At 40.2% G+C, this 144,179-nt stretch overlaps 3 protein-coding genes and 1 long non-coding RNA gene across 13 annotated transcripts; 3 read left to right on the forward strand and 1 right to left on the reverse strand.

Moving 5' to 3' along the window:
• The first annotated feature begins 3,331 nt into the window (after positions 1-3,331).
• On the forward strand, positions 3,332-28,964 carry FMO2 (flavin containing dimethylaniline monoxygenase 2). Of its 4 annotated transcripts, XM_041752930.1 has the most exons (9): positions 3,332-3,437; positions 4,054-4,191; positions 15,162-15,350; positions 17,540-17,702; positions 20,201-20,343; positions 20,695-20,894; positions 23,058-23,413; positions 25,502-25,574; positions 26,569-28,964. In XM_041752930.1, exons 1-9 carry the CDS (start codon positions 3,363-3,365, stop codon positions 26,918-26,920), a joined length of 1,689 nt encoding a protein of 562 aa, XP_041608864.1. In that variant the 5' UTR covers positions 3,332-3,362; the 3' UTR covers positions 26,921-28,964. The 4 variants fall into 4 exon arrangements, with proteins under 4 accessions (XP_041608864.1, XP_041608890.1, XP_041608872.1 ...); XM_041752938.1 differs by lacking the exon at positions 3,332-3,437 and having other exon boundaries at positions 4,064-4,195; XM_041752956.1 differs by lacking the exons at positions 25,502-25,574; positions 26,569-28,964 and having other exon boundaries at positions 20,695-20,930; positions 23,058-23,184.
• On the reverse strand, positions 20,225-44,032 carry LOC121489722. The gene is made up of 3 exons (XR_005987398.1): positions 43,200-44,032; positions 20,692-20,805; positions 20,225-20,355 (listed from the first exon to the last, which is right to left on the reverse strand). It is a non-coding gene; the product is annotated as an uncharacterized LOC121489722 (long non-coding RNA).
• Positions 39,300-62,638, forward strand: FMO1 (flavin containing dimethylaniline monoxygenase 1). Of its 2 annotated transcripts, none has more exons than XM_041752993.1 (9): positions 39,300-39,430; positions 44,061-44,198; positions 48,425-48,613; positions 51,632-51,794; positions 55,533-55,675; positions 57,871-58,070; positions 59,129-59,484; positions 60,005-60,077; positions 61,869-62,638. In XM_041752993.1, exons 2-9 carry the CDS (start codon positions 44,067-44,069, stop codon positions 62,209-62,211), a joined length of 1,599 nt encoding a protein of 532 aa, XP_041608927.1. In that variant the 5' UTR covers positions 39,300-39,430; positions 44,061-44,066; the 3' UTR covers positions 62,212-62,638. The 2 variants fall into 2 exon arrangements, with proteins under 2 accessions (XP_041608927.1, XP_041608916.1); XM_041752982.1 differs by lacking the exon at positions 39,300-39,430 and adding an exon at positions 39,509-39,689.
• Positions 62,639-68,533: 5,895 nt separating this feature from the next.
• Positions 68,534-104,364, forward strand: FMO4 (flavin containing dimethylaniline monoxygenase 4). 6 transcript variants are annotated; one of them, XM_041753301.1, is made up of 9 exons: positions 68,534-68,793; positions 71,046-71,183; positions 74,528-74,716; positions 75,542-75,704; positions 86,515-86,657; positions 87,859-88,058; positions 89,533-89,882; positions 92,178-92,247; positions 104,012-104,364. In XM_041753301.1, the coding sequence occupies exons 2-9, from the start codon at positions 71,052-71,054 to the stop codon at positions 104,028-104,030; spliced, it is 1,266 nt and encodes a 421-aa protein (XP_041609235.1). In that variant the 5' UTR covers positions 68,534-68,793; positions 71,046-71,051; the 3' UTR covers positions 104,031-104,364. The 6 variants fall into 6 exon arrangements, with proteins under 6 accessions (XP_041609235.1, XP_041609245.1, XP_041609203.1 ...); XM_041753311.1 differs by lacking the exon at positions 104,012-104,364 and adding an exon at positions 101,176-101,324; XM_041753269.1 differs by lacking the exon at positions 104,012-104,364 and adding an exon at positions 94,939-96,769.
• Positions 104,365-144,179: the final 39,815 nt, after the last annotated feature.

The raw sequence follows: 144,179 nt of genomic DNA on the forward strand, positions 1-144,179 counted from the left end.
AGGCTCAGGGAGGTGACTGCAGGGCCCAAACCATGTAGATGGGTGAATAGTACCAACAGTTTCAAGCATACTTGCAAATCAAATCTAAAGTCTTCTCAGCAACTTCATACCTATAATAGAATTGTAATTAATAAGGATAAGATCTCAGACCCTATAATATTATACTTAGTGACAATTTTACTTCACTATCACACCCTGCCTGCATGAATCCTCCTAGTATCCTGTAATAAGTGGTTATCTAACTTCTGTTCGAATACTTACAAAGATATAGAATTCACTACTTTACAAAATAGTCCATCCAATATTTATACACCATTATTAGCCAGAAGTTCTTCTTTATATTGAGGCAAATTCATCTTTTCTGTAACATTCACATGGTTGGTCCTAGATAGATTTTATGTCCACTCAAAATAGACTTATGTAAACATTTCCCTATAACAATATATTGAAGGCAATTATCATGTACATATATCCTTTAAGCTAAACATCCAAAGTCTCTTCAGTAGCCCCTTATGTGACAAGGTTTTATTTTCATTACCATCCTGGTTGTTCTTAAACTTTCTAGTAGCCAAGCAAAGCCTATATCCATATCCATAAAACAAGGATGAATGAAAACGCCTATGGTTCTAAACTAACCAAATGAATTAATCTATATGAAAGTATTTTTACACTTACACTTGAAATACTATCCAAATGTATCTGCTTCCTGGAAGGCAACTTGGCAAAACATAGTAGAAACTTGCAACTCAAAATGTAGTCCAAGGACCTGCAGCATTGGCCTCACACAGAAGCTAGTTTAAAATAATTTCACGGGGGATCCCTGGGTGGTGCAGCGGTTTGGCGCCTGCCTTTGGCCCAGAGCGTGATCCTGGAGACCCGGGATCGAATCCCACGTCGGGCTCCCGGTGCATGGAGCCTGCTTCTCCCTCTGACTGTGTCTCTGCCTCCCTCTCTCTCTCTCTCTCTCTCTCTCTCTCTCTCTCTGACTATCATAAATAAAAAAAATAAAAATAATTTCAGGGGGACACCTGGTGGCTCAGTGGTTGAGCGTCTGCCTTCGGCTCAGGGTGTGATCCCGGGATAAGGGATCGAGTCCCACATTGGGTTCCTTGTGGAGAACCTGCTTCCCCCTCTGCCTGTGTCTCTGGCTCTTAAATAAATAAATAAATAAATAAATAAATAAATAAATAAATAAAATGATTTCAGGCTGGGCACCTGGGTGGCTCAGTGGTTGAGCATCTGCCTTTGGCTCAGGTTGTGATCCTGGGGTCCTGGATTCCCCACAGGGAGCCTGCTTATCCCTCTGTCTATGTCTCTGCCTCTGTGTGTGTGTGTCTCTCATGAATAAATAAATAAAATCTTTAAAAATAAGAATAAAATAATAATTTCAAGCCTATCCCACAGCTATTCAATCAACATCTGTGTTTTTTAAAAACTTTATATATTTGACAGAGAGTGCACAAGCAGGCGGAGCAGTAGAAGGAGAGGGAGAAGGAGGGTCCCCACTAAACAGAGAGCCTGATGTGGGGTTCTATCCCAGGACCCTGGAATCATGACCTGAGCCACTCAGGTGCCCCCACATCTGCATTTTTAAGAAATCTCCAAGAATTTCGTACACACATGAAGGCTTAAGGAGCACTATAAATTTTTTGTTCATACTTTTTGACTCTCAAGTGTTCAGTTAAAACATTTTCTAGTATATCCAGGTGTTTTGTTTTCTCTGTACAATTACCGGGTATAAATATGACTTACAAGGCTTCTATTAAGATCATAATTAACTAACCAAGGGACGGTGAAGATAAAATTGGAGAATAGATCACAGGTTAGTTATAAAATTTGTGGCCCAATATCAATGAGGTAACTCATCTTCTCTTTTTTTTTTTTAAGCTCTTTTCTCCCTTGGTCATTGATCATGATCCTTATTCTGTCTTTTACTATTGTTATGTAGTTGCTCTATCTGACAGAAAAAGACTCTCATCATACCAGATTCAGTTGGGAAAATTTCAGGAAAATAATGTTTCCTATTTAAAATGATCAAACACTATCCTTCACTCCTATACTCCAGAGCTAATTTTTCTCCTTTATTTTCCTCCTGAACACTTATCACCAGCTAATCTACATATTTATTTTGTTTTATTAACTGTTTGTCTGACTCCCTCCACTAGAAAGCAAGTGCCATGAGAGCAGGGAGTATTATCTCTTTTGTTCATTGCTGTGTCTATAGCATTTAGAAAATGTCTAGTACCTAGGATGTGTTAATGAATACTTGTTGAATGAATTTACATTTCAAAAAAATCTCAGGGTTCTTAGATCCACTGGTCTTGCAGGTTGAAGAACAGAGTCTTTTATCTTCATCAATTAGATTATATCCAAGGTACATAAAGGCTTTCCAGCCCCCTGATTAGTCTTCTTAATTAATGATAGTGCCACTAACTGAGATTGTAAGCAAAAGGAAGTTATCCAAAATTTTTAAAAAAATTAAATATAAATAGTAATTTAGCCATTTTTATATCAATCCAAAAAGAGATCAATGGACAGGAAGATCTTGGAAGTACCAGTAGGTTCATCTAAACTAGCACACACATACACAAGCAGAAACATCAAGATAAGATATAGGTCTGGGCAGGATAAGCAATCTAGGAACATGTGAGTGTAGTATGCAAGGATCCAGATGTTGATCTAGATCAATCCCGGGTCTCCAGGATCACGCCCCGGGCCAAAGGCAGGCGCCAAACCGCTGCGCCACCCAGGGATCCCCAGTCCAGAGCTTTGTAAATTCCAGAAGACCAGGGACATAATCTGTTTCATTCATCTGGGCACAGTCATATGCCAGTAATAGTGCCTAACTCATAGAAATGAATATTTTTTAGGTAGATAACTAACCCATCAACTAAACAGAATTCATGCAGCCATTAAAAAATGCTATTATAGATATAAAGGTATTGATACACTGGAAAGTGAAAAATCAAATTGGAAATTATTTTTATTCATACACACACACACACACACACACACACACAAATATCTGGAAAGATATGCCAAAATGTCCATGTTTTTAATAATTATCTCCATACAGTGAGGTTAGGGATAATTTTAACTTCTTTTGATTTATTCATATCTGCTACTTTGCTTATGAACATTGGTCACATCCATTACAGAAATGATTTTTATGCTATGTGTATGATATGTGTAAGTGTATAATTGTGTTACTTCAAAGATCATTATCCTGGACCTCAGAATATAAGTGTCTTGCTTAATTTCAGAACTCCTAACAAAGGCCCAGGCGTTTCAAGTTGCAAAAGACTAAAGGAGTGAGAAGCTCCTCCCACTTCTCACAGCCTCCTCCAACTCTTAAAGTACTTATGATTGTGTCCCAGCCCACAGCCAACAGAGAAAACCATTGTGTCAAAGAGACAGCACCAAAAGGCAAAACGAAGGTAAGGATAATAGCTGGGGATGGTAGCTGAAAAGGAAAAGCTCAGCACTCTAAAGAATGTAATGAGATTTGGCTCATATACTTAGTACTATATTATTAAATTTTTTGGCATCCTTAGGGGCACCTGAGTGGCTCAGCTGGTTAAATGTCTGACTTCTGATCTCAGCTCAGATCTTGATCTCAGGGTCTCAAGTTCAAGCCCTGTGCTGGGCTTCATGCTGGGTGTGGAGCCTACTTAAAAAATAATAATAATAAATTGTTTGGCATTTTTTAAAGATTTTATTTACTTATTTAAAAGACAGAGAATGAGTAGGGGGAGAGGCAGAGGAAAAGGGAGAAGCAGACTCCCCACTCAGCAGGGAGCCCAACAGGGGGGCCTAATTCCATGACCCCAAGATCATGAGATCATGACCTGAGCTGAAGACAGAGGGTTTACTGACTGGGGCACCCAGGCATCCCTGTTTGCTTATCCTCCCTCTGCCCTTCCCCCTTCTCATGTGCTCCCTAATAAAATCTTTTTAAAAAAATACAAATAAAGCTGATTACTGACCACACGATGAGGGATTTCCTACCTCTTGTCCCAGTGAAGTAGTACTAATTGATAAATTCATTGACAGGACACCATGGCAAAGAAGGTGGCAGTGATTGGAGCGGGAGTCAGTGGCCTGGTCTCTCTGAAGTGCTGTGTGGATGAGGGACTGGAGCCCACTTGCTTTGAGCAGACTGAAGATATTGGAGGGCTGTGGAGGTTCAAAGTAGGTGGGATCTTCATGTTTCTTGAACAGATTGTGCCTACAGATGGGTCTTATTGAGGGATTTTCTAAGCAACTTTGATCAAACTTATTTCATGCAGCTACACAGGAACTAAAGAAATAAGCTGTCATCTCTCCCAGATCATTACTATCCTAACCCAGATGGTCAACCCAGGCATGCAAAGGACCTTTTCTTATGGATCTTGACGCTGTCTTGCAGCCTACATTCTTGTGATTCTCAGAGCAATATACTAATATCGGAGAACATATTACAAAATAGAAGTGATGGGGATTCTTTTCAAGATGCCACTTCTGTTCCACTCATTGAGCAGATGCTTTTTCAGAGAGTGTGCTCTTATTACTACTGACTTAATTTTTCTCTGACAAATGAACCATGTTGGTTTGTTTAGCTTTACTAATGATACTGTAAAGTAACTGCTGAGGAACTCTTTAATGACATTATTAAATATATTCACTCAATTCATTCTACTAGCCAAACTATATTATTGATAATGCTATCCATTCATCAGCTTTTACATGAATATTAGAAAGATATGTAAACAGCTATATAGATTCATAATTATTCCCTCCCATAGTCTTCTGAGTTTAATTACTAGCTTGCCACCTCCTCAGTGTGAGATCTTGGGCAAGTGATTTACATCCCTGTGTCTTAGATTTCTAAGTGTAACTGAAATAATAATAGAAAGGTCTAATTATTTCACGGTGCTGTTTGGAGATTAAGAGAGCTAATTCATGCAAAGAACTTAGAGCACAATAAATGTTGGCTGCAATAACTATATATTTTTTGCACTAGCAAACAGAAACTGAGGGAGGTTACGTAATTTCATCATAGTCATGCTGGAGGAACTAACATTCAAACCCAGGTCTCTATGACTTCTTAACAACTAATGTCCTACTTATAACCGTGCCCTAACTTGCATTTTCACTCAAAAAGTTTAAACAAAAGTCCCAGCTCAGAACTCCAGAGCAACAACTTTAGGATGTGTATCAGGTACATCTAAGGGAGGGCTCAGACAGGTGAGAACACTCCAGACAGAAGCAAAAGGTTTGAATACACTAAAAGCAGACTCTGACATCAGCAGAGACCATCTAAAGGGCTCTGCCTACAAGCTGATCAGTTAGGGGGAAAACTCTACATCTAGCACATGTGCTTTGTGAGTTTGAACCAAATTTTATGCCAAAATGGATTTTCGAATCTTAGGTTTCTCAAATGCACATGACTATGAGACACACCTTGAGGGTTTTGTAAAGATACTTACCACTAAATAAATAAAATAAAGATACGCAACACCAGACCAGACTTACTGAATCAAAATCTGAGGGAGGGAATCTATATTTAATAGGCATCCCAAATGAATCCTATGATGAAACAAATTTGGCAAACTAATTGCACAAATACCAAATTAAAAAATCTATTCATTCAACTATGCAAACACAATCAGAGCTAATGATAGAGATGTTGATCCTTATATAAGACAGGTAACTTGCAGAGAAGAATCTGGAAAAACAGCTTGAATCACATTCATTTCTTACTAACAACTAATCATTAGAAACATTATAGCTTTTCTTGAAAGGGTGATATAATAAGGTAGTCATTCCTGTCTTAACCAAAGATGTTTTTTGTTGTTGCTGTTCACTCTAGGTGAACAACTCTAGGTGATCATATAGATTCCATTGGGTTTTCCCTCCTTGGGTGGATTTTTTGACCTAAGGAAGAATGTGAAGTTATAACAAATTTATATTTTTTTAAAAGATTTTTAATTTATTTATTAGAGAGAGAGACAGGCAGAGGGAGAAGCAGGCTCCATGCAGGGAGCCTGACATGGGACTTGATCCAGGGTCTCCAGAATCATGGCCTGGGCAGAATGCGGCATTAAACCGCTAAGCCACCAGGGCTGCCCACAAATTTATATTTAATAATAAATATGTTACTGTTTTATACTAATTTGGGACTTAAGATAAAAAAGTCAAATGTCCCTTACTTGATTATCATCAATTTGGCAACAGAAGAGGTGAGTTATTTTGAGTGGTCTGTCAAAAATATGATTTGATGAATTCCAGGAAGTATTTTTTCTGCCCCAGAATATTTTTCCTGCTATCCTATTCCCAGTTCCCAGTGTCTAACATTTCAGAACTAGAGATACCTTCCTATGGGTTCAAAAAGAAAAGATTACAATTTGAATTAATTAAACCTTATTAGATATAAAATCCTTAAGTATATAATTTCTTGAAACCTGTCACAATATCACATTTCAAACCTCTCAAAACTATATTTAATAGAGAAACATAAACAATTTCCTAAACCCAAAAAAGACAAATAGTCTCTCTCCAGTGTGAAACTTACAGTATGCAAAATTTCCCAGGCAGCTAATGGGGCCATGTGAAAGTCTTGATTACCAACAGACTGAGTTGCCAAAGAGAGATGGTACTGAAAGGGATGCTGCGAGCTGCCACACCCACTCCCCCCTCCTCACCTCTCAGTCTTTGCCACTTCACTACTCTACCATCCAGAATCAATTTGGAAAATAGGTTATTCTTTCATTTCTGTATTTACACACAATTCTTCTAAGGTCACTTAACATACTTAGTGCTGACAAGTTAAAACAAAATTTGAGAATCCTTGCTCCTACCCAGCTAAGAGGATGCTGAATTCTTTCAAAAGGTTTTCCAGCACCCCCTAGTGGCAGTTTTGGAACATGGGTAAGGCGGGTAATTAACGTATTTTTAGCACTTTTCCCCAGTGGAGAAGTACTTGCCATGCGTCATCTTATTTTTTCTTCACAATACTCCTAAAATGTAGTGTCAGGGAGCAAGAACCCCTGTACCCTCAACAGCCCTTCTAGCTGGACTAAGAATCAAATTGACATAAGATTAACAGGAGAAAATCAAGTTTAATAGGCGTGTGCTATTCACATAGACATGGAAATTCTAAAGACAGTCAGGCAAAATGAGGTATATATGTCATTCTGAACTAAGGAGAAGGGGGTACGGTTCTGGGACTTCAGAGTAAAGAAATGAACTTCATGGGGTGATAGGAAAAGTAGACTCATTCTGATAGGTCACGCAGATAAAATTTATCTCTGTTAATAACCCTTATTCTAGGAAATACTCCCAATTCAGATTCTTCTGTGTTAAAGGAGAACAAAAGTTTCTCTTGAGCCAATAGAGTCTCAAGTGCCTTCAGGTCAAAATAATCCACATGACAAAGTGGTACATTTGGCGGTGTGGGGGGCCTGTCCTGAACCCCTTCAGTAGGTATTATGATTATCCTCATGGACAAATGAAGAGGATGCTAAGTTTTGGAATTAACAAATCGTCCAGGATGGTGGAAAAAGCACAAAAATGAAGGTCTATAAGATTCCTGAGTGTACATTTGATCATCTTACTGAGGCGTTAAGAGAGGAAAGCATACTCTTCCTCTAGCCACTAACCAGCTCTGCCTCCTTCATCATTCCTAATACCTGTGTGCATAGGAAAGTTACCAATATACATCACTTTTTGTTTATTTTTTTTTTACATTTGGATATAAATATATCTTTTCCCAGCTACATGTACTCAATATTCATATAATCTTTATATAATCTTTTAATTAATCTTCACATAATATTCTTTAAATGTCTCTCCATCTTGGTTTCCTTCCTGTAGATTGGATCTGAAATTTCACTTTCTCTCTTAAAATGTGACGCCCCCAAGATATTCCAAAACCAATATTCCAAACCAATTTATCTTTACAACATATATATTTTTCAGAACCAAAGAGGTACTTAGCGTTGCTTAGATAATGGGGAATGAATCAGACACAGTCACTTCTCTCGAAGAATTTACAACCAATTGGTCTAACAGTTGCCCACCATGACTTATGCTACACTTGGCCTGGACAGTCCACCTTATTAAAATAAATTTTGTGTTGTATTAGCTTGTTTTGCATTTGCAAAACTAAAGCTATCATTCATATAATTATATTCACATGATTTGTCTCATTTTATACTTAAAATCCTCTTTTACATTACTTATTATTAATTTCAACTTAAATATAAGAAAACCAAAGGGAAGTGGCTTACCATTAGTGACTAATAAATGGCAATCGACAGGTCTTAAAACTAGCCACAATATTGAAACATAAGTAGGTTCTCTATCAGACTTTTTCTCACCTAACTCCAATCATTTTCACTAATTTTGGGATCAATTAAAAGTTCTGAACCTTTTTTATTAGAACCACTGATGATCTGGGTCACTATCACTCTATCCTTTTGAAACTGAATTTTTAATCCTATTGATAGGAATTCACATTTGTGCATGTTAAATAGTATTTAGTTGGTTTTGTCCTTGGTCAAGAAATGTTTATTTGAAATTTCAATTCTGTCAATTCTTTTTCAATTCTTCCAATTCTATGCTTTGGATATACACAAATTTGATCACCTATATTTATCTCCATCAAAGTTTTTGACTCAAATGTTGAAAATAGGGAGATAAAAATGTGAAACAGACACATAAGGTATTTCCAAATGGAACTTCCCACATGACACCGTCTCTGCACTGATCCAAACATGCACTTCTGTCTTTCCTATGGCTCAGTCTTTCTTCTGTTTCAAGTGGCCTGTTCTTTTTTTTTTTTTTTTAATAGAAAGAGAGAGAGGTCAAGACGGGAGGGGCAGAGGGAGAAGGAGAGGGAATCTTAAGTGGGCCCCATGCTCAGTGAGAAGCCCCATGAGGGGCTTGACCTCATGACCCTGAGATCATGACCTGAGCTGAAATCAAGAGTCAGATATTTAACCGAATGAGCCACCCAGGTGCCCCAAACGACTTGTTCTTCTAAACAGCACATACTGATCACTTAAAGTTTAACATTATACAGGACTAATGTAAGGGCAGAAAAGTTTTCCCCCCTTCCCTTCTAGGTTCTTTGGCTGGCCTAATAAACTGATATAAGACAGAGTAACAGGATAAAAGGTACAAACATTTAATAACATATATTATCAATTATGTACATGGGAGACACCCAGAAAAACTGAGCAAATCCCTGAAGTAGTTATCACCTTAAATACCACCTTCAGCTAAAGACAAGAGAAGAAGTTGAGGGTGGGGAGTCAGTTACCAGAGGTGACCAGGAAAAGCAGTAAGGGTAAGGTTGTTGTGCATATTTAAGTCACTGCCTTCTCCTTTGGTAGAAGTTTCTAGACATTGACTCATCCCCTTCATCCTGGTACCTCCAGGGAGACACTCTTACAAGTTATTTCCCTTCTACATGTCAATATCTCTTACAAAAGGGTACCTTCTGGATCCCTGGCTGGCTCAGTGGTTTAGTGCCTACCTTCAGCCCAGGGCGTGATCCTGGAGTCCTGGAATCAAGTCCCTCGTCGGGCTCCCTGCATGGAGCCTGCTTCTCCCTCTGCCTGTGTTTCTGCCTCTCTTTCTCTCTCTGTGTGTCTCTCACGAATGAATACATAAAAAATATTTTTTTAAAAAGGGGAGGGGGTAACTTCTACTCAGTTTTCAGAGCTTCCCCTAAGTTTGCTGTTTCTTAAAAATAGCCAGTTTAAAATAATCCCCATCCCAAATAGATATATTCTAGGGTGGCAAATTCTGTTCCTCTTCACTGGTTTAGAACAAACAGCCACTTTTTCTCCAGAAGAGATGACTGCCTTTCTCTCATTTTATTATCATTGATCAAAGCCAGAGATCTAGGGAAATATCAGTGTAATGGAAAGACAACAGAATGCAATGACAGTCTAATAAACATAGTGGTTCCCAGTTCATGTGCAAGGAGCACTTCTAAAATACAGATATCTGGGCCCAAACCAGATCTACTCAGAGGTTATATATTTCAAAGCTCCCCTGAATTCTTATAATGCAACTAGTCCACTGAATGACATTTGGGAACCACAATTTTGCCCCTGTCTATAGGACAAGAACATAAAAGTAGTTTTAGTCACATTCATTTCAAGAGGATATAGATATAAAGTCCACCTGAAAGAGTAAAAATTTGGAATGATAGAATTATTTTTTTATTTAAATTCAATTAATTAACATATAGCATATCATCCAGTTACTCCATTCCCCCACCCCCTACCCTCCAACAACCCTCAGTTTGTTTCCTATGGTTAAGAGTCTCTTATGGTTTGTCTCCCTCTCTGATTTCATCTTGTTTTATTTTTCTCTCCCTTCCCCATGATCCTCTGTTTTGTTTCTTAAATTCCACGTATGAGTGAGAATTGACAGAATATTTTGAAAGAAACACAATTTTACTATTTCCAACTGCTTAGAGTAACTAGCCATGAGAACAAATTATTGATTGGTAGAGGTCAATATTATAATGCTTCACAGGAGCAGTGCCTGGGTGGCTCAGTCAGTTGGGCATCTGCCTTTGGCTCAGGTCATGATCCCGGGGTCCTGGGATCCAGCCCCTTACTGGGCTTCCTGCTCAGCAGGAGAAGCTCAGCTTCTCCCTCTCCCTCTGCTGCTCTCCCTGCTGGTACACAATCTCTGTGTGTGTGTGTGTGTGTGTGTGTGTCTGTGTGTGTAATAAATGCATAAAATCTTTTTTAAAAATGCTTCACAATGAAAATGACCAATTTATAAGTTTTTGTAATTCCCATTCATAATAAGTGAATCTGTTTTCACTCTATAAGCTTGCTCTTTCTGGCAGATTAAATATTACCCTTATAATCTTTCTTAAACTTAGATTAGTTTTTATAACCTTTTTATTTTTATAGAGTCAAAGAGTAACTTCCCTCTAACCTTTGATCAAAAGATTGTAAATTCTAAATCAGTGCTGTCTGAACTAATTTGATTTTGCTACATAGTCTTCTGACATTCAGAAAATTCTATATTAAGAAAATAATTTATCATATGATGATTTATCTTAAACAGAAAAATTGTAGCAAATTCTATCTGTTAGGAAATTCAGATTATTTATCAGTATTTGTGCTTAAATATAATTTTTAAGCACTGCTTGGATTTTTTTTTTTTTAAGTGGCCTCCACACCCAGTGTGGAGCCCAAAACGAGGCTTGAACTCAAGACTCTGATATCAAGACCTGAATTGAAATCAAGAGGCAGACACTAACTAACTGAGCCACCCAGGTGTCCCTGGCACTGCTTGTATTTTAAATAAATATATGTTACATTCATCTGTTTTGAAAGCTGTGTCTTCTGTCTCTGTCTTGGTTGACAGAAAAGCCTCCTATCTTAATCTGTCTCTATCCATCCTCAAATCCCGAATGCATTTTTATTCAATGTAATAATAAGGTCCCTAGAGATAGGAACTGTGTCCTGTTTGCATCTTGTCCTTAACTCCAAGCTCAGAGCTTGGACAGGAGAGATACTTGATATGTATTTTGTTTTTTAATAGAATTATTCTCCCTTTATAAGTTTCAGCAAAAACCAGTTTCACCCAGATTTGTCTAAATACATAGACATCTGCTTCAGCTAACATAGGAAGAAGCACATGTAAAAACAAAGCTTTTTTTGACAGCGGTATACCAATCAACCATAATAAATATTATTACTTGATCTTCAGGAAAAAATTGTGACATCATCATCAATTGTTGACAGATTACACCAGTATAACTCCCAAAGAAGAGTCTTGCCCAGACTCTGAAATTACTGTAGGAGCTCAAGCATCAGAACTAGTTCTTCTCATCACCTTAGGTGCCCTTAAAATTGACCTGACAGGGGTGCCTGGGTGGCTCAGTCAGTTAAGCCTTCAGCTTGGGTCATAATCTCAGATACCTGAAACTGAACCCCGCAGGAGGCTCCCTGCTCAGTGGGAGTCTGCTTCTCCCTCTCACTCTCCCTCTATTCATTCTCTCTCTCTCTTTCTCTCAAATAAATAAATAAGATCTTTAAAAAAATAAAAATTGACCTGACAGGGGAGCCAACCACATTCCATAGCCACTTTATTGGTGCTTGATAACACTAATGTGCAAGGTATAGTATAACAATCTTAGTTTAGCTATTTCAAATCTATGACTGGTTTAGTAAGATTAACCCTCATGACCTATAATAGTAGCAACAGAGGCAAACATGTGGCTTGAACTCAAGACTCTAAAGTCTTAAAGACACTTATTTAAAGACAGGTGTGGTGTTAAGCACTTTAATCTCAGCCTGATAACAATTGATCAATGTTATAATTATTAATGAACCCCATTTTATAGGATAAACTGAGGAAATTGACATATAATTTGCCCATCTATAAAGCCATTAAAGGTGGTAGAATCAGGATATCAACCCAGTCTGACTCCAGGGTTCTCACGTTTAACTCTACTCTGTACCACTTATAAAATTATCTGGTCTTGAGGAAAAAAAATTGGTGTTTCTTTGCCTCCTGAAATATAGTTGACCATTAAACATCACAGAGGTTGGGGTGCTGACCCCTGCACAGCCAAAAATCTATGTATAACTTTTGGGTCTCCCAGAACATAACTACTAATAGCCTACTGTTGACCAGAAGCCCTACTGATAACATAAACAGTCAATTAACACATACTTTGTAGGTTATATATTGTTACATACAATATTCTTACACTAAAGCAAGCTAGAGAAAAGAAAATGTCATTAAGAAAATCCTAAGTATTATACAGTAAAACATCTGAGTATAAGTGGACCCACGCATTTCAACCCCATGTTGTTAGGAGGTCAACTGTATTTCCAAGTTTGAGAATTTGGTTGGATAAGAAAGTCAGATACTTTATCTTACCAAGGACATTGTACTTAACCATGTTGAAACATCCAGAAATAGTTTACGTATCAGTTTGACTCTAGTATTATGCAATATGAAGCTAGTATTTGAACATTAAAACACCATTATTTATTCATCCAGAGTTCAGGGTCATTGTATCTTGATGTATGAGACAGAAACTACTTCATGTTCTAATACAAACTCCTTTAGCATTCAAACACTTACACACAGTTAACACCACACACCAAAATCTAATCACCTAGAAAGCTGGCTGACCCTAATCTGACTAGCTTTTATTAAGCCACCTGAAACTTTAACAACAGTATCATCTGAATCTTGATTCAGGACTAGAGAAGTTAAATTCATCAGTCATATTCACATTCAAAATGGCATTTGACTCCTGGTCTCTAGTAGGCATGAATGAATGAATGGATGAGTGAATGAACAAGAAAGAGAGATAGAAGGAATGTATGAGGGGGAGGATCCTTATAAACATAGACTTAGGTTAGCAAGTATTCTACATACTACTCTTAAATAACATCATCTAAACACATTGTTTTAGTTTTAGTAACTCATATTGGTATTAATAATCCTGATATTCAGTGAAGCCCAATGCACATAAAGAGTTTTGCTGATAAAAAAAGATGCGATATTCCACAGTTTACTCTTTTGTAAGTCTTTGAAATCAAACACAACTTCTTGTACAGAAAATTCAGGTGTGATGGTGAATGTGCTCGTGTCTGTTACTTTGGTGTCCAAGATGCTACCCTTGCTTCCTTCCTAGTACCACAGTGAACAAGGAGCTGTAACCAATGGCATGACTGAAGCTTGTAGCTTCCTTCATAACACAGACAATAACAATCGAGCATCAATACATCCCTATTTTACAGATGAGAAGATGGAAATTCAGTGCACTGACTGATCCTGACCCGCACAGTCTAAAGAGGGATGTCTAACTCCATAGACCAGGCTCTTTGTGCTAGTCCTGGCTGCCTCCTTCACTGCTGCCAAAAATCTAAGGAGCCTTGATCTAAGAATTTGGCAGGAACATAATGATTTTTTATGAATAATGATGAGAGAGAAACATAAGCAATTGATTTATTATGGTGGTAGGACTAGAGTATTACCTTTCCTTTATTTACTATTCTGTGGAAAAGATACGTGCTGTTTATGTAACATAGAGTAACATATTCCGATTAATTTATGAGTTCCTGGGATCCCTGGGTGGCTCAGCAGTTTAGCGCCTGCCTTTGGCCCAGGGCGCGATCCTGGAGTCCCGGGATCGAGTCCCACGTCGGGCTCCCGGCATGGAGCCTGCTTCTCCCTCTGCCTGTGTCTCTGCCTCTCTTTCTCTATGTCTATCATAAATAAATAAATCTTTAAGAAAAATTTATGAGTTCCTGCAACCCTTCCCTTTCTTTATACTGCACCCTAACATTGAGCAAAGATACTTGGCCTGGATTACACTTTAGTCTTTGCATATGCAGAAGCATTTATTGAGGACTTCCTGGGTGGCATTATTTAAATTTTCTTATGCAAGCCTCTTTGATAACATGCTGATTTCAGAAACATTGAATCACTGTACTTATAAAATTTAAGATAAAGAACATTATCTGTATGCAGAGTGCTTAGAGGCAACTACAAACTGAACCATAGCATGTGCTACCTCCAGTTTTATCAAAACATACTTGCTAACATTTAGATTTAAGTTTAAGATTTGATTGGTACAAGTGCTGTTCACTTTTATCACTTGAGGAAGGTTGATTTGCATTAAGCATAAAATGAAGTGGGGTATTCAAATTAAGATGTGAAAACTACCTGCCCCTAGAAGTCTTCATTTTAATTGAAATTCTCCCTTATGTTTTCTGACCAGTGCTCCAGAGTTCATTGGTTCTCAAAGAAGTGGAAGGTGGGGATAGCCTCCCCAGGGGGATTTTCAGAATGGGGCTAATCATCACAATGGCTGGCACTAAATAGATAGAGAATGGGAATACTGAATATCCTGCAATGTGCCAAAAGGAGGATTGTCCCCACTCCCAATCCCACCAATGACAATAGCCTGGCCAGGGAGCAACAGTGGAGAGCCCCAAGTAGACCCTATCACACAGGATGCAGGAGTAGAGACTGCACCTCATCACCCAGACACTGCAGTCATTCTATAGCAATGAAAGATGAACACATCACCCAAGGGTTAGATTTGGAAGAGGAATAAAACATCAAGGAATTGTTTTAAATGTAAGATGATTCTCACCCTTTTTGATTTGATTTTTTAGGAAAATGTTGAAGATGGCCAAGCAAGTATCTATCAATCTGTCATCACCAACACCAGCAAAGAAATGTCCTGTTTTAGTGACTTTCCAATGCCTGAGGACTTTCCAAACTTCCTGCACAATTCTAAGCTCCTGGAGTATTTCCGGATTTTTGCCAGAAAGTTTGATCTTCTAAAATATATCCAGTTCCAGGTATTGTATTTTGGGTAGAATGGTTTTCTCTAAATATTTTCAGCTCACACTTAAATAGAAAAGTTACTCTGGTAATGAAAAAAATTGTGGGGGATCCCTGGGTGGCTCAGCAGTTTAGTGCCTGCTTTCAGCCCAGGGCGTGATCCTGGAGTCCCGGAATCGAGTCCCGCATCGGGACCCCTACATGGAGCCATCTTCTCCCTCTGCCTGCGTCTCTGCCTCTCTCTCTCTCTCCCTCTCTGTCCCTGTGTGTGTGTGTGTGTGTGTGTGCGTCTCATGAATAAATAAAATCTTAAAGAAAAAATAAATTGTGAATAAAACAAAGTATTCCAATCCAATTCTTTACTGAAAGATAAGAACATGATACAAAACCCAAAAAGTACTGTCACTACCCCTGATATTATAGATTTATACACACTGGCAGAAGAGGAAAATTGCCTGTTAAAATTTAAGGTTTGAATAATGATGATATTGATGATGAAACTGTACTTATACTAATATCTAAACTACTGCAGGCTCTTAGCCTCATTTCCCTTCAGAGGACAGAAGAAAAAACTCAAACTATTTCATTTTTGGATTTTCTCTGTAGAAATAGAATTTCTGAGAAAAATGTACAAAATAAGCTCACAGTTCTCCATTCATTTATTTCATAGGCCTGTAGAAACTATTTTTTGTATTTTGTTGGGGGGCATGATACTTTCTCTAACAACATCAGGATGGCTGGATCTTTTTTGAAAAACAATTAGAACTATCTTTCCTATGCTCCTTCCAAAACAAATAATCAACAAGAAGAAAACAATATTCTCACTAAACATGCTGAATTTTTATCAATAACCTACACTCTGAAAACTAGTAACTGTGCTTAAGAAATAAAATTAACTTTTATCTCTGAATAAATAACTGTTAGTAGAGCTTATTTTTTGTAACACATCTCATTTTCTCAGCAATTTCAGTTTTGTTCTAGGTTTGTATTATATTGATTTATAATAGCTGATTGTGGGTGGAAATCTATATTTGTAAATACCATTAAAATGCATCTAATGCGGATGCCTGAGTGGCTCAGTGGTTGAGCATCTGCTTTTGGCTCAGGGCATGATCCGGGAGTCCTGGGATTGAGTCCTGCATCAGGCTCCCTGCAGGAAGTCTGCTTATCCCTCTGCCTAAGTCTCTGCCTCTCTCTGTGTCTCTCATTAATAAATTTTTTAAAAGTCTTTTAAAAATGCATCTAATGTAGTTTTCCTCATTTCCTGGTGGATCCATCCTATGAATAACAGATATTTTTTATACCAGAAGCTTTTATAGGTATTTGTCCACTTGACTACCAATTTATTTAATAGATATATTGCCCTGCTATGGTATGTAATTTATATAATCTGTTCTTTGAAAGATCGGGTTAAACTTGCAAGAGAGCTTATTTATTGTGTTACTGCTGTTGGGTTTCCTGGAAGTTAGAGAGGGGTTAGGAACACTCATTTCCATTATTGGTCTCTGAGTTGATATAAGCCATAAGATGTTAGGGCCCCACTCAACCTGTAAAAGTCTCCATTGGATTTCTAATAACCTCTGAAGATGTTGGTTCTTAAATCACATTTTGAATAGCAATAATTTACAGTACTTTAGCTAATCTACTATCCTAAACTGCAAATCTGAAATGTTCACTCTCACCCAAAAATACCCAGACATCTTATAGTCTTTTCACAAGCTTTACACTAATGGTCTATATATTTTTTTTAGTTGAAACAACCTCAATTCCCATTAATGGGATTCTGACAATGTGCCAGACGCTATGCAAGGTGCCTCACATGAAGTATCTTCTCTAATACAGAGTCTGCACAGTGGTAGGCACATAGAAGTTTCTTAATAATACTGTGTGATCATTTGTATGATGAAGATCTGTTCCATATCTTGCTCAGATTTTGTCTTTCTTTTATGTGTCTCTCTCAAGTCCTTATTCAGTCCTTAACAGACTGATTCCCATGGCTAAGCACCATATTCTTGGTAGCTCCCTGCCAAAGAAGAATGAGAAGGGGACACTTAACAGTCTTTGCCTTAAGTGGCTTGAACTGGGGATTCAAATGGAACCTAGAGTCACACATTGCACTCTAACTATTCCCACTCCCAAGGTACTGGGTGAAGCCCTTGTTATGCCAGAGTAATGCTCAGTGATGCCTTCTCTGTGTTCATTCAAGACAACAGTCCTTAGTGTGAAAAAACACCCGGATTTTTCATCCTCTGGCCAATGGGAAGTTGTTACTGAGAGGAACAGCAAGAAGCAAAGTGCTGTCTTTGATGCAGTTATGGTTTGCAGTGGCCATCACATCCTCCCTCACATCCCACTGGAGTCATTTCCAGGTGAGACCTCTGGAGATTCCCAGCCTTTCAGAGTAGGTGTCGTTGGGGAAGAAAAACTTTCCTCTATACTTCAACATTCTTTTGGCTAGTCTGAGTTAAATTAACATGAAACAGACCACTAGGAAAAAGTAAAATTCAAGTGTGTCTGGGTGGCTCAGTCAGTTAAGAGTCTGCCTTTGGCTCAGGTCATGATCCCGGAGTCCTGGGATCAAGCCCCTCCTCAGGCTCCCTACTCAGTGAAGTCTGCCTCTCCCTCTTCCTCTGCCCCTTCTCCCTCATGTCCTCTCTCTCTTTCCTTTTCTCTCTCTCTCTCTCTCAAATAAATAAAATATTTTTTTAATTTTTAAATAAAATAACGCATACAGCGACTCGATAAGAATATGAGGCCAACAGGCAGTCAGGCAATTGAGGCTTGTGTGTCATTCTGAGCTAATGAGAAGGGGGTAGGGGTTGGGGACTATAAAGGGAAGGAAGACAATTCACAGGAAGATGAAAAAGGGTAAATGTTCGGTAAACTCATGTTTACTGGGCCACTCAGAAAGAATGAGACACAGAGAGGAGTATTAACAAACAGACTTTGATAAGTTCCTCCCTATCTACCTCACCTAGTTCATATTATACTGTAGTTATCCACGGTGTCAGCTCCCTTCCTAGAGCAGGTCCTCCATCTAAATTCTTTTAGGCAGTTAGGAGGGAAGTCAAAGGCTTTTCTGAGCCTTCTGTTTCTTAAAAATTATTAGCCTAAAATAATCCACATTCCAGGGAGACACATTTGAGGTGATTGCTTCCCTACAGTGTCCAGGCATTTTATATGCAGATTGGATTGACAAGCAGCATTAACTACTGCAACTGGGCATAACAATAAGATCTGGATAGAGCTATAAAGATGAAAGTCTCCACATTTCAACTTTGTTTCTATTGACCTCTTTGGGTCTTCATGACACAGGGACTTCAGCCTACTTCCTCCGAAGTTAGTAAATCTTCCCCAGAATTCCAGAGAATTTTCACCCAACAGAGGGGTTCTCTGTTGGAGAGGCCCTCATAGCCATGTATATCTATCTTGGCCTTTATCTATCCTGCCAAACACTGTTACTTTGTTGTGTCCTTGGAGACTTTTCCTCAGAGCCAGGCCTATAGACAGGGTTATTGAGAGGATTCCCTGGGAATAAGTGCTCCTACAGGACCATGATGGGTACAGAGAGAGCAGAGGAGAGGAGTGCAGACAATGGAACCCCACACGTGTCTGTCCTGGTACCTCCCAGCCCCTTCCCTCAGAGAGCACACTTCCTTCTCAAGACCCTCAGGGAAACATCTAATACAGTGGTTCACAGTCCAAGCCTCACTTCAAACCACCTGTGGAACTTCTAATATCCTAATGACCTTCAAAAGTTCAATTGGTATAGGTAGGCCTAGATCAATTAGGGATTGCTCAAATGATTTTAATATGTAGCCAGGCATGAGATCTTCTACCCTAAAGCAGTGATTCTCAAAAATAATCACTTGGAGGGCTTTTAAAACCACAACTTGCTAGGCCCCATCTCTGACACTTCCAACTCGGCAGATATGGCATCATGAAGCTGAGAATTTGCATTTCCAACAAGTTCCCAGGTTCCAACTAATAATGCTGGCCAAATGACCACACTTGGTGAACTAATGACCTAAAGGTTCTTTCAAGCCACTCACCATCAAAGACAAATACTTTAATAAAGTCATATTTTCCCGGGAAAGAGACAGACTTATCTTCAAAATGGCTTATCCAGTAAGTTACTGACTCACTGCACTGTGGAAACCAACCTTCAAATTCTATGTGCCTGGTTTTTCTTTATTTTAATTTTCATTTGCTTTTGCAAAATAAGAATGATATATTAATTATTACACAACTATAATAAAAGCACTTCGCAATATGTCCAACAACACTTAAAAGAATACATGTGCTATGTGATATTAAACTATCATTGTAGGGGCACCTGGGTGGCTCAGAGGTTGAGCATTTGCCTTTGGCTCAGGTGTGATCCTGAGGTCCTGGGATCGAGTCCCACATCGGGCTCCCCCTGGGGAGCCTGCTTCTCCCTCTGCCTGTGCCTCTACCCCTCTCTCTGTGTTTCTCATCAATAAATAAATAAATTCTTTTTAAAAAAATAAAGTACCATCATACAGTCCAAAATTAGATAATGAGTAGTTGGAAGCCAGCATCTGTCTCTGCTCTAATCATCAAAACCATTTAACACACACACACACAAAAAAAAAAAATTTTACTTTTTTAAATAAATATGAAAGCTGCAGGCTCTGAAATCAACTCTTTTGGTCCTGTTCCATATGTATACCCTAACATTTCTCATATACTTTATGCTTTGAGTTTGCCAATCAGCCTTGCCATTGTAACTGTCCTAAGAGGGAAGAGGCAAAACAAATAATTGACTCTGGAAAAAGAAAAGCTGTTAATGCACTTTTATTGAAATTAACATAGTTCATGGACTTCTCTCTTCTTCTCCTTGAAGGTATCGAGAGGTTCAAAGGCCAGTATTTCCATAGCCGCCAATACAAGCACCCAGAGGGATTTGAGGGGAAACATATCCTGGTGATTGGACTAGGGAACTCAGCCTCAGATATTGCCGTTGAGTTGAGTAAGAAGGCTGCTCAGGTGCGATGCTCTCTGCTTATTTTGTACCATGAAGGAGAGAAAGGAGGAGGGGTATATTGGAAAATCCCAGCCATATACCAATGCTTCATTACTCATTAATTGGTTGGTTGGTTGGTCGGTTGGTTAGTTGGTTGATTGGTTGGTTATTTGGTTACTACAGTGTGGTATCATAAAAAATCTGGAAGTCAGGAAGCCAAGGTTTACCTCCCAGCCCTGCTACTTATCAGCGATGTAACCTAGAGCAAGTCTTTTACTTCTCTGAGCCATACATGTGGTATGTCATCTACACAGTAGATTCCTCCCTAAAGGGACAATGCCTTGATTTAAACAGCATTCCTGTTTGCTTACCAGGTATTTATCAGCACCAGACATGGCTCCTGGGTCATGAGCCGTATCTCTGAAGATGGTTATCCCTGGGACATGGTGTTCCACAGCCGGTTTAGGTCCATGCTCCGAAATGTCCTGCCACAAACAATTCGAAAATGGATTATGGAACAGCAGATGGATCGGTGGTTCAACCATGAAAATTATGGTCTTGAGCCGCAAAACAAGTAGAGTTCTTTTGCTTTTTTATGGTATACTCATTGGTAAGCAAGGTTGTCAGAGGTACCTCTTTATAAAGAGCCAAATTGCTAACATGGTATTTCAAACTACAACCTAAGAGTATGAGTATCATAGACATCCTGGAATTTGAATTCCAAATTTGTTCTGTATATCTTTTAAAAATTAAATACTTAAGAAGATGAGGTATAAATATTTTGAACTTTTTTATGGCTGAGTAATATTCCATTTTGTACCACATCTTTTGTATCCATTCATCAGTTGATGAACAATTAGATTGCTGCCATATTTTAGCTATTGTAAGTAATGCTGCAATGAACATGGGGATGCATATGTCTTTTCAAATCAGTGTTTTCATTTTCTTTGGGTAAATACCTAGTAGTGTAATTACTGGGTCATTTAAATTCTATTTTTAATTTTTTGATGAACCTGCACACTGTTTTCCACAGTGGCTGCACCAGTTTGCAATTCCACCAACAGTGCATTAGGGTTCCTTTTTCTACACATCCTCACCAATACTTGTTATTCCTTGTGTTTTTTGGTTTTAGTATTCTGACAGGTGTAAAATAATATCTCATTGTGGTTTTAATTTGTCTTTCCCTGATAAGTAGTGATGTCGAACATCTTTTCATGTGTCTGTTAGCCAACTGTGTCTTCCTCAGAAAAACATCTCTATTCAGGTCTTCTGCCCATTTTGAATTGGATTACTCAGCCATAAAAAAAGAAATGAAATCTTGCCACTTGAAACAACATGGATGGGCCTAGAGGATATATGCTAAGTGAAATAAGTCAGAGAAAGACAAATACCATATGATTTGATTCATGCATGGAATTTAAGAAATAAAAGAAACAAGCAAACAAACAAAACAGACTCTCGAATACAGAGAATAAACCGATGGTTACCAGAGAGGAGGTGAGAGGAGGGATGGATGTAAGAGACAAAAAGAATTAAGAGTACACTTATCTTGATGAGTATTGAGAAGTGTATAGAATTGTTGAATCACTATATTGTACATCTGAAACTATTATAACACTGTATGCTAATTATACTTGAATTAAAAAAAAAACAAGTTAAAAAAAATAAATATTATGAGCTACTCCAGAAAGCAGAACTTGGATTATAGGAAGAAGTCCCTAATACCCAAAGCTGTCCAACAGTGGAAAAGACTGCTTTAAGAGATTGCAATCTTCCTTTCAAAGGGGTGTGGTGGGAAATGTGTTCTGAATTCTCCATGTGATAACTCATGCTTTGCTAATTCTGTACACCATAAGGGTTCTTCCCATGAGCAGCTTTTGAGAACATATTCATCATCTCTTTGCCAAAAAATAAATCTCTACTAAGCTCAAAGTTACATATCACTTATCTTATAAACACAAGAAAACAGTATGTTTATTTTTCTTTAGTTGATAACAGGCTCCTTCCCTTTAAAAAATACAAAAACAGAAGAACTTTGGAATCTTTCAACAAATGCCATGTGACTGCTTAGTTCTGAGATCTGATACATGAGGCATGTATTGTCTTTTAAAAAAAAATGGTTCTCAAATCTACAAAAATGGGAATTTCAGAAATACAACCAGACCTTATCACCCATGCTATGACATACAGAAACTCCATGGATATTTGGAATCAACAAATACCCCCAAACTTAACTTTATGCATTAGATTTTACACTGACTGGTCCTTATACTGGTCCCTTAATAAGACTTTCAAAACTAATGGGGATTTAACAAAATTTTCCTTTCTAATTTAAATTTATGATCAGATAGAGATTAAATGGAGCAACAAGATAATTAAAGGTAGATATCATAAAACAATAGTGGAAACATCAATGGGATGACAATGACTAGAATATTCAGGGATTGACCATAGGTACTGGTATTTAAGCCCTTGGGGATGCCTCCTTTTATGAAATGTCTTTTTACCTACATCACCTACATGTTTTCTCTTCTGTGTTGAGGGGAGAGATTTGTGAATGAAGTCACAAATGAAGTCAGATAGTAAAGTTTGGGGTAGGCCAACTAATCAAGTTAGAAAGTTTTATGGATATTTGAGAAACTTCTTTATTCAAAGAGCCAACCCCATAAAATATCAAGAGAGTTTCAAGATTCTTCATTAGATGTTCCCTCTAAGAGTTTTCTTCTGGGCATTTCAGATATCTTATGAAAGAACCGGTACTAAATGATGATCTTCCAAGTCGTATACTCTATGGAACCATCAAGGTGAAACCAAAAGTGAAAGAGCTCACAGAAACTTCTGCCATCTTTGAAGACGGAACAGTGGAGGAAGGGATTGATGTCATTGTCTTTGCAACAGGATATACTTTCTCTTTTCCCTTCCTTGAAGATTCACTTGTTAAAGTAGAGGATAAAATGGTCTCGCTGTATAAATACATGTTCCCTCCTCACCTGGAGAAGTCCACTCTGGCGTGCATTGGTCTCATCCAGCCCCTAGGTTCCATTTTCCCAACTGTTGAACTTCAAGCTCGTTGGGCTACCAGGGTCTTCAAAGGTATGTGAATGGGCAAGTGAGGGGCTGAGGGTGTTATTCCTGATGGAGTTTGCTCAATAACGAGTTTAGGTATGGGCATTGCCAGTAAGAAATTTGCCAACCTTAGGCTGCGCTTGAGAAATTAACATGCTAAAAAATTAGTGGAGAATTTGCACAATAACAAATACAGAGATAAAATAATAACAATAATTATAATAAAGATCTACAATCATCTCTTTAAAATATTAGAAAGTTCAGAGAATTTCAATTATCATAAAACTAAGTACATATCCTTTCCTGGAATCATGAGAGAATAGTTGAGAAGCAAAAGTTCCATGACTCATGGTTTTACCTATGTGATGTTTATAAATTCCTCTGTGCAAATCTAGAGACCCATACAATAACTCCAAATTAACTCTTAATACATTAAGAATCTCAGTCTCACAGATCCTTACAAAGTTATAAAGTTATTGAAAAGTTTCTGTCTAAGTAGCTATATAGCACTTTACATTCCTCAGAAGGCTATTATCTCCCTGACCCCAGGGTTCAATTCAGCTCAAACAAAACTCATTGAATACCTACCCTTGTGATGGAACCTGGTAGGATAGAGAGCAATTTAAACAGATTATTTCCAGGTATTAAGACAAATGCTTTGTAGAGGGATGCATGGAGTACATGAGAAGAAGACAAGGGTGCTTTGCAGTAGCAGAGTGGAATAAAGGAGGGCATATGGTCCAGGAAAACTTGCTAGATGACCAGTTTTCTCAGATGCAGAAAAAAGGAATCACTTTAACCAAAGCATAGAGGCATGATGGATATGGAGAAATACAAGTTATTTGACATTCCCAGAACATGACATGTGAGGCAGAGAGGGGTGAGAGATCATTCTTTCAGGAGAAGAGCCAGGACATGGGAGCCTTGGAAGACATGCTAAGAAGCTTACAATATAAAACATAAGTTGGCTCTTTCCACATCTGGCCACACATAAAATCATCTGGTGGACCTTTGGGGACTCTGGTTAAGTCTGGCCTAGGGACAGACCTAGAATCTCCATTTTAAAAAGCTCTTCAGCCAGAGGACCCAATGAAAGGTAAGCAAGGAATAAGCATTATCAGATTTACATTTTCAATAGATTATTTCAGCATTAGTGTGGAAGACAGATTTGAAATGAGAAAAGAATGGGGTCTCTGAGATCAGTGAGAAGGCCACTACACTGCAAGGCTCTGCTGACACATGATGTAGCTGAGCCAGGCAAAGAGACAAAGTGGAGAAGACAATAGAAATGTGAGAAATAGTTAGGGATAAAATCTGCAGGACAGAATGATCGGCTGAATGTAGAGCATCTGAGAGGAGTAGGGAGGAGTCACAGATGACTTGCAGATCTCAGGCCATGGGAACTGGATGGACAGCAGGGCTCTGAATAGAGAGAGGAATATGTGGAAGAAGATGCAAGTCCGACCAGGACGGCTTCAGTGATGGGCTCGGTTTTTATCTCATTGACTCTAGTATGTCTGATAACTAGCTGTATCTAGAGGAAATGGACCACTTCAACATGTCTGAGAATACCTGTAGACAGGGATGGAATCATAAGCACACAGTAATAACTCCTGCATTAATCTACCTTCTCTGTCCCCACTGCTCCACTTCACCCCCACCAGGTTTACTTCAACAGCCTCTTAACTGGTCTCACTTCCTTTAAACTCACTTACCTAGAGCCCATTTTCCAAAATTCACCAGCTAGAAGGATCTTTCTAAAGAGCAAATCTGATCTTGTTACCACCTGCAGAAAACCCTCCCATGGCTTCCCATCACATTCAGAATAGAGCTCAAGCCACCTGGCAAGGCTTCCAGCTCTTCAGGCTGACCTTCCTTCTCTAGCCTCTTTTTTCACTCCCTCCCTCTCAGAGTTCATGCTGTAGCCCATGCTCCCCTTGAGGGCAGCATAACATAGAACTCAATAAGAGAGGCACACCCTGGAGTCCAACAACACTGCAGTCCTGACTGGCATAACATGGGTAAATAGCCAGAGTTTAATTGTAGGAATCAACTACTATAAAAAGCAATGATATTGAATCAAACCCACTACTCAATCCAGCCTTTTATTTCTAGGCTTGTGTACCTTGCCCTCAGGGAGCACTATGATGGCGGACATTATCAAGAGGAATGAAAAAAGAATAGATCTGTAAGAATTTTTCTTTAATTCTTTACATAAAGCAGTGTTTCTCAAAGTATAGTGACCTAACTACCCTCAAAACCTATTTAGCCATTTCTTAAAAATGCAAGTTCCTGGATCACAACCCGGACTAACTGAATTGGAACCTCAGGATGAAACTAGAAATTTGTGCTTTTATGTTCTCCCTAGGTGATTTATATACATACTAGTTTAAGAACCAACTATATGAAGATAGAATTTTTACCAAATCAGGACTTTTTTTGGACTTAATTTTATTTCAGTTTTGTATGATGCCCGTGTTAGATTCCTTATCTTCTCAGGCTGCCCACTCTCTGTGGGGAGAGGGGAAATGGGATGAGAACAGCAGTAGTGATAGTGGCCCAAGTGTCTCTGAAAAGCTAGCTGGGGGATGTCCTATCAAAGTAAATTAGGAGTTGGTGTGAGATGAAAGTAGATGTATGCTTTGTGATAGGATAGAATGGGGTGCAATAGTGATCATGCACCCTTGGACAGTAGACTTGGGGGCCTGACATCACACATAGGAGATGTCTCATGGTCAAATTCTAATTAATCTAACATTTATTGAGCAGCTCTTATATGCCAGCCAGAGTGCCAACTGCTTTAATAATTTAACAAGCAAATACTAAGCAAGACACTCAGCTAAGCTTTCATCTGTGTTAGCTCATGAATTTTTGCAGCTTGACTAATTTGTACTTGCCTAGAGAACTGAAGCCACTTACTAAATATCAAATAATAATCATGGTCATAAACTTTGTCACATCCCTAGAACTTCCATGAATTCATGGCTATTTATTTTACAGCCTACTCTCAATCTGAGATCTAAGCCTTCGGAAGGAATAAGCTCACACCTTCCACCAGAGGTTGATTCAAACCTCATTTACTCATTCATCCCTTCATTGTTCCAACATCTATCGAGCATCTACTGTTCTTATGTAACTTAGAACATTTTGTGAATCTACCCTTTTGCACTTTCTTCATTAAGGTTTGGAAAGAGCCTGAGCCAGACACTGCAGACCAATTATGTTGACTACTTGGACGAGCTTGCCTTAGAGATAGGTGCGAAGCCAGACCTCCTGTCTCTCTTGTTAAAAGACCCCAAACTTGCTGTGAAGCTCTACTTCGGACCCTGCAACTCCTACCAGTACCGCCTCATTGGGCCCGGGCAGTGGAAGGGGGCCAGGAGTGCCATCCTCACCCAGAAACAAAGGATACTGAAGCCTTTAAAGACACGGGCACCAAAAGCTTCAAGTGATTTCCCTATTTCCTTCCTGTTGAAAATTCTGGGGCTTCTCGCTATTGTTGTGGCCTTTTTTTTTCAGCTTCAATGGTTCTAATCCATCAGCATAAAGCTGACTTTAGTGTCAGTCAGTTCCTCTTAAAAAAGAAAAAAAAAACTAAAAAAGAAAAAATACAAAATCTAGATTCTATATTTCAGAGTTGGGAGGAGCAGAGAGAGGTTGCTGTAGAGAATTCGAAGAATTAGGTCAGGGTAAAACACCAAAATGGTGTCATGAAAGTTCTTTGCCGTTTCACTTTTCCTTCAAGTTCACCAGATTCTCCAAAAGGACAATTAAATAGCACTGGCTACATACTGCCAGCCCCCATGGAAGAGGGCTGTGTGGAAAAAAAAAAAGAAATATGCAGAAGAAAAAACAAGCTCCATGGTTGAAAACATTGGAAAATTCCAATGGTGGGTAAATATTTAAACTCCTGCATGATGTTCTTGATAGTCTTCTTACTTGGACTGTATTTGGTAACAAAGCTCTCAGGCATTAGGTCATGCTCCATTTGGTTAGCAAGGAATCACTCAAAAGTCCTGGCATAAAAAATGAGAAGCTAGACTCAGAAATTGATGGCAATGATCAGGCAGACTCCTGAGCTTCCTGGTGAAAGCTAAACCAATAGCCACATTTCTTACATTTTGATAGAAACACAGCTATAAACATACCAAAACAGCTATATACATACTTAGTACTTATCATAGACCAGACATTGTGCTAAATGCACATCATATGTATTAACTTCTTTTAAATCTCACAATAATTCTCCAAGATGTGTGAGGCTATTCTACCCATTTTACAGATGATGAAACTGAGACTCAGAGCAGTTGTGTAACATGCCCAAGACCATACAGCTTGTCTTGTCATGGAGCTGGGATTGGAACCCAGTTTTGCTTGATTCTAGAACTGCAGATCATAACCTTTACCCAGAATATACTTATTTACAAAAACCCTTATTATTGATAAGGTACTTATTAACAGTTTATTATATTTGTAATCATATATATGTTGCTTTTGGAAGAACTTAATACAGATAACAGTATTCTTCTTGCAAATATAATCAATTAATTGTATTCATAATACTTGTTTTATAGACCAGCCAGATCTAAAAAGCATTTGAAGGAATTTACAATGAAAACCTATACAAGGGGGCGGCCTGGGTGGCTCAGCGGTTTAGCGCTGCCTTCAGCCCAGGGAGTGATCCTGGAGATCTGGGATCAAGTCCCACATCAGGCTCCCTGCATGGAGCCTGCTTCTCCCTCTGCCTCTCTGCCTCTCTCTGTGTGTTTCTCATGAATAAATAAATAAATATTTTTTAAAAAAAAAGAAAAAAGAAAGAAAACCTATACAAGAACATTTAAGATACTCATTGGCATTTTGAAAAAACAAGCATCAAGGAAGAAGTATATGTCCCAAGTAGATGAAAAGCATTATAATAATTTAGCCTTGTATTTAGCTCTAACCTTAAAAATAACCAATGCAAAAAGTGAAACAATATGTAATCTCTGTCATTTGATAAAAGGAAGCATAGCAGTTTGTCAGGAGACATATATTCTTGGAACTGAAATCTAAAAAAGATACAAGCAATTCAACATCAACAGATATTGAGCAACATAATAAACATTTGGTTTATCAGTCTACTACAGTCATTCTCTCCATGAACTGCGCTTTGGGAAATAAGCTATGCCCTAAGCCCAAGGCCTTTTGAAGAGGGAAAAAGTCAGAGATTAGAGATTTAAGCAAATTTCTCTTCTTACTCTTCCAAAGTCTGTGTGGACACTATCCTTCACTTCGGCCTGGATTTGTCCCTGAAGTATCCAGAGCAATGTAATGGCAATCTGTCAGTGGAAGCTTTATTTTTATTGAAATGCAAAATAATTTTTCATTGTCCTATGGGCAGTTTTCTTTGAAAAAATTGCAGATGGTATATATACTTCTTGATTAAAAACTGAATACTTTGCTAATTATTAAAATTATTTGCCAGCCATTATGGCTTGCAATATATGGCTTGCAATATGATACAGAAAGCCATTTTATTATTGATAAAAATAATATTGATAATAATAATAAATTTAAAGCCTGTATGGCTAGAACAGGTGAACTGTTGTCTGTGGATTAAATGCAGAGCACTACATATTTCTGTAAATAAAGTTTTATTGGAACACAGCCACAAAATACATTTATGGTCTGTGGCTGCTTGCAAGCTATAATGGCAGAGGTAAGTAGTTGCAACAAAAACAGTGTGACTCACAAGACCTAAAATATTTACTATCTGGCCCTTCATAGAGTAAGTTTGCCTATCCCTACTTTGTAATATCCAGACCCTTGTCCTAATTATTTTTCATAACTTGCCTCATTCATCATTCTCACTACCCAGGGAACTAACTATGGTTATTATCCTACTGCTACAGTGGACTAGATTGGGAAACAAGTGTCAGGTTGATACTGAATCAGTGGAGGAAAATAGCTCCATTAGGACAGAATTATTTTTTTTTAATTTTTTTTAATTTTTTTTATTTATTTATGATAGTCACAGAGAGAGAGAGAGGCAGAGACACAGGCGGAGGGAGAAGCAGGCTCCATGCACCGGGAGCCTGATGTGGGATTCGATCCCGGGTCTCCAGGATCGCGCCCTGGGCCAAAGGCAGGCGCCAAACCGCTGCGCCACCCAGGGATCCCGACAGAATTATTATTATTATATATAGCCTTGAAAATTATAGAAAAAGGTTGACCTATTGAAATCTTTCCAACTATTCTATTTTTAAAAAAACATAAATAGTTCATTTCCAGACTCTGAGATTGACTAAGGATGACACATTCAAGTTTCTTCTTCTGCCTCTATACACCCTGAATCAGGAAAATATCCCAGACAAACCACCTAGGTTAGTTTGTTCCAAACCATGACCCACAGAATATATGCCTCAGAATATCTCGGAGAGCTTACAGAAGTGCAGTTTTAAATATAAGTGCAGTAATAATTCAGACCTACTGAATGAGAGTCTCTGCTGGAATCTCCAATCTTGACAAGCTTCCTAGAAGATTCCTGTGCACATTAAATTTGAGACATTGGTTTGATATGTCTCCAAAAAAAAGAAAACCTACTTTAGAGATCAGTCCATGACTTTTTCTATTCCTGAGGGCCAAATTCCCCCCTGCAGGTTATCATGTTCTTCTCCTGTAAAGGACGTGAACTGGTTTTCACCTTCCTCCCAAATCTCTCCCCATAATGGTCCCTTTACTAACCTTTTATTTTAACCACCTTTCTCTCTATGATAGCTTGGTTTTTCTTACGAAAAACCAAATATGTCTCACTTGCTCTTTACAGGAAAAATAGATATTTTAAAAATAAACCTCTTGAATTGTGTCATGGAACAAATTTTCTAATAATAAAGATTTCAAAAGCTTAAGCAGAAAGAATCCAGTGTTCACATTACAGTGAGGATGGCAAAGGAAGATCCTTCCTTAAACCTGGTCCTTCATGCTGGAAGGTGCTGCTACTGACCCACAAACTCCAATGCAGAGCTGTTGGCTGTTTCTTGAAGGCAGATGTGTTTACATAGAACATAACTCACTTTCTTGTCCAATCTGCCTTATGATAGATGATGGATCAATGAGACTTTTAAAAAAGTCTCCTGAGATTAGGTTCTTTTAATCAAGGTCAGATGCCAAAAGAGATTAAACAAGTAAGGTTTTATTAAGGAAAATGCCTGTATGAGGGGGAAAATAGAGAAAGTGCAGGAAGAGGCTGGAAGAGTCACCACAGATGAATGCAAGTCCGCCTCTGAATGAAAAAGGGATAAAAGAAGGCTTGGGTAGAAACATCCCTGACTGCTATGAAGTCCAAGGGAGATGCAGCAGAGCCACTGGGGAGTCCTCAAACCATCAAAGAATCCTGACTGTCCTGCATGATCCACTTCAGCCTCTCTGCCATACTCAGTCTGGCTGGAAGCAGCTGGGAGAGGTGGGCCTGAGAACAAGCACAACAATGTATCTGAAGCACAGCAGCAAAGCCTTTGGTCAATTATGCAACCTGTGCTTAGAGATGCAGGAAGCACATTCTCAGGTTCATAACATCATTTTTATATTTTTTAACTAACTGAATTACAGGCTTTATTACTTTCTGGGGGTGAAAGAGAGAAATAAAACATTCTATTTACAAGTGATTTGATGATGTCCAAAGAAAAACCTAAATCTACCAAAATCTACAAGAACTAGTAATTGAGTTTAGCGATATCATAGGATACAAGGTCAATATTAAAAAATCAATTCTAAAAAAAAAATCAATTCTATTTCTATGGATTAGCAATAAACAATTGAAAATCAAAATTGAAAAATTAAACTTTACAGTAGCATCCAAAAACATGAAATACTTAGGGATGAATTTAACAGAATATTTGCAAGACCTGTACAATGAAAACATCAAAGCATTGCAAGAAATTAAAGAAAACTCAATTAAAGAGGTATACAATACTAATGGATCAGAAAACTTAATGTGAAAATGTCAACTCTCTCCAAATTAATCTACAGAATCAACACAATCCCAACCAAAATATCATCAGATTTTGCTAGCTGATTTTAAAATTTTCATGGGACAAGGGGTGCTGAGTAAAAAAATAAAATAAAATAAAAATCACATGGAAATTCAAATCTTGGGGAAAAAATAAGGTAGAGGACTTGGACTACTTACTTCAAGACTCATTGTAAAGCTATAGTAGTAAATAGTATTAGCATCAGGGTAGACATATATATACCAATGGAAGAGAATAGAGAACCCAGAAATTGACCAACATTTATATGATCAATTAACTTTTTTTATCTTTTTCATTGAGATATAATTGACATATAACATTATACTATTTTATTTAAATTCAATTAATTAACATACAATGTATTATTAGTTTTAGAGATTGAGTTCAGTGATTAATCAGTCTTAAATAATACCCCGTGCTCATTACATCATGTGTCCTTCTTACTGTTCATCCCCCAGTTACCTCATCCTCCCACGCATCTCCCCTCCAGCAACCCTCAGTTTGTTTCCTATAGTTAAGAGTCTCTTATGGTTTGTCTCCCTGATTTCACCTTGTTTTATTTTTCCCTCCTTTCCTCTATGATCCTCTATTTTGTTTCTTAAATTCAACATATGAGTGAGATTATGTGATAATTGTCTTTCTCTGACTGACATATTTCACTTAGCATAGTATCCTAGTTCCATCCACATTGTCACAAATGGTAAGATCTCACTTTTTGATGGCTGAGTAATATTCCATTTTATATATATATATATATATATATATATATATATATATATATATATACCACATCTTCTTCTTTATCCATTCATCTGTCAATAGACATATGGGCTCTTTCCATAGTTTGGCTATGAATTACAGGTTTTAAATTAATTTACCTACTTAGTCATCTGTTGCTTCCACAGCCAACTCTAGGACATAGGTGTGTCTTCGCTTTAATCCAAAGCTTCCAGTTTCCTAGAAGTCTACACCTGAAGGTGTTTGTGAGGCCACCAACAAAGAGATACTGTGGTGCCATCCTTTCCTGCTCCTTTTCTCAGAAAACTTCAGTGGCTCCTTATCACCTCTTTGGTCATTCAGGATTCTCCACACTAGCTGTAACATACCTTTCCAGCCCTACCTCTCACCATTCTGCTCTCCACCTAACCACTGCCTCACCATTCTAAAAAGTCTGCAGCACTTGGCTTTGCTTCACACTATCTATGGCTTCCCAGCCTCTAACAGTTGAGACCCCACCCTTCCTGCAATACTAGGTCAGAGGATATTCTCCATCAAGGTTTCCTCAGTCCCATCCAAGCCAGAAGACCTCTCCTCTGCTTCTCTGTTACCAAACCACTTTGGTTTTGTTCTGCAATAATGTTTATACTCTTGCCTTCTACTGTTAAGTTACTTTTGTCATCCTTAGAAAACTCACCTCAGTATTCCGGGATTTAGTTTTCTCACCTGAGCATAAAAGAGGGGTCAGATGATCACCAAACCTATCAGATATAATAGTCTACAACACTATCCTAATTCCTCAATAGCCAAGTTTTTGGCAATGGTTAGACTGAATACCATTTGCATCGTGTTTGCTGGCATTAATGGTAAAAATGACAACTTTGTGCCTAGGAGCCACCAAATCCAACTTCTAGAAAATAGATTAGGACATTTCAGTACTCTTCAGGATCATGCAATAATAGGATTTATACTTTGGAACCAAAGGATCACTGCAAGTCCCTGGGTCATTTGAGGGATGAAGGGATAAACAGAATGCTCTCAGATAAGAAAACTGGGCGTTGTTTAGGGCCACATAGCCAGTCATGTCCCTGTTTCTTCAACTAACAGACCAAACACACCACCATAAGGACTGGCTTGTTCACCCTTGTGGATGGGTATCCAAAACTTGTCTTTTTACACCTCATTGCCCATCTTTATATGCTACATATTCTGGGAGAAGGATTTTAATTGCAACCATTAAAAAAAAAAGTTTTATTGTTAGCCATTCCTGTACTTTGTGCTGCTGGACAATAGAAAGTGATTGATATAAATTTCTCTTGCTGTTGAACTACTTCAACTACTTCCTCTTGGTACTGAACTACTTCTAACAACCTAAGTAACTGGGATAAACAATTAAAAGCCCTCATTCACTCATCATTTATTATATTGTAGATGCTATAAAAAATTTAATTTTATTTCTTTAATCCTCAAACCCTTATTATGCATCAGCAGATTGAATCTCAGTAGAGTCAAATGACCTTCCCAAGTTATGTGGCCTGTAAGTGGGTCCAGCTGGGCTTTACTGCCAGCACATGATGGTGTACCAGATAATGAACTGGAAAAAAAGTCATTTATTCTTTGTTTTTCAGTGTCTGTCTTATATCCAACATAAAAATGTAATTTTAATCAATTCTGTTCCCTCTCTACACACCAAAAATAAAATTTACCCCCCAAGAATACTAAAAACTATAAGTTGTCAAAGATTCACAAATGCTCTTAATATGTCTGATGATATAAAAGTATATTAATGTCTACATTAATAAATATTATATTAATTTAGGTATTAAAATATCTAAATAAGAATGGGAACTGCATTTGTTTAAGAAATAGATATATCTTCACAAATGCCTGAGGAAAAAAGAGAGACTTGAGGCTTGGGCAGAATGGGGTTCTGCAGGAGAAAAGAGAAATGTTCAAGTTACTTAAAAGAGGAAGAAAGGAAAGAAAGAAAGAAAATAAGAACAAGGGATGCCAGGGTGGCTCAATTGGTTAAGTGTTGGACTCTTGATTTCAGCTCATATCATGATCTTAGTCAAGGTCGTGAGATGGAGCACCCTGTTGGAGTCCACACTCTCTTCCCACTCTCTCTGTCTCTCTCTCTCCCTCTCTCTCACAAAAATAAATAAATTTTTTTTTAAATATTGTGAGGTGCAATTAAAAAGAAAGAAAGAAAAAAGAACAAAAAGGAAGAACAGAGCCAGTGAGATAGCAGAATGCCATGAAGGGAGCAATGTAACCTCTCCCTGTGACTCCCTAAAGTTTCAGTAAAGTTATTAAACACAACAATATTTGGTGGAGGTGCACTTTTTATGGAATACAGAAGGAGCGAAGCTCTGTACCTACACTGGTATAGGGCAAAACAGAAACAGTATAATCAGGGAGTTAATGCAGACAGGGAGAAGGCTATGAAGAAGCAAAAGTCTGCAGAGGATTGTGACATTCGGAGCATGTGCCTAGGAACAGGGTGACCCTGCCTGCTGTGCAAGTTACATATATTATACATCAAATAAGTTTTCACATCACCTAAGCCTTAGAAAGATTTTGTGTAAATACAAAGGACCTACTTGGAGTCCTTATTCCCACAACACTCATAACATCATGAAGAAACCTGAATATTCCCCCTCAAGCAAAGAGCTGGCCTGCAGTTCATTCATTCACTGAGGGCGTGTTGAGTGCTCACCCTATAGTGTCCGAGAACACCAAGATGAACAAGCAAAAACAATGCAAACTTTGGAGGTTTAGATCACTGACTTATGCAGAACTGACAAGGTTATTATCACATTATTATCTCACCTGACCTTGTATGTTAAGCAAACAAGAATGATTACCCTAAATAATCATTTGTATGATTATTTGTAATTCTTATTTGTACCCTAAATAAGAATATGAGAGAATTCTGATTCCTTGCCCCTGTCCTTCCTGCTTCGCTATACTACACTATACTCTTCTAAATATGTCACCATGGAAGCTTTTCCCATTAATTAAAAACCCCTTGGACAGTTACAGGGTAGACCTTGGAGTGATATGACAGTTTCCAACTCACTGCTGTAGGCTATCCCCACAAAATTCTCATCAAGCTACAGAGACTTGAAGGGGACTCTAAAAGAAAGGAGCTGCCATTTGTTCCAGTCCTTATGTGATAGAGATGTGAGTTACTGATCCACCACTGTTGGCAGAGAAAGGACCCATTCCAAGTAAAACACTTGGTGTTAAGTAGGCATGGTACCCTCTCCGCCTCCCTAATCAGTCCAACTATTCTGCAAATAAAGAACAACCTCAATGTGAAAGGCACATAGGGAATTACCCACTCTTAAGATAATCAATCAATCAATCAATCACCATCTAGAAAGGTGGAGAAGACCTATCTAGGTAGGGAACCCCTTGATAGATAGATGATGATAGATAGATAGATAGATAGATAGATAGATAGATAGATAGATAGATGATAGATAGATATGTTTGGCAGGTGGGAGATGATAGGTAGGCACTTCCGGTTTTCTTAACTTTGTTTTTAGTGGGAGAAAGAAAAAAAATTGTACTGGGTAAGTCTAATTTACAACTGGGACTAAAACTAAGTAAATTCTATGTTCGCTTTCAACTCTTAGATTCTCTAGCTCTAGCTACACATCAGAGTGGGATAAGGGAGAGGGGGGAGCAGGGTAAGAGAGGAAGACTTCAGAAGATGATTTAGAAATACAGTGAAGGAGGGATCCCTGGGTGGCGCAGCGGTTTGGTGCCTGCCTTTGGCCCAGGGCGCGATCCTGGAGACCCGGGATCGAATCCCACGTCGGGCTCCCCATGCATGGAGCCTGCTTCTCCCTCCGCCTGTGTCTCTGCCTCTCTCTCTCTCTGTGACTATCATAAATAAATAAAAATTTAAAAAAAAGAAAAAGAAAAAAGAAATACAGTGAAGGAGCCAGAAACATCCCTCTAGTGCATGCATCAATAGAAGGTAGGTAAGGGGCCCTAAAAACCAATCCCAAAATCTCAAAACCCTGAAATAAGACAGATTCCTTCTCTTTCATGTTAGACTCTGCTCATCAGAGTCACTCAGGCATCCAGGCTAATGGAACAGCCCTGTTGAACGTAGCTGCTGCCACACTGAAGACAAAGCGTTCTGGGGTCTTATACTGGCAACTAACCACTCTGAGCCCAGAAACGACATGTGTTACCTTGGTTCAGAGTTTGCTGACCAGAACTAGTCACATGTTCCCAGCCAAACACTAAGAGACTAAGAAGTTCAATCTTACCATGTACCCAGAAGGCAGAAAGTCTAAAATATTTTCTGAAGAGCAGTATTGTCTACCATTCTGGCTTCTTAGGGTATAGGTCCACTTCAAAAAGGGGACTGGATAGTTTTCCCTATCCCATGGCCTTAGGAACAGCTAATTTACAATAAGCACTAAATTTTTTTTAATAAGCATTAAAATTAACAGAAAAAGATGCCACTGAAAGCCAGTGTTCTCGTTTTTAATTACTACAAATCTCTTGCTAATTATGGGAACTGAGATAATTTGATAAATGATCATGTTTATGCTCAACCAACATTTTAAGTTCTTTGTTTCTACTGATGTCAGCAACATGCCTGGTCAGGCCCGGGGACCTACTACGTGTTTACCAAAGATGTGTGTATGTATCAAGGTGAGTGCCTGAGTGCTAAGGTTCTGGGCACTAACTGCAGCCCCAGCTCTTAAGGTGGGTGTCCCCAACTCGATGTCAAAGATATTTTTGGCTTTTAAAAATATGCTGGAGGGGCGCCTGGGTGGCTCAATCGGTTAAACATCTGACTCTTGGTTTTGGCTCAGGTCATGATCTCAGGATGGTGGGATAGAGCCCTGAGTCAGACTCTACTCTCAGCACAGAGTCTGCTTAAGATTCTCTGTCACTGTGCCCCTCCCTCCACTTGTGCTCACTTTCTTTCCCTCTCTCTCTCTCAAATAAATAAATATTTTTTAAAAAATGTTTTCTAATAATTTGAAAAACATGCTTGAACTAATAATAGTTTAGAAGGATTACTTTCTGAGTAAAAGCTAGCTTTGAAATCATCCAAATATTATCATCTTCATCGCTGCAGGAAGACAGCTGAAGTCAACACAGCTAACAATGCTGTCTCCATGCCAAGTCTAAATAGCCAGAAATAAGGGAAAGGGTAATCCTCATGAGCAAACAACAGACTCAGTGATACAAAAGGTCCTCTGGATACAGAGCTTAAGTGTGTGGTTATACTATAATGGAAATCAGGAAAAAGAAATTTATTCTTCCAGAACCTTCCCCCTGCTTCATTCAGTCTTACCTATCTGTCGTGGAGTTTACTCTCTGTGCCTGTGGGAGTCATTTCAATATTATGAGTCAATAATCAAGACACCTTATCTGGCCTGGCAATGACATCATCATCACCATCATCACAGCCACAAACAGTGTTTACTATGTACAAGACTCTGCTTGGCTTCTCTCATCTCATCCCCTCAACAGCCATCTGACTTATATGTTATATTTTAATTGAGGAAACTTAATTTTTAAAAATTTATATAATTTTCCCAAGATTACTCTGATAACAACTCTTAGAGACAATACTTGAACCTAGGACTTGGGACCAAAAGGTCATGCTCTGCCCGTATACTTATTATATTTCCCAAATGTCTGGGCAATCATCTGTACCTAAAAAGGCTTTTTAAAATTAATTCAATGGGGTGCCTTGGTGGCTCAGTCAGTTAGGAGTCTGCCTTCATAATCTCAGGGTCCTGGGATCAATCTCAGGGTCATCGGGCTCTCTGCTAAGCGGGGAGTCTGCTTCTCCCTCTCACTCTACCCCGTGTTCTCCCTCTTTTGCTCTCTTAAATAAATAAATAAATAAATAAATAAATAAATAATAAATAAATAAATAACCTTTTTTAAAAAATGAATTTGACAATGTGGGTGATGTATGATTTAAAAATAACAATTCTCGGGATCCCTGGGTGGCGCAGCGGTTTAGCGCCTGCCTTTGGCCCAGGGCGCGATCCTGGAGACCCGGGATCGAATCCCACGTTGGGCTCCCGGTGCATGGAGCCTGCTTCTCCCTCTGCCTATGTCTCTGCCTCTCTCTCTCACTGTGTGCCTATCATAAATAAATAAAAATTAAAAAAATAAAAAAATAAAAATAAAAAAAATAAAAATAACAATTCTCTCTAAATGTGAAATGGATCAAACCCTTAAAAATGAATCTTTGGTGTAGCGGCTGTTGACATGATTGTCTTATTTTATTTTCTCCCTCTGAAGAGTGAAATTGGTGAACAATGAAGATGCTACTGTGACTCCCTAAGTTAATTTCTACTTTGCAGGGACAAGTGTGGGTCTAAAGGGCATGTCACCCATTGTGAAATTGTTCAGGTCTGGGAGCAAACAGTCAAGAAAGAATTCATGAGACATCTTCAGTGCAAAAAAAGGTGGTTTTATTAAAGCATGAGGACAGGACCTGTGGGCAGAAAGAGCTGCATAGGGTTGTGAGGAGTGGCTGATTATATACTTTCAAGTTGGGAAGGGAGTAAGGAGAGTGTAAGTCTCTAAAGAATTTGGAAGCAAGGTTTCCAGGACCTAGAGGGGTCGTTTACTGCTGTCTAGTAAAACCTTAGTCATGGGAACCTTCACATGTATATCAGTGGGTCATATTTTTGGAGGATTATTGCCAACATATGTCTTGTGGGGTAGAGATAAAGAAAATGTCCAAAGGGATTTTTTTAAGTAGGCTTATGCCTAGTGCAGAGCCCAACATGGGGCTGGAATTCACAACTTAAGTTGAGATCAATATTCAGACACTTAACAGACTGAGCCACCCAGGTGTCCCCAAAGGGTCATTTTAATATGTTAAAGAAGACTTACAGGATCCTGGAGGTGGTCTAATGTTGAGCTAAGGTACATTTTGCCTCTAGCAAATATTAAGATCAAAGCAGTTGAGTTCCTGGAGGAAGGTCCCTCTGCCTGTCTCGAGCACTTGTCAATGGGCTGTAGTTGTAAGGAAATTTAATTTTTCTACATTTATTTTTCCTTTGTTCTCCACATCATTACCCACTAGTCAATATTTCTCTTAGCATTTCACTGCTACCATTAATCAAGTTAAAATGTAGACAACGATTAACCTTAGGTCCCAAATTCTACATAACATTTCTTATCTCTTAGATGCCACTAATGCTGTGTGCTGGAGACTCCCAGGCTGACACTGGCTCATGCTCACTCATTCCAATTTCTGCTAGCTCCAGAGTCCAAACTCTGATGGGGGTTGTCAGAATCCCAAACACGTAAAGTAAGTACACAAACTAAGTAACCAGATATAATCTCTGATTTCTTTGAATTTCAGAGGTAGGGCCCAGACATTTCCTCTTTTGTTATTGTGCTTCAGGACAGAATCACCTCCGCAGTGTCCCTTCCTCAGTCTGTGACCTGGGAGGGACTAGAGAATCATTCCCTGCCCCCAAGTACAGACAGTGTTAAAAGCTTGCGCATTTGCAAAGGGACCAAGGGACCGTAAAGGCAGATACTATCAAGTCTTCCCCTGTACACGGGTAAGTACACTGCTGGTAGATTATTAAGTAGTGAATCAAAAGGGAAAAACTTGGATTCATAATGCTTAGAGAAATCAGTAATTTTTCATTAAATGTTTCCATTAATATAATACCTTCTAACATGGTGTCAGACACAGTGTGGAGGTTTGCCTACCAAATCATCACATTTGGCACAAGTGCAGAGAGAGGTAACCCCTCTCTAGAATCTGCGTAGTTTATGTTGCTGTGCTGTCCTTCCTGTGGTTAGAAGTGTTCCATTCTAGGCACTACGACAAAGTTTCTTGAGTTTCTATTGTCAGATCTCTACTGTTAATCCCACCCCCAACTGAATTTACCACACATTTCGAAGGCTTTAGAAATCTTTTGTAGACAAATAGTCTAATGTCATCTGATTTACTATAGGGTTAGAAACTGCTGTGTTGTTTGTTTGTTTGTTTTGTTTCTTTGAGAAACTAAGTCTCCAGCTTTTATTATTCTTCGTTTCTCCTCCAGCTTAGGGAATGTCTATGGCCTTGTAACTGACAAGATAAATTTTAATCCTATCAGAATTTTTCATATGTGGATAGGAACGGGCTTGAGGAGGCAGGGAATGGCTTCTGGGAAACAGGAATAGCAGAGCATGGCACTGCTCTGACATGAGTTTCTTACCAGTTTATGTTCATCTGGTCTCAGGGGCTAAGGAGGTACCCTTGAGCATCTCCAACTGCCAACCATCCAACTAAATCTACTTATTTCTGATTAGTCCTGAAATGCACAGCCTACCTAAGGATATTGTATCATTGTGCCAAGATGGCATGTGTGTGTGTGTGTGTGTGTGTGTGTGTGTGTGTAAGAAAGCGAGACAGGCAGACAGAGAAAAGAGGGAAGAGGAAGAGAGGGATGGGGAATGTATAAATAAAGGGCTGGATGTAAGTCTGACAGCACTAGGAGAGATGGAGCACTAGGAAACATACAGGTAAGTTGCACCAGAGAGAGTTAAGAAACACTGGTTAATTGATATAGTGCTAGACTCAGATATAGGTTCACTTTTCCTGATATCAAAAGGTAAGGTCCCCAGGCCAATAAACCAGCATGCCTGGCTGGCTCAGTTGGTAAAGCAAATGACTCTTGATCTTGAGGTCATGAGTTTGAGTCCCATATTGGGCACAGAACCTATTTAAAAAATAAATTAAATTAAATTAATATCAGGGCTGTGTTCTACTAGATAACATTATTTTATTTTAAGCAAAGTATAAAATAAATAAAATAAAATAAAATAAAATAAAATAAAATAAAATAAAATAAAATAAAATAAAATAAAATAAAATAAAATAGGGTGCCTGAGTGTTTCAGTCATTTAAGTGTCTGCCTTCGGCTCAGGTCATGATCCCAGAGTCCTGGGATTCAGTCTCACATCTGGTTCCCTGCTCTGCAGGGAGTCTGCTTCTCCCTCTGCCCTTCCCCCACTCATTCTCTCTCTTTCTCCCTCAAATAAATAATCGTAAAAAATAAAATAATAAAATAAAACAAAATAAATCTGGATGGTAAGACTCTAACTGTCTAGGTTCAAGGGGCCCTATAGTGTATAAGTAGTCAGGTACAAACAAATTAAGTATTTCTGTTCTTATGTCTTTGTAGTTGTTTGAAAAATAATACACAAATTGAAAGAAAAATAATCATTTTATTTCCTTGAATAACCACACTTATGTATAATGAGGTGAATGCTCCTGCTAGGCACCGTACAACTTCTCAATCCTTGGAATCAGATATCATCCCTTCATTCCCCATTCCACCTTAACCAACTTTCATGTGGTACTTGCTTTTAACATTGCAACTGCCAGCAATCTAGCATTGCAAAGATATGACATCATCTAATGGAACACAATCCTAACTGGCATTAAAACTATCAACTACCTCCAGTTTTGCTCCATACTCAATAAACATGTACATTCCTTGATATTTTAAATTAATCAGAGCACCTCTGTGCATCATTTTGGAAATAGCAGGCCTAGTCTCATGTTCTGACCCCCTACATTATCCTAGTAAACTTAAATGAGCACTCTATCTGACTTCACTACATTATATATTTGCATTTTACTTCTTTGAAGTAGAAGAAGCAGTATAAAATGCCCAGGGGGGGAAAAAAACAGCAGTTTCTAACTCTATGGTTGAAAATTGGGAACTTTGGGGGCATCTGGATGGCTCAGTTAGTGAAGTGCCTGTCTTTGGCATTCAGCAGTATGTCCTTGAACCTACAACATCCTACTCAAGGAAACGTACGTACACACTGGTTCTCGCTATACCAAGAGCCCATTTTTCCTGCCTGGGACACTGCCCTGGATACATGGCAGGATATCCATGGACTAGCGTCTCTCCAGGGAAGTTAGATCTCTCTCCCTGCTGATGTCTAGTTTCGGTGGAGCCACACTAGGGAAATTGCCCCACCCTCTTTCTCAGTCCAGCTACTGGAAATGGCTCCACGTTCTCCCCTTACAGAAGGAAACTGCTTTGTTTCCTGGTCTCCTGCAGAGGACACGAGCATCTTGCTATCATCAGACCTGCTGTCTTTATAGGGCCAGCGTGCTTCTGCACACAGTTGCAAATATCGTATTATCTGTGCAATGCTCCCCTTCTTTCTTAGAGTCATTTTTCCCATAAGAGTGGATATTCTTCCTTGAATGCCTACTATGTCCCACAGAAATGCATAGCACTATGTCCCATTCTACAGATGAGGAGCGTGAGGCCCCCCAGGAGGGTATTTTCCTATACGCCAAGATGATAGAGCAGGGATTTAAAACAAATGTGTCTGGCCTCAACACCTACATTTATTGCTTTACATCAGCTGCATCTCTAAATGTAGGGTCACTTTACTTCTCTAGAACCCAGGAAGGGGAAAATTGTATAAGGTTGTCCATTAGGATCCAGAGCATGACTTCTCCTAAAGGTAATTTACCAGCTCTTCCCCAGTCAATCGGAGCCAGTTGTTACAGGGAAGCAACCAGCCCTACAACACATTTAAAGAACACTTGAAAAAAAAAAAAAAAAAAGGGCCTTTCATTCAAGAGCTATTGCTTGGGCATCTGTTATATTATGTTCCCAGTGCCTCCCTGGCCATAGGAGCAATCGCAGAGAGCAAGCAGGTGACGTCTCTATAGTGGAGCTACCTCTCTCAGGTTCCCAATCCTAAAAAGCAAAATATGTGTGTCCAGTTTTGTGTAAAGATCTCATCTGTGAAACAAGAAAACAGCATCTACTCTGTGACCTATGTGCTTTAAAAACTCACTAACATGAGGAGATAAAATTGTCACAAAAATGTATTAGTGAACAACATCTAAAATTGTATGATTTAGGGTTAAACGTGTATATTGACCAGACCGTATAGGAAATAAAAGAACAGAGGCTCACTGATGGGAAAGGCAGGAGAGGACACCAATTTGGGGAAATGTTTTTACAGTAATAATAACTTCTATCTATTGAGCATTTGCTATGTGTCAGGAACAGCTCTACATCAACTGACATGTGTTGACTCACCTGATTCTCACCAAACACTGCAAGGAGCCGACCACTGTTTTCTCCATTCTTGTGATGCGCGGAGGTTAACTAACTTGCCCAAGATCACACAGCAGTAACTGACAGAACTGAACTTTAACCCGGGCAGTCTGCCAGAGCCTGCTTGCTTAACCACTATGCATATTGCCTAGCGGCATTCTTATGTGGCCCAAGGACAGATGATCCTCCACCTGTGCCAGTAGGGACAGGGCCACATTCCCTGGGGTGAATCAGTATCTGATGGGGAGGGGAGGGATGATTGTCCACACACAGCAGCCTCTCTCTTCCCCTGGTAGCTGTTCACTGCTGTGGGTGGGAGGAGGATGGACCGCGCTGGGCCCCACGGAGCGCCAGAGGGCTGGGACTCTCCGGGGGCAGCGCGGTAGCAGGACCCACATTGGCCAAGGTGCCTCAGCTCCCAATCCCAACTGTACTTCACCACTGCTGTGTGGCCTTGCATCAGTTCGCTACACCAATCTGAGCTATGGTTTCATATGTTTATTTAAAAAACATGCTTGACAAGGTGATTCTTTCTGGTCACTACTCTATGCCATTCTGGAGTCAGTGAAGGGAGGCTGGAGGCAGCAGCACAGTCCAGATGCAAAACTCTCCACTAAAGGGTCCAATTTCAGCCCCTCTGTCTCAGCAGCAACCATGCTAACATTGGGCAGCAGCTCCAAGTGAGGGGGTGGGAGCTCACCAGGCACAGGGGCAAAGAAGTGGCCTGAACATTTCTCACATTTCTTCATCTCCCTGGTTCTCTCCTGGTTGGCTAGAGCAGCCAAGCATGGGGTGGGGCTTCCACTGGTGAATAAAAGGCTCTGCTTTGCTTTCCCCACACAGGAGAACATGGCCAAGCGGGTTGCAATTGTGGGAGCTGGGGTCAGTGGCCTGGCCTCCATCAAGTGCTGCCTGGAGGAAGGACTGGAGCCCACATGCTTTGAGAGGAGTGACGACCTCGGGGGGCTGTGGAGATTCACCGTAAGTGGGGGGCTCGGGGCTGTGCGATGTGTCTGTCGGGAAAGGCTGCACGGATGTGAAAAGAAGTAGAATTTCTCCCATGGCACTGACTGCCCTGGGCCGGGGAGGGGGCGGGGGTGGGGGGGGGTGGGTAGGGCTTGGAAGCATCTGCTGAACAGGGAGCCAGGAGGACCTCTGAAATTCGTAAAACAAAGAAGCAGGGCACAGCCTAAGCTTGGGTGGGGAATGCATGAGCCATCTCGCAAACTTGATCTAGGGCCAAGAGAGATGCCCCCAAAGGGTGGCAGGGAATGGAGAGGTTGGGACATGCCAAGAAAGCCTAGAACAAGGGGAGCAGGAGCAGAACCACAGGGTCTGACTCAAGGCCAGGGACCTCGGTGTTTGGGACAAAAGTACGAACCCAGCAGTGCAGGAATGTCAGCCTCTGCCTATAAGACAGAGCCACTTGGAGCTGCTTCTGTTCCCAGGTCTCCTCCATCTGAGGTGAAGTGACACAGGGCTCAGTGTAGGATGAGCTCTTTACTCAAGGTCCTGCTCTCCAGGCAGCCCCAATCTATGCCAAGAACCATTGGAAGTAAAGAATGTGGGTTTGGAGCCTTTTTTGAAACCCTAAGCAAAAGAAAGTAATATTCTCAAACCTCAGCAGGGTTACAGTCCAGCCTGGAGAGGAAAGTGAGGTGAGGAAGCAGAGGGCCTGGGCCGATGGGGGCTTCGGGGGCACTGCTGGGGCCACTGAAGCCCTGTGAGTCCCATGGCGTGGCCAGGGAAGTATTCGCATCAGCCTTTCCAAGCTTCCTGCTTCCCCTCCTGCTCAAGAGCACAAGAACAGTAAGTGTTGATGAGAAAGCCATCAAGAACAGTGAAAAGCAGCAAGGTTTCAGATATCCGGGCCTCGGAGCCCATAAGGAACTAACAGGAAGACGTAGCACTCCTCTCACTATAGAAGAGTGGAATTTGGAACTGGAATGAAGTGTTTTCTAACTCAGTGAGCAAAGGCCAGAGAGGCCGAGGCTGCTAGTTGGTTGCAGTTCTCCCAGCATAGGCCAGCTTGGCTCACATAGAGAAGAATTGCATGTCTTTTTTTTTTTTTTAAGATTTTATTTATTTATTCATGAGAGACACAGAAAGAAGGCAGAGACATAGGCAGAGGGAGAAGCAGGCTCCATGCAGGGAGCCTGATGCAGGACTTGATACCGGAACCCCGGGATCACGCCCTGAGCCGAAAGCAGACGCTCAACCACTGAGCCACCGAGGCGTCCCAAATTGCATGTCTTGAGATGTGCCTAACCACCCAAATGTGACCATCAGCACATAGAAACTTCCCCAAGGGCACAAGGTGAAAGAGCACATCTGTTTCCATGTTTCAAAATACAAACATCACATTAGGATAGAGGAAATCTAACACCTGTGCTGTAACTCTCCCCTCCTCCAAAAGACATTGCTAATCCAGCATGATACACTTCCTCTGATAAGCCTCAGAACTCTTCTTAACACATACTTGAAAAAAATAGGACTAATCTATCAGAGTTGGGAGTTGGCTTGCAAGATGAGACTTCTCAGTTAGATGAGGAAGTAGCAGAATTATCTGGTTAAAGTAATTTCCATCAAAGCAAAAGTGAGTCCAGAGAACTTAGGGATACTGGAGAAAAATGCACCTTATATAGGTCACAGACACTTAATTATTAACACTGAAACTCATTGAACTAAGAATCAAGAGAAATGCATTCTAGATCCAGCTGTGCCCACACCTGGCTGTGTGACTTGGTCAGGTCAAACGCCTGCGCACAAGGCCCAGGGGAACACAGAAATGAGAAGGATGCATCCTACCCTCAGACTGCCGCCAGGGTAATGGGAAAAGAGTAGGTAAGGATGGTTGAAACCATTACATATGTGAGCCCAAACTGGGATGAGATCCTGGCAGAAAAGGAAAGGAGTGGAGTTATAGGCACATGAAAGGGTTTGCCTCAGAAAAGTGGAGAGGCACAACCTCCTCTAAGATGGTGGGGGGAATGTGGGGGGGAGGAAAAGTGAACATGAAGAAAAACATTGAGGTAGAGAGGAAGGAAGATGCATGATCTCCGAAGTCAGTCCCTGCAATGCTATCAGGAAAATGCAGCATCTGTGGAGGGTGAAGAAGGAGTAGGGCTTAAGGGTGTGGAAAAGTAAGAAAAATAGGGGCAGTGGTGAACACATATTGTGAAGCCCATGACAGGACATCTAAAGGATGGCAAAGAGGGTGATCCAGCAGCTGCCCAATTAACAAGGCATTCCAGCCCCGTTGTTTCATGTATTAAATGAGAACTTGAAACCAGGTTGAAAAAAAGCTAGGGGGCCGGGAAGCAGGAGAAACCACCCACCTTCATTCTGCAGCCCTTTCTTGACACAGTGGCCTCTTGAGATGACTGGACCACTCTGAGATACCTCTGACACCTGAGAGGAAATCCCTAAGTGAGGTGACCTTAACGGGGCCTTCCAGCTCTAACATGCTATGAACCTCCTGAGCTTTCTAAAGGCATCCAATCCTCCTCTTCCTATCTCCGTGCATGCACATGCATATGCACACACACACACACCCAAGGCTAGTTAGATGTGTCTCTGCACTCAAACCAGGTGGCCAATTCCAAACCTGCAAATTAAAGTATCTGCTCTAGCAGGGGCTGTACTTACCAGAAAGCCCACAGGGGGATCCTTAGTGCCTGTTCTGGGTATCAGGGGTCATCATGCAAAATTGGACCAGCAATCAGCAGAAACCCCAGAAAACACATGTGGAGACCACTTCCATTTCCAAATAGGGAGACATGCCAAAGATTACAGAGATTATAAACCACTGATCTTAATTCATCCCTCAGAGGTGCATAACTCTGTCTCTCCCAGTGACCACAGCCTCAGGCAAAGAGGAAACAGATAAAGGTTGCAATGGAAATCGTTGGGGTGGGAGAGGATGTGGCAACCTTTAAAAAGAAAAGAGATACATTGGCAAAGAGCCCACTTCCGTCCCCTAACTCAAGTGGAGGCTGGAGGCCTGTATGGAAAGTCTATTTTACAACCAACTCTCTTAGGCTCTTGAGTGTAAGTTTTTCTAGATTTATTCTGGACAAGTCAGAGGCGGGGCCACAGACAAGCAAGATATAGTGAACCCAGGATCCCTGGGTGGCGCAGCGGTTTAGCGCCTGCCTTTGGCCCAGGGCGCAATCCTGGAGCCCCGGGATCAAATCCCACGTCGGGCTCCTGGTGCATGGAGCCTGCTTCTCCCTCTGCCTATGTCTCTGCCTCTTTCTCTCTCTCTCTCTCTCTCTCTGGGTGACTATCATAAATAAAATAAAAAATTTTTTAAAAAAAGTTTAAAAAAAAAGATATAGTGAACCCATTAGTTGATGAGATCAGTAACATTAATTCAAACCACAAATATATGTTCATAATTTTGGCTCTCTGTAGTCACTATACATTTCAGGCAGATCTAGATTCACATCCTTTGAGGGAACAAAATGAGCCCTCCTCCACATGTGTGAAGTTTATGTTCATCTTTCCATTTATTCACACAAATAAAATTAATTTTTGTATCACAGGAAAAAAATGAAGAACTATGCATAACCAAAATGGCAAATAATATTAAAATACTAAGAGCCACATTTCCCATTAAACTCAGAACATCCTCCAAAATACATCCAAAAGACAGAGGCAGTGTATATTAAAGACTAAATATCTAAATATACCAAAACTGCTTATTACTCAACCTGGCAGTAGTTGTCTGAGATATTGATATTTACCAGTTATTCAGGTCAAAATGGGGGGAGGGGGAAATGAGTGTTTCACTATGTACATGGTTGTGCGGTCTTCATAATCTGCACCCCCTTCTCCATAATCCTTTCGACAACACCCTGTGAAACCAAAATACCTAGCAACAATCCATAGTCCAGATACTACTTTCTGGCTCTGATCTATCTCCATATTTTCCTGTATTTCGCAGTAATGCCATGTGAAGCTGGACAGGTGAGTCCATCCTGGGCTTATTTGTTAACATGTAATGAATGAAATCGCAATTCTGATAATAAAACTCAGTGTTCAGTGTTCACCCTACCTCCAGGGCAGGATAACAAATCCCATTAGAAAGGGTAACCTTAATCTTTGTCAATGTTTGAAATGTCTAAATACGAACATCCATTCCATGTGTGTGCGCACACATGCACACATGCATACACACTCACATGCTTACATTGTTTGTACAGGAACATGTTGAAGAAGGCAGAGCCAGCCTCTACAAGTCCGTGGTTTCCAACAGCTGCAAGGAGATGTCTTGTTACTCAGACTTTCCTTTCCCAGAAGATTATCCAAACTATGTGCCAAATTCTCAATTCCTGGAATATCTCAAAATGTATGCAAACCGGTTCAGCCTTCTGAAATGCATTCGATTCAAGGTAAGACACAAAACATCAGTCAGTAGTCAGGAAGTATTGCCTGTTTCCCATTTCTCTCAATAGCCTAGCCCTTGGTTCTGTAGACAAGATCAGGAACTGGCAAGATTGATGACACCTAGCTGGATTCCTTTTCGTCTGGTACTCATAACTACCCTAAGTAAATGTGGAGGTGGATACTTTCTGTAAGGGTTCATGTGTATAAATTTTTGGTTTGTAATAATTTAATCCAAGTATCCAAAGAGACCTAAAAATATCAAACCACATTCTCAACTTGGGACCAAAGCACATAGGGACACTGATCACTTCTACCAGTACCTAGGTATTCTCTTCTTGAGTATCCCTTTATAAGAATAAACCTGTGCCATGTTTATTTGAAGGAAATCTTTTCTATTTGAAGGAAATATTTTCTAGATATCCTTGGGAATAGAAAAATCTTTGAATATTGTTCTTTTCAGATGCTTTACCCACCTCCCTTCCCATTTCCAAGAACAGAGACAGGAAAAAGGTAGAAGGACGGGGGCATATGAATACACTCTCTTTCCCCCCTTCTTTTCCTCTCCAGGAAACATGAAAATCCATGTATTGTCCTTCTCCTAGATCTCCCCCTCTCCCTGCTACCGATGGGGATGGTAATAAATTCCTAAGCAACATGAATAACCAAAACTAGTAGCAAATAAGATTCATATTCACAACCTTAAAAGTACTGACCAAAATGAAACCACTATCTTAAAGAGCTATCTGCACCCCCACATTCATTGCAGCATTATTTACAATAGTCAAGACACGGAAACAACCTCAGTGTCCATCAATGGGTATGTGGACAAAGAAAATGTGGCACACACATACACACACACACTGGAAGGTTGGTTAGCTATGAAAAAAGAGGAAATCCTGCCATTTGCAACAATATGGATGGACCTTTAGAGTATTATGCTAAGTGAAATAAGCCAGACAAATACTGTATGATCTCACTTGGATATGAAATCTAAAACAACAAATTCATAGAAACAGAACAGATTGGTGGTTGCCAGAGGTGAATGGTGGGGGTTGGGAGGTATGGGTTAGGTGGTCAAAAGGTACAGAATTCCAGATATAAGATAAATCCATTCTGGAGATATAACGTATAGCATGCTTAATATATAGTTAACTGTGTCGTATATTTGAAAGTTGCTAAGAGAGTAGATCTTAAGTTCTTATCACAAGAAAAAGAATTATGACTATGCAAGGTAATGGATATAAACTAAACTAATTGCTTGTTGTAATTATTTTGCAGTATATACATATATCAGATCATTATGTCATATACTTTAAACTTATTTGAGGAAGGCGGGGGGGTGGGGGTGACTGGGTGGCGGGCACTGAGGTGGGCACTTGACGGGATGAGCACTGGGTGTTATTCTGTATCTTGCCAAATTGAACACCAATAAAAAATAAATTTATTATTAAAAAATAAAATAAAATAAATTTATACAGTGTTGTATGCCAGTTATCTTTCAATCAAGCTGGAAGAAAATAAAAGTATTCCAGTTTTCCAAAGAGTATTTTATTCTACTTCCTTATTTTGCAAGGCACACAGTAAAAGTGAAGCACTACCACAGAGAATGGACATGATCCACAGAAATATTTTTTAATGCATCAGAGTTTCTGAATCTGAAGCACTCCTTTACTACACGCTGCCCCAAGCCTGTTTTAAAATAATTGAAGGGCACCTGAGTGGCTCGGTCAGTTAAGCGTCTGTCTTCAGCTCAGGTCATGATCCCAGGGTCCTGGAATCAAGTCCACATCAGGCTCCCTGCTCAGTGGGAGCTCCCTCTCTCTGTCTCTCATGAATAAATAAATAAAACCATTTTAAAAAATAAAATAATTGAAAAAATGTTTAAAACTAGATGTTCACCAAAGTTTTAAGAAACTACATAAAGTAGCTGTCTATAAGAGATTTCTTTCCTCTCTGTGCATTCCAAATTTTTCGTTACAAACAGTTCTTATTTTTAAGATGAAAGTAAATTCTATTTAAAAACTAATTAAGGGATCCCTGGGTAGCTCAGCGGTTTGGCGCCTGCCTTCGGCCCAGGGCGTGATCCTGGAGTCCCGGGATCGAGTCCCACATTGGGCTCCCCGCGTGGAGCCTGCTTCTCCCTCTGCTTGCGTCTCTGCCTCTCTCTCAGTCTGTGTCTCTCATGAATAAATAAATAAAATCTTTTAAAAAAAAAAACTAATTAATTTTTAACTAATTGCAAACTTTTATTTAAAAAAGGAAGATTTCCTAATACCAATGTTGGAATCCAACAAGCACTTCAAATATTATCCAAATACTGACCCCATTAGGAAAGACTTGAGACACCCTGTCTTCTCTGAAAACTGAAAAAGAAAGGCAGCAAAGTCTCTTGGCCAGTGGAGCATTTATGCCTTAAGTTTGACTTATACATTTATTTTATATATTTTGTTAATCAGAACCTCACACCCATTAATATATACGTACTTGATTAAAACAAAAAATAGACTGAAATTTGGACTTCTCCCAGAACATTGAGGCCATAAAATTAGCATTTCTCAATCATTCTCTGAATCTGGGAAAATTTCGGCAATATACTCTATAGGACCTTTCATAAGGTAAGATACTCAAGACCAAATTTATATTTTCAATTTATATTATCCATGCCCCTATTAAAGTACAGCTCTAGGTGTACAACAGAAAGAATAATGAAATATTCTTTCTTACAACAGAAAGAATAATGAAAAAGACATCAGAAGACCTTGATTCTTACTGTGAGAATTGGAGCAAATCACTAAAACTTTTTGGGTCTCATCATTTCCCGTAAATACTCCACCACAACTCTAAGCTTAGAATACTTCCATTTAGAAAATAATGGTTAATCTGATAATTCAATTCAATTTCTAAGTTTATGCTTATTAATTATGTTTAGTCTGTGCTCTAGAACATTTGAAATGTCAACTGGTACACTGGCCAGAAAGCCCTTACTAGAAACTTGACAATTGTGACTATGATTCTTTTTTCAGACTAAAGTCTGCAAAGTAACAAAATGCCCAGATTTTACTGTCACCGGCCAATGGGAGGTAGTCACTCAGCATGAAGGAAAGCAAGAGTCTGCCATCTTTGATGCTGTCATGGTCTGCACTGGTTTCCTTACTAACCCACATTTGCCACTGGACTCTTTTCCAGGTACATCATTTTCTGAAATTGACCTTAATTTGTCTTATGGGAGCCATCCTGCTACTGGCTTGGTCCAGGAATGAATTTTTACAGTTCCTCCATTAAATAAAGTTGTAAGGTAAAAGGAATTTTTTTTCTAACCAGCACTTTCTCCCAATTTTTGATTTTCATTTGTTCCAAACAACCTGTAAGTGCCAAAAAGTAGAATAAATAACTAGCAAGCAATTTTATTTTTCACCTGAGGTTCAGTGTCACTCCTTAAGTGATGTGTAACATTCAGAAAGTTCTAAGACACACAATGCTTACACAAGTTGTTAGCTTCAGTGGTAGCATACAACCAAAGCTGAGTTTAGAGGCCACAAAGGTCAATCAATGAATAAAGGGAAAAGTAATGTGATTTTTGTTTGTTTGTTCTATAAAAGTTTAGCTAGACCAGAAGTATATGGCACTAGGTCAGTAGTCAACAGGGAGAAGAATCTAGGGAGTCAAGTTAAGTCATCTTTGGGTTTCAGCTTCCATATCTGGTTTTTGCAACCATGATTCATGTTAATCTATATCAAATTTTCATTAGATTACAATACAGAGGGAATAGAAGATGCAATGGTTTGGTTTATTTTATCTGCAATAAGTTTTCAAAAAGTTAAAACTTTAGGAAATTTTTATCATCTAAATATGGCCTGGAATGATCTCAAGGCTCATCTCACAATAAACTCACACTTCCAATGGCCCCCAGACCTTATTCAAGTCAAGTCAGAATAAAGTACATCCTGAACACTGCCATGGAATAGAATCATTGAATCGAAAATCACCAAGTCCAGGCTTCTTCCCTATACAAGGAACTATTCTCCAACATCCCTGAGAAAGGCTCAACAGCTTCTGCTTGAACAATTAAAAATGGACAAGACAACCCAATCCTTTCTCAGTTCTTGTACACACAGAAAATCCCTGATAGGGAAAATTACTCCAAACTGCCAGGGAGGAGTGCCTGGTACAGGGTCACTCCAAGAATCCAGAAAATTGACATAGAGAGTACACTGAATTTATTTGGCACTCACAGGGTATGTAGCCTGTAAAGAAGGAATGAAAAGAGTTTTATAGGAGTCCAGTGGAGGATTCACAATCTATATATGACCTGCAAATGATATCAATACTCATTTTATTGTTTTTGTACTTTTTTTGTATATTTTTTATTGGAGTTCGATTTGCCAACATATAGCATAACACCCAGGGCTCATCCTGCCAAGTGTCCCCCTCAGTGCCCGTCACCAGTCAGTCATCCCATCCCCCCGCCCATCTCCCCTTCCACTACCCTTTGTTCGTTTCCCAGAGTTAGAAGTCTCTCATGTCCTGTCACCCTCTCTGATATTTCCCACTCATTTTCCTCATTCCCCTTTATTCCCTTTCACTATTTTTTATATTCCCCAAATGAGACCATATAATGTTTATCCTTCTCTGATTGACTTACTTCACCCAGCATAATACCCTCCAGTTCCATCCACGTCGAAGAAAATGGTGGGTATTGGTCATTTCTAATGGCTGAGTGATATTCCATTGTATACATAGACCACATCTTCTTTATCCATTCACTGTTGATGGACACCGAGGCTCCTTCCACAGTTTGGCTATTGTGGACATTGCTGCTAGAAACATTGGGGTACGGTATCCTGCCGTTTCACTGCATCTGTATCTTTGGGGGTAAATCCTCAGCAGTGCAATTGCTGGGTCATAGGGTAGCTCTATTTTTAATTCTTTGAGGAACCTCCACACAGTTTTCCAGAGTGGCTGTACCAGTTCACATTCCCACCAACAGTGCAAGAGGGTTCCCCTTTCTCCACATCCTCTCCAACATTTGTTGTTTCCTGTCTTGTTAATTTTCCCCATTCTCACTGGTGTGAGGTGGTATCTCATTGTGGTTTTGATTTGTATTTCCCTGATGGCCAGTGATGCAGAGCATTTTCTCATGTGCTTGTTGGCCATGTCTATGTCTTCCTCTGTGAGATTTCTGTTCATATCTATTGCCCATTTCAGGATTGGATTGTTTGTTTCTTTGCTGTTGAGTTTCATAAGTTCTTTATAGATCTTGGATACTAGCCCTTTATCTGATAGGTCATTTGCAAGTATCTTCTCCCATTCTGTAGGTTGTCTTTTAGTTTTGTTGACTGTTTCTTTTGCTGTGCAGAGGCTTTTTATCTTAAGTCTCAATAGTTCATTTTTGCTTTTGTTTCCCTTGCCTTCATGGATGTATCTTGCAAGAAGTTGCTGTGGCCACATTCAAAAAGAGTGTTGCCTGTGTTTTCCTCTAGGATTTTGATGTATTCTTGTCTCACATTTAGATCTTTAATCCATTTTATCTTTGTGTAAGAGAATGGTCTAGTTTCATTCTTCTGCACGTGGCTGTCCAATTTTCCCAGCACCATTTATTGAAGAGACTGTCCTTTTTCCAGTGGATAGTCTTTCCTGCTTTGTCCAGTATTAGTTTCATAGAGTTGAGGGCCTATTTCTGGATTCTCTATTCTGTTCCATTGATCTATGTGTTTTTGTGCCAGTACCACACTGTCTTAATGATCACAGCTTTGTAGTACAATTTGAAATCTGGCATGCCCCTGGTTTTCTTTTTCAATATTCCCCTGGCTATTCGGGGTCTTTTCTGATTCCACACAAATCTTAAGATTATTTGTTCTAGGGCAGCCCTGGTGGCGCAGCGGTTTAGTGCCGCCTGCAGCCCAGGGCGTGATCCTGGAGACCCTGGATCGAGTCCCACGTCAGGCTCTCTGCATGGTGCCTGCTCCCTCTCTCTCTCTCTCTCTCTCTCTCTCTCTCTCTGTGTGTGTGTGTGTGTGTGTGTGTCTATGAATAAATAAATAAATAATCTTTAAAAAAATAAGATTATTTGTTCTCTCTGAAGAAAGTCCATGGTATTTTGATTGGGATTGCATTGAACATGTAAATTGCCCTGGGTAGCATAGAGATTTTCACAATATTAATTCTTCCAATCCATGAGCATGGAATATTTTTCCATCTCTTTGTGTCTTCCTCAATTTCTTTCAGAAGTGTTTTTTATGGTATAGATCCTTTAGGGTATAGATCCTTTACCTCTTTGGTTAGGTTTATTCCCAGGTATCTTATGCTTTTGGGTGCAATTGTAAATGGGATTGACTCCTTAATTTCTCCCTCTCCAGTTAAAACAGTAGATCTAAACCCCAGTGTGACTAACATAATCCCTTTTTCTTTGAGCCAACTCTTGCTGACTCAGCAAACTCAGCCTGAGTTATAGTCAGTCACCACAGTGAACTATCAATGAATTTCCCCCAAACCATATGGATCTTTTTGAATAGGAACCACATTTCATTTATCTTATTTCACTAATATCAACTAGCACAGTACCAAGCACATAGATGCCAAAAAAAATTTTGCTGAATAGAGGAACTGATTCATAGTTTCCTTTAACTTCTCTGCTCTTGCTCCTTGCTTGTGAAAGTTCTATATAATCAAATATTAATAAATACAATATTACTGTCCTGTTGATTTCTACCAACTTTTAAATGGAGTACCTCCATTAAATAAACAATCACTAATTTCTATGTCTTCATAGAAAGTCATGTATTCATATTTTGGATTTTCTTAAAACTGAGTATGCTATTAAAAACAACCAAAATAATCCATCAAAAGGAAATTATTAAGGAAACAATATTTGTGTTTCATTCACTGATTCTGTAAAATTCCTTATTTGACTTTCTTTTTCTATAGGTATAAATACATTTAAAGGCCAATACTTTCATAGCCGACAGTATAAACATCCAGATATATTTAAGGACAAGAGAGTCCTTGTGATTGGAATGGGGAATTCAGGCACAGACATTGCTGTAGAGACCAGCCGCCTGGCAAAAAAGGTACCATTCTTCATGTTATTTAATGAAGAGCTTTATCTTAAGGTGCGTGCCTCAGGCAAACAGTGAAAAATGATAAAAGAAAGAAATATGCTTAAAGCACACACATGCAAAAAACAGATTTTTCAAGGGTTTTTTTCTTACATGTTTATAAATTTTACTGCAAATTTGAAGTGTCATTTTTCCTCCAAGACCAACTTCTCTGACTTCCTATTTTTGTCATGTTACCAGTCATCCAACAAGAGCTACAGGAGACACCTTTGTCTTCTCTAATCCCATAGGTGAAAAAAATCCTATCCTTTTCCTTGCTAAGATTTCCCATTTGCTTCCTCCTTTCCTTGTTAACCACCACTACCCTCAGCAGGTCCATACTACCTCACAGTAAGGCTACTGCACTATCCTCCTAATAATAATTGTAGAAATAATTCATATTTACTGGGGCTTCCTCTGTGTCAAGCACTTCAATAAATGCTTTACTGCATGATCTCAACCAGTCATCAAAAGAAGCCACTGGAGTAGGTACTATCATATCGGTACCCTTGACTATAAATGAAGGAACTTAGGCTTATAGAAGCTAAGTAGCATGCTTGAAGTTGTGCCACTAGCAGACGGCAGAGCCAGTCTTCAAGTACAAGTCCCTCTGACTCAAAGCACCTGTTCCTAATACTACCCACATCCATAAATGCCCAGTCCCTCCTCCCACACGTGGCAATCCATACAGATAGCCTAACACCAACAAACAAATCCTCTGAGAAGCCACCTTTCATTATGAGGCTCTCATGTTTAAAAACTTCTAATAACTCCCCTTACTTAAAAAAAAAAAAGTCAATTATACTCAACCAAAAAAATAAAAAGTGGGAGAGAGCAGCAGAGGAAGCAGATCTGAGAAAGCACAGGCCACTTTTGATCACTTTGCAAAAACAGTGAAAGCTAAGAAAGCTATGCTGGCTCCATGCTCCTGCCAAAATGTGCAGGGAAACTCATTTTACTAAAATAATAAAATAAGCAACACAAAAGAAAATACAAATAATAAATTGCAGATGGATCAGCCCTGCATTATAGGGTTCTCCTTAATCTGGTTCAAATCTGCCATTTCATCTTTATCCCCCACTACTTTGAGCCCTTTCTGATTCTGCGTCTGTTTTCCCCTTTGCTCATACCATACTCCTCCCTTCTCTGGTGCCTTTTCTCCTTTACTACAATCCATGTACATCCCCAACTATCTCACCCCAACACAGTGGTCTCTCCCTAGTATGAATTTATGTAATAATTGTAATTAACATTCCTCAACAAATACAGATTAGTTGTTGGCTTCTGATGTGCAAAATGTGGTGCCAGGCACTAGGGATACACTGAAGAACACAGTAAAAACAAGATTTCTGACATCATGAAGCATAGAGTCATGGGGGGGCACAGACACCAACTAAATAAGTATAGATAATTAGGTCACTAACAGTGAGAGTGAAAATAGCCATGAAGAAAAAGGATTGGGAGTGTGTGACTTTAATATTCCTTTTGAGGACTTTCAAAAAGGAACCTGATTGGTTGATTGATTTGGAGAGATTTAGCAGTTTGGTGGAGTTATCCTAAAAGAAGGGAAAGGAGGTCCTGAAATAAAAATTAACACAGTCTCACCGACTATGACCACTATATGTGGGTAGCATATTATTATTTATATTTCTCTAATTATTGGAAATTTCAAACTTAGTCAGCTGGTAAACTCAGTCAATCTGTAAAGTAAAACAAAAAAAAAAAAAGAATTCACTAATTGTATTACTGAACTTTATTGTCAATTCAAACAATGGTTTCTACTGAAACTCTTTGTAGATGACTTTCAACTGCTGCCATGCCCTGTTCTTATTACCTACAAAATTGTAACCACCTGCTCATTGTTTTTCACATGAGACTTTCAATTCCCCTGGGTTGTCACAGTATCTCATTCACTGTCATTGTGTCTGGCAGACAATAAGTTCTCAATTATATGTTCTCAGGCATTTTAATACTCTAGATACTCAAACCATGATATCAAAAGAATAACTTTAAAACGGGAGAGGGAAGAGCCAAAACTATCTTGTTGAGGATGTATTTTGAGGGTGGCAGACCCTCAAAATCATTCTAATCATGAGACTTCCTGAATTTCTGGCAAAGCCAACCCTGTGCAGTGTGTCAAACTGAGTGGCTTCTTTGATTGCTTCCAGGTGTTCCTCAGCACCACTGGAGGGGCATGGGTGATGAGCCGAGTCTTTGACTCAGGGTACCCATGGGACATGGTGTTCATGACTCGATTTCAGAACATGTTCAGAAATGCTCTCCCAACTCCAGTTGTGACGTGGTTGATGGCAAGGAAGATGAACAGCTGGTTCAACCATGCAAATTATGGCTTAGTACCAGAAGACAGGTAAATATAGTGTATCTGCTGAGGGCTATTAGGAAGAAGGAACCTTGATCCTTCTATTGAAATATCCAAATCAGGCAATAACACAACAACTTGATTGAATATGAAGGAAAACTTACCTGCCCTCTTCCACCTCCTACCTCCAAGCCCCTCAAGTGTTCTGATTCTTGGCACCAGAGCTGTGTCTACCATAGCTTTGTCTAACCTGGATGGTAGCTGTGGGACCATAAAGAATTTTATTTAATCACATAAATTTAGAAGATGTGAAATGAGCCTAAAGAACTATAATCCCTTCACTCTTGGATTTAATCATTTATCATTTCCAAAGTTTTTGCATATATACTATTTCATATGCTCTTCATCCTCCCCAATGAACTAAGGATGGCAAGTGTCAGTAACCCTATTTTACAGATGAATAAAAGCCAGTTGGGACCAAATGACTTTCTCAAGCTCTGTTAAGAAAAAACATTAGGACAAGAAGCCACCCTTCCTCCCACCTATTCTAGTATTCTTTCCACTTTGACACACCGTCTCTTTCCATGCATTCACCATAAGCTCAAAATGGCTCAGCTTATTTAAAATCATCTCACAAAGCATTTGCTTAGTGATTCCAAAGGCATAGGCATAAGATGATAATCCTGCCCTTGTTCCTATTAAACACATGCATGCTTTCTTTGTACAATTGCTTCCCAGGAGGAGAGACCTCCCTGGAGTCCTCAGCAGATGTAGAAGTCCCCAGCTTCCCCTGTAGTCCTTCAGCACTGCCCTATCTCTAATGACAGTGATAACTGAGTGCTGAAATTCAGCAAGGGAAAGAGGAGCCAGAGAAAGCTCTGACCCCCTTCTCTACAGGCTTCCAAACTCTAGTAAATGGCAAGCACATTTCATCATTCTTCTTGGACATGCATGAATCCCTCCCATAGAGGTAACTTCTCCCATGACTGGCACCTCCTGCCTGGACAAGGGGAGAGTCCCAGAATGAAGAAGAGAAGGGAAGGGGGAGGGAGAGCTGGCCACACTGGTCACTGGCAGATCTCTTCCCTGCCCACATTTCTGTTTAGGATACAGCTGAGAGAGCCTGTGCTAAATGATGAGCTTCCAGGCTGTATCATCACAGGAAAAGTGCTCATAAAGCCAAGCATAAAGGAGGTGAAGGAAAATTCTGTTGTATTTAACAACACCCCAAAGGAAGAGCCCATTGATATCATCGTCTTTGCCACTGGATACACCTTTGCTTTCCCCTTCCTTGATGAGACTGTAGTCAAAGTTGAAAATGGCCAGGCATCGCTGTACAAGTACATCTTCCCTGTGCATCTGCCAAAGCCAACCCTGGCTGTCATTGGCCTCATCAAACCCTTAGGCTCCATGATACCCACAGGAGAAACACAAGCACGATGGGCTGTTCGAGTCCTGAAAGGTATGTGCATGAGAAACTACGGGGCACATGTCTTTGGTTTGCCATGTTATTTGGGATATTGGAAATTTTGAGACCATCCCCAGCTCCTATCTAACACCCCAGAATCTTTAAAAGCAGGATTCATTCTATTCTTTATGGAATTATGCTATTGTAATGAATCTTAGCCATTACCAGCACAAAAGATAAATCAGGGGCCACAAAATAGAAGTTGTGTCTACCTGTTATTTTCACTGATTCAACAGGTTCAATGAAAATGTAAAATTTCAATTGAGTAAGAAAATTCAATTGTGAGGTTTTGTTGTATTAAATAAGTAGTGAGATGACCATATGTTTACAACTTTTTGGGTGATAGCATTATTACCAGGTAGCGTTATATACCACCAATTCATATAGGCTTCTAACATTTATTGCCAGAAGAACAGACAAGTCATTGGGTACTAAAAATAAAAGATGAGCAGTAGTAAAGCATCTTCACCCATGAAAGCAGTTAAATTGTCCTTCTTGTTTGTATATTTCATAGGTATAAATAAGTTACCACCACAAAGTGCCATGACAGAGGAAGTTAACGCAAGAAAAGAAAACAAACCCAGTGGGTAAGTTAACCAAGTCATCCACTTACACATCTTTTTTGATTCATAACTCAAACTGGTAGAACAATAGCAGACAGAGGTGAGTTACACTGGAGGAAAAAGAACACCTGAGATTTAGGGGGGGAAAATCTAGGATAGCCTGTTAAGGGAAGAGGGAACAAAGGGAATTGAGAAGTTTAAGTGTCCCCAGATCGTCACTTCAGACCATGATTATCCAATGCCACATGGAATCTGGATTCAAAACCAAATATAATGAACTCTCATCTCCCAGATACATTATTCCACACCTTATTCATAATCAAAGAGCTGTGTTCATTCCCTCTGACGCCAGAAGGGTCTGCTTACTCATTCATTCAACAAATCCGTATCCAGCTCTATTGTTTTATTCAGATTGCTACTCTAGAGCAAGATTCTGCAGACTATGGCCTGAGGGCCAAATCTGACGACAACTTGAATTTTTCTTTTATGTTTTTAAATGGGTGGTATAAAAGAAGGATATTTTATGATATGTGAAAATTATATGAAACCTAAACCACAGTGGCCAAATATAAAGTTTTATGAGAACATAGCCACACTTATTCACTTACAGATTGTGTATAGCTGCTTTTGAGTTACAACAGGGGAGTTGAGTAGTTGAGACAAAGACCTTAATATGGCCCTCAAAGCCTAATGTACTTACCATCTGGCATTTTGTCAGAATAACTTTGTTGACCCTGTCCCCTAGAGGAGAGGTTTCCACTTATCTCTGCTCTTTGACTGGTACTCAAGGGCCAGGGATTACAGAGGGGAGGTGGCCAGCAAAGAAGGGAGTCTTAGCCTCCCCCTCCACCCATTCTCACTCCTAAACCATTTAAAACATCCCTGGTTTTATCTGATTTACTGTTTATCTGTTTTGGGCTTTAATAAAAATTTTCACTTAAAAAATGATTTCTGAGACCAAAAGAAAGTTTGAAAGTCACTGCATTTAAGAATTTTTATCACTTCTCTAATTTATATATAATTTCAAACTTCATGTTGCTCTATCCTTGTCAAAGCGCTAAATCCCAAAATAATAAAAACATTCTAGATGTCTCTATTTCACCCTCAACCTGGAATACGATTTGATCTCCATTACGGAATTCTGCTATAACATAGATAATTAATTAGAACTGCACAATGGGGGGATCCCTGGATGGCACAACGGTTTAGCGCCTGCCTTTGGTCCAGGGCGCGATCCTGGAGACCCGGGATCGAATCCCACATCGGGCTCCCGGTGCATGGAGCCTGCTTCTCCCTCTGCCTGTGTCTCTGCCTCTCTCTGTGACTATCATTAATTAATTAATTAATTAATTTTTAAAAATTAAAAAAAAAGAAGTGCACAACGGAAAGGCTTGTCACATAGGTCAGTCAGTGATTTTGGGGCCTGATACCAGCATTAGGGGTTCTTGTGGACTTTCACATTATAAAAATCTAACAATAATTGAGTTTTAGAAAAATTTAGGAAGAGTGAAATTATTTATTTAAAAAATTTTTTCTAGAAGTTGCTAATTATTTGACAAAAGAACTAAAGAAATACTAGCTGCATTATGAGCATGTGGAGCACCATGCCTATAGAGTATCTTGTCAAGGAACTCATACATTTAAACAACAACAACAACAACAAAACCATTAGACAGCTGTGGGCTTTGAGGGAAGAATACACAAACCGTTTCAAATTTTCTATTGTCACTGTTTACTCTTGGCACTTTTTCTTGTTCTGAATTATCATTATTTTATCTTTTTGTCTTCTTTATCCCCAATTTTCCTTTTATAAAGGTTTGGCTTGTGCTACTGCAAAGCTTTACAATCAGATTACATCACATACATAGATGAACTCCTGACCAATATCAATGCAAAACCCAACCTATTCTCATTGCTCCTGACGGACCCACGTCTGGCTTTGACCATCTTCTTTGGCCCATGCACACCGTACCAGTTCCGCTTGACTGGCCCAGGGAAATGGAAAGGAGCCAGAAATGCGATCTTGACTCAATGGGATCGAACATTCAAAGTCACCAAAACTCGAATTGTACAAGAATCCCCAACTCCCTTTGCAAGCTTGCTTAAACTCTTAAGCCTTCTGGCTTTGCTAATGGCCATTTTCCTAATTTTCCTATAAGAAGTACCCAGATGGCCTGTCAGATGCACATAGTAGATTTACAGTGCTCTGGTCCCTCCATTCCCACATCATGACCCTCACAGCCTTGAACTATATTCAAGTGGTGAAGGCCACCTCCCATCCTTCCCTGGCTGATCCCAAGGCTACCACTGGTATTCCTGGGCCTCTCCCAGCTCCACCTGCTCCCAGTGCTAGAGCAAGATAATCATGATTTCTGTGCATTTGAAGGCTGCTGGGAAGTTCCATGTTCATTTTACAAAGAGAGTTGTTTACGGCAGCACTCTGAGCATTCATATCTCTCTCTCATATAAACCATTTCATAGGCCTCAAATAAAACCCCCTAATTAACAAAAGATTTGGTTGTACTAAAATGATGTTGTTATGGTATCAGCTGATTAGAAATAAAAAGAAAGAAAAAACCTAGAAATTGATTATTTCCAGTGGTCTTTTATGCTCTTTTTACAAGATGGGGGTAAAGAGAGAAAGGGATGAGATGTCTACTCATGAAGGCCATAAAAGAGTTGAGAGTTCAATAAATTCACTGGAATGCATCTAAAGGAATGTAGGGACTGTAGAAAAAGACAAATACCATATGATTTTGCTTATATGTAGAATCTAAATAACAAATAGGGATCCCTGGGTGGCGCAGCAGTTTGGCGCCTGCCTTTGGCCCAGGGCGCGATCCTGGAGACCCGGGATCGAATCCCACGTCGGGCTCCCTGCATGGAGCCTGCTTCTCTCTCTGCCTCTCTCTCTGTGTGTGTGTGTGTGTGTGACAATCATGAATAAATAAATAAAATCTTTTAAAAAAAAAATAAAAATAAATAAATAAATAACAAATAAACAAGACAAAACAACAACAAAGAAACAAAACAAAATCCAGAAACAGACTCATAAATACAGGGCAGAGAGGTGGGAGGATAGGCAAAATAGGAGAAAGGAATTAAGAGCTACAAACTTCCAGTTATAAAATAAGTAGGTCATGAGGATAAAAAAGGTACGGGATGAGGAATACAATCAATAATATCATAATAACTTTGTATAACTATGCCTATGGTGAGCATTTTGCAATGTATGTAATCATCAAATCACTATGTTGAAAAAAAAAATCTAGACTTTGTGATTCGGTAATATCAAGCTTGCATGTGCATGCAACTCACTGCCCCCTATCGTTCACATAGTCATATGGCAGGACTCCAACTCTGGTCAAAAGTCAACTCACTACAGACGTCAAACCTCCACCTGAGCACTTGACCTTAAGCAGAGGAAAAACATTCAGCTGCTCGGCTGCCTAACTGATCACTCTCCGATTCATGCCGACACTACTGCTTCCAAACCCTCTTAGGTTGTTCTAATTTCTTCCCTCCCCAATCTGATCTCCTAAGATGACTATTTTATACGGTCTCCTCTCACCACATCCTCCACCACTTCCTTCTTAGCTCACTCTCAGATGAGAAAATAGTGACAATTAGCAGAGAGCATCATCAGGTTCCCCTCACCACACTTCCCAAGCCACCTGCAGGTGTGCCCATATACTCTTTCCTGTTACTAAGGGTGACTACCTATGCTCTGAAGGGCAATTCCTGCCAATGTCCTGATTCCGTCATTTCACACTTACCCAAGAACATCTCTCCTATAATTTGTTCAATTTCTCTTCCAAGTTGTTCTTTCCCTCTTTCCTGGGCAATTCTCCACAATATATGAATATGGCATGATATTCCTGTTTTTTTAAAAACACTTCCTGACCACACATTCTCTTCAGCAAATGCTTTTATATATCAGAGCAGCATGATCTGATTCATGATTTTAAAAGATAATTCTGGAGAATAAATGATAGGGGAACAAATGAAAGTAAAGAAACTAATTAAAAGACTGTTTCGGAAGAACAGTTCCAGCAATAGCAAACTAGATAATACTGACCCATCTTAAATTGGGTTCTTGGAGCCTAGAAGACTGTCATAGAATAGGGCAAACCAAAAAGACCTCACAGCTAAGTGCAATTTGTAAATTTTGATGGTCTGTTTAATTAGGAAACTATAACTATAAAGAGTGGTGTGTGGTTCAAAATATGCAAATCAATTAACGTGATATGCCACATTAATGAAATGAGGGATAAAAGTCACGTAATCATCTCAATAGATGCAGAAAAAACATTTGACAAAATTCAATACACTTTCATGACTAAAACTCTCAACAAACTGGGTACAGAAGGTATTCATCGTAATATATTAAAGGTCATTTATGAAAGCCCATAACTGACATCATATTCAATGGCAAAAAAAAAAAAAAAAAAAAAAAAGCCTGAAAACTTTTCCTTTAAGATCAGGAACAAGGCCGGATGTTCATTCTTGCCACTTACATTCAACAGAATACTAGAAGTCCTAGCCAGACCAATTAGGCAACAAAAAGAAATAAAAATCATCCAAGTTGTAAAGTAAGAAGTAAATTAATCTGTTTGCAAATGACATGATCTTACATAGAGAAAACCCTAAAGATTCAAAAAAAAAAAAAAAACCCTGTTAGAACAAAACTACAGTGATTAAAACAAGATAGTGCCAGCATCAAGACAGATATAGACCAACAGAACAGAGTTGTGAGCCCAGAAATTAATCTTCAACAAGGCTGCCAAAACCACACAACGAGGAAAAGATAGTCTCTTTGACAAATGATGCTGGGAAAATTGGATATCCACTTGCACAGGAATGAAATCAGACCCTTATCTCACACCACACACACACACACACACACACACACACACACACACACATCAACTTAAAATGGATTAAAGACTTAAACATGAGACCAAAAATATAAAACTCCTAAAAGATAACATAGGAAAAAATCCTCTTGACAATGGTCTTAGCAATGATATCTTGGATATAACACCAAAGGCACAGACAACAAAAACAAAAACAGACATGTGGGACTTCATCAAACTAAAAACCTTCTTCACAGCAAAGAAAGCAATCAACAGAATGAAAAGACAACCTACAGAATGGGAAAAATATTTGCAAACCATACACCCAACAAGGAGTTAATATCCAAAGTAAGACTTCTACAACCTAATAGTAAAAACAACAAAAAGAAAAGAAAAGAAAAGAAAAGAAAAGAAGAAAAGACCCAAATAAACTGATTACAAAATGGGCAAAGTTCTTGAATGGAAATTTCTCTAAAAATGATGTACAAATGCCCAACAGATATATTTAAAAAGTTCTCAGGACACCTGGGTGACTCAGGGGTTGAGCATCTGCCTTTAGCTCGGGGCACAATCCTGGGATTCTGGGACTGAGTCCTGCATCAGGCTCACCACAGGGAGCCTGCCTCTCCCTCTGCCTATGTCTCTGCCTCTCTCTCTGTGTGTCTCATGAATAAACAAACAAAATATTTTTTAAAAAAGATGCTCAACATTACTAACCATCAGGGAAATGCAAATCAAGACAACAATGAAATATTATTACCTGTTAGGATGGCTATTATCAAAAACACAATAAAAGTAACAAGTATTGGTGAAGATGTGAAGAAAATAGAACCCTTTTACACTGATGGTGGCAATATAAAATGGGGCAGCATGGAGGTTCCTAAAAAATTAAAAGTAGAACGACCATATGATCCAGCAATCCCACTTCTGGATATTTATCCAAAAGAATTGAAATAGGGATCTTGACAGATGAATGGATGAAGGAAATATGCTATACACTACCAAAATGGAATATTTTTCGGCACATTCATTTGGGGAATTCATTTGGGGCATATAAATAATAGTGAAAGGGAATATAAGGGAAGGGAGAAGAAACGTGTGGGAAATATCAGAAAGGGAGACAGAACATAAAGACTCCTAACTCTGGGAAACGAACTAGGGGTGGTGGAAGGGGAAAAGGGAGGGGGGTGGGGGTGAATGGGTGACGGGCACTGAGGGGGGCACTTGACGGGATGAGCACTGGGTGTTATTATGTATGTTGGTAAATTGAACACCAATAAAAAATAAATTTATTGTAAAAAAAAAAAAGGAAGAGAGAAGAAAAGAGAAAAAAAGAAAAGAAAAAAGAAAGCATCGTATCATATGCGACAACACTGATGAACCTGGAGACAACATTATGCTAAGTGAAATAAGCCAGTCACAAAAAGACAAATCTGCGAGTGCCTGGGTGGCTCAGTAGGTTAAGCCTCCAACTCTTGATCTCATCTCGGGTCTTGATCTCTCTGTCATGCATTCAAGCCCCACTTTGGGCTCCACTCTGGCCCTTAAGCCTATTAAAAAAAAAAAAAAGACAAATCTGTACGATTCTTCTCTAAAACAGTTAAACTCGAAGAAGCAGAAACTGGGAGCAGGAGAAAATGAGGAGTTATTCAATGTATATGAAGTTTTAGTTCTGCAAGATTAATAAGTTCTGGCAATCTGCCTTTCAACATAGTGCATATAAATAAAATACATATTGTGCCCATAAAAATTTGTTAAAAGAGTAGATTTTACATCAAGTATTCTTACCAAAAACAAACAAAAGGGCATGAGGAAACTTACAGAAAGTGATGGGTATGTTTATTATCTTGATTGTGGTGATGGTTTCACAAGTGTACTACATGCATCCAAACTCATCAAATTACACTCATTAAATATACGTAGCGTTTTTCTGTGTATCAATTATACCTCAATAAAGCTGTTAAATAAAAAAAGGGGGTGTAAATAAATAATAGACTAGCCTTGGGGAGTGAGGATCCCAGACTTATCATAATTGCCAATTTCCATGTTATAAATATTCCCACCCTGACCAATGTCAAGCTACTGCGATACTGGAAGAGACGCACACATTCTCTCTGTATAAGCCAGCTCTGGTATGCCACTGGATAAGAACATTTTGGGGACACCTGGGTGACTCAGCGGTTTAGTGCCTGCCTTTGGCCTAGGGTATGGTCCTCGAGTCCTGGGATCAAGTCCCACATCGGGCTCCCTGCATGGAGCCTGCCTCTCTCTTGAATAAATAAATAAAATCTTTTAAAAATAATAACATTTTGGAGACAACTGGAGAAATTTGAAAGTAGACCAGATATGTTGGATGGTATTATTGAATTTATGCCGGTTATCCTAGGTGTGGTAATGGTAATGTGATTGTGTGGGAGAATGCCCCTATTCCTGTGAGATACATAGTGGAATATACTGATGGCATCCTGGTGTCTAAAGACTACACTCAGATGTGTGTGTGTGTGTGTGTGTGTGTGTGTGTGTGTGTGTAAAGAGAGAAAGAAAAATGTACCAAGAGGTTAATGGCTGAGGGATACACTGATGTTTGTTAACAAAACTGTCCTTTCAAATTTTCTGTGAGCTTAAGACTTTTCAAAGGAAAAAATTAATTTGTTACAAACAGAAGATTTCATATAAAAATTTGGATTTTCATTTGCTATTGAAAAGATCCTAAAATTGCAATTTGGGCTCATGCTCTCAAATAGCACCAGACTCTGAAGCTACAGACTAGAGATGTGCTTTCCAGTCAATCAGTACCAGGCCCTCTCCTCCTTTGAGTTATTTTCCTGACCCCTGTGGGCATTTGCCTTGATGCTCCCGACCCGATAACTATTCAATGAATTTATGATGGCTACTCTATTGGCTTCCAACCACTCAATAGAGTAGAAAAGAAAAAAAGAAAAGAAAAAAAGATGGTGCCTATTTAGTATTCTATTGTTGCTTCTGTAATTACTCTTTTTTTCTAGTGCCCTAGGCTAATATTTAAAACTAATTTTAGGCTTTCTCAAACTCATTTTACCAGCTCCTCCTGCTGACTCTTTCTAAAAGGATGACATTGCTTAAATCCCTTATAAATTCCGGATTTTAGAATCACATTCCTGGGTTTAGAGAGCTCTAGACATGAAAGAACTTGATGAGTGACAGTCATCTAAACTGCTTTCTCCTCCGGCCCACTCCTGCGATGGCTCAAGAAGAGTCCTGATATCTGGGGGGCCCAGGGGTTAGCGTCTGCCTTTGGCTCAGGTCCTGATCCGGAGGTTCTGGGATCGAGGCCCACATCCGGCTCCGTGCAGGGAGCCGCCTTCTCCCTCTGCCTGTGTGTCCGCCTCTCTGTGTGTGTGTCTCTCATGAATAAATAAAATGAAATGAAATGAGATGAGATGAAATACAATATAAAACAAAATAAAATGAGACTCCTGATGGAGAGTTCGGCCGGCAGAACGCCTGCGACGCCGCGGTGGCTTTGGCGCCCTCTACAGGCCGCCGCGGGAAGGGCAGCCGCTTAAGCCTTCCGCGAAGTTCCAGGCTGTGCCTGGACTGTGACGTCGAGGAGGGTGGGGAAAGGGGCAGAAGTCGTCGATGCGCTTCGAATCCAAAGCCCGTATTCTAATTCGTCACTGATCCCCTGAGATCACGGAAGTTTCCAGCTCCTGTGCAGCACAACTTTTTACGCCCAGCGAGTGGGACGCTCTCTGCTGTCACCGGGATGGGGCAGGCGAACGGCTGTGTCTCGCGCTGAGGCCACTTGATCAAAGTCAGCTTTCCCTTGTCTTCCTCTTAGAACAAAGCGTGGTCTATTTGCTTTGCGAAATCATTTGTCAGAGTATCTTCTCTGTGCCAACGAGGTAAGTGTCCTGGATGACTCTTCTTTGCTGTTGTCTTTTTTTTTTTTTTTTTAAATGGGGAAATGTTTCCAGAAACTGCTTTTGCAGAGGATGAATATTCTTCTTGATGAACCCATTCCTTAAGAATGACTGTGAGTCTCTTCTTCCGGAGCCTCTTGATTAGGGTTAAGATAGCAGCTGAGGACAAAGTCAGAAAGCAAAAGAGCATTGCAAGAAAACCAAGTTATGTTGTAGGGAGAAACCACCTGAAAGCCAGGGGGCAGTTAAGAAGAATAGAATCGTGGCACTTTCTGTAATTCTCTTCTCACCCCTGATTTCATCTTATGGAGGAGATAGTAGCTCCAGGCACTGGGAAACAGAAAACACTCCGCAGGGTATAGGAAAGACTCTAACAAAGTAAGAGCATTGGTGGGTGATGATAAGAAATATACACAGATGATATATGTTGGCAAATTGAACTCCAATAAAAAATTTTTTAAATAATTAACCTTAAAAAATATATAAACAGATGAGATTCCATACTCAAATAAATTTTGAGCAGTTGCATGATTCAGAAATCACCCAAGTCTCTCCATGTCTCAAAAACAGTTCCTACCTTTTCTGGTCTGCCAGATATGGGATGGGGTTGTCATGTCGTTCAAAAGTCCCAATTCAGTGGTTCAGCTCATCTCTACCAAGGAACTTATTATAGGCAACATTTGGTCTACAGAGGGCCTAGCACCCTTTCTAGTTTACAAAATGCTTACATGCACTTTGTGTCCCCACCTCCTGGCTCTTCAAGTCTGCACTCTCTCTCCTACCTTTCAATTCACACCTATTTTGGTACCAAATACTTGCCATTCGGACATAAAAAACAATTCTCTTGGGCTGGAAGGGGAAAAGAGAAAACTATTAGAAACCTCTGCTTTACAAATGCGGGAACAATCTCACAGGGAAATGAAGAATTTTGTTTAAATGTATACAGCTGGTTAGAAGCAGAGGTAGAACTAGAACCCAGGTCTTCCCATTTCCAATTTGCTCACCGACTTTCCTCAGTGATTCGAAGCATATTTTTTAAATGGCTGCCCTGGCTCAAATTTATAATGTGGAAATGTTGTGTGATTTTAAGAGGCATGAATTCCCAGTGTGTTTTTGCTTGAGCTGTCTTTTCTAGGGGAAAGGGAGGAAAAGAGAGGAGAAAATTAGGGAGGTAGGGAATGAACACCAAGAAATATTTGGTGCTGGGCACTTTTGTATAAGTAATGTCACTTCATCTAAAACTCAAACAATTCTTCAACATAGCTGATTTGCTAGAATTGAGTAGTTAACCCATCTGTCAATACAATAGCTATGTTGATGTTTGCAGAAATCCAAATTGTAATATCAAGAAAAACTGGTTATAAATCCCTGTGACACGTACTTCTTCCAGGCTCTACTGACAAATACAGGCATCCCCATTTCCATAAGATCTCATCTAGAATGTTCCATGGAACTTTCCTTGGGGACTTTGTTCTATATTATGGTCAGTCTATCTTGCCTCGATGCAAGATTAAGAACCGCCCTTAATTCATGTAATATCTTTGTTGCATGGCAGGAGATGACCCATGACCAGCTATTCTTCAAGACTCTAGAGGCTTTGAATAGGAACTAACATTTTTGCTAGCTGCGGTTCTTAGGGTCCAAAAGCACTAGGTGGCAGCAAAGGGCTCTTTTATTCCTAGGGTATCTAAAGTCCCAAGGGGCACCTAGCTTGCTCAGTCAGTAGAGCGTGACTCTTAATCTCAGGATCATGAGTTCAAGCCCCACGTTGGGCATGAAACCTACTTAAAAAATAATAATAAAAAAATTAAATAAAACATTTTAAAGTAAACAAAATCTCAAGGGGATCAAGGGCCTGACTACAGTAGAACTAAATTTAAGTGAGCACTTACTATGTAGGAGACACACTTCTATAATCCTTCCAACATATCAATCATTTAATTTCGTAACAAATATTTAAGAGATATTATTATTATTTCCATTCCCATTGTACTAAAATGAAAACCAAGGCCCAGAGATGATAAGCAGCTAGCCTGAGGTCACACTATTAATAAGTGATAGTAAGACTTAAACCAAAACAGTCTGATTTCAGAGCCCTCATTTTTAACCAAAATGTGAATCTGCCTCAGCTAAAAGAGGGTGTTTATACCACTCTAAAAGTTAAGTTCTATAACAGAAGGTTCCTTCTAGTCTTGTCATATAAAGAAGCTTAGCCCAACCTTCCTCTCTAACAGAGTGCCATGGCCAGGCGAGTTGCTGTGATTGGAGCTGGTGTGAGTGGCCTGTCCTCCATCAAGTGCTGCTTGGACGAGGACCTGGAGCCCACCTGCTTTGAAAGAAGTAACGACATTGGGGGACTATGGAAGTTTACTGTGGGTAACTTGTTACTTCCCATTTCTATCCAGCGTAATCTGGCTGTCTGCTTTGTCCCTGCTCAGGCATGGTGGCTTCAGCCTACCTTGTTGATCACATAAAAAAGCAGCTCACTTCAACAACACAGGCTTGTGTACAGTGCTAACACTGTGCAGGATGCAGTGTGACAGGTGATAAACCTGGAGAGTAGGCAGGGCAGAGACAGTGGGAAAGCGGAGGAAAGGAAGAGATAAGTCTGATACACAAACACAGTATTGGAAATTACAATTATTTCTAGACCACGGACATTAGGAGACTAACAATGTCACATAGGTTAAGCCAAATGGCACTGGTGAGTATGAAGCAGATGATACTTTTGGAAAGATGGAAGTTGGCATTAGGAGCAGAGCTCCAGCCCCCAGGCATTTATTCAAGTCTTTGAGAGGAGAATTGGCAGGAGTGAAGCAAGAAACCAGACCCTGAAAGGTCAGGTGGGGGGTTGGATAACCCTCACATTATCAGAATAAAAAGAGCCAAAGCACTGATCAATCCTTTGAAGGAGTGCAGTGTACCTCCTGGGAGGTTATTCTTGGAGCTAGGCCAGCTCTTGGGTGACTTAAGCAACAGAAGTAAGGACTGGGAGTGGCTAAATACCACCTGCTGGCTAGGATTGGTCCTGGTAACTGGGAATAGCAGGATGTCCAGCAGGGACCTAGGGATCTGTCCCAGTGGTGGGGTGTAAAGTATCAGAAGGTAGGAAGTCTAAGTACTGGATGCGTCAGGGGTAAGAGAAAAGCAACATTCAGTGGAGTTCATGCTAGAAGAGTACTTCAAACTGGTATGAATGAGGGAAGCCTTCACGGAGAAAGTGGCATTTGCCAGTCTTTGATAGATGGTGAAGAAAACAGAATAAGCAAATGTATGTAAGCAGATATGATCACAGCCCTGGGATTATAGTATTATAGGATTAGGATTATAGTATGGGGGTGGGGGGTAGTTTTTTCTGTTGTACTGTAAGCCTGATTCAGCCACCAAATGTCAATGTGGAAAGAAAACATTGGGTCTGATTTGTGTACCTTCTGCTATTTGGCCCCACAGTTGATTTGGTTTTCTTCTCCCATGCTAAAGTAATATAGATAAATTTTAGAAAATAATATTGAGTTTAAAAAAAGAAAGAAAATAGGATGCTTGGGCGGCTCAGTTGGTTAAGCATCTGACTCTCAATTTCAGCTCAGATCATGATCTTAGCATCATGAAATCAAGCCCAATGTAGGGATGGAGCCTGCTTAAGATTCTTTCTCTTCCTCTCCCTTTGCCCTCCCACTGGTGTCAGCAAGTGCAAACGCTCATGGAGACACACGTTCTCTCTCTCTCTCTCTCTCTCTCTCTCTCTCTCTCTCTCTCAAAAGTATAAAGGGAGGCACCCAGCTGGCTCAATCAGTTGAGCAATGGACTCTTGGTTCAGGTTGTGATCCCATGGGCCATGAGATGGAGCCCTGCATCAGGCTCCAGGTTCATTGAGGAGTCTGCTTATAGATTCCTTCACTCTGGGACACCTGGATGGCTCAGCGGTTTAGCGCCTGCCTTCCCCAGGGGGTAATCCTGGAGTCGGGGAATCAAGTCCCACATCGAGCTCCCTGCATGGAGCCTGCTTCTCCCTCTGCCTCTCTCTCTCTCTCTCTCTCTGTGTCCCTCATGAATAAATAAATAAAATCTTAAAAAAAAAAATTCTCTTGCTGTCCCTTTCCTCATTAACACAAGTTCACTCTCTCTCTCTCTAAAATAAATGAATAAATCTTTAAAATATAATAAAAAAGAAAATAATAATTGCACTAAACAAAAGGAAAAATACAAATTAAATATAATATCAATGCCCATGGGTCCCCAGTATTAAAATTTTTATGTATGTTGTACATCTGAAACTAATGTGACACTGTGTGTCAACTATATTCCGAATGATAATAATAATAAATGTTGATGTAGTTTCTCTCAACATCTATATACTATTTATTTCTCAAAAATGCAGTGATAGGGACACCTGGCTGGCTCAGCAGTTGAGCATCTGCCTTTGGTTCAGGGCGTGATCCCAGGATCCTGGGATCGAGTCTCACATCAGGCTCCCTGCATGGAGCCTGCTTCTCCCTCTGCCTATGTCTGCTTATGTCTCTGCCTCTCTCTCTCTCTCTCTCTCTCTCTCTGTCTCTCATGAATAAATAATTTTTAATGCAGTAATAGTATTAATTTTCCCTTATTTGAACAAGTACCAGTATGTATAATGTCCCTCTACCCGGAGGGGACAAGATGGACAGGGACCCTGCCCTCCTTACAGTCTGGTGATAAAGACTGTAAAGACATTACACTGCAGTGTGAATGGTTCTATGTTAGAAAAGCAGGACACTGAGAAAGCATAGCAGCTGCCTCAGGGAAGGCAACAGCTAAGAACAGCTAAGAAAGACACTTTTTAAAAAAAAGAAGTAGAAATTAGCTTCAGCCACCAGAGTTTATTGGTGCCTTTAATATGCATGTTCTTGTTTCTTTGCTATGTTTCTAGTGTGCAACATTGAGACAACAGTGAGTTAGGAGTCCAGTGAGAAAACAGAGGCTACCAGTATGTGATTTTTCGTATAGTTGATCTAGGACAGAGAAAGACAAGGCTAGAAGGGATATGGGTTTTGTTTGGCTTTTTAAATTATCTTCAGTATTTTAATTCCTGATGGGAAGGAGCCAATAAAGAGAAAGTGATTGAAAATATAGTAGCAGGGCACCTGCGGTGGCTCAGTCGTTTAAGCATCCAACTCTTCATTTCAGCTCAGGTCCTGATCTCAGGGTCATGGGACCAAGCCTTGCATTGGGTTCCATGGTCAGCTCAGAGTCTGCTTGAAATACTCTCCCTCCCACTCCTAATGCACCTCCCCTCGCTTGCGTGCATGCTTTCTCTCTAAAATAAATAAATAAATCTAAAACAAAGAAAGAGAAAAAGGAAATATACCTAGACAATAAACACAAAAATCAGTGAGGACTTCTGTGAACAAAGACAAGAGAAAGAGATCTTCATGAGTGGAGGGATTGATGACCGCAAAGAAAGAAGAGAAAAATAAACGAGTTAGACCATAGGCCCCATGTCCATGGAATCACTGAATGGCAATGTTAGTCTTAGAGTCCTGCTAAATTGCGTTAACTTCTTTGTAGTTTGAGATAGATATGGTGTTTAATCATTCTAATCCCGCCAGTGATTTCTGATAACTGTAGATCCAATACTACATTTTCATGGAACTCTTTGGAATTAGAAGTGGAACACTGACTGCTAATGATCTCTTTTCTTCCTGCCTCCCCACCCCATCAAGCAAACTATGTTTCACCATAGGAGACATCTAAAGATGGGATGACCAGGGTCTACAAGTCATTAGTGACAAATGTCTGCAAAGAAATGTCATGCTATAGTGACTTCCCCTTCCAAGAAGATTATCCCAATTTCATGAACCAAGGAAAATTTTGGTACTATCTGCAAGAATTTGCTGAGCACTTTGACCTTCTGAAATACATTCGATTTAGGGTAAGATAACTTGGGTTATGGAAGGTTAATGAATGGGGTCTACCCATCCAATCTAATGGAAAGGGGATCTTAAGTAAATTTATTCCTAATTTTATCTCTATATAAATAAAGTAGGTAATAAAGATTCTTCACTTCCTCCATCTCTCATGGTTTATTCAAATAAATCATTAAATTAGACTTTCCTGGTGCACCTGGGTGGCTCAATCGTTGAGCATCTGCCTTTACTCAGGTCGTGATCCTGAGTCCTGGGATCGAGTCCCACATGGGGCTCCCTGTAGGGAGCCTGCTTTTCCTCTGCCTATGTCTCTGCCTCTCTTCCTGTTCTCATGAATAAATAAATAAAATCTTTTTTAAAAAATAGGCTTTCCTGATTCCTCTATGAATCCAAATTCTTATTCAGGAAGAAATTTAGAATTATTTTTTTTTGAGAGGAAAGGAAAAATGAATTTTGTTCATGAAACCTGTGGGGAAGAAATGGCTAGGAATCTGAATCACAGAAATTATAATGAGCCAAAACTCCCTTCCTGCATTTTCCCAATGCATTCAGTATTATAACTCACCACTTCTCACTGGGAATAAAGACCGAATGTTTCTTTCTTCCAGTGAAGGCTTGCAGATATTTTGGGTCCTACTCTATATAACCACTTTTAAGTCTTTGCACCAGTTACTTAATTTCTTTAGGGAGGAGATAAACCAATATTGACAGACCCTTTAACCTGAGACTGATTTGCCCCATATGAAATAACAAACATGGTTACCAAACCAGCTGTTACATGAAGTCTCAAGGTGATTGATAGAAAGTGAGTGTTTTTCGGCCTATTTCAGACCACGGTGTGCAGTGTAACGAAACGACCAGACTTCTCTGAAACTGGCCAGTGGGATGTGGTCACAGAGACAGAGGGGAAACAGGAGCGTGCCGTCTTTGATGCTGTCATGGTTTGCACTGGACATTTCATGAATCCCCATTTGCCTTTGGAGTCCTTTCCTGGTGAGTCATTTCTACCTGAGACTATGTCTACTTTTCTGAGTTCTTCTACAAGAAAGCCATTCATTTGTAATTGGAAATAATCACTAATGATTATAGACAACTCCATGTTCACCCTCAGAAATAATATGTACAAAATAACTTTGAAAGGTATAAAGAGGGTGGGGGGGGTGCCTAGGTGGCTCAGCTGGTTAAGCATCTGCCTTTAGCTGACATCATGGTCACAGGATCCTGGGATCAAGCCCCACGTAGGGCTCCCTGTACAGCAGGGGGTTTGCTTCTCTCCTTCTCTCTCTGCCTGCCAGTCCCTCTTTTTGGGCATTCGCTCTGTCTTGCTCTCTCTCTCTCTGTCAATTAAATATTTTTTTTAAAGAAAGGTATAAATCACTAGGTAGGTGTCAGGTCTTCTTATTAATATAAATGCTGCTGTTATTGAAGCGTTTTCATGCCTGTCTGATTCAAGTTCAATGATCACATAAGGCTTATGTGTCATTAAAAAAAACACAAGCTTTTGAATTTTGTCATTGAATTACAGGTCATTTGAATCAGGAGTGGTCTGTAATTCAATAACTTAAAGGAAGTGAGAGTCTAAAGAAACGTGACAGATTTGTTTTTAAGGAATAGAGTAGCAATTATACATCCAAAGAAATATTTTTATACTTCAAAACAGTCACCACAATAATAATCCATATATCTCATTATACTAAGGCTATAACCACAAAGGGAGTTTAGAAATTCCTTTTGGAAATGCTTTTGACTCCAACAGCACATTTTTTAAAATGTACGGTTAGCCTTTGAACATCTCAGGGGTTAGGGGCACTGATCCCCTACATAGTCAAAAATCGCCATATAACTTTTGACTCCCCCCCCAAAAAAAAACTAATAGCTTTCTGTTGGCTGGAAGCCCTATTGATAATATAAGTCATTGTTTAACACATATTTTGTATGTTATATGTATTATATGCCATATTCTTACAATAAAGTAAGCTAGAGAAAAGAAAATGTTACTAAGAAAACCATAAGGAAGAGAAAATACATTTACAGTACTGTATGGTATTTACTGAGAAAAATCCATGTATAAGTGGACCTATATAGTTCAAACCTCTTGTTGTAGAAGGGGCAGCTATACTCATGATTAGCACATCTCCATCTTTTGGGATCAAATGATGATTATTAATATGCCCTACAGCTACTCTTCTTCTGTCACTTATAAGTGGCTTTAAAGGCAGTTGAGTAAGTGAAGTTTTGAAACTTCATTAAGGAATTGAAAGAACTTTTAAGAAAGAGTGTGAAGAATAAAGCTTGTAAACCTGGGCCAATAAAAAAATTAAATATAAATCTTATAAATGTAATCTCAAATTAATAAAATATCCTATTTTAAAAAATGTTTTGGGAATCAAGTGAGACTTTGATGCATAATTTTGCAAAGAAGCAATGGTGTCAGTGGTGGTTGGGCTTCAGACTTGCAACTAGTCTGGTGGCCAAATACACAGTGGGACAGTACTAACGAAATATAGAACCACCTCTTATAACAATATTTCTATGGGGAAATGTGTTAGAAGTGTCAAAAGATTGATGTTTTTGGAATGTAGTGTCTTACCAGGTTTTGGCTGGCTTACCCTCAGTTCCACTTAGGCTTTGACTCAGAGATGCTACTGCAAAAGATCAGTCAAGAACTGAGAAATGAGGATCCTTTTGGCAGGATAAAGTGGAATCTGGAACAGTTGGTTCCAAAGAAAGAGACTGGGCAAACATAAAATAGAATTGCAAGATAGGGGCACCTGGGTGGCTCAGTGGTTGAGCATCTGCCTTTAGCTCCGGGCATGATTCCGGGGTTCTGGGATTGAGTCCTGCATCAGGCTCCCCACAGGGAGCCTGCTTCAACCTCTGCCTATGCCTCTGCCTCTCTCTGTACCTTTCATGAATAAATAAGTAAAACCTTTAAAAAAAAATCGCAAGGTAGTTTGGGATCATTTCAAAAGCAAACATTTCTATATACCTTTATGACCTCTAGGGAAGAAATGATTACATTAGAAATATTGGTGTGCACTTCTCTTTTGCCCCAAAATCCAGATTAGGGAGAAGGAAGAAATCCACACATACAGATTTCAGACTCCTCCTGAGGAGGTCTTAGTTTATGACCAGACTTTAGAAGGATTTGTTACAGGGGGACACCAGAATAGATATCCCAATTTCCTCTATGTTCCCAGGATGAGGAATCTTGGTGAGTGGACATGCTGTAAGGTTTCCAAGGGGTCCTGGCTGCTACAGTTCCCTTGGGGTGATGGCCCTCGATGATAAGTGGCATTTAGCATAATGGTTATGAACAAAGTTCTAACATCAGGCAGCTTGGACCACATCCCGGAACTAGTTGCATAATCTTGGGTAAATTTTTGTTTAAGATTTTATTAATTTAATCATGAGAGACAGAGGGGGAGGGGCAGAGACACAGGCAGAGGGAGAAGCAGGCTCCTGGCCGGGAGCCTGAGGCAGGATTTGAAACCAGAACTCTAGAATCATGACCTGAGCTGAAGGCAGACACTCAGCCACTGAGCCACCCAAGTGTCCCCAATCTTGGGTAAACTTAACTCAATGACTCCATTTCATAGAGCGGTCATGAGAATTAAATTAAAATACTCAGGATAGGACAGAGCACATGGTGAGCACTCTGTCAACATTAGCTGCTATTGCTGTGACTCATGACCTACTGTGAACTTTTATAAACGTTCTGAGAATTGTTCAGAAGAACCTGCTTCCTAAAAGATCTGTGATTCCCCCCAGACAAGGAAATATTCATCCTCCTTAGTTCCATAATAACTCCTGCTCTAGCAGCCATTCGGCCTCAGAGTGCCAGCTCCTCCTGTGTTCCAGGTGGCAACCCCAGGACGGGTCACGCAGACCTAAGTTCTGCATTGCTCTTCCACACACAGAAGCTTTGTAAGAGTGACTCTCTAACCACATATCAGTTGTGACCATTAGTAATAGGTTAGTGCTGTGAATGCCTAATTATGTTTGATCAGCTACTAATGTCTTTATGCTTGGTGAGCATTGTAAATGTAATTCAGGCGCATGGTCTTCCTTCCCCTCAGGTAGTTGCTCTGCATTTCCTAGCACATGACATTAGGGCAATAAGTATAAGATGAATAAATCACAGCAGTAAAGTGCTCCAGAAATATTTAGTGACCTGGCAAACTAAATCCCATGCCCCTCAGCAGACCCCAAGGCTCTCACTGTATAAGAGGACAATGCAATAATTGAAGGTTATAAGAATGACCTGGAATTATCAGTCTGTTCTACTTTTCGGACATAAAATATATAATACACTTCAGAAAGTCTTCTGTGAAAAATAATAATTAAGATTTTGATGTTTCTGTGCTAAATTGCCCAGTTGTCTGAAGAATGCTCTCCCCTGAACGTTGAACCTCTTTGGCATCAAAGATGCATTTATTATGAGGCATTAATTAGACTTCCCCAAAGGAAGGAGATAGCATTTGAGAAGTGCTCAGTAGTCCTCAAATCACTCCCTGTCCCCATCCCCATACACGGATGTAAGATATGAAAAGGAAAATATGGTAAAGATGAAAGCTGAGTCTTGAAGTAATTTACCATGATGTTAGCATACGTTTAATATGTGCCTGTTGAATGAAATCAGGTGCCCAACAGCCTTTTATGAAAACAGTCTGAAAGAAAAGAACTAGTGTAATGATAGATGTAGGCTATGACCCGAGTGCAGGGTTCCCAACCACCACCAAAACCTGAGATGTTTATTTTAAAAGCAAGTTACTGTGGCATTTATGGAATAAAAACCTCCAAAAGTGGAACCTTGGAATCCAAATATTTAACAAACTCCCCCATCAACGTGATCTTCATGAAAACTAAAGCCTAAGAGTCATTTCCATAGTCCAAGTAGAGGCAGCCTAACCCTTTGGTTACCATGGGACAAGAGTCAAGTTGTGCCCATGTGATTCTTATTGACACCTGGGCAAATCCTGTGTCCTAAGTCCCTATTTCTCCACCTGTAAAATGAAGTACTCATAGCACCTTCTTCCTAGGGTTACTTTTGGATGAAAATAGGGTTACTTTTGGATGAAATCAGCCGCTAGCCCAGGAGTGCCTAGCACAGGACCTAGAGCAGAGTGCTCTGGAATTTAGCTAGGGGTGTTGGTATGAAAGAATTATGCCCATCGTTTGTGGGAAAAGAAATGGAAAAAAAAATTACTGGTACCAAATTAAAGATGATTATTTGTTATTTCCAGGGCCAACTCAATCACTTAAGTTATTTCAGGGAGAAAGCTTGAAATGTAGCACAAATTGGAGTCATAAAACCGGAATTTAAATCCTGTTTCTAGCACTTATTAATTAATTATATGACCTTAAATCACTTAACCTTTCTATGCACTAATGGATTCACCTGTAAGACAAGGATGACTAACCCACAGCCAGGAGGATTACTACAAACCTGACCTGAGAGAATGCCTATGAAAGCACCTGGCGGAGCACAGTCCATTACAATTTTTTGTAAAACGTAACTTCCTGCTAAGCTGTACCATGAATTCATTCTTTGAGTAACAACACAATTTATCGTGCACAACGTGATGACAGAATGATACTGGAAGAGAGACAGCAGAGGGTAATGGAGCAAAACATGGACATTAAAAGTCCAGAATCTTGTGTCAGAATACTTGCATTTAAATTCCCAGCCCTTGGGATCCTTGGGTGGCTCAGCGGTTTAGCGCCTGCCTTTGGCCCAGGGCGCGATCCTGGAGACCCGGGATCGAATCCCACGTCGGGCTCCCGGTGCATGGAGCCTGCTTCTCCCTCTGCCTATGTCTCTCAGGACACCTGGGGGGCTCAGCGGTTGAGCTTCTGCCTTCAGCCCAGGGCGTGATCCTGGAGTCCCGGGATCGGCTCCCTGCGTGGAGCCTGCCTCTCCTCCCTCTGCCTAAGTCTCTGCCTCTCTCTCTCTCTCTCTCTCTCTCTCTCTCTCTGTCTCTCATGAATAAATAAATAAAATCATAAATAAATAATAAATAAATAAATTCCCAGCCCTCAAGGTACCTGGCTGGCTCAGTGGGTGGAGTGTGTGACCCTTGATCTCGGGGTCATGAGTTCAAGCCCCCCACCGTAGTGGAATCTAGTTTAAAAAATAAAATAAAAACAAATTCCCAGCTCTCTACTCATTGACAAGTGTTATGTCACAAAAATCACATTATCCCAGCAAATCCGTTTCTACATATGTAAAATATAAGTAAAAATAGTATAGACTTCAAAGGATTATTGTGAGAAAAATCCATGCAATCGCTGTGTTATTAGAACAGCAATACAAATGTCTTTTGGCTTTATTAACGTTTCCCTGCCCTCAATTTATTTTAAGGGCGAAGATTATAATCTCTTTCTAAGACAACCCCATTCCATTCAGATGAACATTAACTTGAAGTCCCATCTGCCTGAATTTAGAAGTTAATATTTAAACAATATTAAAGTTTCTTATTGCTCTGGTTTGGAAGAAGGGAGGATGTACATACATGTGTCCCAGCCAACGTTGCCTATTTTCTGAAATAAAACTATGGGTGAATTGTCACACGCAAAAAAAAGACACCCCCCCCCCACTCTGCCTATATATATGCTGAAATGCACACCTCTGTTTTGTAAGGGAGAAAAGACTTTTCCTATACCCTACTCAGTTTGGTAGGCAGATTAACAGAGAGAAAGGTACACAGATTTATTAATTTTTAATACTAATATGTGGACATCATAGGAAAACGATGAATACCAAAAAAATCTATGAGATTTGAGAGTTTACATACTATCCTAATAGGGAAAGGGGGAGTGGATATAGGCAATCCGGGGGGAAGCAAAGTTCTCTAGAAAGATGAATGAACTTTTAGAAAAGAAGATGGGAGATACGACTATTTGTGACAATGTTTGTCTGGGCTTAGACTTCTACTATCCTCTCGTGTGATATGAGTCAATCTTTCCTGGTTAGTGAAACTGCCAGAAAGGAGATTTATGACCATAGAGTTCCTTTTGGAGGACTTGCCTTGAGGCAGATGAGGAGAGTTTAGAGAAAGCCTCTTCCTGCCTTTGCTGTTTTTCAAGTGCCTTCGCCTGAAAATAATCAATATATCAAAGCGGCGTATTTTGTGTAGCAGGTCCTGAACTCCTTCAGTGATAAAGTAAATAGTTCAAACATGACAGCAGTCCAAAAAAATAACATCAAGTAGCCATACAATTTCCTCAAGGAAATGGCAAGGCATTGGAAGACAAAGCCCTGGCCAAAATCTGGACAGTTGGGAATAAATACATTAATTTCTGTCAATCTTTACTTACGCCAGTGTGCAAGAGAGCCACAGCTGTTTGGTAATGATTTAAAATACTATCAGAGCCCCTCTGACATCTGGCTAAGATTTGCTCTTTTTAAGAAGCCTTTTCTCCTTTCACTAATCACCATATGTCTTTCACAAGTAGTTTTAAGACTAATGTTGAACATGAATGTTTTGCTTGGGAACATAACTCTTCTTTGTATAGTAATATCTGGGCCATTTCTACCCTATCTTATCAAAAACCAAATGCATAGAAAAGGATGTTTGTCTACAAGGTGTCGCCACCACTATTTGGCAGTTGAAAGCTCATCCACATCACCTTATTTTTATGTATATGAATTGTCTTTTCCTTTTTTTCATGAATTAGTAGTTATGATTTACCAGATTCCCTTTTTTTTCTTTTTTGGCACTGCATTGTCGACATAATCATTGACTCAAAACTAACTATGCATATTACATTTTTTGAGCAGGGTCCCCCGCTCAAATATGCAATTACAGAGAACCTATCATTTGCAAAGCATTGTGTTAGGTAGTATCTGTGAACCAAGGTTGAGCCCTCCAGAAGCTTCTCTCCAGCGAAACCTCAGTAAATAGCTTAAAGCTCGAGTCTCTAATGCAGCCAACACATGTATTGATTCCCCTTCTTGGAACCGTCATTGCACCCCTTCTTGAATTAATTATCCTTCAAATGTCGTTCTTTAAAAAAAAAAAAAAAAAAATCACCTCCTCCTGCATGCCTTTCAGCCTCAATCCAGGTCAGATGCCTCATTGGAACCATCCTAACAACTCCTGATCTAGGAGGCAGTGTAGTATCATGCTTGACAGCTGAGCTCCAGAGTCAGAGGATCGAGTTCCTGTCCAGACTCTGCTACGTGCTGTATGACCATGGGCAAGTTACATATCCTCTCTGTGCCTCACTCTCAGTAAAGTTGAGTAATAAAATTATCCACCCTCTGGGGTTGTGAGGTTTAAATTAATTAATATGTATAAAGTCCTTAGACAAGTGCCTTGGACTTGTAAAAGAAGGGCTGCATAGGGGCAGCTGAGTGGCTCAGTGGTTGAGCATCTGCCTTTGGCTCAAGTCGTGATCCCAGAGTCCTGGGATCAAGTCCTACATCAGACTCCTCTCAGGGAGCCTGCTTCTCCCTCTGCCTATGTCTCTGCCTCTCTCTGCATCTCTCTATGAATAAATAAAATCCTTTTAAAAAGAGGGGACTGAATAAATGCTAGTTAGCTGCTGTCTAGTTATCTCTTCTTCATTAGAGGATGAACTCCCTGAAGGTAGAAACTACTTTTTATCCTCACAGGCCCTAAACTCAAAACAGCACCTCAGGGTAAAGAAAGACCAGATCCTGTAAGGTACAGTTATTTATTTACCTACTGCATTTTTAAAAAAGATTTACTTATATATTTTAGAGAGACACCTGGGGGTGGGGGCAAGGAGCAAAGGGAGAAGGAGAGAGAGAATCTTAAGCAGGCTTCATGGCCAGAACGGAGCCCAATAGGGACCTCTAGGATCATGACCCGAGCCAAAACCAAGAGGCAGAGGTTTAACCCACTGAGCCACCCACATGCCCCACCAACTGCATTGTTTTCTTGCAATGATCTGCAAGAAATCAGACCTGATCTGTGGGGCTTTGTTCTTCCTCTGCCCCTACTTGCAATCTTGGGATATTCCTACTGCTTTTCTGCTCACCGTCAGATAATGAAAAGTCCTCTGATCACTTTAAAATCACCAAAAAGGGCATCCCTGGGTGGCGCAGCGGTTTGGTGCCTGCCTTTGGCCCAGGGCGCGATCCTGGAGACCCGGGATCGAATCCCACGTCGGGCTCCCGGTGCATGGAGCCTGCTTCTCCCTCTGCCTGTGTCTCTGCCTCTCTCTCTCTCACTGTGTGCCTATCATAAGTAAATAAAAAAAAATAAAAAAAATAAAATAAAATAAAATCACCAAAAAATTCTCACTTGCATAACTAAAATGTCCTTCCCCATCCAGTAGTCAAAACTTATATGCAATGGTGAAGTTTCCCCCCTGGCCCAGCTTCTCCCTTCCTCTCCCAGTTTTTCTTTCCTCCGTATCCATCACCCACCAGCTGCAGTCTGCAGTCTTCAGTCTCTGACCTTTCCAGATGTGGAGTCAGGGAAAGGACCAGAAGACATAGTTCACAGGAAAGCTCTTTCTTGACCTGCACCAATCAGATACTAGTTTTCTCTAGCCTTGGAGGTGCCTAAGATTGATGTTCTGTGGGGTGCTTTCATGGGTTCTGCTTCAGAGAGGTGCTCCAAGAAGGGAGATCTCTCAGTGCAACCCCTGGTCATAGGCCACGCCCCCTCAGGCTGGCAATGTACCTAGTTCTTCCCCTGTCATCTCCACACAGACTGTCTTTCAAGTCTCAGAGCCTAGGCAGATGCCTATCTTGTGCAAAGTCCCTTTAAATTAGCATCAGCCAGGCTCTCTCCTACCTGGCTTTCGTCTGGTGCACATGAAATATGCATCTCATCCTGTCAACAGGAGATGAAAAACTTGCTACCAGGGCAGCCAGTACCCCTTGCTGGCAGTTGCAGCCACAGGCTGTCAAGCTTGGGTCAAACACTAGGACCCACGCTTCAGAGACTCCCAAGGGTCAAGATCTCACAGTGATCTCCTTGCAGCCCTCAAACCTGCCTCCATATCCAGGGGACATAAAAATGTCACAGCACTTTAAGTTCTTTCATGAAAGTCTTCAATTTCCAACTCCTGGCCACTTCAACTCCAATCCCCAAAAGTGAGTCAGGGGTTAGGGATCCTAAAACCAGTCTGCATACACATTCTTTGCAAATTCTGCACAGTGGGTTTAACACCTCCCTTGGAATATGGCCACCATTGTATTCAGTTTCCAGCTTTGGGGTCCTCAGGAAGCAAAGACTCCAATTAAAATATTGTTACACATATTACATATGCAATAAATGTTATTGAGTAAATGAATCGATCAACCACTGCATGATAGAAGAATGATATATTCTGGGAGGCAGTTTCATTTTTTTCTTAAGATTTATTTCTATTTATTTTAGAGAGAGAGTGGGGGAAAGAGTGGAGGGACACAGAGTCTTACACTCCCCACCGAGTACGGAGTCTGATGCGGGGCTCAATCTCATGACCCTGAGATCACAATGTGAGCTGAAACCAAGAATTGGATGCTTAGCCAACTATGCCACCCAGACACTCCTAGTTTCATCTCTTTATTTTAAAATTTCAGAAGCACTTGAAGTATTGAAGTGAGAGATTGTCAAACCCTCTAAACTGCAGAGCTTCCCTTTCAGATTCCTTGTCAGAGTGTCATCTCACCCATCTGTGGGTCTGACGGTCACTGTTCCCATCACTCCTGTTCCCTCTGCCACCTCATAATTCCCATGGCTACAGCTGCCACTGGAAACACCTCTACTTACTCTGTCACTTCTTCACTTATATGAATCCATGATTTACGTCTTTTATAGATGCCAAGGAGATAGTTACCAAAAATAAATCAAGAGAAGAAATATTTGAGAGACCTTCTCATATATATACATACCATAATAGTGATACTTATAGGGGCATTTGGGTGGCTCAATCGGTTAAGCATCTGCCTTCAGCTCAGGTCGTGATCCCGAGGTCCTGGGATGGAGCCCCGCATTGGGCTCCCTGCTGAGCAGGGAGCCTGCTTCTCCCTCTCCCTTCTGCCCTTCCCCCTACTCGTGTTCTCTCTCCTCACTTCTCTCTCTCTCTCAAATGAGTAAAATATTTTTTTTAAATGGGGATACTTCTATTAGCAGAGTGTTAGGAACTTGAAAGATCAATCAGTAACACAAATATAAATAATGTAAGAATAGAGTATAAATAAGCATACAGTATAATAAAGCATTAAGCATATAATAAAGTAAAATAAGCATTAAGTATAAATAGCAAGCCTAAACCACAAAAAATAATTACTATTAATTATTAATAGTATTTTAAATATTAATAGTAATAATATTACTATGTTCAGGAGAACTTGCCACAAAATTTCTTTTGTGGAAAATGGTTATTGAACCAGAATTCAATTTGTAAATATGTTATATACAAAGACCATATTCCCATAGACTGTATCTGTTGGGTAAAATAACATGCGTCAACAATCTACTTCTTGCTTAAGATGTTCGGGGTCATGCATGAGATGTTTGTTATTGAGCTTCATTTCTCAATGAGCTGCATTGAGCTTCATTTCTCCAAGTAATTACCTTAAAAGGGAGCACCCATGTGGAACATAAGTTCTCCTGTACTCCTAAATCTCCTGCAGGCTGTACTAAATCTGTATCTGGGCTCACGAAATCCAGTGGAGAAGGAGATGATGTGCTGTTTCTACTTCCTGCAATTAGCAGCAAGAGCAAAAAGGCTGACATATTTCTGGAACTTCCCTTTTCCTACAGATGCTATGCCTGCATCCTAGGGAATTATAACTCTAGATACTTCTGATTTTCTGATCCCTCCTTCCCCTCAGGTATTCATAATTTTACAGGCCAGATCCTGCACAGTCAGGAGTATAGGAGCCCAGAAGGCTTTCAAGGCAAACGTGTGTTAGTGATCGGTCTTGGAAACACTGGAGGGGATGTTGCAGTGGAGCTCAGTCGAACGGCAGCTCAGGTACACCAGGGGAATCCACACCCTCACCCCATCACCATTTCTGGTGGCTGGAGAGAGGTACACAAGATTACAAAACACATAGGCCAATTGCTAAATCATGTGGACACAGCATGAGTGAAAAAAAATCCACATGTGATGAGATTGAACCATCTCCAAGAGGGGTTTAGGAAACTGTATGGATGTCAGACCACTAGGCATTTTTCAGAAGTACTGTTTCAGAAAAAAGACCAAATGGACAAATTATTCCACCCAAACCAATTATCTTTCTTTCACACTCTCCCTTTGCATTTCTGGCAAAACCTCCATATAAAGATAGAAAAGGGAAGTTGTTTTCTGAACATATTTGCTTTAAAATAAAAGCAAGCTTTACTTTGTCCACGAAGTATATGTGATGATTTCAGAAAACCCAAGCATAGATTCACAAATTAGAAATCTGTTCCACTTTAACATAAATTATAGGACAATGATTAGATTTGGAAAGAACAGATTTTTATTTAACTCAGTTAAAATTGCTTTCTCAAGACATCACTTTAAGTTCTATATTATTTATATGTAAAAAATTGCCAGATGAGTAGTGCAAATATACTAGTACTATAATTTTTATACTGAACATGATAAAAATACTTAACAAATATATAGATCAGATAAAAGTGATTTACAAAAACAATGGCAACAACAGAAACAGTCATTTATAGATGGATGCACACATTTACCAGTTAAGAACAGATGTTATGAATGAAATCTTGCCATCTGTGACGATGTGGATGGAGCTAGATAGTATTATGTTAAGCGAAATAAGTCAGAAAAAGTCAAATACTATATGATTTCACTCATATGTGGAATTCAAGAAACAAAATAAACAAGCAAAGGAAAAAAATAAGAGAGAGAAAGTGAGACAAATCAAGAAACCGACTCTTCATTATAGATAACAAACTGATGATACCAGAGGGTGGGTGCAGGGATGGGTGAAATCGGTGATGGGGATTAAGGAGGGCACTTGTGATGAGCACCAGGTGATCTATGGAAGCTTTGAATCACTATATTGTACACCTGAAACTACTATAGCACTGTATGTTAACTAATTGGAATTAAAATAAAAAAAACTTTTTTAAAAAAGGACAGATGTTATAAGACTATCTGAAACACCAAGGGAAAATACTACAAAATGATGTACATATATTTATCCTTCCTTACTTTTTAGGTACTTCTCAGTACCAGAACCGGTGCCTGGGTTATCTGCCGCTCTTCAGAATGGGGCTACCCATATAATATGGTGGTTACAAGAAGATGCCTTAATTTTATTGCACAAGTTCTGCCCTCATGTGTACTAAACTGGATTCAAGAGAAGAAAATGAATAAAAGATTTAACCATGAACATTATGGATTAAGTATTACAAAGGGGTACTTAATTTTTTTTATTTAATGGGGAAATTATTGAATCAATATTTTTATTATGCTGCCTTTGTTTATTCTGTTCTGGGCTTAGCTCCTTAAGACAATGTCCATCAGGTAGCACAGCAGTTCTTGAAATGGGAATATTCTCTGGTAACAAAAGCAGTAATTCATTAGGCTAGAAGAAAATGAAGTATAAAAGCTTTTCATTTCTAGCTTGAAAATCAGGAAATTAGGGACACCTGGGTGGCTCAGCAGTTGAGCGTCTTCTTTCAGCTCAGGGCGTGATTCCGGTCCCGGGATCGAGTCCCATGTCGGGCTCCCTGCAAGAAGCCTGCTTCTCCCTCTGCCTGTGTCTCTGTCTCTCTCTGTGTGTCTCTCATGAATAAATAAATAAAATCTTAAACAAAATACAATCAGGAAATTAAAATTGGCTTTGAGGAATCTTGGAATGGCTGCCATCTATAAATGGAATATTTGCAGCAGCATCACAAGTTGCAGATGGCCAGCTAACTTTTAATAAATGTTGTCTCTGGCTGAGTGATTAGAGGATGCATTTCCAATAGGAATTTCTAGAATTATATACTTTAATATACATCTACATAGGGTTGCAAATGGCAAGAAAAAGAAGACCTTTGAAATGAACGTAAGGTCATTAAATGTGCTTTTATTTTATGCTTGACCCAAATATTTCTCTTTGGGAAGATAGCTCGCTTTAACCTTACAAAGAAAATTAATGGCAATGGATGATTTGATATGTCAATTATTTATGTTTTATTTTTAGAGAGTGAGACAGAGTGTGCACACATGTGTGAGCAGGGGCGGGGGGCGGGGTAAGACTGGGGGGAGGAGGATAAAGGGAAAGGGAGAGAAAAAAATCCCCAGCAGACTCTACACCAAGTGCAAGGCCCCATGTGTGGCTGAATCACAGGACCCTGGGATCATGGCATGAGCCAAAATCAAGAGTCAGTCACTTAACTGATTGAGCCAACCAGGCACCCCAATACATCAATTTTATAAAGACATTATGTCTGCTGTGATTGAGTAGAATGATGCTCCCAGTGAAAATATTTACCAGCATAAATTGATTCAGATTTTTTTTAACCCAGAAAGTTTCTTGGTAACCTCCCCTTTCCTAATGTCAATCATTTGAGGCCTCGGTGATATGAGACCAAAAACTGATTCTTAAATAGATTGTTGCATACTCGATCCTGACACTTCAAGAAAAGCATTGCTCCAGAAATTAATTCGAGAGAATATTTTAAATCCCAAGCAGGTTTAAACATTGTCCACATGCCTTCTCTTGGAAGCGGGAGAACAAAACATGTCATTGCAACCCTAAGGCTCCTTTGAACTTGACATTGGTCAGTTCACTCCCTTAACTTGGCAGATAGTTTCCTTGAATTAACCAAAGAAATAGTTTGCTCAAGTGTGTCACAGATATAAATAACTACAATGAGTAATTTTCTCTTCTGTGTCAAAGGGCAAGAAAGATCATTGTGAACGATGAGCTGCCAACCTGCATCCTCTGTGGGACAGTCACTATGAAAGCCAACGTGAAGGAATTTACAGAGACCTCTGCTGTCTTTGAAGATGGAACAGTGGAAGAAAACATCGATACTGTGATCTTTGCTACAGGATACACATTTTCTTTTCCCTTTCTCGAAGAACCCCTTAAAAGCCTTTGCACAAAGAAGATATTCCTGTACAAGCAAGTCTTTCCTTCAAACCTAGAGAGAGCAACACTTGCTATCATTGGCATTATCAGCCTTAAAGGATCCATCTTAGCAGGCACAGAGCTCCAAGCACGATGGGCCACGAGAGTATTCAAAGGTACTTGACTCTATTTAAAGCCCTACACGATCAACTGAGTTTTCAAATTAGTGCCTTGCAATTTAACCAAAATGGAACAGATGTGAACTAGAGTAACATAAAATATCAGAAAAGTCTAATGGCTACCTAACTTCATCTATGGGTAATATTATCATGGGTGTGCTTGTATCACTAACGTGACAGAGTGGGAAAAAGGTTTTGATTCTGTGGATGGAATAAATTTGGACAAGATATAATCACATTTCTCAGATTAACCGAAATTATTGGAAGCTTCGGGATCCTCTGTTCTACTCTCATCTAGTCTGGTTGATTTACTTCTAAATCTTATCATTTAGTTCTAGAAGTAGAATTTTGCACCTCTTCCAAAGCAAGGTATTGGAATAATGCACACTGTGAATAAATTTGAGTTCTGGGGAGATGGTAACCTTTGAGAAATGCCTATAAAATAAGTTTTATAGACTCTGGAGACTGCTGTCAGTTTTTACTGTAAGAGTACAAATGATTGGGATGCCTGAGTGGCTCAGTGGTTAGGCATCTGCCTTTGGCTCAGGACGTGATCCTGGAGTCCCGGGATCAAGTCCCACATCGGGTTTCCTGCATGGATCCTGCTTCTCCCTCTCCCTGTGTCTCTGCCTCTCTCTCTTTCTCCGTGTCTCTCATGAATAAATAAATAAAATCTTTAAACAAAAAAGTAAGAGTGCAAATAATGGAGTCAGAGCTATGGGGGTCCAATCCCAACTCTAAAACCCATAGCTTTGGGATGCCTGCGTGGCTCAGCGGTTGAGCGTCTGCCTTCAGCACAGGGCGTGATCCTGGGGTCCAGGGACTGAGTCCCACATCGGGCTTCCTGCATGGAGCCTGCTTCTCTCTGCCTGTGTCTCTGCCTCTGTCTCTCATGTGTCTCTTTATTTATTTAAATAAAATCTTAAAAAAAAAAAAAAACAATAGCTTTGTGAGGACCTCTCTGAATCTCAGCCCCTTCATCTGTAAAATAGGGCTAATAAAACCTCTTTCACAAGGATTTTGTTAGATGGATGTCTGCCAAGCACTTAGCACCATGCTTGGCACATAGTGAAGGCTATTAATTGACAGCTGTCATTCTTCTCTATTATTATCATACCTCTCTAAAGCAGGGCAAGTTTCACATTAGTAAGCATTTTAAAGAATTGCACTTGTATAATTTTTTAAATATAAAGAGCAATCAGAGTTGAGCCAATCAGCTGTCCTTGAGCAGAATTGTGTCCTTAATGAATAAAAACAATCACCAATAATTTATAAATAGTATATAACACAGTACTAAGGAGTGTCAACTTCTATCACACTGTACAAATGTAATAGACAACAAATTCCACACGTTCCATTAAATTATCACAATTTTTTATTTCTTTAAGGCCAATTAAAGTGCTTTCACAGCATTATCTGATTATATTAAAATCATAGAAGACTCTTAAGTACCCAGTGGGGGTTTTTTAAGTGTTTTATAATAAGCTCAAAAATCCTTATCAGAATGATAGAGCTGACAAAATGAAACTCTATTAAATCACACCACAGGAGTAATTACATGCTTCTCCAGAAAGCCTCTGGACGCAATCCAGGAACTACTAGTAAAGTCTTGCCCACTTTCTACAGGATAAAGTTATGCTGGTGGCAAGTACGCTTCAGAGCTAAGTCAGACCTATCTCAAGTACATAGTAACCCCACCCTCTGGGGGCTGTACTTGGCTCCTAGCCAAAAGAGCAAAGCCCACACCTGAAACCATCTAGGTGAGAGACTGACACTGAGCACATCCTCACCACCACTCAGAGCCTCCGTGAGGCTGAGGGACCATCAGGTGTTTCAACCCTTGAGGCTTCTGGTGTAACAAAAGTAAAGACATATCAAAGCAGGGTTATAAAAATGAGCTCATCTTTAGTATTTACATTTAACCAAATAATGGCATAGATACAAATACAAAAAGGGATATACAAACCATATAACACAAATAATATTATATATGAATATATGTAATGTGAGAGTATATAAATGAGCTGGAGCAGGTGCTGATGACCAATGGGCCAGTGCAGGTCGAGGGCTGGGCCATGAAATATCCATCCTCATCATTCTGGCAGTAGAATAGTATGCTGGCTAAGTGGGTTTGGAGGAGGACTTTGCCTCCAGAGATGACCTGTAATTCCAGTCTAGCTTTGACTATTACATGTCCTAAGGATGGGACAGTGGGGGGCCAGAAATGAGGGGAAGGAGAGCTCAAAGGGAAAGGCACGTGTGATGTTAATGTGTTTCCAATTTTTCACACAGGACTCTGTAAGATACCTCCAACCCAAAAATTGATGGCTGAGGCTACTAAAAAGGAGCAACTCATAAAACGGTATGACATAACATGCAGCTTATTCCAAGAAAACCTAATGTATTTCCTTATAAATACACACACACACACACACACACACACATTCTCAATATAAGAGCCATTCCTAGAGAAGCACCATGGTAGCTTGGATATAACTGCACTAGAGTCAGAAGAATATGCTTTTTTGTTTTTAGGATATAACTGCACTAGAGTCAGAAGAATATGCTTTTTTTTTTTTTAAGATTTTATTTATTTATTCATGAGAGACACAGAAAGAGAGGCAGAGACACAGGCAGAGGGAAAAGCAGGCTTCATGCAGGGAGCCCAATGTGGGACTTGATCCCAGGACTCAGGGATGATGCCCTGAGCCAAAGGCAGATGCTCAACCACTGAGCCACCCAGGCATCCCAAGAATATGCTTAAAAAAAAAAAAAAAAAAAAAAAAAAAAAGATTTTATTTATTTATTTGACAGAGAGAGAGCACAAGCAGAGGGAGCAGCAGGCTGCCCACTGAGTAGGAAGCCCAATCCGGGGCTCGAACCAGGGCTCGATCCGGGGCTCGATCCTGGGACTCCAGGATCATGATCAAAGCCAAAGGCAGACACCAACTGAGCCACTCAGGTGCCCTAAGAATATGCTTTTAATCCAACTTAGATGTGTCAGTGGGGGCGCCACATCCCCTCAGCAGAACACAGAGCCCAGCCCCCAACAGATGGCAATCTTGTTCACTTGGCCCCTGGAATTCCACTGTATCTTTGTTCTCCTCTTGCCTCTCAGGCTGCTCTGTCTCTTCATTTAGTGGTGTCACCTCTTCCTCACTCCAAACAACTGGTGAACCCCAACCTTCATCCTCAGACCTCTTCTCCCTCTTCTCACTTCTATTAACACTCACTCTCAGGTGGCCTCATCCAGGCCTGTGGCTTTAAATGCCATCATAGTGTCATGGCTCCCATCTCTCTCCCTGGAATTCCAGAGCCCTAATGCACGTCCCTCTAGATATCTCTACTTGGCTACCACTTAAGTATCTCAAATTGAATATATCTAAAAACTAATGCTCAACTGCCATCACCTGCCTACCCATCCTGCACATGGGCTGCTCTAGACTTCTCCCCTTCTTAGTCACTGGCTATTTATTCCAATTGGTCCATCAAAAACCCTAGAATGATCTTTTTCTCCCCTTTTTCTCTCAGACCCCACGTCATCAAATACTGCCAGCTCCTACCTTCAAACAAATCCAGAATCCAGACCCTTCTAACTACCCCCACAGCTACCCCAGACCAAGCCACTATCATCTCTCACTTGGATACTTGCTGTCACCCCTTATCTGGTCTCCCTGCTTTCACTCTGCTGTTCCGCAGTCGCATCTTGACACTTCAGCAGGAGTGAACAACAAACACCACATTGTTCTTCTGTTCAGAATCCTCTGATTGCTTCCCATTTCACTTCCAGAAACTTCCCTGCAACTCTGCAGCCCTCCAGAGCAACGAGCTATCTCTCTGTCCTCACTGCCTCCTGCTGTCCCACCTCACCCATACTGCTGCAGTCACTCCAGCCTCCTCCCTGGTCCTCAAGCATGCCAAGCACAGCCCTTCAGAACCTTTGCACTTACTATTCCCTCTGCCTGGAATGTTCTCCCCACCAGATACCTGCAGGCTCCCTCTGTCAAATATCACCTCATAAGAGAGAAGCCTTATCTGACAACAGTGTTTAAATATGGCAGTCCACCCAGTCCCTTCATTGCATCATCCCCCACCTTCCTTTATATTCGCTAATAATACCTGTTACCACCTGATTTATCACCTATCTATTTGGCCAGGGCAGGGAGCTTTATAGCCTGTTAATTTTCTCACTAAAATGTAAGCTCCTTGACAGCAAGGCCTTTATTTTATTCACCTAGGGTGATGCTTGTTATGTGATAGGCACTTAATATTTATTTATTGAAGGAATATATAAATGAACAAGTGAATGAATGACATTGGAACATCATGAAAGTTGACTAACAACAGAAATGAGTAGAAATAAAGCTTCCATATACACTATACTCATATCTGTACATATTCAGTGCTGGTACACCACGTATGTGGTGTACACAATTAACCTCAATAAAAATAACTTAGGGGCCATACATGTGATGCTTTCTGATCACATTCCTTTATTCAACAACTTGTATTTGGACTGATCAGATTTTTACCCTCATATCAAATTCAAGAACCTAAACCACTATCTAGAGCTCCCCTTCCAATTGCCTCATTTTACTGTCCCCTTTAAAAAAAATTCATTACTGGGACGCCTCAGTAGCTCAGCAGTTGAGCGTCTACCTTTAGCTCAGGGAGTAATCCAGGATCCAGGCAAGGGCTCCCTGCGAGGAACCTGCTTCTCCCTCTGCCTGTATCTCTGCCTCTCTGTGTGTGTGTGTGTGTGTGTGTGTGTGTGTGTGTGTGTCTATGAATAAATAAATAAAATCTTTAAAAAAAAAAAAAGAAAGGCCAAAGAATGTGAGCATAAATACATTTTTAAAGAATCTTTAAAAATAAAATAAATTCATTACTTTCACAAATACCCTTTGTAGGTAAACTCCTCTTATTTTTTTCTTTGCAACATAGAAAAACATTCTCAAAGATGATTTGACCTCAATAAAAAGAAACAAAATGGTGGGAAGAAGGGTGAATTACAACTTGAAACTGAAAAATAAACCATCTTTTTCCCTCTCAGGGGTGTGATGAAAGACATCACTAAAGACAAATTTGAGTACATTGCATACATGGATGACCTTGCTGCCTGCATAGGCACAAAGCCCAGTGTCCCAATTCTGTTCCTCAAGGATCCCAGACTAGCTTGGGAAGTTTTCTTTGGACCATGTACTCCTTACCAGTACCGCCTCCTGGGCCCTGGAAAATGGGATGGAGCCAGAAATGCCATCCTGACTCAGTGGGACAGGACACTGAAACCCTTAAAAACTCGAACTATTCCTGATTCCACCAAGCCTGCCTGCATGTCACATTACTTAAAACTTGGGGGAGTACCTATCCTACTTGCCTCTCTTCTATTGATATATAAATCTTCACTTTTTTTTAAATTGGTGCGAGATCATCTACAGGTTAGAATTTCCCCTTATCTAATAAGTATTTGGTGAGGATGAATCTGATTAATTACAAGAGTTCTCCTAGCCACATTAATTCTATCTCCAGATATTTCATGCATCCCTCCTCTCCTCTCCGCCTTAATTTGCTATCATCCAAGTTCAGGTCCAATCAAGATCTCTTATCTGAATTATTATACTTTCTTCCTCTCTGATCTCAATGTCCCCTTTCTTGCCTCCTTTTCCAATCCATATTCTACTCTGCTACCTGAGCAATTATTCTAAAATAATATTGTCACCGTTTCCATCAAGATCTTGGTAGGAATAAGATTGTGACATTCAAATTAGGAAGTTTGTTGGAGTCAAGCCAAGGATCACCCAGCAAACACAAGCTGGAAGATAGGGGAGAGGCATGAACAGATTCTGCCTCAGAAACTCCAGAGGGAACCAACCCTGCTGACACCTGGATTCCAGACTCCTAGCCTCCAAAACTGTGAAAAATAACCCGCCTGGTATGTGGTACCTCGTGATGGCAATCCTAGGAAACTAACACAGACTGCTGTCATCACAGCGATCAGCCTCCTAAAGTAGAGACAGAGCAAAGATGATGGAGAGTATATATGGAAGAGCAGATGAAAAGGATCCAGTACAGACATATTACTTTCCAGTTGAAAATCCTTGAAAATTTCTCCTTTGATTAGAGATAATGGTCCAAATTCCTTAGCCTAGAAAAAGAGACCCTTCTTGATCTGAGCCCATTTGCCTGATCACCAGACTCCTGTCCTGCCCTACTTCAAACCTACCAGCCTGTGTTACTGACCTCCGAACTGCACCATATCTCCTCACTTTGGCACAAGCTATTGCCTCCAGTGGGAACTCCAACACCAAGTCTTTCAAGAGAGAGCTCAGTTATCTCCCTCTATGAAGCCTTCCCTGAATCCTCAGAACAGAGTTGATCCCCACTTTGTAACGACCGCATTTCGTGTACTGCTTTTCATTGCCTTTTTGTCAGTGTAGTGTATAGTTGACCCTTGAACATCATGGGTGTAAACTGAATGCGCCTATTTATACTTGGATTATTTTTTGTAATAAATGCAGCAGAGTCCCATAAATGTATTTTCTCTTCCTTATGATTTCCATAATATTTTCTTTTCTCTAGCTGACCTTATTGTAAGAATACAGTCCATCATACAAATAACACACAAAATATATGTTAATTGACTACTTTATCAGTAAGTCTTCTGATCAACAGTAGGTTATTAGTATAGTAGTATTGTTAAATTTGGGGGAAGTCAGAAGTTTTTTGGCTGTGCAGGGGTGCATTGTTTAAGGATCAACTATAATATTCTTTTTGAATCTATCTCCTAACAAATGGTGAGTTTCTGAGAAAAACCATATCTTGTTCAGCTAAAACACTGCCTCATGCAAAGTATTGTTAAATAAATGTTTGCTGATTTAACAGTGGCCTCACCAGCTGACATTTCTTGTCTGTGCTCTTCTACCCACATTCTTTCTCCTGCGAACATGATAAATTTCCTTAGATTACCTCAGTCATGCAAATGAACAAGGATGGTTCACCAACAGCAAGAAATCCGTATGGCAATTGTAGTAAATATAACTACACAGTAACTGGGAGCCATGTGTACTGGTTGAAAGCACTAGCTCTAGAATTTGACCTGGATTATAATCTCAGTTCTGCACTAGCTGCGAGGGCTTGGCCAAGTAATCCTCTGAGCCTCAGTATCTTCATCCAGAAAATGAGGAGAAAAGTAATAAAGGTACCTACTTTTAAAGTACACAGACAGGGATCCCTGGGTGGCGCAGCGGTTTGGCGCCTGCCTTTGGCCCAGGGCGCGATCCTGGAGACCCAGGATCGAATCCCACATCGGGCTCCCGGTGCATGGAGCCTGCTTCTCCCTCCGCCTGTGTCTCTGCCTCTCTCTCTCTCTCTGTGACTATCATAAATAAATAAAAATTAAATAAAAAAAAAGAATCACAAAGTCCTTAAAAAAATAAATAAATAAATAAAGTACACAGACAATATAGGATGTTAGACACACAGTAATTTGACTATTAATAGCTGAAGAGTCTGAGGACACTGTCAGTGTTCTGAGTTATAGGACTTGAAATCCATTGCCTAGCTCTTTTCCCTCTTGCCTCATCAGAAAGTGTGGCCTTTGGTCTCCATGAATTCTCTCATAGTACTTTCCAACTAGGATCACTCTCTTGTCCTTGTGATCCCCACCAAATCCCTGAGGCCTATTGCCACCACCACACCACCCAAGTGCTACTCAGATGGGCCCTCCAGAATGCAGCAGGTAAACATCAGTAAAGAAGGAATTGTTCTCAATCATTAAGAATGGACCTCCTGACATAACTTGTTGATATGTCTAGATTTTCACTAACAACATCACCCAGTAGAAGGGCACCCAATTCCAAATCCTCGAAACCAACTAAAATTGACCAACCAAAGCAATGTCATATTTAAGTCATCTATACCCAAGTTCTTAAAGAGGAAAGCAGAGCTTTCCCATTTTGTTAAAAGACATCTCATTATATTATGTAATGTTGCGATTTTCCATGTATTAATTTTTAGATGAGAAATCAAACTCAGAGAAGTAATTTTCCCCAAATCACAGAGCAAATAGGAGACAGAACAAAGATTTGAAGCCAAATATATGCGATCTTAATGCCTAACCTGCCTCACCACTTGCCTTGAGAAAGAACTTCTCCATTCACTTCTTCCCACTTTAATTTGCTTATAAATAAAGCTCCAAGCCGGATACCTCCTCTTTACAACTTGAATAGATTTCTAAATACTGTGCTTATCACATCCCATGACCCCAGTTCTTGAAGAACAAATGTGTCATGAAAAAGTCACTGCAGATAAATCATTTTAAATGGGAATCAAAATTTCATAGTAAATAGCAGCAGTAGTATTTGGGTTTTATCAAGACATGAACTTGAGAAATAAAACCAGAAATTATAAAAATAAATTTTCTTAGTCTTTTATTAAACCAAATTTTTATTATAATTGTAACTATGTACTGATGGGCCCTCTAACATCAGTAAGAAGTAATTGTTCTCAATTATTAAGAATGGACCTCCTGTGTGACAGGAGGCCTAGCTGTGTGACAATTTATGTAACAGCAAGATAGAACATCTTCTATCTCATACATTCTCATAACATTCTTGACCTCATGTTTGACTTTCAAAGCAAAATTACACGATTGGTCATTTTGTAAAAATTTCCAAAGTTTTCATTGATCTTACTACCAAGGAACTCTTAATTCTTTTACATTTAAATCATTCTCTTTTGGGTTTTTTTTTTTTTTAAGATTTTATTTATTTATTCATGAGAGACACAGAGAGAGAGAGAGAGGCAGAGACACAGGCAGAGGGAGAAGCAGGCTCCATGCAGGAAGCCTGATGTGGGACTCGATCCCCAGTCTCCAGGATCATGCCCTGCGCCGAAGGCAAGCCTAAACCCCTGAGCCACCCGGGCTGCCCTAACTGCCATGGCATGGCAATTTCTCTTTTGAAACTCCTGTCTTGTCATTATGCTTGTCAATTATATTTGTTCTTAAAATCTCATACTGATTTAACTCTGCTAAATTCAGATTTGCCAATGGCTTAGCTGTTCTTGCATATTGTCTTTATCAACTACATGAAGTCCTTCTTATTTTGAAGGCTTTGCCATTTCACTTGCTATTACGTATTTTGCGTTGTATGGCATACAATATCAGATGATCATTAGATGACCACAAAGACATTGATGCAAAATGATACCCAGGGTAGACTCTCCTGCTGAGTAAGTATATGTGTTTGAGAGAAAATAAACTTTTAAGTGGTCAGGTAATTCATTAATTCATTCAGCAAATATCTATTGGGCATCTACTATGTTCCAAGCACTATTCTAGAGCATAATGCTATGGCAGTGACTAAAAAGAAAGTCCATGGCTTCATGGAATTTATAATCAAATATGAGAGACACAAAATAAACAATAAAGTGCTGGATAGTGATAAGTTCCATAAAGAAACATAAAGTAAGTTTAAGAGTGTAACATGAGAGATTCAGGTAACAAATCCCCAGACAAGAAAAACTCTTTGTGATTATTTTTTTTGCATCCTTCTAAGTTATATACTCTTTGAAGGCAGGAACAGAAAGAAACCTAATTGAGAAACATCTGGCTGGCTCAGTTGGTTAAGCGTCCAACTCTTGGTTTCTGCTCAGATCATGATCTCAGAGTTATGGAGTCGAGCCCCGCATTGGACTTCATGCTCAGCTCGGAATCTGCTTGTCCTCTCTCCCGCTATGCCCCTCCCTACTCAGTCTCTCTCTCTCTCTCTCTCTCTCTCTCTCTCTCCAATAAATAAATGAATAAAATATTTAAAAAAAGAAAGGGGATCCCTGGGTGGCGCAGCGGTTTGGCACCTGCCTTTGGCCCGGGGCGCGATCCTGGAGACCAGGGATCGACTCCCACGTCGGGCTCCCGGTGCATGGAGCCTGCTTCTCCCTCTGCCTATGTCTCTGCTTCTCTCTCTCTCACTGTGTGCCTATCATAAATAAATAAAATTTTTAAAAAATTAAAAAAAAAAAGAGTGCAGCCTGCTGTTTTAAAAAAAAAAAAAGAAAGGAAGAAAGAAAGAGAAAGAAAGAAAAGAAAGAAAGAAAGAAAGAAAGAAAGAAAGAAAGAAAGCAAGCCTGATTGAAAAGCAATTCAATAAAACAGTTCACTGAATTAAATTCGGTTTCCCCAGACTAACAAGGCTTCTCAAAGTCTCACAGATTTATTTTCAGTAGGCTCTGGGAACAGTCTAATGACTACAACAGTGGAACTGAGGCCCTTGGGCCCTTAGCAATATCTGTACCTCTGAGTACAAGAAATGCATTATCAGTTCTCCAAAGTCAGTAGGAGAAAACAGAAGTTAATGGTCAATGTTCACTAAAGATAACTTTCTCACACTCTGAAACTTCGAACTTATCCAGGAGAATAAGACTAAACTCTAACTGGGACTCCTGGGTGGCTCAGCGGTTGAGTGTCTGCCTTCGGCTCAGGGCGTGATCCCAGAGTTACCAGGATCCAGTCCTACTCGGGCTCCCCGCATGGAGCCTGCTTCTCCCTCTGCCTGTGTCTCTGCCTCTCTCTCCGTGTCTCTCATGAATAAATAAATAAATTAAAAAAAAAAAAAAAAGACTAAACTCTAACTTGACCATAAAAGGAGATTGAGTTGCGGGTGGTCCACAGGGCATCTCTGTACCCCCCTGTGAAATGTACCATTCTTCTTCTGGATCCTGTATGGTCCCAGATACGCTTCTTCCTCATTCCTAATGCTTCCTTCCTGTGAGAGGACTTGAACTGGTATAGCCCTGGGCCTCTCTCCATCTCCTTGCTCATTCTGCTTATGAATCGGGGCAGGTACAATGATTTGACAAATCTAGGGCAAAATCTGCTCCCCAACCAGCTTTGCTGGCTCTCTGGTGGGAGCAAGCCTGCCCAAAGAAAGCATATGTTCTGCACTGCCCCAGGCACTGGGAGGGGAAGTCTCCCAATTCTGAAGCTTGATGAGCAAAACCATATATTCTAGCTTAACCTCTATCTATAACAAAATAAGTATTTTGGACTCAAATTTCACTCTTTTATTTTATAATTTGTTTAGAACCCAGGTGAAGAAATAAATTGTTATTTAGAAGTAGGGACTAGAGACGCCAAACCTGTACCCTAGCATTTAATTATACCTCTATGTTCCACTTCTGGCTACGTACTTTGCTAGTACATCATCCACATGCCAGATAAGAACCCCTCTACTATCAGATCCCTTCCTTTCTATTTCTTGACTTGCTGTTTTATCAACTTCCCACTTCAAAGGTTGTAAACCTACTTTAGCCCACAACTTCCTGTCTGTTGACTCTATCTTGGAAACAAAAAGCAGCTGCCAGTAAAGGCTGACTGGAGAAGCCTAGATGAGTCCACCCTAATCTATGGTGCCATGACCGCTTAATCCTCTCAGCGACCTAGGAGGTAAGTACTGTTATAATCACCCTCATTATACAGATGAGGGAATTGAGGAAGAAAGGTCAGTTAATTCACCTGAAGTCACATAACTACTAAGGGACAGAACCGGGCAGATATTTATTCTAGCGTCCCCACACTTAACTACATATCCCTGTAGAAAAGGAAAAAATTTTCCTTGATATTTTCAGGGTGCCTGGCTAAGCCTGAAAGTTAAACCGACCAATTAACAGGGGAAAAAAAGCATATGAATTTTGTTGACTTGGGACACTTGGGTGGCTCACCGGTTAAGCACATCTGCCTTTGGCTCAAGGCATGATCCTATGGTTTGGGATCAAGTCCCACATCGGGCTCCCTGCAGGGAGCCTGCTTCTCCCTCTACCTATGTCTCTGCCTCTCTCTCTCCCTGTGTCTCACAAATAAATAAATAAATCTTTAAAAAACAAAACAAATATTGTTGAATTTTTACACTTAACCCAGGAGACTTTACAGAAGAATGAAGGCCTGAAGAAGTGACCAGAGTAGAAAGTCTTATACATTTTAGACAAAGAAACAATAAATATGTAAAGAATTGAGAAGGCAGAGAGGTTTGGACTAGGGATAGTAAATGATGGAGAAGTGTCTGGGAAGATAAAGGCTAGCTCAACAAAGTTTGCTCGTACAGATTTCCAAGCCTCAAATTCCCTGTCTCTGGTGATGACAATGTCTGCCTTCCTCCTGGTGCAGAGGTAACTTTCACATAGGAGATTCATCACCTGTTTCAGGAAAGAGGAAGGGAAGCTGAGGGAAGGTCAGGGTGACCTTCCTACATCTGCTATTTTTCTTAGATTCTTTCATCTTAAGATATTCAATGTGCCAGGGTGCCATGTTTTGGGGTAGTGTGCCCTGTGTCACCATAAAGTTAGGTATAGAGGTTAGAATGAGAGTTACTTGCTCACACTTAAGAAAAATTGTACAAGACATGGAAACAAAGCTAAAAGAATACCTGAATGCCCTTTCAATGTCACACTGAAGCATTGTTTAACAATCCCCTCAAGGATTATTTCATTTTCTGGGAGAATTTACTATTTTCTGACTTTTCTATTTACTATTAATTAGGGGCTCATATTCTGTGAAGTTATGTTAACTTGTAGATTTATATCCAATAAAGATGCAAATGACTTCTCTCTAGCAGAAGAGATAATCCCAAAGGTTATGTTTTATTGCCCTGTAAAACATTAATCAGTTTTGTTTCTAACCTAGATCATTTATTCTAAGATTTCTTTATTGAACTGCCTATGAATACCCACTTCCATAAATTCTTTTTGAACTGGCCTGATCATTGTACTGGTTCCCTCACTAAGTAATGAGATAATTAAATCTTTGACAGGTATCCATTCTATGTTTGCAAAAGAGAATTGCCTTTTAACTTCTGAAAATTACACACTCCAGAAGTGGGTGAACCATTTACAAGGGCTCTTCTAAATAAGTCTTTTTTGCTTATCGAAAGCCTAACAGGGATGCCTGGGTAGCTCAGCGGTTGAGCATCTGCCTTCAGCTCAGGGTGTGATCCCGGAGTCCAGGGATTGAGTCCCACATAGGGCTTCTTACATGGAGCCTGCTTCTCACTCTGCCTATGTCTCTGCCTCTCTCTGTGTCTCTCATGAATGGGTAAATAAAATCTTAAAAAAAAAAAAAAAAAAGCCTAACAGACTTGGGTTCAAATATGACCTTGTCCATGTTCTAGCTCAACAATTTTGGGAAATTCACTTTCTTACTTTAAGTCCCACTCTATGTCTATGAAATGAGGATAAATATTTCTATTGCACAGAGTTAGTGTGAGCATTAAGTAAAGTAATATACCCAGTATCTAACATAGCGCCTGAGTCCTACTGAGTGATTAGTATACATATCAGTTGCATCTCCCTTCTCCCATGAGGATGCCAGCAAATGTCTTACAACCGGCTTTCTAAAAGTCCTGTTTATAGTGCTTGCAGATTTCCATGGTCCAAATATTCCTACTGTGGCCGATTTCACTCCACCCACCAATCTGAATGCAGAATTTGGAAGAAATACCTACAATTGGCCTTTGCACAAGCTGACTCCCTCTCCTCCCATTCTTCACGGGTACTCCTTCTCTTTCAGATCTCAGCTCAAACACTTCATCAGGGGAACTGCCTTGATTCCCCAGACTAGGTCAAGTGTCCTATTATTTTTTTCACAATACCATTTGTCTTTGCTTCAGATCCTTCTCACAATTTGGTAATAATGCATTGATGATTTTTAATTACCTCTATCACACCCATTAGACTCTTAAATGCCAGGAAGACAGAGACCATACCTATTTTGCTCTCCATTACATTCCCAGCACCTAATTCAATGTGTGGTACAAAGAAGGGGCTCAATAAATATGTGGTAAAGTAATCAAACAAATAAGCAAGTAAAGATGAATAGGTAGATGGATGGAAAAATGGATGAATGGATGAGTGGAATTGAGTTTTTGTCATTCTTCCAAATTTTACGCAGTTTATGCTCTTCTAACTGGCGTTCAAGCCTCCTCTGAATGCTTTTCTCCAAAGTTGCTCAAATCAGTCTTTATTAGAAGCAAAATATTTTTGATGGCTGGAGAACCATGGTACAGTGGCATACTTCCTGAATGACAGTCATCTGACTACTTAATACCCAAGGACTAAAAGTCACTTGATTTTTTCAGGGCTGAGTTCTGTCAGTGAACTGGATGTTCCAGTGCCAACCACTGCCTCTGCTGACCGTGAACTTGCCGCTTGCCCACTGTGCTTCAAAAGTCAGCCTCTATAATTGAGACGGCTCTCCAGAGTCCACCTTGGAACTTGGGTCCACATCCAATTTTCTTCCCTTCTGCATATGTTTCTCACCACTACTCATACATAATGCCATATATCCAAGTTACAGATTAAGATCAACATTTGTCTAGCTTTGTGGCCAACATGTACATGAGAAAATGCTCTGCATCACTTGCCATCAGGGAAATACAAATCAAAACCACAATGAGATACCACCTCACACCACTGAGAATAGGGAAAATTAACAAGGCAGGAAACCACAAATGTTGGAGAGGATGCAGAGAAAAGGGAACCCTCTTACACTGTTAGTGGGAATGTGAAATGTGCAGCCACTCTGGAAAACTGTGTGGAGGTTCCTCAAAGAGTTAAAAATAGAACTGCCCTATGACCCAGCAATTGCACTGTTGGGGATTTACCCCAAAGATGCAGATGCAATGAAACGCCGGGACACCTGCACCCCAATGTTTATAGCAGCAATGTCCACAATAGCCAAACTGTGGAAGGAGCCTCGGTGTCCATCGAAAGATGAATGGATAAAGAAGATGTGGTTTGTGTATACAATGGAATATTACTCAGCCATTAGAAATGACAAATACCCACCATTTGCTTCAACGTGGATGGAACTGGAGGGTATTATGCTGAGTGAAGTAAGTCAATCGGAGAAGGACAAACATTATATGTTCTCATTCATTTGGGGAATATAAATAATAGTGAAAGGGAATATAAGGGAAGGGAGAAGAAGTGTGTGGGAAATATCAGCAAGGGAGACAGAACATAAAGACTCCTAACTCTGGGAAATGAACTAGGGGTGGTGGAAGGGGAGAAGGGCGGGAGGTGGGGGTGAATGGGTGACGGGCACTGAGGGGGGCACTAGACGGGATGAGCACTGGGTGTTATTCTGTAAATTGGCAAATTGAACACCAATAAAAAATAAATTTATTATTAAAAAAAAACATTTGTCTAACTTGACTCTCCCAGAGAAATAATTTTCATTTGTAATCAGAAATATTTTCCTGTAGAGATATTACCATCTCCACTATCTACAGATATATTTTTTCTGAAAATGGAATTTTTGCATTTTTTATTTTTTATTCTTTTAGAAATGGACAGCATGGGGGAGGCACAGAGGGAGAGAGAGAATCTCAAGCAGGCTCTGCATCCAGCATGGATCCTGATTTGGGACTTTATCTCACAACTCCAGCCAAAATTAAGAGTCAACACCTAACCAACTGAGCCACCAAGTGCCCCTGAAAATGGATTTTTTAAAAATTATATTGATTCAAACATATGAAAAATGATAAAAGAAAATAATTTAGGTGATGCCAACTTTATTACATGAAGCAGACATTCTCCATTGGGAAAATATCCATTTGTTTACATGGCACCTGAAGCAGGAGTGGCCTAGAAATTTATTTCAAATGTAAGGAGTTATTACTATTAATTAAGAACCTCAGAGGTCTATCTCTTTAGATCTTATACAGACTTAACATATAAAAATTTGGGAGAAAAAAAACAAAGTTTAAATAAAAATAATTTGTATGAGGCATCAATTAGGCATGTGTGATATTATATTATGATTTACAATAAGAAACGTCCTTTTGGTCTTGTTCTCATTTCTGGTACAGAGATTCTAAAACCTTTGGTATTTCCTAAGTGATAGAGTGAAAAAGATGACTTTTGGATTCATAACAAGCCCTGTTCAACCATACCTGAGTTTATGTTAGTGTAGTGACTTTGGAAAGTCCCTAAAAATGGGGGCTGGCTGCCAGGGGAACCAACCAAATGATTAATAGGTTGGAACTTTCAGCTGGAGATTGAGTTAATAATCACTAGTGGCCAATGGTCTAAACATATGTAGTGGAACCTCAAAAACATGAAAAACAAAACTGAACAAAAAGGACAAGTTTCAGAGGGCTTCTGGGTTGGTGAACACATGGAGGTGCTAGGAGAGAGTCATTCTCACAGAGGGCATGATAGCTTTGCACTCCTCCCCTATAGGGGAGGAAGAGCTTCTCCTTCTACCCTCAAGGTCTTCAAGAGGGTTTTTTTTTTCTAAAGATTTTATTTATTTATTTATTTATTTATTTATTTATTTATTTGAGAGAGAGCACATGAGCAGGGGTAGGAGCAGAGGGAGAAGCAGGCTCCCTGCTCAGCAGGGAGCCCACATGGGACTCAATCCCAGGACCCTGGGAGAATGACCTGAGCCGAAGGCAGATGCTCAACCAACTGAGCCACCCAGGCTCCCCTTCCAAGTGGTTTAAAAAATAAAATGACATGAGACATATAAGCAAGAGACAAAATCCGAGTTTTATTATATGTTCACAGAGTCCCAATAATGAAATTGAGACCCAAAGAAATGAACAAGACAGGCAGTCTTTACACATCTTAGACAGTGGGAAATCTGTGAGGAGTTGACAGGATAGAGAAAACTTAACTTTGGGAGCTTCATTTAGCAAAAAACTTTAAACAGACTTTGGTCTAGGGTGGTAAGTGAGTAAAAAATAACCAGGGTTGTTTACCCAGACTTTTTGGCTCTAAATTTCCTACCTCTGGTAATAAGAATGTCTCTTTACCTCCTGGTACACAGACGGTATCTTTCACATGGGAGATTTATTTCTTGCTTTCTCGTGACAAAGGGTAGTGGGAGGGTCAGAGTGTTCTTTTTGCATTAGCTATTTCTTAGGTAATTTTTATTTAAAATAATCAGTATGCCAAAGTGGCACATTCTAGGGTAGCTGTCCTTGGCCAATACAACCCACACCTTGCCCTATGTATCTCTTACATCTGGTTGTTCTTGAGTTACTTTGTTTTATAACAAATCAGTAATGTAGCAAGGCAACTTTTCTTGAGTTCTGTGAGCCATTCTAGTTATTTAATAGAACCTGAGGAAGGAGTATGAGCCCCTCCAATCTATAGCTGGTGGGTCAGAAGCACAGATTACAACCTAGACTGGAGATTGGCCTCCTACGTTGGGTGGTGCAGTGAACCAAGGCTTGTGTTCCAGAATTGATTGATGTGTGGAGAACCCACGCACTCGGTGTCAGAAGTGAGGAAGTGCTTGTAGTAGAGCAATAGGAACAAAATAGACTCAGTGGAGTGCTTTTCCTTTACAGTACACATGAAGTAAGTAAATAGATTAGGGTGAATCATTAACCTCATGAAACTTTGTAAACCTTTCATCTAGCATTGCAAAATTCTTTCTGGCGGATTTTTGCAATTCTGACCATTTGCACTTATGTACAAAGTGTGACCTGCAGCCCTCACGAACGAAAGCTTGCAGTGAAGCTTGGAATCTAATCTGAGGAATCCTTGGATCCTAGTAATGGAGAAACTAAGATCTATTTAAAGAGATGCAGCCCAGGGCGCCTGGGTGGCTCAGTTGATTAAGCGTCTGACTCTCAATTTCAACTCAGGTCTTGATCTCAGGGTTGTGAGTTCAAGCCCAGCATTGGGCTCCATGCAGGAGCCTACTTAAAAAAAAAAAAAAAAAGTCCAACCCTAGTCTGATGCAGTATTTATGATCAGATCTCACAGATGGAGAGGGGCCAAAAAAATGTCCAACCTGCTGTGTGTGCAGTTTCCTAGGGGAGGCAGTGAAAAATTTGGTCCATGCCTGGACTTGAGCCTTTCTAAGGTCCAACCTAATAATGAAGCAGTTTTCCTCCAAGCAGCAAGCTATGTCTTTTCACTTACTCAATTAAGAATGAAACAAGGTTCCAAGGATAACCCATAATTCCACAACATTTTAAAAATATTACTAGTCATTTTATCTCCTATCACTAATGTAACTTGTATTTTAAAGTATAATTTAAATGAAAGAATGCAATATTAAGAAGCCTTATGAGGCAAACCACGTTTTGCTAGGTTGTTCAAGGAAATTAAAAATAAACCTGCTATAAAAATCTCTTGCTGAATAATAAAATGTGTTCAAAGCTTAGCATTACAATTAGATACTTCTGTCATGCAATTTCCAAAAATTTATCTCCTCAAAAGGAAATCTTTCAAGTGAAAGGGAAATCATTAAAAAAAAAAAAAGGACTAAACTTCAGAGATTGCATCTTCTGGTTTTTAATAACTAAAAAGGAAATAAATAAAATATTTATTTTCTTGGAGTACCCTTATGCACACAAGTTCTAACATCTCAATCTTCTCCAAGATGAGCTCACTATAGCTCTTCAAGCAGACTTTAGAGTCCCCATAGGAGTAGTAATGAGAGTGCCTGCCATTCATTCTGAAAACATAAATAGAACTATATGAACACCCATGTACACATAGAGCTCATCTGACCTTACTTTACATCATACCAGACAATCTGGTCTCCCTCTACTACCCTCAGTTAATTTTCAGGTAGCTGACAGGTGAAAAACCATCAACAAATCAGTTATAATGATCCACTGGCAATAGCCAAAGCAATTAATAGACAAAAGCAAAAAACACAAAAGCAGAGAAAAGAAGCAAGCAAGAAGGAAGACAAGGAAAGGCAAGAACTCCAACTCCAATAGAAGAGTGCTCTGGAGTCACGTGGGAGAATTAAACCATTATCCATAATTCTTGAGAACGCTGATAACTTGAAAGGCAGAAAAAGTCAGCTACAATAATACAGCTTTATGGGGCCATTGGGTAGAGGGCATCCATCCTCTCTAATGTCCTAGGAGGGAAATGCTAAGTGACAGCCTACATTTATACTTAAGACACATTAGTTGGACTAAATCATCTTCCTCTGAAAGGAAATTTGGCTTCTAACAGCAGCTAAAAATCACTAGGACATGCTGTGGCTGTGAAAGCTATAAAGGCAAACTCAGAAATTACTTTTCAATTAAAACTAAAACGTAACATAGAGGTGCCTGGGTGGCTCAGCCAGTTACGTGTCTGACTCTTGATGTCAGCTCAGGTCATGATCTCAGGGTTGTGAGATGGAGCCCCACATTGGGCTCTGTGCTGGTTTGGAGCATGCTTGGAATTCTCTCTCCCTCTCCCCTTGCCCCTGCCCCCCACTCATTATATCTACCCCCCCCCTCAAGAAAAAAAAAAAGAAAATATTAAAAATGAAACTGATTTGCCTTTTTGGGACGCCTGGGTGGCTCAGCAGTTGAGCGTCTGCCTTCGGCTCACAGCGTGATCCCGGAGTCCCGGAATCAAATCCCATATCAGGCTCCTTGCATGGACCCTGCTTCTTCTGTCTCTGCCACTCTCTGTGTGTCTCTCATGAATAAATTTTAAAAATCTTAAAAAAAAAGAAAGAAAGAAAGAAAGAAAGAAGAAAGAAAGAAACTGATTGCTTCTGTAATTCCAAACAAGATGTTCAAAAAAATGGAAAAAGGGCAGCTTGGCTAAATTAAGTAGACTATCCCCACCCCCACAAGAAGAAAACTTCATTTTGAAATATTTTTTAGGGTATTGGATAAAAATCAGTCTTACTAAGACTTCTGGTTAAACATGCCAGATAGAACACAGGTTATTATGTTTATTTCGTTTCTTTAAAACTCCACCAAAACAACAGTAAAGGAAAACAAAAAATAATGGGAGACAATAGCTGATGGGCAATGTCATCACATTTTAAGTAGATGAAAAGCAGATGGAATAGTAATAAACTAACAAAGTGGAGGAAGTTTACAACTTAGACTATTACAGTATTCACTTTCTACAAAGCAATTTTGTTCAAGTGAAAAAAAGAATAGGTTTACTTAAGAGTAATAGAGGAATTGCAATTGCTGAACCATGGCAAGTCTGAAGAGGCAAAGACAAGGTCAGCTTTTATTAGGTTTTAGGAAGAAACTGAAGAGTGCTGTCTTGAACAAAAGTTTATCGGGGAATAAGAGTTTGAGATTGAGGCAGTTTCTCTTTGGCTGCACTGGTGGTTAGTGCTTTGTTTCTGGGGCAGGGAGGGAAGGATTTTCTTTCCTTTTCTTAAAGGCAGGAGATAAACTTCCATGTCAAAATGTGCCCTCCCTTGTCAAAATAATTCTTATCTTTTTTCCCTGCTGATTATGCAGTCTACAACAAGTGGTAGATACATGCAAGCTCCCCCTTCAGGGCATCTGACTCCATTTTAAATGAGATTTTCTTTACTTTTGCAATAAATATCACAAGAAGCCACAGAAACTTTGAAAAGCTCAGGATCTAGGGGCACCCAGTACAGCAAAGGCAAAGATGGGGCAAGTAGGTAAAGCCAAGTGTGTTAAAGACTCCATTCGACAGTAATCAAGAAACTCCCAACGCACAAAAGTCCAGGACCAGACTATAGTGCCCTCCCAGGTGAATTCTACCAAACATTTTAAGTCAATACCTATTCCTCTCAAACTATTCCAAAAAATAGAAGAGAAAGAAAAACTTCCAAATTTATTCTATGAGGCCAACATTATCCTGATACCAAAACTAGATAAAGATACTACAAAAAAAGAGAACTACAGGCCAATATCTCTGATGAATATAGATGTAAAAAACCTAAACAAAACGGGGCACCTGGGTAGTTCAGTCAGTTAAGCATCTGACTCTTGGTTTTGGCTCAGGTCATGATCTCAGGGTCATAAGATTGAGCCCCACATTGGACTCCACACTGGGCATGCATTCCTATATTTATAGCTGCACTATGTACAACAGCCAAAGTACAGAAGCAGCCCAAGGGTGTATCAATTGATGAATGGATAAGGATGTGGGATATGTATATATATATATCCTATATATATATAATATTCCATTGTGTGTATGTGTGTATGAATCAACTGATACACACACACACACAATGGAATATTATTCAGCCATTAAAAAGCATGAAATCTTGCCATTTGCAATAACATGGATGGAGCTAGATAGAACAATGCTAAGCAAAATAAGTCAGAGAAAGATGACTACCACATGATTTCACTCACATGTAAAATTTAAGAAACAAACGAGCAAAGGGAAAAAGAAAGAGAGACAAACTAAGGAACAGACTCTTAATTATAGAGAACAAACTGATGGTAACCAAACAGGACAGGGGTAGGGGCAGGGTGGAGAGGTAAAATAGGGAATGAGGTACAACTTGTCATGGTGAGCATGGGGTGATGTAAGGAATTATTGAATCGTTAAATTGTACACCAGAAACTAATATAACACTGTGGGGTAGCTAATTGGAATTAAAATTAAAACTTTAAGAAAAAGAAAAAAAAGTTTTCATTCTGAAGAATGAGCCCCAGTAATCCCTTCTCCCTGCCTTATGTCCAACAATACCAGCAACCAGGAAGCAAAGTAGCACTTTCCTCTCTAGAAAATCTGAATGGCTCCAGAGAAAAACTTCTGGATTCTAACTTTTAGAGGCTCCCCAGGGGAAAAAAAAAAAAAATTAAAAAAGGAGAGAGCCTAGAAATCCCAGCCTGGGGAGCCTGGGTGGCTCAGTTGGTTAAGCGTCTGCCCTTGGCTCAGGTCATGATCTCAAGGTGCTGAAATCAAGTCCTCATTGGATTCTCTGCTCAGTGGGGAGCCTGCTTCTCCTTCTCCCTCTGTTCCTTCTCTTGCTTGTACACACTCTCTCTCTCTCTCTCTCTCACTCTCTCTTTAAGATAAATAGATAGATATAGATAGATAGATAGATAGATAGATAGATAGATAGATAGATGATAGGTAGATAAATACCAAACATTGTTTTAACACTAAAATGAATATGAACAATTTATGGAGCAAAATACAGTATTTTCATTATTTTTTAGATAAATAGGGAGACTTCAAAGAAAGTGGGCTATGTGGGGGCTCTGCTTCTATGTGCTACTTCTCTCCCAACCCTCTGAAGTACTTTGCCCAGTGGCCAGACCTTTAGGAATATTAATGCCTGAACAGTTGCATAGGAGTTTGAGAAACCTCACCAGAAACAAGGAAACATTAACAAATAGCTCCCCCTGCTGATCCGATTCTTTTTTTTTTTTTTTTTAACATTTTATTTATTTATTCATGAGAGACACACAGAGAGAGGCCAAGAGATAGGCAAAGAGAGAAACAGGCTCCAGGCAGGGAAAGCGATGCAGGACTCCATCCCAGGATCCCGGGATCACACCCTGAGCCAAAGGCAGATGCTCAACCACTGAGCCACCCAGGCATCCTTGCTGACCCTGTTCTTAAAGAAGCTTTCAAAAGACAATCTCCTGGAGGCAGGATTGATGGGCATTTAGTGAATCCTCATATAAGGCTGGACTGGTCCAGTTTACATACTGTGTTAATCCTGGGCAGCCTCCTGTCACTGTGGGATTACTAATCATCTGCTAAGTATCTTAGGAAATTTTCTCCTGTGTCTTCCTAAGGAGCCATTTACAGTGTCTATATTTTATTAAATGAATTGCGTGCCTCTGTGTTTCGGTGGGAGACACAATCCCAAATTGATGGACTGGACTAGATCAGTGGATTTTGACACCTCTGTTGCTTACTTCAGGAGACCAAAGATACTGGAATGGGAGTAAAAAACCAAAGCATGGCTTAGCCACAACCCCATATACACACACTTTTTTTAATGTTTTATATATTGGAGTATCCAGTGATACTTTATTAGGGAAAATGATGCCTTGCTAAAAATGTGAAAACCACTCATTCCTATTAACTAGTAGAAAAGAATTCTATGTACAAATGTTAAATTCTGTCATCTGGCTTACTCTGATTCCTGGTTCTGCATCCAAGTAGTGATGCTTAGTAGGTAGCTGGAGATTCACATCTAGCACGCCGGAAAGACAGTAGGTTCTCATAAAGATAGCACTGGTAATAAAGAACACTGTATTTCTGCAATGAAGTCAGCAGGAGTATTTCTTATTTTGTTGTGTATTGACTGACAGTACAAGTCACTAAAAGCAATTCTAGGAGGGACCAAAATAGCCCAGTACAAGTAAGCAGGTACCTGAAGTTCTACAAAGACTACGTATATTCTGTAGAAATCTTTCCTGAATGTTATTCCTCTCAAATGAGCTTTTGGCAAAAGTTCAGGTCCCTACAGATATGTGGTCAATTAAGAGAGTACCTGCACTTTGAAAATCAATTCTGCCAATGTATATAGAAACAGTTGAGGGGCACCTGAGTGGCTCAGATGGTTAAGCATCTGCCTTTGGCTCAGGTCATGATCTCCAGGTCCTGGGATCGGGCCCCACATTGGGCTTCCTGCTCAGTGGGGAGTCTATGTCTCCCTTTCCCCTCTGCGTCTCCCTCTGCTTATGCTCTCTTTCTCTCTCAAATAAACAAAAGAAAAAAATCTTTAAAAAAATAAAAGAAACAGTTGACAACTATGAGGACCCAAACTTCTATCCCATAAAGCTTGTATATGATGACTTTAGCCAGAAAAATTAGTAGCTCATGTTGCCAATTGCCCAAGTGGTAAAAAGGAAAAAAATCATAATAACATTAAGACTTCACTGAAGTGTTTTATTTTCATTTTAGCTGTGAACTTTGTGGTGGACCCTTCAAAATATTTCAATGGCAAAATGTAATCCCAGGTAATTGTATGAATTAACCTGATTGTTTATTTTACATGAACCAATTAAATGTCAGAGGACGCCTGCTGAATATGACCATATAAAATACATGGGGCCCCTGCCCTCTTAGAGCTTACATTGAAGTGGGAAGATGGAAATCCAACAAATCATCATAAAATAGATACATAATTACAGACTGTGAAAAATCTTTGAAGAAACAGTCCAGGTAGAGAAAATGAGTGACCTAATTTAAACTGCAAAGGGATGTGTGTTAAGGAAGCTCTTTCTGAGGAAGTGACATTTAAACTGAGATGTAAAAAGCAGTAATACTTCTCCAGCTAAAGAGTGGGAGGATTAAGGGTATTTCAGGCAGAAGACAGCAGGTAGGAAGTCCCTAAGGCAAAATCCTATACAGCACAAGGCTGGAAGTAAGTCTCATTGGCTGGAAATCAGTGAGCAAGAATGGTAGAAAATGCTCTGCATCACTGGCCATCAGGGAAATGCAAATCAAAACCACAATGAGATACCACCTCACCCCAGTGAGAATGGGGAAAATTAACAAGACAGGAAACCACAAATGTTGGAGAGGATGTGGAGAAAGGGGAACCCTCCTGCACTGTTGGTGGGAATGTGAACTGGTGCAGCCACTCTGGAAAACTGTGTGGAGGTTCCTCAAAGAGTTAAAAATAGATCTGCCCTACGACCCAGCAATTGCACTGCTGGGGATTTACCCCAAAGATACAGGTGCAGTGAAACACCGGGACACCTGCACCCCAATGTTTATAGCAGCAATGTCCACAATAGCCAAACTGGAAGGAGCCTCAGTGTCCATCGACAGTGAATGGATAAAGAAGATGTGGTCTGTGTATACAATGGAATATTCCTCAGCCATTAGAAACGACAGATACCCACCATTTGCTTTGATGTGAAGGGACCTGGAGGGTATTATGCTGAGTGAAATAAGTCAATCTGAAAAGGACAAACATTATATGGTCTCATTCATTTGGGGAATATAAAAATTAGTGAAAGGGAAAGAGAGAAAATGAGCGAAAATATCAGTGAGGGTGACAAAATATGAGAGACACCTAACTCTGGGAAATGAACAAGAGGTAGTGGAAGGGGAGGTGGGCAGGGGGTTGGGGTGACTGGGTGATGGGCACTGAGGGGGGCACTTGGCGGGATGAGCACTGGGTGTTATGCTGTATGTTGGCAAATTGAACTCCAATAAAAAAAATTTTTTAAAAGAATGGTAGAAGAGGATTTGGAAGAATCAAAGCCAATTAAGCCCAGTAAATTAGGACCTTATAGGTTATGGGGAAGATGTCTGATTTTACGTAGGTGTTGTAAATAAAAAGTATTAGAGGGATTTTTTTAAACAGCTTTGTTGAGGTATAACTGACCTACTGTACAGTTTATCCACTGTAAGCCCACAGTTTGATGAGTTTTAATACATTTATACAGTTGTGCAGCCTTCATTACAATCACGCAAAAAAGTGCTTTGTATCCATTTTGCACCTATTTATTCCCACCCCAGTCCAAGGCAACCACTAGTCTGATGTCTGATGCCACCATAGGTTTGTTTTCCTAGAAATTTCATATAAATAGAATCATACACTCTGTAGACTTTTTTTTTTTTATGATAGTCACAGAGAGAGAGAGAGAGAGGCAGAGACACAGGCAGAGGGAGAAGCAGGCTCCATGCACCGGGAGCCCGATGTGGGATTCGATCCCGGGTCTCCAGGATCGCGCCCTGGGCCAAAGGCAGGCGCTAAACCACTGCGCCACCCAGGGATCCCCACTCTGTAGACTTTTGTGTCTGGTTTGTTTCATTGCACACGACATTGTTAAGGTTCATCAGTGTCACAGTGGGTATTAGTAGTTTGTTATTTTTTATTGCTGAGTAGTATTCCAAGGTACGCATATAGCACATTCATTCATTCACCAGCTGATGGACGTTTGGATTGTTACCAGGGGGTGTCTATCATGAATAAGGCTACTATGAACATTCATCTACAAGTCTTAGTATGGACATAGGTTTTATTTCTCTTGGACTGATTCCTAGAAGTGAAATTGTTAGGTTCTATGATAAGTTCCTATTTAACTTTTTAAAAAGCTGCCAAACTGTTTTCCCAAGTGGCTGTATGATTCTACATTCTGACTGAAAATGCATGAGGCTTCCAGTTTCTCTACATCCTCATGAACACTTGCTGTTGTCAGACTTTTCAATCTTAGTCATTCTAATGGGTATGCACTAGTATCTCTTTGTGGCTTTAAATCTGCATTTCCCTAGCAAATAATAATGCTGAACATCTTTCCTTTTCTGTGCTCATTTTTCCTGTTGTATATATTGTGGGGTTTTTAAAGATTTATTTATTCATGAGAGACACACAGAGAGAGGCATAGACATAGGCAGAGGGAGAAGCAGGCTCCTCATAGGGAACCTGATGTGGGACTTGATCCCTGGACCCCAGGAGCATGACCTGAGCTGAAGTCAGAAGCTCAACCATTGAGCCACCCAGGTATTCCTGTTGTATATATTGTTTAGTAAAATATTTATTCGAATCTTTTGCCCATTTTTAAAATGAGGTTGTTTGTCCTATTATTGAGTTGTAAGAGTTCTTTATATATTCTGAATATAACTTTATCAGATATATGATTATAAATATGTCCTCCCAGTCTGTAGCCCATCTTATCATTTTCTTACTATATAGGAATTTGAATAAATGGGGATAACAGTATGCAAGTTATGAAGCTCTAGTATAGGCAGAAGATGTTAGTCTTAATGGGGATAGTGAAGGTGGAGAAGAACTGACAGATATCAGATATATTCTAGATAGAATCCAGATAGATTAGAAATTTGATATGAAGGAAACAATATCAAAGATACTCATGATTTATTTTGTATGAAAATAGATTGGATAGAGGCACTATTTTCTGATATGGGGGAGATGGAATGCAAGTCAAATTTGAGAGTGAGAATACCATGAGTTCAGTGAAAATAAGATGGGAAGGAAGTGTGGTTTTGAGATGTTTGTGAGCTTTCCAAACGGAGCTCTCCAGTGATTAGAGATAGAAATAGGGACGTAGAGCTCAGAAACAATGAGTAATAATGAATAATATGAATAATATTTTTATAGGATAGATTCTTAGAAATAGGATTGTTGGTCAAATAGATAAAATCATAGATACTGTTATTTAAAAAATTCAACTGAGAAAATTTTAAAGATCTTACTGGCTTTATTCAATGATTCATGAATTGGGCAGCATCCAATCTAGCAGAAATGAGCTCTGAAGAGCTGTACCAAATGAAAGACTTTTATAAGCAGAAGGGAGTAGAATAGGGAAGTTATACTTGACAAATAAAGCTGGTTGATTATTGCAAAGGTCATTTTCTTTTAGGGAATGGCAGGAGTCTATCAGACAGATTACCTAATTCATGCTGATCAGATGATTCCTGACTGACTGGCTTAAGATTCCATTTCTAGAAGAGCTGAAACTGTAAGTAAGTCTACATTTGGTGACTTGGGCTTAGCATTCCTGACTCCATTTTGGCCTGTTATCTTGTTTTTAACACTACCAAATGCTATTCAGTGTCCTTTCTCCTTTACACCCTTGCAAATCTAGACTAGTAACAATCTTTTTTCTTTTTTTTTTTTTTTTTTTTTGAGAGTGAAAAAGAGAGAGGGAGAGGGAGGATGAGCACAGGCAACAGGGGAGAGATAGAGGGAGAGAGAAAAATAGATTCCCCATGAAGCAGGGAGTCCATCGCAGGGCTAGATCCCAGGACCCCAAGATCATGACCCAAGCTGAAGGCAGACATCCAACTGACTGAGCCACCCAGGCACCACTCTTTTTTTTTTTTTTTTTTTTAAGAATTATAAGGAAAATACACAGCAAAATGGAGCTGGCAGGTGGTAGAAGTGGAAGATCTGGAAAACCTTAAATCACCAAACATGCTGCTCAAACACAGCTTCCTGCTGTGAAGAATAGTGATTTGTCCCTTATCTGACCTGCTTTTCCTGATTCCAGGAAATCTGCTCCTAACAGGACTGGGCCCAGGGAGTACCATTTTCTAATCTGTTCTCTTTCTGGGAGTTTCAGGACGGGTTGTATAGTTTTCAGGCTTCCAAGATATAGAGGTCAGTATAGAGAAAGGAAGGATGTTGCAGCCCTTTCTTACAGCATCTTGCCCGGCCCCAGCCCTCGGAATTTGTTGGTGCCAAAGAAATGAACCCCATGGAATTGGGGCAGCATAGGCAGTAGAACAGTGAACAATGAGGCTGTGCCAAAGAGGGAGTGAGCAGCATCATATCTGGTAGAAGCTGGCCATGAAGTAGATAGCTGGCACTTGGGCATCTCCCATGCCTCCCCCTGGACTCACAGTACAGTTGAAGAGATGCAGAGGAATTTGCAGGAAGAGGCAAATTGGAGCCCGTAGGTTACCTGTTCCCAGGGTGTCAATAGCCAAGACTTTTCCTTGGCCAGGAGTCTCAAAGGGTGCCCCTTTCACCTTATGTAAGAAAATGTGCATAACCTGCTAGCTTCAGAAGTCCATCCAGATTGAGGCATGGCACTCATCTCTGCCAGTACCAATCTTCTTTCCAAATGGCCCTTTATATAAACTTCTGTCTCCTATATTTTAATTTATAAATAAATGTGAAACACCAAATTTTGTTTTGACTTCACATCTACCTGATTCTTGGTTGAGCAACTGTGATTCTGTGATTTATAAGAAATACATATTTGGTGATTCAGATTACCAAAATATATTTCTCATATATATTTGGTCTTTGGATACAGTTTCTGCCTCACAGTTCCCAAAACTCTTGGAATTTCCTGAGCAATAAGAGCAGTGGGAACATCTTTTTTCATAATATTTGATCTCCTGTACTCAGTTGTTACAGAGCCATAAAAGTGAAATGAGTGTATTGTTATTTACAATTTTCTTTCCACCACAACTGGGTTTATGTTAATGATGTAACTTTTGGAAAGCACACCAAGGTTGGTATTTTCAGTTCTATTCCTTGACTTCCAGAGAGCAAAGAGGGGTAGATGTTGAATTAATCATGCCTATGTAATGAAGCCTCCATAAAAACTCAAAAGGAAAGGACCTGGAAAGCTTGTAGGTTGGTGAACCCATGGAAATTTATGGAGAATGGTATGCTCTAATAGGGTATGGAAGCCCCATGCCCTTCCTACATACCTTGCCCTACGAATCTCTTCCTTCTGGCTATTCCTGAGGTGTATCCTTCTCTAATAAACCAGTGATTTAGTAAATGAAATGTTTCTAAATTCTGTGAGCCACTTTGGCAAATTAATCAAACCAAAGGAAGGGGTCATGGAAACCTCTCGTTTATAAGCAATGACTCAGAAGCACAGGTGACAACCTAGGACTTGTGACTGGCATCTGAAGCCAGAGAGAAGTCTGGTGGGACTCAACCCTTAACCTGTATGATCTGATGCTATCTCTGGGTAGATAGTGTCAGCATTGAGTTGAACTGTAGGACACTCCTCTGGTTTCAGAGAATAGCTTGGTGGCGATGGTATGGGAAACCCCCCTCTCCACACACAATGAAACTGGTCCCACACATTGGAATTAGATACAGAACTTTTAGCAACTTTTTAAGCAAAGGGGCCATTTGTCTTTCTTCCTTTGTGATTCCACAACTACTACTGTTTGTGTGTTTGTTTTTAATTAATGATTGTAGGAGATTTTTCTGGTATAGAAACATTAACCCTTTGTCTAGTATGTATGTTGCACAGATTTTCTCCCAGTCTGCCTTTTATCTTTTATGTTATTTATGGTAACTTTCATCATAAAAACACTTTTAATTTTACAAGAGTACTTCTGTTTATCTGTTGTGGCTTCTAAGTTGGGTGTCTTGCTTGTGCTTTCTCCTCCCCCAAATTACTAAAATAATCTTTGTTTTATTTTAATACATTATAGTAGAGTCCCTTATGCTTAAGCCTCTAAACAAGGTGAAATTTCTTTTGTGACACACTGTGAGATAAGAATAAACTTTTTTTCCTAAATAATAACTGATTTTCTCAATATCATTTATTAAATATTCCATCATTCCTCTTTGTTTTGAAAGGCCACCTTAATATACTAAATTCCCATAAATTACTGGATTCTTTAAAGAGGATCTACTGACATTTTTTTTACAGTAAGAGATTACAGTAAATCCTGATAATAAAATCATGGTATCAGCATATAGGAGTGCTTATCTCCTTAGCAAGGGGTCATCCACCCAGCTCAGAGAGAGATGATGTCAAGCCATTACAAAAGAGTTGCTTTAAAATGAAGGTGTAGACTACATCACATTACATTTTACTTCCAACTGAATTAAATTTATCTATTGACCCAGATTTTCATATGCCATTAAAGTACAGCTTCTGCATTAGTTTTAGTAGCTCTGGGGATTCTATGAAGCTAAACAGCGAAGTTCAGAATAGATTCCTTACCTCAGAGGCAAAGGCCAAGGAAAGATCAATAAAAACTGCAAATAACTATGTGCTTAAAAGAGATTTCAGCACAAAGTGACGAATAAGATGGTGGTCAATAATGGAGGAGCAGTGCCTAATTCTCTTTGTCTTGTCCTGTTAACTATTTACCTGACAGACCTCAGCTTGGAATTTGTCCAGAAGACTTACTGGCCAGCATTTTAGACTTAACAACTAGTGAGTTCAAGGTCTATAATCTGTGGGGAATGGAGAATTGACCATTAAAAAATGGAAAAGACCAACCTTTAAGCCCAACCAAATGGGCCCATTCTAATGGGGTTACAATACAAACAAGTGCTACAAAATAAAGCCACTACTCCACAAGTCTTGAATATCCTAGAGGCAGGGGATTCCCATCAGCACTTTGTTTATTTGGAGCCACGCAGTATGAGGGTGTTCTCAGTCAGAAAAAGGGTTAGGGTTGATTTCTTTATTTGATGTTCTTCTATTATTCTATTCCTAAGAAAATAAGAATGAAGATTTTTGAGTTGAATCAGTTTTTCCAATGTTATTATTCAAAAGCAGAGCAATTTACTAAGTCCTTTCTTCTCAAAATGCATGATCTCGAAATAGCTCCTATAAGTATCATTGTCTTCCCTGTCTGTTAACTGGCTGATAAAAATGCCTAGAGGGTGGAGGAAATGAAGCAAAATGCCAATGCAAGTCGGACTTCCATAAAGTGCTGGGACCAGCTCTGATTCCAGGTCAGGCACCTGAGTCCCCATGGCTGTCAGTAAATCACCCTGTGCAAATGTAAATCCCTCTACCAACAGGAAAATGTCCCATTGCCCTGAGAATAGCTCAAATCTGCCCAAGAGGAAGAGGTTTAGATTCACAGTCCTAAACTAAGACAGTTGCAAGCGATTTCATTAATCTTTTTTTTTTTCTAAACCAGCCAAATATTTTATTCAGAATATCAAAATGTACTCATCACTTACTCTAGATAGAAGTCTATTTCCTATCTATAAAATGTGTTGGGACAGCCTGGGTGGCTCAGCGGTTTAGCGCTACCTTACGCCCAGGGCCTGATCCTGGAGACCCGAATCAAGTCCCATGTCAGGCTCCCTGCATGGAGCCTGCTTCTCCCTCTGCCTGTGTCTCCGCCTCTCTCTCTCACTCTGTGTCTCTCCTGAATAAATAAATAAATAAATAAATAAATAAATAAATAAATAAATAATAAAAATAAAAGAAATTGTTATATAAAATGTGTTGGCAGGGTGCCTGGGTGGCTCAGTGGTTGAGCGTCTGTGTTCGGCTCAGGTCATGATCCCGGGGTCCTGGAATCAAGCCCCAAGGTGGGCACCTTGCTCTGCAGAGAGCCTACTTCTCCTTCTCCCTCTGCCACTCCCCCTGCTTGTGCTCTCTCTCACTCTCTCAAAAATAAATAAATAAAATCTTTTTTAATTTTTTAAAGATTTATTTATTTATTCAAGAGAGACAGAGAGAGAGGGAGGCAGAGACACAGAGGGAGACGTAGGCCCCCCGCAGGGAGCCTGATGCAAGACTCCATCCCGGATCCCAAGACCACAACCCCAGCCAAAAGCAGGTGCCCAACCGCTGAGCCACCCAGGCGTCCCTAAAATCTTTTTTAAAAAATGTGTTAGCTTGAATGATATCCTGACTCCATCTTGCTCAGGAACTTATATGATTCTATAAGTGTAGGTCTGTAGGAAGAATTGGCACAATAGCAGTTTCTGAGGAGGCAGGGCAAACCTTTCTCAGAATGCTTGCTCACCATGAACTGAGAAACACAAACAGGTAGATGAATATAAGAGTAGCATCTAAAGGGGATCCCTGGGTGGCTCAGTGGTTTAGCACCTGCCTTCGGCCCAGGGCGCGATCCTGGAGTCCCGGGATCAAGTCCCACGTCGGGCTCCCAGCATGGAGCCTGCTTCTCCCTCCTCCGGTGTCTCTGCCCCTCTCTCTCTCTCTCTATGTCTATCAAAAATAAAGAAATCTTAAAAAAAAAAAAAAAAGAATAGAATCTAAAACAAAGGAGGCAGCATGCTAAAGGCACTTTGTAATTCCTGGTTCACATTCAGAATATCATATTCTGCTCCAGGAAACACATCCTAACAATGATGCTGATAAAGTGGAAGGTAGTCAGGAGAGGGTGATCAAGATGGTGAGGCATGAGGATACCTTGTGCTGTAAAGAACATTGGAAGGCTAGAGGGTTAGGTCAATATTTGGAGCTCCTGGGAAGATTGGCAGGGGGCTTACCATCAGAAACTACCTAGGAGTCCAAATCAGAGAAAGAAACTATAAATGGACTGGTTGCCCAGGCTCTCCTAAGATCACAGGACTAATGTCAGTCGGCCTCACCTCTCTGTTTACCTTGGTGACTCATGACAGTTCAGGTTTCCAGATCATCCATCATCACCAGACCCTTCTCCCCATATAACACGGTATGTACCTAACTGGCCCAATCTTCCTGAAGAACTCGAACTTTTCTACTACATCCTGTGGAACTCACAGATGTCATTGGCAAAACCCTCCTTTTCTCCAATGCCCACACAAATTCAACTCTTTAAAGAACATGGCATTAGAATCTAGACTCCATGACCTCTTTGTTTCACAAACCACCCGTCAACCACCCATGGCTCACCCTCATTCTCTGAGGCTTTAAAGCTCCTGGTTTTCTGTCCCTTGTTAGCACAACTGCTGTCACTAGTCTTAGTGATTCCACAGCCAACAACTTGGCCTCTCAGGTCCTTGACCTCATCATCTCTGATGATCACTTCCTATTTCTGAAATCTTGCTCCAGCCCTCTCATTCTCAGATCACCACTTTCCCAGATCTCCAGATTTCCTGCTGTCCTCAGCAAGCCTCCAGCCTCCCCAGAAATTTCACCAGAGTCTCCAGTACTTTCACTGTCTGCCTCTACCCTCCTTCTTACCCATTTCTCTAGCTTGTACTCTCATGGTTCATCATTAAAATCATTCTTTGATGGCACCATTGACTGCCCCGCCCCTCTCTTTATTTTTCTGAGTTGGAGGCAAAACTTGGTTCCTGTGAAAACCCCATCTCTACCCACCCAGCACCTGCACCCAGATGGCCAAAAATGGTTTAATTAACTAACACACTGTGGTGCTGACTGGTTCTAACTTTGAAATCATGGTCACAGGTCTCAACGGGGTTGTTAGCACTATGGAGCAATCGCACTTCATGTACTAGCAAATTCACTTTTCCTCTGGCCCAAATGCCAGTTCCATGCCTCTTTCTCTTCAAATTTCTCCAAAGCCCATTTTCACAGCCCCTATTGGCTGTATCTTTCCTTCTTTGAATGTGGTTTGATTCTGAGCTCTCTTCCCTCTGTACCTACACTCTCCCATTTATCTAGGCTATGGATTTAATTACCAGCTATACAGTGAGCACAGATTTATTTCTCCTCAAGGCCCCAAATTTGGACATCCAACCAATGACTCCCCTTGAACATCCAATAGGCACCTCAAATTTACCATAACCAAAATCTCTGTTTCCCACACCAAAACTCTGATTCTCCCCCAATTATTTCCATCTCATTTTCTGAGTTGCTCAAGCCAAAAACTTATGAGTTTTCCATGAATCTTTTCTTTCACTCACTCCTTACATCCAATCTGCCAACAAGATCTGGGTATTTCAGGGACACCTGGGTGGTTCAGTGGTTGAGCATCTGTCTTCAGCTCAGGGTGTGATCCTGGAGTCCTAGGATTGAGTCCCACATCGGGCTCCCTGCATGGAGCCTACTTCTCCCTCTGCCTGTGCCTCTGCCTTTCTTTGTGTGTGTCTCTCATGAATGAATAAATAAAATCTTTAAAAAAAATAATTTTAAAAAAAGATCTGGGTGCTTCATAACTTAGGAATGGAAACTGACTTTTTAATACCTTCAGAGCTGCCACGTGAGCCTAAGCCCCCACCATTCAGCTCTCACCTGGATGAATACAATAGTCTCCCTGCTTCCACCCTTGCCTTCTGAATTCCATTTTCCCTTTGGCTGCCATTAAAACATACACTTTCCTACTTGAAAACCTTCAATAGACTCTGTACCCACTTATAATAGAGTCTGGACTCCATATAAGGTTTTTCATGCTCTAGTGACTAGCTTAATGCTCTGACCTCATCTCCTGCACCTCTTCTGCTCTCTCACCAGGCTCCAGCCTCACTGTTCTTCTTGCAGTGACCTAAACATGTATATGGAAGGAAAATAACTTTTCCCTCTACTCTCTTATGTACAGTGCCTAGGGGTTCCACAAACTGACAAAGGATGGGTTAACAGGAGAAAATATTTATTACACATACATACAAAAGCCTTTATACTAAGGAGGGGATGTGGGGAAATGGGTAGAACAAAAGCTATATACTATTCTAACAAAGAGCAATAAACTGTGGAGAAGTGACAAGACAAAGAAAATGGCTTAGGCTTCAAGGGCTGGTAAATTGCAGGAAGTTAAATACATGACAGGAGCAAATGGAAGATAAGTAAGATTTATTATGCAGACTTAATCTCACACAGCCTTTGGTGATAAGAGTGTTTCTAGTGATTAGAGTCTTCTTCTTTCTGGATTGGAATGGGGAGGGGTACACTTTCACAAAGAAAAACATATACCCTGTCTTCAACACAAAGGGGGAGGATAGACAGCCTTTCTTACATCTGCTGTTTCTCAAGTTCCCTCAGCTCAAAATAGTCCTTATGCCAAAGTAGTACATTTCAGGGTGGCATAATCTGATTTCCTTCACAAGCTTTTCCTGTTCCTCACTATTGTACTTACTGTTCTCACCAGTTGGAACATTCTCCAATTTTATGTCATTTAATTCTTCACTGAAATGTCACCTCCATAGAGGTAATTTCTGAACACTACATCTAAAATACCCCCATGGCTCTTATCCTGATTTATTATCTGAAATTATGATGTGGGTCTAGTTACTTTTTTGATGTCACCCACTAGAATGCAGCCTCCATGATGGCAGTATTTGTATCCTATAAATTGCTGTCACCACACCTAAAACAATCCCTGACACATAGTTTTACTGATCAATAAATATATATTACTTAGATAAATGGGTCATTATCAGGCAGAGATGTGGGCACCTTTTTGTTGGGAAAAAGTTATTTTCCCTTCTAGAAAAATTATCATAACTGCATGAATCAAACATATGCTGAGCATTTTGACTATCAGAAAAATTTTGCTTAAGGGTAACTTTTTTCCACAAAGACAACTGATGAAAATTTTGGCTGCCCAGCATATTTTCCCTCTTCCTGACAACAGCTCATTTCTTTTAGGGAAAGGACACTCTCTGTTATGTATAATCTCGATGGGACAGTAAATTAAGTTTCCTTTGTCACTCTACCCTACCACACTGTCCTCTATTTCTCTCCCTTGACCTCTCTATTTTTCCTCCTACCTCTCTCTCTCTCTCTCTCTCTCTCTCTCTCTCACACACACACACACACACACACACACACATACACACACACACACACACATACACATACACACAGACCCCAAGCTAAGAGGCAGATTTATAACACAAGTCAGAATAATGAGATTTTGTACATGGAAATTTGTGACTGAAAGGATTGAAAATGTGTTTGGAGGACATATCTTGCAGCAGCAACTCTGAGACAACAGATGTTCCTAAGCCTGAGTCTTTAGCTTTCTATGGTGTCTACAGACTACACAAGTTTTCCCCCGACTCCCCACCCCAGGGAATTGCCTTATGTCTTAAGTTAGTAGAATTTATTTATGTTGCTTAGAACCAAGGAACAGCGTTACAAAATTGCCTGAGTTTCTTGATAGAAGGATCTGGTTTAAAAAGACATTCTCCTTGGGGCACCTGTTTGGCTCAGTCAGTAGAGCATCTGACTTTTGATCTTGGAATGGGGAGTTTGAGTTCTACATTGAGTGTAGAGATTTCTTGCCTAGCTGGCTCAGTGGGTAGAGCATCTGACTCTCAATCTCAGGGTAGGGAGTTCAAGCCCCATGTTAAGGGTAGAGTTTACTTAAAAAAAAAAAAAAATTCTCCTCTGAGTTCCAAGAACAATTACATTAATACTTGGACTTCTTGATCTCTTTTTCAGTATATATATATATATATATTATGTCCAGACTGTTCAGAATTTAAATACATTTAAGTGGGCCCTGAGCCATGCTGGTTTGTCCTTTATATTTAGTTTCATTTAATTATATATGGTAAATGCTATAGAATTCTCATTAAAAATGCATTTTTAAATATAAAGGCAATTTGCATAATATATTTGGAAATAAGTACCCCTTAGAATAATACTGTATATTTCCATAAGTTTGGTTTTGTAAATATGCATGTGAGTGCATAAATGAAGGCCACATGGAAACTAAAAACAGTAATTATGTAGAAGGAAACATCTTGAAAGTCAAAGATGACTGTAGTTTATCATGTACACTACATGTACTTAAAAGACATAATTTTTTTTTACAGTTTGATATACTATTTATTTATTTAGTTAATAATATGGACAGCCTATTCAACATTACAGATGTTTTTCAAAACCTATAATAAAATATAGTCCACTATTCAGCCCAGAAGAAGATAGTAAACAATACCATTCTTTTTTTTTTCTTTTTTTTTTTCCTTTTTTTTTTTAATTTTTATTTATTTATGATAGTCACAGAGAGAGAGAGAGAGAGGCAGAGACACAGGCAGAGGGAGAAGCAGGCTCCACGCACCGGGAGCCCGACGTGGGATTCGATCCTGGGTCTCCAGGATCGCGCCCTGGGCCAAAGGCAGGCGCTAAACCGCTGCGCCACCCAGGGATCCCAACAATACCATTCTTATAGTAAGTGTAGCATAAGCATTCAAAATAATAGTCCCTTTCCTGGACATCAAAGGGAATAATCAGTTTCTTTACCTCCACTGAGGTTTTAATTTTCTTGAATTATACCTGTTTCAGAGTCAAAAGTCCAACTTCAGTCACCCCACAGATATGTGCAGTATCTCCCACTGGAGAGGAAAGAGCTCTTGTCACCCTGGGCAGCCCATTCTACTGCCCTACAGCCCTTCCATAATGGAGCCCATCATACCTTTCAGCCAGTATTTGTCAAGCTTGTGCATGGGGACAAGACAGGTATGTCACAGGGATCTTTTGGTTAATTTACAAAGATTGTGTTTCAAAGTTCTAAAAACCCATTTGGTGGTGGTAGTGGCAGTGAAGAGTACACTATATTTCGCCAAGAGGGTCTTCTCATCTCTTGAGTCTTGGCATTGTCACTTTATTCTGATAGTTGTGAGATCTAGTGCAATTCTCTGTGGCAAGTGGAGGTGGGAAACTCTAACAGCTACTGGTATGAGGCCATCTGCAGAATGAACTAGACTGGCAACTATGGCTTTTATAACCTGCTTCCTTTCTTTAGTATAGACAAACTTCTTTCTTAATCTTTTTTTTCTATGTCCTGCTAGTTCTAATATAAGATTTAAAAGGACTAGGACAGAGGAAACTTCTGATGAAAAACTGCCACAAAAAAACAAAAAAAACCCACAACAAAACCTCTACAACCCACCCTCCAATGAGCTATACTCAATTTCTCAGTTGAAAACAAATGCCAAGTGAACATTTAAAGACAAGTGTTGGACAATGCTGATGCCAAAATGTACATATATCAGATTCTAAAATATAGGCCAAAAAACCCCCAAAAATATGTACTTAGTGTAACACAGATTCTTCAACCCTTTAGTTTCATGCTGAAAAACACAAATATTTTCAATGTTAAGCTACAGATGACAGCGAATTAAATAAAAATTAAAAACCACAAGGAAGGGATCCCTGGGTGGCGCAGCGGTTTGGCGCCTGCCTTTGGCCCAGGGCGCGATCCTGGAGACCCAGGATCGAATCCCACATCGGGCTCCCGGTGCATGGAGCCTGTTTCTCCCTCCGCCTGTGTCTCTGCCTCTCTCTCTCTGTGTGACTATCATAAATAAAAAAATTAAAAAAAAAAAAAAACCACAAGGAAGCCTTGCCAAGTTTGTGGCAATTTCAGGAGCCTACATAGTTAGGAAGAAGGAGAAACCATAGGGTAAAGAGTGAGAGCATTGGATTTTATTTAACTCTAGGTACCATGGGTTTGACATTAGTAGGTAAGACTAATGAATGAGCAGCCATACAGTTTTTTGGTCACTGTGCTTCCCAAGCACCAAAAAATGGAGCTATTTTTACTATTCAATTCCATCTTTAAAAGCTAGACAGGGGGATCCCTGGGTGGCACAGCGGTTTAGCGCCTGCCTTTGGCCCAGGGCGCGATCCTGGAGACCTGGGATCGAATCCCACATCGGGCTCCCGGTGCATGGAGCCTGCTTCTCCCTCTGCCTATGTCTCTGCCTCTCTCTCTCTCTCTGTGACTATCATACATAAATAAATAAAAATTAAAAAAAAAAAAGCTAGACAGATCCTGCTGCATTCTTGTTTGTTTCTAATTTACCAGGTACATTATTATGTAGTTTTACCAAGTGTGAGGAGCAAGTCATTATGTAGTACCAAGTTTAAATCATCATAGGACTACAACATGCACATTCTACTTAATGTAGCTCAAGCAACAGGAATACAAGAGAACAGTTATGGGTGGAGACTAAAAGACATAATTTTAAGGAGAAAAATTTTAAGCATGTTCAGGGAAATAAAGTTTGTTTTCAAACTCTTAAATATATGAAAGTACAAATACAGAAGCTCCACAGGATGATGATAAAATTGGAAGAGTGCTGTATTCTGATGATAGGATGACCAACCACAGTAGTTTGTCCAGGAAGACAGTCACCCTACATGATAGTGTCCCTAGTAAAAAACTGTGTTGTAGCCTAACTTTGACATATAACTGCTGATATAATCAGTAAATAAAGTTTTGGGGGCTCATGTATTCATACAATGCTAGACATTGACAATACAATAAGCCTATATAACATTCATTCATTTAACAAATATTAATTGATCACTTGCTGTGTACTAGTGATAAAAGATAGTTGGAAGAAAATAAGGCAGGGACAAGGGGCCCCTGCCCTAAGAAGAAACCACCCTTCAAAGGATTTTATACTACCCAGGAAGGAGCCCACCACCCTTTCCCATGTGATAGATGACAAAAACCTGATTGGATGACAGGTGCATGGAGGGCTAATCAGATTAAAACAGCCACCAACAAGGCCCTAAAAACCCCTAGACTTACCAGAGCCTGGGTGGCTCAGTTGGTCAGGTGTCTGCCCTTGGCTTGGTTCATGATCCCAGAGTCTCTGGATCAAATCCCTCATCCTGCTCCCTACTCCACAGGGAGCTTGCTTCTTCCTCTCCTTCTGCCTGCTGCTCCCCCTGCTTGTTCTCTCTCCAGCAAATAAATAAAATTTTTTAAAAAACAAAAACCCTAGACTTAGAAACTCTGAGGGCCACCCTCTCAGGTCCTCTACCTCTTTGGAACCTTTGTACTCTATCACTCAATAAATTTCACTGTCGCTCAATAAACATTGCTTTGCTGCCCACCATTCTTCTGCTGGTCTTACCTCTTCATTCTTTGAAATGGCATGACCAAGAACCCCAAGCACCGGAGGAGGAGAAATCCTGTAACACTAGCATTGTGGTATTTCCTGAAGATCCCGCAGTAAATGAGGCACAGTTCTTGCCTTCAAGTACCTTAGCATACTAAAAGAAGATAGACAAGCAAACAAGTAATTAGAATACAGTGTTACCTAAGAGACAGATAGTAGAAGAAGCTGTGAGAGTACGCACGTAGGTAGAACACCTAACCCAGCCTTAAGAGGGCAGGGCTGCCTATCAAAATACCATGGACTTTCTTCAGAGAGTTGGAACAAATTATTTTAAGATTTGTGTGGAATCAGAAAAGACCCCGAATAGCCAGAGGAATATTAAAAAAGAAAACCATAGCTGAGGGCATCACAATGCCAGATTTCAGGTTGTACTACAAAGCTGTGGTCATCAAGACAGTGTGGTACTGGCACAAAAACAGAAACATAGATCAGTGGAACAGAATAGAGAATCCAGAAGTGGACCTTCAACTTTATGGTCAACTAATATTCGACAGAGGAAAGACTATCCACTGGAAAAAAGACAATCTCTTCAATAAATGGTGCTGGGAAAATTGGACATCCACATGCAGAAGAATGAAACTAGACCATTCTCTTACACTATACACAGAGATAAACTCAAAATGGATGAAAGATCTAAATGTGAGACAAGATTCCATCAAAATCCTAGAGGAGAACACAGGCAACACCCTTTTTGAACTTGGCCACAGTAACTTCTTACAAGATACATCCATGAAGGCAAGAGAAACAAAAGCAAAAATGAACTATTGGGACTTCATCAAGATAAGAAGCTTTTGCACAGCAAAAGATACAGTCAACAAAACTCAAAGACAACCTACAGAATGGGAGAAGATACTTGCAAATGACGTATCAGATAAAGGGCTAGTATCCAAGATCTATAAAGAACTTATGAAACTCAACAGCAAAGAAACAAACAATCCAATCATGAAATGGGCAAAAGACATGAACAGAAATCTCACAGAGGAAGACATAGACATGGCCAACAAGCACATGAGAAAATGCTCCACCCTCACTTGCCATCAGGGAAATACAAATCAAAACCACAATAAGATACCACCTCACACCACTGAGAATGGGGAAAATTAAGCAGGAAACCACAAATGTTGGAGAGGATGTGGAGGAAGGGGAACCCTCCTGCACTGTAGGTGGGAATGTGAACTGGTGCAGCCACTCTGGAAAACTGTGTAGAGGTTCCTCAAAGAGTTAAAAATAGATCTGCCCTATGACCCAGCAATTGCACTGCTGGGGATTTGCCCCAAAGATACAGATGCAGTGAAATGCCAGGACACCTGCACCCCGATGTTTATAGCAGCAATGTCCACAATAGCCAAACTGTGGAAGGAGCCTCGGTGTCCATCGACAGTGAATGGATAAAGAAAATGTGGTCTATGTATACAATGGAATATCACTCAGCCATTAGAAACGACAAATACCCACCATTCGCTTCGACGTGGATGGAACTGGAAGGTATTATGCTGAGTGAAATAAGTCAATCGGAGAAGGACAAACATTATATGGTCTCATTCATTTGGGGAACATAAAAAATAGCGAAAGGGAATAAAGGGGAAAGGAGAAAAAGTGAGTGGGAAATATCAGAAAGGGAGACAGAACATGAGAGACTTCTAACTCTGGGAAACGAACTAGGAGTGGTGGAAGGGGAGGTGGGCGGGGCGTGGGGGTGACTGGGTGACGGGCACTGAGGGGGGCACTTAATGGGATGAACACTGGGTGTTATTCTATATGTTGGCAAATTGAACGCCAATAAAAAAAAAAAAAAAGAGGGCAGGGTTGCTGTTCTAGAGCCAAGTACAAAGGATAAGGCAAAACTTGTAAGTGATGGAGAGCATTACATCATTATATGACTGGAAGTGTTTCTTTCTCAGTGGCACATAAGATAATGATGCATCTTAACTTGGTGTCATCTCAGATACAATTAAATGCAGTGTTTTTAAAAGAACTGATTTGGTTGTTCTGCTGAGTGAAGCCAGTAAAGGCGGGGGGAGATAGGATCAACAATAGATGGAAGCAGGGGTCACCTGGGTGGCTCAGTAGTTGGCCATCTGCCTTTGGCCTTAGGGTGTGATCCCAGAGTCCTAGAACAGAGTCCCGGGATCGAGTCCTGGGACAGAGTCCCATGTCAGGCTCCCTGCAGGAAGCCTGCTTCTCCCTCTGCCTATGTCTCTGCCTCTCTCTGTGTGTCTCTCATGAATAAATAAATAAAATCTTTAAAAAAAAAAAAAGCAATAGACGGAAGCATAGAGGTGAGTTGTGATGCTATTGCAGAAGAAAGATGCTGGCAACTTGGATCAAAGTCATAGCACAACTGAGGTAAAAGATGGTCTGATTCTGGATAGATTTTGAAACCAGTTGATGATGGACCACAAGATGTGCAGTGTGGGACACCTGAGTGGTTCAGTTGGTTGAGCATCTGCCTTTGGCTCAGGTCGTGGTCCCAGGATCAAGTTTGTGATCAAGTTCGATCAGGTCATGCATGGTTCCACCTGGGATCAAATCCCACATCATGCTCCCCACAGGGAGCCTGCTTCCTCTGCCCATGTCTCTGCCTCTCTCTGTCTCTCATGAAGAGATAAATAAAATCTTTTTTAAAAAATGTGCAGTGTGAAAGACAAGAATAAAGAGTGATGACACTATGTTTGAACAAGATAACTAGAAAAATGAAATTTCCATTTCCTAAATTAGTCATGTACATTGCCACAACTTTGCCATTAACACAATGAATGACTTTTTTTTTAAAGATTTTATTTATTTATTTGAGAGAGAGGATGAGCAGGGAGAGTGGCAGAGGGAGAGAGAGAAGCAGACTCCCCGTGGAGCAGGGAGCCTGATGCAGGACTCGATCCCAGGACACTGGGATTGTGAGCCAAGGCAGATGCTTAAGTGACCGAGCCACCCACCCACGCGCCCCTATAATGAATGGCTTTAGATATGTTGAGGCTCTTCCCTGAACCTCAGTCCTCTCACTTGCACGGTGAGAGATTTAAACTAGATCGGAGTTCCTCATACTGTGTTGATGTGTGTGCCTCTGCAGGCCACTCAGAAGACAGAAAGAAAGGCTGGCAAATTAAATTGTGACTTTGCATATTAGGGGTCCATTTAAAGTCTTATTTAAAGATAGGACTCCACTTCTAAAACTAAAAAAAAAAAAAAAAATTCCATCACTGACGTAAACATGTTTTTGTCTCCCCAAAATTCGTATGCTGACACTCTAACCTCCGAGGTGATACTCTTTGGAGCTGGAGCCTTTGGGAGGCAATTAGGTCATTAGGTCACAAATAAAGCACCATTTGCAAACCAGGAAAAGGGTCCTCACCAGGTCATTGCTCAGCACTTTGGACTTGCCAGCCCAGAACTGTGAGAAATAAATGTTTCTCACCTACACCACCCAGAGTTTTGTTACAGCAGCATGAGCTGATGGAAACCATCGTTTTACCTAGATGACCTGTGAGACCCTTTCCACTCCAGCTCTAAAGTTCTAGCAACAAGTTCAAATTGTTGATTTGTACAAGTGGCATCAGTCCACCTCCGTCACATCATTGCAACAACAAGCAGGAAGTTTGAGTGGGCTGTGTTGAGACCTGCCACAGCAGTATCAGCTTGAGTGGCCACCCTGCCTAACAAACTCTGTGTGTGCTTGGTGAGAGAGAATCTGGATGGGGTGCATTTGCTGTGATAGTGTAGCCCTGCATTATTTTAAGAGGATTTCATTATTTACATCTCCTTGGGACAAAGCTTGAAGTTTCAGCAGCTGGTTTCCTTTTGAAATCTCTTTTAGATTTCAGTTCCTTTCATTCCCGATTTGAGCCTTCTGGCAGTGATGGAAAATTTCTGAGTTATCAGAGTGACTCACCTCAGATGAGTGAGAGCAAAGTGAAACAGGAAACAATTATGATAATAAGGGCCAGAGACACACCCAGAGGAGCTAAGACTATGTTTGGAAACCAGCCAGCATGGTCCATTCTTATTATGCGACTCGAGAATTTCTGAGTCCTCTGCTGTGTTCGTGAGGATTTCCATGAAAGGAAGTGGGGTGAGCAATATTGTAGTAACTCTACCCAGGTGGTTAAAGCACTACAGAGTTGGGGCATCTGGGTGGCTCAGTGGCTGAGCTTCTTCCTTTGGCTCAGGTCATGATCTTGGGGTCCTGGGAACAAGTCCTACATCAGGCTCCTCTCAGGGAGCCCGCTTCTCGAGCCCGCTTCTCCCTCTGCCTATGCCTCTGCCTCTCTCTGTGTCTCTCATGAATAAATAAATAAAATCTAAAAAAAAAAAAAAAGCACTACAGAGTTGGACAACACTAAACTCATTTGAAAATACCTTACTTGAACAAATACCTATAAGTGGAGTTGCTGGATCGTATAGTAGTTCTATTTTTAATTTTTGGAGGACACTCCATGCTTTTTTCCACATTGGCTGCACCATTTTACGTTCCTTCCATTTTACGTTCCTTCCAATAGCATTTTACGTTCCTTTTTTCCACATTGGCTGCACCATTTTACGTTCCAGTTTCTCCACAGCCTTGCCAACACTGGTGTTTTGGGGTTTTTTTATAATAGCCATCCTAATACAATGATATTTCACTGTGATTTTTTTAATTGTGGTTTTGATTTGCATTTCTCTGATGAGCAGTGACGTTGAGCACTTTTTTATATACTTCATCTCTCGAAGAGCTATCCGCACCCTTGTGTTCATTGCAGCACTATTTACAATTGCCGAACTAAAAACAACTTAAATGTTCATTGGAGGATAAGTAGATTTTTTTTAAGATTTATTTATCGGGGCACCTGGGTGGCTCAGTCGATTAAGTGTAGGCCTTCTGCACAGGTCATGATCTCAAGGTCCTGGGATGTAGCCCCAAGTCAGGCTCCCTGCTCATTGGAGAGCCTGCTTCTCCCTCTCTCTCTGTCCCTCCCCCCTGCTCATGCTCTCTCCCTCTCTATCTCAAATAAATAAATAAATCTCTTTTAAAAGATTTTATTTTAAAAAAAGCTTTTTTAAAAAAGATTTTATTGATTGATATTTTTGAAAGGGGGAGGAGCAAGAGCAAAGGCAGAATTTTTTTCTTTTAATGGCACAAGAACTCTGTCTTTAATTTTAGTATATCTTTAAGGAATATTAGCTACATTTTAAAATATTAATTGCGTGAGCCACAACAGCTATTTGTTAGATACAACATAGATTAACATTAATTCAAAAAGTCAAATCTTAGAAATGTTTAATAAAACCTGTTAATCTGTTCTACACTAATGGCATTAATTTTATAACTTAAAAGTCATTATATTAATGACTATGTTATTTACTTCTAGGACCTGAAAAACCGACATATACTTTAGGTAAAATTACAGATTCACTTAGCAAATGTAGAACAATTTTTAAATTTCTTGAGAATGTGTTCTAATTATCAAATTTTCTGTACTAGAGGTCAAATGACAAAAATAAGGAGTTTTTTGCAGTGTTTTTCTTTCTTTTTAATTTTATTTAATTTCAATTAATTAACATATAATGTATTACTAGTTTCAGAAGTAGAGGTCAGTGATTCATCAGTCTCATATAACACCCAGTGCTCATGACATCACGTGCCCTCCTTAATGTCCATCACCCACTTACCCTGTCCCCCTACCCCCCCTCCCTTCCAGCCACCCTCAGTCTGTTTCCTATGATTAAGAGTCTCTTATGGTTTACCTCTCTCTCTGATTTTGTCTTATTTTATTTTTTCCTAGGGAGAGAGAATAGTAGGCAGACTCCGTGCTGAGCGGGAAGCCTGAGGCAGGGCCAATCTCATGACCCTGAGAGCTCATGACCTGAGCTGTAACCAAGCATCAGTCACTCAAATGACTGTGCCACTGGGGTGCCCCGTAAGTGGATTTTAAAATGTGGCACATACATACAATGTAATCCTATTCAGCCTTACAAAAGAAGGGAATCCTACAATATGTGACAATGTGAATGAATTTTGAGGACATTATGCTAAGTGAAATAAGCCAGCCACAGAAAGACATACTGCATGATTTCACTTATGTGACTATATCAAATAGTCAAACTCATGGAAGCAAATAATAGAATTATGGTTGTCAGGGACTAGGGGGAGGGGGATATGGGAAGTTGCTAGTCAACCCGTATAGAATTTCAATTATGCAGGATGAATAGGTTCTAAAGATCTGCTATACAACATTGTGCTCATAGCCAACAATAGTGTATTGTACACTAAAAATTTGTTAAGCGGGAGATCACACGTTATGTGGTCTTACCACTGTATTTAAATATATATAATATAGTATTTTGTATATTGACATATACTTATATTAAGTTATATAATATTTTATACATATATATTAAACTTGCTTGGCATTGGCATATTCTTTGCATGACATAGTGGTCAAGAATATTTATTATCCATGCATCTTGGGCAAGTTATTTAATTTAGACTCTCTGTGCCTCCATTTCTTTATCTACAGAATGAAGCAATAATAACAACTACTTCAGAAGGATGTAATGAGGAATAAATGATTCAAGTGCTTGGAATAGTGAAAGGCATGAGATAAAGAATACACATGTGCATTAGCTTCCACTCTTGCTGTGTTTATCCTGAGGAGTCATCAATAAGAAAAGCATCTCAAAACAAAAAATCTTCTCCCAACAGAGTATGGGTAAAATCCCCCTTCTTGTCTCCACTGAAGCACTATGCGTCAAGATGCTTCCACTGAGTAGGATATTAAAACCACTGATTATTAAAACCTTATTAAAATCACTGATTCAGGACATTTACCTAATGACACATCCATAGAAATGTATGGCTTACTGTTGCATTGAGCCTTCTGTTAATTTCCTAAGGGCCATAGGGCAGGTGCATAGTAAAGGTAAAGTTGGCTGAGATTCCAGAATGGAAGAGGTAAGATGATGAAATGAGCAAGGAAAGAAGCATTCTGGGAAATCTGGGAACTTGAGCAAAGAGACAGTAGAAGGAAAGAGGTGCTTAACTTGTTTTTCCTCTCTCACTTTACCCCTGAATCATAGAAAATGGGAAAAGACTTCTAAGATTTCTTGTGTAACAAATCTTGAGCTGCTTTCCTCTCAGCCTGAGAGAGCGATTTTTTTTTCAGAGTGATTATTTTTAAACATAAAATTGTAAGATCTGCTGCTTAAAACCCTCCACTGCCTTCCCATGTCACACAATGCCATCAATCAATACTTCTGGAACGAGTATATGGGGGAGGGTGTTTGACATGAGGAAGATGGGGGTCCCTAGAGGTAGGTGGGTTTACAGGAACACCACTTGCACAGACAACTGTTACAACCTGAGATTTTCTGTGTTTCCTCTCAAAACCCTCCCATCTTCTCTCCCTGCCCATTTCTTGTCCCTAGAGGTATTGGATCCCCTCAGGACAATGCTGGTCAGAACCTTTTGAGTGTATCCCAGGCCTTCCCCTTTCCCACTTCAAGAAGCCAGTAAAAACCCGCATCCCAAGTCAGAGTATCTTGCACACCACAAGAGTCACCTGGACCACGACAGTTACGGAGATCACTGCTGACTGCGAGCTCTTAAAGGAACAACAGAGCCCAGTAGTCAGGGGCAACTCTCAGGCACCCATAGGTCAGGCCTCATGTTTCCACTTAACCACTTCCACACTGTTAGTAAATCTTTCTGAACCTCAGTTTCTCATCCATAAAAGGATGTATCTACTTGGAAGTTGTGACAATAATTAATAGTGACACCTGGCACATAGTAATAGCTCAATAAATATTGGCTATTGTTAGTATTAAAACCTCAATTCCAGGGGCACCTGGGTGGCTCAGCAGTTGAGCATCTGTCTTCTGCTCAGGTCGTGATCCCGGGGTCCCGGGATCAAGTCCCACATCAGTCTCCCCTCAGGGAGGCTGCCTCTCCCTCTGCCTATGTTTCTGCCTCTCTCTGTGTGTCTCTCATGAATAAATAAAATATTTAAGAAAAAAAAACTCAATTCAAGAAGCTAGGAGTAAACCTTTATCCTCTCATTTAAGAGAGTGAGCACAAGCTTCCTCTTATGCTATTAGTCATGATGAAAATCTAGATACAAATTAGATACAAATATAACAATAACCATAATTCTCTTCTGTCCTCTAGTTTCCGACTGTGTCACAATGTATATCGCCCTGGGCCACAAGAACCCCTGGATAAAATGAAGAGGGGGTTTCTGCTGTTTCTACCAGCCCCTCTGCCTCACGGTCCCCCTACCCTGCATCCTTTCTCCCACACTCTAGAAACTTTCTACCTTGTCCAAGCCTTTTCCTCTCTCCTGAAATCTTTAGGGGATGCTGATATCTCCCATCTTGTGCCCTAGCCCCCACGCCTGGCCTGCAGCTTCCCAATCTCTACAAATAGCCTCAATCTTCAGATCCTGTGCATACCCTGTGCCTCTTCCCGCCACCACCGCATCATGGGACCCTGGTTGTGAGCCAGCAGCCCTACCCCAGTAGATCCTCCCTTTCCTTCCCTTCTGTCCCCTTCATGTATGGGTTGCTTTCACTGCTGTGCTGCTGAGCAGGATGCTTGCCTTGCCTCCATTTTTCAGGCAGAGGCTAAACCTTTTCTCAAGAGTTATTCTCAGGAGTCTTCACAAACCAGCTCCAGACAATCTACTTTCTTCCCTATTCCTGAGGTCCCAGGAAATGCACAAGTCACCATGGCCCCTCAAGCAAAATGGATGAGTTCATTACATTCTGTCCAAGTGCCTGATGTACAAAAGCATAGACACCATCCATCTTGGGCTTTCCAGAGCAGTCTCAGTTTTATATAATTTCCTCTTGATAAAAGCAATGATATATAACTAAATGTAACTTTCTTTTTTAAAAAAGATTTTATTTATTTATTTCAGAGAGAGAGTGCAAGAGTGAGCGAGAAAGAGACAGAGAGAGGACAAGTGGGAGGAGGAGCAGAGGGAAAGGGAGTAGCAGTCTTCCCACTGAGCAGGGAGCCCATGTGGGGCTCAATCCCAGGGCCCTGGGATCATGACCCGAGCTGAAGGCAGCCAACTAACCAACTGAGCCACCCAGGAGCCCCTAAATGTAATTCACTTTAAAAAAAAATTGTATTTATTTATTCATGAGAGACACACAGAGAGGCAGAGACATAGGCAGAGGGAGAAGTACGCTACCCATGGAAGCCTGATGCGGGACTCAATTCCAGGACCCTGGGATCACGCCCTGACCCAAAGGCAGATGCTCAACTACTGAGCCACCCAAGAATCCCTGTAATTCACTTTTTGTGAACTTTTTTTTATACATGAACTCAAAATTAAAGAAAAACATCTTTGCCAAATATCTATCTTGATTTTGGGTCCCATATCTAAAATAAATCATTGGTTTATGAGAATGGAGCATGAATGAAAACAGGGGAAGAAGGAAATAAGGATAAATTATGAAAGGTAATCATCTACAAGAGAGTATATTAATCTTCACATAAACACATAAACACTCACTGAGAACCTACTAGGTCCAAGAACATGCTAAGTGATGGGAGGGAATATTATGTCTTAGAATAAAATAGGCTCCCTGGCAATGGAAAGCTCATAAAATAGTAAAGAAGACAGGTTACACAAATATCTGGTTTGTTTTTTTTAAGATTTTATTTATTGGGACGCCTGGGTAGCTCAGCAGTTTGGCACCTGCCCTCGGCCCAGGGCATGATCCTGGAGACCCGGGATCGAGTCCCACATCAGGCCCCCTGCATGGAGCCTGCTTCTCCCTCTGCCTATGTCTGGGCCTCTCTCTCTCTCTCTCTCTCTCTTTGTGTCTCTCGTGAATAAATAAATAAATAATTTATTCATGAGAGAGAGTTTGTTTTCACTGCCGTGCTGCTGGGCAGGATGCTTGCCTTGCCTCCATTTTTCAGGCAGAGGCTAACCCTTTTCTCAGAATTATTCTCAGGAGTCTTCACAAACCAGCTCCAGACCATCTACTTTCTTCCCTCTTCCTGAGGTCCCAGGAAACACGGGGACCCCAATGTGGGACTCGATCCCAGGACCCCAGGACCACACCCTGAGCCGGAGGCAGATGCCCAACCACTGAGTCACCCAGGTGTCCCATTACACAAATATCTTAATATAAAGCAGGCCACAGGGATCCCTGGGTGGCGCAGCGGTTTGGCGCCTGCCTTTGGCCCAGGGCGCGATCCTGGAGACCCGGGATCGAATCCCACATCGGGCTCCCGGTGCATGGAGCCTGCTTCTCCCTCCGCCTGTGTCTCTGCCTCTCTCTCTCTCTCTCTCTCTCTCTCTCTCTCTCTCTGTGACTATCATAAATAAATAAAAATTAAAAAAAAAAAAAAAAAAGCAGGCCACAGGAATCACCGCGATTACAGTGCCATATTGTGAGTGATTAGAAAGTTCTGATTCGGGGATCCCTGGGTGGCGCAGCGGTTTGGCGCCTGCCTTTGGCCCAGGGCGCGATCCTGGAGACCCGGGATCGAATCCCACGTCGGGCTCCCGGTGCATGGAGCCTGCTTCTCCCTCTGCTTGTGTCTCTGCCTCTCTCTCTCTCTCTCTCTGTGACTATCATAAATAAAAATTAAAAAAAAAAAAAAAGTTCCGATTCATGCTCCCCACCATCACCAAATGAACTTCTTAAAATGGTGATTTCATCATATCATTCCATGACTTAAAAATCCTCGATGAGACCAGAACACTCACAGAAAAGATCAGACTTGGCTTACAGGGCACCTGACTCATCTGCTGATGCTTCTAGCCATCAGCCATATCACCCCCAAATTCTCAGCTCCTTACAAATAGGCCCCTTCTTCTAAGCTTCTTGGCCTGTGCACTTTTGTTTTGCTTACTGCCCCCCATTTCTTCTCCTTCCTCCACTCTCAGCACCTCCACCTTGCCCAGCTTGGCCTGAGACTTAGGGACCATGCAACACAGAGTTGCACGGAGCAACACTACAGCTGTTCAATCATGCTAGGCATCACAGTGTTGGCTAAATTGGCCAGCAACCAAAATAGCAACAACCCCCAACACCCTCATCCCCATATTGCTCCACCGTTTCTTTCCCTTACCTGTAGTTTTTCTGCATCTCTAGTCCATAGAACGTTATCTCAATCCCTTAGTCATAATAAAGGCCTGGGTCTGGTCCAAGACCACTGCAGCCTAGTTGTAGGGGGCTAACCATCTCTGCAGCTGATGTATCTAAGGTGGGTGGGCAAGGTAAAGCTCTTCCTCATTCCCAAGAGTACTTCCAGGCCTTCCCTGTCCTTGAAGTATTGCTCTGCATTTAAGAGTTATTCTATCTCTGAACATCGGCTTACTGTACCTGCTCACATTCTTGGACTACTTAGTAAATGGGCATCATCTTGGAAGTCTTCAACATCCATGGGGAATAACCCTTTGAATATTGGAGTGTCCTAGTGTCTTGATGCCTCAGTGATAGCTATTTTCACTTCATTCAGCCCTTTCTTATGATCACATCTGGATGCTGTTATATCTGGAATCATTCCATTGATTAAACTTTGAACAATAATAACTCATCCTCTGACTATGGATGCCTATTTTTCAAGCACCACTATTTCTGAATCCCAGAGGACAGTCTGCTACTCCTTAAACCTTTCATTTCTCTCAATTAGCATTTTCCTGACCTTTTTTAACCTTCTGAACCCAGGATACTAATGTGGTTGATCCTCTGCACAGTTCTTTTGTGACCACCATCATTTCCAAGGCACATCTATCTTCACATTCTAGATCGAAACTATGATTATCCTCTCTGCTCCTACATTGGGACAATAAGCAAAATTAGATATAATGACACACATTATGTATATGAAACTACTAAAAATTATTGATCTTCAGCCTCAGCTGGCCTTTTATGATTTTTCTTATTTCCCCTTAAATATTTTAACTTTAACAAATTTTATCAATTCCTCTTCCCCTTCATGTCTAGTAATTGATCTTTATCAAATTCTAACCAATTGACACATCTACAATTTTACCTAGATTCCCCCTAATTCTCACCAACTTCCCTCCAATTTCAGAGGATGAGATCCTTCTCTTGCCTCATGCAGAACACTCCCCCTTCAATCAGCTACCCTTCTCCCATATTACTAACCTCTCCATCACAACTAGTTTCTTGTTGGGGCAGAAGGGTACACAGCAAACTTCTTCTGTAAAGGACCAGGTAGTACATATTTTAGGCTTTGCAGGCCGTAGAGTCTCTGTAACAACTACTCAACTCTCTGTTATAACATTAAAGCTGCCCTAGACAATACAAAATGAATAAGCATGGTTGTATCCCAATAAAACCTTAGTTATGGGCAATGAAATTTGAATTTTTTTCACATGCAATAAAGTATTTTTTTTTTCTTCAACCATTTAAGAATGTAAAAAACTGGGCAGCCTGGGTGCCTCAGTGGTTTAGCGCCACCTTCAGCCCAGACCGTGATCCTGGAGACCCGGGATTGAGTCCCGTGTCAGGGGACCCCCATGGAGCCTTCTTCTCCCTCTGCCTCTGCCTCTGTCTCTGTCTGGCTCTGTGTGTGTGTGTGTGTGTGTGTGTGTGTGTGTGTCTGTGTATCTCATGAATAAATAAATAAAATCTAAAAAAAAAATGTAAAAAAACACGCAGTGGGCCATGTTTTGCCAACCCCTGCCTTAGCCTGTACCAGTGGTTCTCAGAGGATGGGCCCAACAAGCAACAGCACCACGTGGGAACTTGTTAAAAATACAACTTTTCCAGCCCCACCCCAGACCTTCTAATTCAGAAACTTTGGGCGTGCAACCCACAATCCGTGTTCTAACAAGCCTTCCAGGTGATTCCGATACTCAAGTTTGAGAACTACCAGCCTACAAACAAAGCTCTCTTTGTTTTATAAACAAGTTCTCCTTTCAAAAAACAAAAACGTGCTGACTTTGCACCTCAAATTCTTTCCTTCCTTTTCTTTCTTTCTTTCTTTGAGAGAGAAAGCACATACAAGTGGAGGCTGAGGGAGAGGCAGATTCCCTGCTGAGCAGGGAGCCCTACTTGGTGTTGGATCTCAGGACCCCAGGATCGTGACCTGAGCCAAAGGCAGATGTTTAATCAGCTGAGCCACCAGCCACCCTCTTTCCTTCTCTTTCATCTAAAACTTCCAGGTGACCTGTCAGTCCCTTGCTGTCTCCATTTTCTCCCCACATGCTTATAAAATGAGAGTAAGAATATAACTGAGGAGTTATAGGAACTATACAAGATGTGTGGAAGTCCACATTTCCATAGTGGGGAAGGTGGGGAGTATTTCAACTCCATATCCCAGAAAGGAGACTTGTGGAAGGAGCATTGTCTTCATCCCCACCCTCACTCCATATAGAAGAGTAGAGCTGATGGGTGAGTCTGGGAGAAGGAATGGAGCTTGCCTTGCTCACATAGCTAGCTGGGCCTCTGTAGCTACTTTCCTCAAAGTCTGGAGAGAAACTTCCACAGGGAAACCCAGCTCTGCAGAGCAAAGCTCAGTTTTGGAAAAGATGCCCTATGGAAATCATAATTAGACACATCTCCAAATGGATGAAGCCCAGGGCAGGAACCACAGCGACACAGCTAAACCCTGTTTTTTCAGCTCCTGATGGAATCACTCTTTTTTGGTCTCGGAGTTATCTCAGTCTATTGATTCCCTAAAAAATATCCCCTCGGATTCAATGAAATCTATCAGACAACCTCTTTGATTCAAACTTTTAAACAGTCACTAGTGAACTATCACCCATGGGGTCCTATACTTGACCAAGGCTGCCATAACAGCTTTCCCTAATCCCCCTTCTGCTAACAATATCACAAGGGAAAAGCATTATGGGTGTGTTGTTCTAAAATATATATGCTGAATTTCCATTTTTCCTGTCTATTGCAACCAAAAAATGCAGTATTTAATGCAGATATCAATCATGCCTCCAACTTTGCTTTTGGAAAAATGACTAAAAAGACAAAAATGCACCAAAAATATGCCAAGTGTGAGCCACATTAGAAGTGCTGGCAGAGTGTCAGAGAAAGTGGGAGGGTCAGAGAAGCCCTCACAGATGTGTGAGATAGCATTTTTATTGGTGGATAAGGAAGGAAAGAAATTCCAAATGAGGGAACAACACGAGGAAAGTGAAAAAAAGTCTGGCATGCCTGAAGTGTAGAAGACGTGAGAGTTGGCATAGAGACGGTCCTGACAGCTGGGCAGCCTTTGGGGTCTGGAATATGCCCTGCTGAGCCCCTTTCAATGGAGACGATGTAATTTGGCCATTTGTCTTCAACGGCTCTAATAGAGTGCTTGCACACAGCAGCAGATTATTAAATATTTATTACATGAAAAAGCAAATGTGTGAAATTACATTTGCTCATGCTTAGCTGAGTGAGTCAGGTGGCCTAACAAACTGTGAGGAGTCCCAGCAGATGGAGCAGGCAGAGAGTCAAACTAGGAAATTTTCATATGAGTTATCGTTTCTTGCCTGATGAGCTCATCAGATGAGTCAGAAACCATTTTCCTATGTTTCTGAGTAGTCGGATGGCAAATGTAAACCTTATTTGCCTCCATCAACTTTTTAAAAGAAAAAAACAGCTATCACAAAAATAAAGTATGTTCA

Source organism: Vulpes lagopus, chromosome 1, assembly GCF_018345385.1.
Source record: "Vulpes lagopus strain Blue_001 chromosome 1, ASM1834538v1, whole genome shotgun sequence".
NCBI lineage: Eukaryota > Metazoa > Chordata > Mammalia > Carnivora > Canidae > Vulpes > Vulpes lagopus.

Coding starts and splice junctions, on each gene's coding strand:
- FMO2 (XM_041752930.1), top strand. CDS start 3,363: ATGATTGTGTCCCAGCCCACAGCCAACAGAGAAAACCATTGTGTCAAA. Junction 3,438..4,053: donor CACCAAAAGGCAAAACGAAG/GTAAGGATAATA, acceptor ATTCATTGACAG/GACACCATGGCAAAGAAGGT. Junction 23,414..25,501: donor GGCTACCAGGGTCTTCAAAG/GTATGTGAATGG, acceptor TTTTATTTCTAG/GCTTGTGTACCTTGCCCTCA.
- FMO1 (XM_041752993.1), top strand. CDS start 44,067: ATGGCCAAGCGGGTTGCAATTGTGGGAGCTGGGGTCAGTGGCCTGGCC. Junction 48,614..51,631: donor TGAAATGCATTCGATTCAAG/GTAAGACACAAA, acceptor TTCTTTTTTCAG/ACTAAAGTCTGCAAAGTAAC. Junction 60,078..61,868: donor AAAGAAAACAAACCCAGTGG/GTAAGTTAACCA, acceptor CCTTTTATAAAG/GTTTGGCTTGTGCTACTGCA.
- FMO4 (XM_041753269.1), top strand. CDS start 71,052: ATGGCCAGGCGAGTTGCTGTGATTGGAGCTGGTGTGAGTGGCCTGTCC. Junction 71,184..74,527: donor GGGGACTATGGAAGTTTACT/GTGGGTAACTTG, acceptor GTTTCACCATAG/GAGACATCTAAAGATGGGAT. Junction 92,248..94,938: donor AAGGAGCAACTCATAAAACG/GTATGACATAAC, acceptor TTTCCCTCTCAG/GGGTGTGATGAAAGACATCA.